The sequence below is a fragment of the Typha angustifolia genome, chromosome 8 (genome assembly GCF_048772165.1).
Source record: "Typha angustifolia cultivar Huaian chromosome 8, ASM4877216v1, whole genome shotgun sequence".
In the NCBI taxonomy this organism is placed as follows: Eukaryota; Viridiplantae; Streptophyta; class Magnoliopsida; order Poales; family Typhaceae; genus Typha; species Typha angustifolia.
In genome coordinates this window covers 14,587,522-14,699,510 of record NC_133246.1, presented here as the reverse complement: position 1 = coordinate 14,699,510, position 111,989 = coordinate 14,587,522, and the positions used below count along the sequence as shown (strand labels likewise).

At 37.2% G+C, this 111,989-nt stretch overlaps 19 protein-coding genes and 1 non-coding gene across 28 annotated transcripts in view; 8 read left to right on the top strand and 12 right to left on the bottom strand.

Moving 5' to 3' along the window:
* Positions 1-5,329, top strand: part of LOC140764282 (CBL-interacting protein kinase 24-like) — a 9,216-nt gene extending 3,887 nt beyond the window's left edge. For both annotated transcript variants that reach the window (XM_073102759.1, XM_073102757.1), the window contains exons 10-15: positions 134-256; positions 400-519; positions 1,368-1,484; positions 3,995-4,051; positions 4,147-4,221; positions 4,970-5,329. In XM_073102759.1, coding sequence (XP_072958860.1) covers positions 134-256; positions 400-519; positions 1,368-1,484; positions 3,995-4,051; positions 4,147-4,221; positions 4,970-5,065 — 588 coding nt within the window. In that variant the 3' untranslated portion in view covers positions 5,066-5,329. The remainder of the gene's footprint in view (positions 1-133; positions 257-399; positions 520-1,367; positions 1,485-3,994; positions 4,052-4,146; positions 4,222-4,969) is intronic.
* Positions 5,330-8,663: 3,334 nt separating this feature from the next.
* On the bottom strand, positions 8,664-11,812 carry LOC140764539 (EIN3-binding F-box protein 1-like). Its single transcript, XM_073103144.1, has 2 exons — positions 11,540-11,812; positions 8,664-11,301 (listed from the first exon to the last, which is right to left on the bottom strand). The coding sequence occupies exons 1-2, from the start codon at positions 11,562-11,564 to the stop codon at positions 9,380-9,382; spliced, it is 1,947 nt and encodes a 648-aa protein (XP_072959245.1). The 5' UTR covers positions 11,565-11,812; the 3' UTR covers positions 8,664-9,379.
* A 3,889-nt stretch (positions 11,813-15,701) lies between these two features.
* Positions 15,702-19,800, bottom strand: LOC140765996 (uncharacterized). Of its 3 annotated transcripts, none has more exons than XM_073105362.1 (5): positions 19,458-19,800; positions 18,648-18,901; positions 18,015-18,105; positions 16,071-16,137; positions 15,702-15,978 (listed from the first exon to the last, which is right to left on the bottom strand). In XM_073105362.1, exons 1-5 carry the CDS (start codon positions 19,511-19,513, stop codon positions 15,925-15,927), a joined length of 522 nt encoding a protein of 173 aa, XP_072961463.1. In that variant the 5' UTR covers positions 19,514-19,800; the 3' UTR covers positions 15,702-15,924. The 3 variants fall into 3 exon arrangements, with proteins under 3 accessions (XP_072961463.1, XP_072961465.1, XP_072961464.1); XM_073105364.1 differs by having other exon boundaries at positions 18,648-18,857; positions 19,458-19,798; XM_073105363.1 differs by having other exon boundaries at positions 18,648-18,906; positions 19,458-19,797.
* A 3,111-nt stretch (positions 19,801-22,911) lies between these two features.
* LOC140765568 (uncharacterized) lies at positions 22,912-23,639 on the bottom strand. The gene is made up of 2 exons (XM_073104715.1): positions 23,423-23,639; positions 22,912-23,339 (listed from the first exon to the last, which is right to left on the bottom strand). The coding sequence occupies exons 1-2, from the start codon at positions 23,604-23,606 to the stop codon at positions 23,098-23,100; spliced, it is 426 nt and encodes a 141-aa protein (XP_072960816.1). The 5' UTR covers positions 23,607-23,639; the 3' UTR covers positions 22,912-23,097.
* Positions 23,640-24,392: 753 nt separating this feature from the next.
* On the bottom strand, positions 24,393-27,783 carry LOC140765594 (phospholipase D alpha 1-like). 2 transcript variants are annotated; one of them, XM_073104755.1, is made up of 2 exons: positions 25,729-27,783; positions 24,393-24,927 (listed from the first exon to the last, which is right to left on the bottom strand). In XM_073104755.1, exons 1-2 carry the CDS (start codon positions 27,536-27,538, stop codon positions 24,479-24,481), a joined length of 2,259 nt encoding a protein of 752 aa, XP_072960856.1. In that variant the 5' UTR covers positions 27,539-27,783; the 3' UTR covers positions 24,393-24,478. The 2 variants fall into 2 exon arrangements, with proteins under 2 accessions (XP_072960856.1, XP_072960857.1); XM_073104756.1 differs by having other exon boundaries at positions 24,603-24,950.
* Positions 27,784-37,244: 9,461 nt separating this feature from the next.
* LOC140765621 (ethylene-responsive transcription factor WIN1-like) lies at positions 37,245-38,272 on the top strand. Its single transcript, XM_073104792.1, has 2 exons — positions 37,245-37,438; positions 37,546-38,272. The coding sequence occupies exons 1-2, from the start codon at positions 37,359-37,361 to the stop codon at positions 38,006-38,008; spliced, it is 543 nt and encodes a 180-aa protein (XP_072960893.1). The 5' UTR covers positions 37,245-37,358; the 3' UTR covers positions 38,009-38,272.
* Positions 38,273-46,075: 7,803 nt separating this feature from the next.
* LOC140766059 (SPX domain-containing protein 1) lies at positions 46,076-49,785 on the top strand. The gene is made up of 3 exons (XM_073105463.1): positions 46,076-46,500; positions 46,584-46,716; positions 49,090-49,785. The coding sequence occupies exons 1-3, from the start codon at positions 46,225-46,227 to the stop codon at positions 49,524-49,526; spliced, it is 846 nt and encodes a 281-aa protein (XP_072961564.1). The 5' UTR covers positions 46,076-46,224; the 3' UTR covers positions 49,527-49,785.
* A 4,715-nt stretch (positions 49,786-54,500) lies between these two features.
* On the top strand, positions 54,501-54,572 carry TRNAP-AGG (transfer RNA proline (anticodon AGG)). The gene has a single exon. It is a non-coding gene; the product is annotated as a tRNA-Pro (tRNA).
* A 1,442-nt stretch (positions 54,573-56,014) lies between these two features.
* On the top strand, positions 56,015-58,544 carry LOC140766173 (heme oxygenase 1, chloroplastic-like). Its single transcript, XM_073105633.1, has 4 exons — positions 56,015-56,615; positions 57,147-57,370; positions 57,991-58,098; positions 58,260-58,544. The coding sequence occupies exons 1-4, from the start codon at positions 56,201-56,203 to the stop codon at positions 58,350-58,352; spliced, it is 840 nt and encodes a 279-aa protein (XP_072961734.1). The 5' UTR covers positions 56,015-56,200; the 3' UTR covers positions 58,353-58,544.
* A 1,190-nt stretch (positions 58,545-59,734) lies between these two features.
* LOC140765160 (embryo-specific protein ATS3B-like) lies at positions 59,735-61,716 on the top strand. Its single transcript, XM_073104104.1, has 3 exons — positions 59,735-59,894; positions 59,973-60,089; positions 61,278-61,716. Exons 1-3 carry the CDS (start codon positions 59,766-59,768, stop codon positions 61,566-61,568), a joined length of 537 nt encoding a protein of 178 aa, XP_072960205.1. The 5' UTR covers positions 59,735-59,765; the 3' UTR covers positions 61,569-61,716.
* A 510-nt stretch (positions 61,717-62,226) lies between these two features.
* On the bottom strand, positions 62,227-67,799 carry LOC140765014 (beta-glucuronosyltransferase GlcAT14A-like). The gene is made up of 4 exons (XM_073103926.1): positions 66,971-67,799; positions 66,551-66,626; positions 66,326-66,441; positions 62,227-63,116 (listed from the first exon to the last, which is right to left on the bottom strand). The coding sequence occupies exons 1-4, from the start codon at positions 67,548-67,550 to the stop codon at positions 62,602-62,604; spliced, it is 1,287 nt and encodes a 428-aa protein (XP_072960027.1). The 5' UTR covers positions 67,551-67,799; the 3' UTR covers positions 62,227-62,601.
* Positions 67,800-68,703: 904 nt separating this feature from the next.
* LOC140765726 (EG45-like domain containing protein) lies at positions 68,704-69,800 on the bottom strand. Its single transcript, XM_073104946.1, has 3 exons — positions 69,569-69,800; positions 69,132-69,411; positions 68,704-69,036 (listed from the first exon to the last, which is right to left on the bottom strand). Exons 1-3 carry the CDS (start codon positions 69,678-69,680, stop codon positions 69,030-69,032), a joined length of 399 nt encoding a protein of 132 aa, XP_072961047.1. The 5' UTR covers positions 69,681-69,800; the 3' UTR covers positions 68,704-69,029.
* Positions 69,801-70,982: 1,182 nt separating this feature from the next.
* Positions 70,983-73,411, bottom strand: LOC140765697 (EG45-like domain containing protein). Its single transcript, XM_073104902.1, has 3 exons — positions 73,194-73,411; positions 72,273-72,552; positions 70,983-72,177 (listed from the first exon to the last, which is right to left on the bottom strand). The coding sequence occupies exons 1-3, from the start codon at positions 73,303-73,305 to the stop codon at positions 72,171-72,173; spliced, it is 399 nt and encodes a 132-aa protein (XP_072961003.1). The 5' UTR covers positions 73,306-73,411; the 3' UTR covers positions 70,983-72,170.
* Positions 73,412-76,310: 2,899 nt separating this feature from the next.
* LOC140765461 (adenine nucleotide transporter BT1, chloroplastic/mitochondrial-like) lies at positions 76,311-80,346 on the top strand. Its single transcript, XM_073104571.1, has 4 exons — positions 76,311-76,591; positions 76,971-77,590; positions 79,374-79,535; positions 79,633-80,346. Exons 2-4 carry the CDS (start codon positions 76,985-76,987, stop codon positions 80,101-80,103), a joined length of 1,239 nt encoding a protein of 412 aa, XP_072960672.1. The 5' UTR covers positions 76,311-76,591; positions 76,971-76,984; the 3' UTR covers positions 80,104-80,346.
* A 432-nt stretch (positions 80,347-80,778) lies between these two features.
* Positions 80,779-83,188, bottom strand: LOC140766140 (uncharacterized protein At2g34160-like). The gene is made up of 5 exons (XM_073105588.1): positions 82,966-83,188; positions 82,702-82,750; positions 81,437-81,499; positions 81,227-81,291; positions 80,779-81,132 (listed from the first exon to the last, which is right to left on the bottom strand). The coding sequence occupies exons 1-5, from the start codon at positions 83,080-83,082 to the stop codon at positions 81,037-81,039; spliced, it is 390 nt and encodes a 129-aa protein (XP_072961689.1). The 5' UTR covers positions 83,083-83,188; the 3' UTR covers positions 80,779-81,036.
* Positions 83,189-83,674: 486 nt separating this feature from the next.
* On the bottom strand, positions 83,675-87,190 carry LOC140764861 (F-box/kelch-repeat protein At1g55270-like). The gene is made up of 2 exons (XM_073103681.1): positions 86,668-87,190; positions 83,675-85,108 (listed from the first exon to the last, which is right to left on the bottom strand). Exons 1-2 carry the CDS (start codon positions 86,692-86,694, stop codon positions 83,855-83,857), a joined length of 1,281 nt encoding a protein of 426 aa, XP_072959782.1. The 5' UTR covers positions 86,695-87,190; the 3' UTR covers positions 83,675-83,854.
* Positions 87,191-89,935: 2,745 nt separating this feature from the next.
* LOC140765442 (uncharacterized) lies at positions 89,936-92,587 on the bottom strand. 3 transcript variants are annotated; one of them, XM_073104535.1, is made up of 6 exons: positions 92,458-92,587; positions 92,237-92,368; positions 91,738-92,070; positions 90,552-90,755; positions 90,400-90,465; positions 89,936-90,309 (listed from the first exon to the last, which is right to left on the bottom strand). In XM_073104535.1, exons 3-5 carry the CDS (start codon positions 92,013-92,015, stop codon positions 90,414-90,416), a joined length of 534 nt encoding a protein of 177 aa, XP_072960636.1. In that variant the 5' UTR covers positions 92,016-92,070; positions 92,237-92,368; positions 92,458-92,587; the 3' UTR covers positions 89,936-90,309; positions 90,400-90,413. The 3 variants fall into 3 exon arrangements, with proteins under 3 accessions (XP_072960636.1, XP_072960634.1, XP_072960635.1); XM_073104533.1 differs by having other exon boundaries at positions 90,400-90,451; XM_073104534.1 differs by lacking the exon at positions 92,237-92,368 and having other exon boundaries at positions 90,400-90,451; positions 92,458-92,572.
* Positions 92,588-98,451: 5,864 nt separating this feature from the next.
* LOC140765334 (glyoxylase I 4-like) lies at positions 98,452-99,938 on the top strand. The gene is made up of 3 exons (XM_073104368.1): positions 98,452-98,795; positions 98,909-99,014; positions 99,523-99,938. The coding sequence occupies exons 1-3, from the start codon at positions 98,635-98,637 to the stop codon at positions 99,727-99,729; spliced, it is 474 nt and encodes a 157-aa protein (XP_072960469.1). The 5' UTR covers positions 98,452-98,634; the 3' UTR covers positions 99,730-99,938.
* Positions 99,939-102,187: 2,249 nt separating this feature from the next.
* LOC140764707 (probable cellulose synthase A catalytic subunit 1 [UDP-forming]) lies at positions 102,188-108,535 on the bottom strand. 2 transcript variants are annotated; one of them, XM_073103418.1, is made up of 14 exons: positions 108,290-108,534; positions 106,957-107,152; positions 106,660-106,853; positions 106,335-106,419; positions 106,041-106,227; positions 105,510-105,776; positions 105,002-105,347; positions 104,780-104,917; positions 104,569-104,694; positions 104,232-104,444; positions 103,894-104,158; positions 103,622-103,818; positions 103,182-103,532; positions 102,188-102,988 (listed from the first exon to the last, which is right to left on the bottom strand). In XM_073103418.1, exons 1-14 carry the CDS (start codon positions 108,368-108,370, stop codon positions 102,401-102,403), a joined length of 3,234 nt encoding a protein of 1,077 aa, XP_072959519.1. In that variant the 5' UTR covers positions 108,371-108,534; the 3' UTR covers positions 102,188-102,400. The 2 variants fall into 2 exon arrangements, with proteins under 2 accessions (XP_072959519.1, XP_072959518.1); XM_073103417.1 differs by having other exon boundaries at positions 103,622-104,158; positions 108,290-108,535.
* Positions 108,536-110,158: 1,623 nt separating this feature from the next.
* On the bottom strand, positions 110,159-111,647 carry LOC140765320 (transcription factor HY5-like). 2 transcript variants are annotated; one of them, XM_073104346.1, is made up of 4 exons: positions 111,517-111,647; positions 111,047-111,218; positions 110,672-110,954; positions 110,159-110,590 (listed from the first exon to the last, which is right to left on the bottom strand). In XM_073104346.1, the coding sequence occupies exons 1-4, from the start codon at positions 111,596-111,598 to the stop codon at positions 110,519-110,521; spliced, it is 609 nt and encodes a 202-aa protein (XP_072960447.1). In that variant the 5' UTR covers positions 111,599-111,647; the 3' UTR covers positions 110,159-110,518. The 2 variants fall into 2 exon arrangements, with proteins under 2 accessions (XP_072960447.1, XP_072960448.1); XM_073104347.1 differs by having other exon boundaries at positions 110,798-110,954.
* Positions 111,648-111,989: the final 342 nt, after the last annotated feature.

Below are 111,989 nucleotides of genomic sequence, written 5' to 3'. Positions count from 1 at the left end.
AGTTAATTAATACAACTTCAACACTTGATTGGCAACAACCATTTTATGCCAGAAATATTAGATATATGCTATATATAAGATTGCTATTCTTTATTAACTTGACCCATCTTTTGCCTTTTATATCTAAATACAGCGTATTCAGATTGAAGAAATAAGAAAAGATGCATGGTTCAGAAGAAACTATGTAGCCGTTAGACATTGCGAAGATGAAGACGTTGATCTGGATGATATAAATGCTGTTTTTAATGACATTGAGGTCAGTAGATCTCCCCCCTCTCTCTCTCTCTGGGTTATAACATTTGATGATTTTCCTCATGTACTTGGCACATTCTTATCTCGTGGAGAGAATCTTCTTTCCTTACTGGTTAACTTGTATTATAACCCTTTTTCTTGTTTCAGGAGCAATATGTAACTGAACAAGTAGTCAATAATGATGGTGGCCCCCTCATGATGAATGCTTTTGAGATGATTACACTTTCTCAAGGATTAGACCTTTCAGCACTGTTCGATAGAAGACAGGTACTTTCGAAATTGTAACAAAAGAAACTATGTCGTATGCTTGCCAACATTACAGATTTTTATTTATGATAACGAATGACATTTCATGCTTTGTTGGCGGATAAATTCTCAGTTATCTGTTACATTAACTTTTATTTGATAAAGTCTGTAACCATTTTAACATGGTTTCTTGGGAATTTGAACATATTCATAGTACTATTCAAAGCTGAAGACCTGTTACCAATTTCCAATGCTTCTGTTTCAGCACCTCAGTGATTCTTTCACTAATTAATAATTATGAATGCAAATTGTAAATCTTTGTCTGTTAGGATCCCTATGTTATGTTCTTTTGGCAACTTTTACTTGAGAATGGTTGCCTTGGCAAATTTATCTTTAAGAGAGATATTACGCTAATTATCATTTTGTACATCGCCTACAATAAGTCGTGATGGTGGTGCAGACATGGCTAATTCAATTGCTTGTAATGTGAAAGAATTTTATTTGTTCCGCATATATTACATACTGGAGCGGTACACCAGATTTGGCCTAACTTTAAGAATTTATGATGTTTTGAGTCTTTTGACTATGAGGATGTCTTGCATGCTCTTTCTGGTCTTGGGTATCGTGAATCATGATTTAATTTCTTCCATGGACCTGACGTTGCATATATCATGCTATCAATGGTATTGTTACAGGAGATGAGAACCAAACTTTTGGTTTTGTGAGTTTTTTTTATCTTCCATCTCTTCATAGATCAGCTTGGAGCCCCTGGTTTACTCAATTCCTGCTTTTTTTCCCCTATTAATACTCTGGTTTTTATATTCTATGCTTGCAGTAATATGATATAACTCTAGGATTTCTTTCTATAGGACTTTGTGAGACGTCAGACTCGTTTTGTCTCACGGAAACCGGCAAAGACTGTCATAGCAACTATTGAAGCTGTTGCTGAGTCCATGGGTCTTAAGGTCCATTCACAAAACTACAAGGTAACTATGCAAATAAATTTTTTAGTTTGTAAAAAAAATTGCTGCTATCTTTTCTTTTTCTTTTTCATACACTGTATTGCTTCAGGATCGGTTATTCTTTTCCCCTTTCTAAGTGATTCAAGTGACATGAACATTGCACCTAAAACTGCGAAGTTGCAGATGTGTAACTCTGCAGTACCAATTCCATATTTGTAGCTCGGCCTGCTAATGCAGAACTGTAAGAGAAAGAGATTATATATCTCAACTAGGATTTTTTACATTTAACTAACATATAGTCAAAATGAAGGTATATAACTTCCTACTATTGTCAGTCTAGAAATTGTAGACACTGCTGTACAAACATTAGATGCTGACCAAACAAATTTGGTGGTGTATTTTATTAGTTTAATTACAATAACACCTCTTGAACTATAGGGTAATATTGCAATTACTCTTTAACATTTAAAATGCTACAATCAGACCGTCTAAACTAATCATGCATTATAATTTTGCCCTTCCGTCATATCAGCATCTCATTTTTCGACTGAAAATAATCACGTTTGGTTTCACATATAAAATTTATGACAAATATACCCTTAGAATATGAAATTACTTTAAATTAAGATAATACCCTTCTTCTATCTTTTTTTTTGTTCTTCATTCTTTCATTTTGTCTTCTTCCCCTCCACCCCAATTGAAACCTTTCATCTTTGGTCAACCCCAAACCAAACTCTTCATCATCATCAACTACAACCCTTCTTCCTCAACTCCAACCCAAATCTAAACTAAAAGCATTCTTCTTCCTCAACCCCAACCCTAACATAAATTCAACTTAAACCCAAACCCTTCTTTTTCATCAACCCTAACCCCAACATAAACCCAAACCATTGCCAAGCAACTCCGCCGCTGAGACGTACTACTGCACCACCATCACTGACACCATCATCGTGAAATCTAACGACGCCAAGAGATCCCCAACCGGCCCCAACTCTAGGCACTTGGTCTACTCCATCCCCGTCGTGAGTGACGAGCCGACGACCCCTTGCGACCTCCCAACTATGTAGAGGTCGTGAATGCACTCCATGCTCCGGATTGTCGCCACTGTCTCCCTGTTTTGCACTGCCTTCTTGGTATACATCACCGACTCATTGCCTATGTTGCGCACCCTGAACTCGTTAAGGTACTTGTCGTCAAGCAGTGGCTCGTGGGTACAATCAGTGACTATGGTGATGGCACGGGAGTCTTTGGCGGCAATGGCTACTGCAAAGGTGAGGGAATGGCAGTTGAGGTTGAGGAGGAAGAAGTGGATGACAGTGAGGGAGATACCTGGGTGCTTGAACATGCGCCGAGTGTAGGGGAGCACCTCGCGATCATCGGGTCCGCCGAATAAGAGGAGGGAGGTGTGGCGGGCCACCGTCGTGGCGCTAGATCCTAAGGCACTAAGGTCGACGAGGATGGTGACGGAGCAAGGGGCGGTTGCGAGGATGCGCTCGTTGAAGACGCGGATGGCGGGGTTGGTGGTCTCTATGCCACCGATGGTCTGGTGCTTGTGGAAGGGGAGGAGGATGAGGGTGGCATGCTCGTTGGCAACGATGACGCAGACATCCTCATGCATGTTGAGGTAGATATAGAAGGCGGTGAGGGTATGCATAGACACGCAGCCAGCATATTGCTCGACAAGGTAGAGGGCAGGGGCGGTGGTGGGTGGCCTTGATGGAGTTGTTGACGACGAGGATGTTAGAGGCGTGGCCGATGAACTCGATTCGGAGTGCGGTGGGGTTAAAGAGGTCGACGAGAAAGGATGAGGAAGGGGATGTTGCAGACAGGTCGAATTTATATTCTCTTTAATAATAACTAATAGAATGCAGAATAATGCCCACATAGATGGGGAGGAAAAAGTAATCTATTATTTCTCGTTAGTGTCGTTTACTCCGTTTACCCGTTGGCCTAGTTGTAATGTTTTAAACAATAGGGATTCATTTGATATTAGCTTATAGTTCAAGGGGTATTAATGTAATTAAACATATTTTATTTGTAAGCAGAAGACCTGTAGTTTGGGGTAGTCTTATTCAGAGTTCCTTTCGTGGTACCTATGAGCCAACTAAGTAACTAACATTATAATTCTTCGTAACTAATTTTCTTCACTGAAGATGTTAGGATATATCAAGCTAACGGAAGGTGTTTTTCTTTGAAGAAGAATTAATTCCATTAGTTGGACTCTTTTTAACCATCTGTCTTTTCCACAGACTTTTTGTTGAATCACAAAAGATTTTATATACGGATCCCTTCAAACTTCGGCAAATTTTGCCACCATCTTCCGATTGTAGCAGGAGCTCTTAATCACTTTTAAGCACTCCAGGAAACGAGTTATAGTAGTACTTAGTGCTAAATACAAGTTTCTCAAAAATCAATGCAGTATGCGGTGGCTTGAATGCCTGCGTACCTGCGGGTGGCTTTTACATCTTGTCCTTGTATGATATTTTTGCTATTCATAGTTGACCTTCTGTTTGTTATGTACCTTTCCTCTGCAGATGAGACTAGAAGGAGTGTCCTTAAATAAGATGGGCCAATTTGCTGTTGTCCTGGAGGTAGTTTGAATTCATTTATCTCCAAATTACTTGGTGTTGTGAAAAAGCTTCAATTTCTTGGAAGACTTTCCCTTTGCTCATAAAATTATTGCCAGGTTTTTGAAGTTGCCCCTTCTCTTTTCATGACCGATGTTCGGAAGGTTGCTGGTGACACATTAGAGTATCACAAGGTTACTTCCATATCTCTCTCTCTCTCTCTCTCTCTCTCTCTCTCTCTCTCTCTCTCTCTCTCACGCACACACACACACACACACGTGCGGGTGAACTTTGGTGGTATTTATATCATTTTTGCAACTGAAGTTCAAAGGACTCGTCAAGCTTGGGAAGTGCTCATTCTTTTAACATATGTTGTGCCCCCAAAAGGGAGGCTTCCTTAATATACTACCTAAATGGGAGTCTTTAAACTGGAATAGGCTGATATAATGTTATGCTATTGTTAGAGTAGGATTGATGGTTATTGAAATTCTACGTGGTTGGAACTCTGCCTCAAAACAATTCCATACTCGACCGAGTTGCTAGGGAATATATTTATCTAGAACAGACTTGCATATGTTATTTATCCATTTAGTAAAAGTCTATAGTGTTTTAATTAGAAGAAAAAAAGTCTATAGTGGAGTAGAGGTGGATTTTAGGAGTACCTATTGACGTAATGATGTGCTACGAGTAGAGTGGGACAAAATGGTGCATTGGGTTCTTACTTTCTTGTATTAGGTAATGATACCCAAGACGTGGGGGGTTCATGATGTATTTACATTGCTAATACCATCATTTAAATTAATCAATCCTAGGCAGGATATGCCCTATAACTTTCGCTCCTAACAGTGCATTTGAATTCCCAATCTGTGCATACTAACTTTCGCTACTGCACTTTCATGTGTAACATAATGTTTTCACTTCTGTAAATCTTTCTCAATGCAGTTTTATAAGAACTTATGCAGCAAGCTTGAGGATATCATCTGGAAACCTACAGAAGTTGCCGCTAGACCTACTTTGCTTAGAACAACTACTTGCTGATTGCAGCTTTACCAATCACACGGCAGATAAAAGAGCTTTTTGTCGCGCCCTGGAGTTTCTGGAATCAGCAGTAAAGTTTTGTGTGTCTTTTTTAGCATGCCTTTAATCATCCTCTTCAAATGGTTGTAACTTGTAACTAGCCTCTCCCAACTTCCTATGTAATTACAAGTCGTAGTGCATCCAATCTATTAGACAATCTTTAGCTACTATGACAATCTTTGTACTGGAAATTGATAATATAAATTTTTTTTTTTCCTTTTGCTACTTCATGATGCACAGTTACACATTCAAGCACAGAGTGAAAGAAATGAAAGACGAAAGTCGCGAAATATCTGTCACCACAAATCTGTTTGCAATTTTGCATCACCTTAGAACTTGTTAGTTTGATGGTTGAATGAACTCTCAAGGTTGGAAGAGCTTATGTTGACATGCACATCTCCAAGCTAGTAGGTAATAATAGTCCTCACCTTGGCCTCTGGAATATGTAGCTGTGGAAGTTGTAATCATGGTGTGTGGACTAGAATTTGGAACTACCAAAGTAGGCGAGCAGGGCCTGCAGCTCAAGCACTTGTTCACACACAAGGGTGGCCTGGATCCCAGTGCCACTGTGAAAATAAACCAAATACTTGACGGGAGAGACAAATTATAACATAATAGTTCTCAAGACTAAATAGAGAGGCAAAGATGGCTTGCCCGGTCTCATTGGTAAGAGTGTGAAGGAGATGAAGAGGAGAGCAGCTGCAGCGATCTTAAGACCAATTTGGTAGTCCGCGGAAGATGCCATCAACACTAAACAATCATATATTTTGGGGAGAGGAGAGAGTGGAGGTGGATCAAATTTGGTCCAGTAACAAGCAAACACCAAAGAAATTATAAGCGCATTATATCAATAAGAACGACAAGACATGGCCCTGACACTGCAGGGCCGATCGTTCCTCTTGCTTGCGCCGTTCATCCTCTCATTAAATGCACACGTTTACGTCGATCATCATGCATACGGAAATGGGATGGCCATGGATGACTATCAGAACGGATGTTGTTGTTGATCATCATTAAGATGATGATCACATAATATATAAAATGTAGTTGAAGCGATTCTGCGCGACCATGTCCTCGGGTACACACACTCCCATTCTTGCGACGTGAAGTGAAATAGATCTTCCACCTTAATGTGTTGGTTAATATCATGACAAATAGTCGTGAATTCTATTTACAACCGGGAGAATTAGTAATATATAAACTATCACTAAAATATAATTTAAAAGAAGAAAATAATGTAAAAGCCCGCAGATTACAATGAGTTTATCGATAGAACTAACACGAGTATAAATACAAAAACTACACGCCGAAAATGCCAAAAGTAAGATACATTAGTAGGAAAATGAATCTCTACACGTATTTACAACCGAAGTAAACGCGACAGGCCTGATGCCTCACCAAATGAAATCGACACAAAATGCTCCTAGCTTAATAATAGTCCATTCATCTGCTGAATCAATTATAGAATTAGTCTTAGCAAGTGAAAATGATCTTTAGTACAATAATATATAAAGAATCATATAACATGATAGTATGTATATAATTACACTTAATTTGATAAGTGTATGAATATAAAGACATGCATACAATAATATAAGCTAGTATAATTTGAGTCTTGTATAAATTATGTCTCACATTCTTTATATGTTCACACATCATAGTAGACTTGACTTACCGACCATCATTAAGTATCCATTCAAAATAAATGCCCAAAGAAGAAAAATAGATCATAGCAGTAGAATCACTTACGTTGATATGACTAAGTACCTCACTCATATGTGACATATTTATAATATGGTCGGTCCACTATATATCCTAAATAATAATAATAATAATAATAATAATAATAATAATAATAATATTATTATTATTATTATTATTTCTTATGAATATTTGCATTGTATTTTAGTAAATCTTGTACCCGCTATATCCACATGATTAATTTTGTTGCAGTTCTTCCTTGCCGGAAATTAATTTAATTATCTAACCTATTTATAATAAACGTGCTCATAGTTTATAAACACAAGAAGCTCAAAAGAAAAGGAAAAAGTTTGGAGGAATTGTGGCCGGTGTTGCTAACTGCCAAGTATAGTCCGGCTGCGCTGCGCCGCGCCCGTGAATTTGACTCGTGAAGGCTCGAAGGGTTAGCTGCCAAGTATAATCCTAACATTTATATATGAATTAGGTAGTAGTCTACATGCCCATAAATTCTCCCCACTGTCTGTTTCACAGAAAACAACACTACAGTTGGCATTCAATCTACGTGGATGTGCGTGCTTGTGTTGTCATATCACTGCGCTAACTCCGTAACTGCCACAAACAGTCGTTGTATCTGATTCCTCTCTCCTCACTTCTCACCTTCTTTCGCTGCTGCAGTGTGCTCACTGCTCTCCTTTCCCATTGCTTGTGTGTTGTATCATATGTACCCCTACAGTAAGTATAAGTGGAAGGGGTTGACCACAATAAACGGATCATAATGGATCACGGGCTTAATATTTTAGATTGATATGTAGCTGGTATCGGAATTGAATCCTATATCAAAAAAATAAAAAATCTTCGTTGGAGTAGTCGTGCAAAGTTTGGTTCAAATTAGCAAACGGAAACGTACGTTGGTTGGAATGGAAAGTTTCAGGTTATGATATGGAAACGTGAAACAACTGTAAACCATACCGAATCTTAATTCCCCTGCATCTGAAGTTATCCAAGTAGAAGTGAGAGAAAAAGAGAGAGAGAGAGAGAGAGATTAACAATATTATCTCACTACCGATCCATATCTTATCGTATCTAGCCCAAATTCGACAATTCACGAGGAAGCTTCTCTCCTTGTGAAAGAATTGATTGCTGAAGAAAAAAGAGAGGGGGGAAAAGAAGAGAAGGATATATTGTTCCAAGTAACGGGACATGTTTCCCCCACGTGTAACATACACTTGCTGGACAGCAAAACAGAGAGATATGTGGACGAGAATCCGATGACTCTTACATTGTGGGTGTCAATTTTCACATCGAAGCGTGGAGATCACAGATTGGTTGGTGTTCTCTCACCTGGGCAAGCATCAGATAATGGGTATGAAAGCATTTGCAAAGACGAGACCTTTTGGGTCACAGGATGATTAATGGCTATCATCATCACATTCACATAGAATGCAGTGCAAAGTAATATGGAATATATTTGGGAAAGAATAAGGCTTAAATACCATGTGGAAAGTTCGGCCAAATGTTTATCCTTATATATATAAAACTCAAAAGTTTCATAGGTGAGTCCTAAAAGTTTCACGGAAACTGCTTAATCTACTGAACATATTCACAAACCTACCTAGTGGGAATTGCTAAAGAGAGAATTTCTATCAAATAAAATACTCACAGGGGAAACTTTTTTTTTTTTTTTTTTTAATAATAAGAATATGAACAATGCACATAGACGCATGCAGCTATTTAGACAAGAGAGATGCACAGCATCATCTGCCAAACTCATACAGCAAAATAGTAGCAAGACCAAAGCATCCAATAAGAACCAGGCACACATCTCACAAGTTAAAAAAAAAAAGGCATTCAAAATTAGTTGTTACACACAAACACAAGATTATTTATTATGATAAAGTTGCTAGGATTACTACAGTCCTCAGCTATCAGCCTGTAAAAGAAGGGCTCAGCGAAAAAAAAAACAACCAAAGAAAGGTTGTCATGGCATGCTCTAGTATGCGCTGCCATTACTGAGGCCCCATGAATCCCCCAGGCGTCAAAACAGAACTGTGCAAAAGCAACCATTACAGCAACCATACTACACAAACCAACACAACTGACTCGAACGACACAACTTCCAGACAGGAAGAAACTACAAGACCTGACATTGATTCTAGACCTCGAACTTGAACCGGAAGGCAATTCCAGTAAACACCAATAACCAACACAGTGAAAGAAACAACTTAATGCAAAACAGCTAAGAACCAGGACCAGGTATAGTTGTAATCACAAGGACCAAGGCCAAGATGGAGGAAAGCTAGCGAAATTATCGCAGCCAAATACTCCGGAGCAGTCGCCCCCTTTAGAGGGGGAGATCTGCAAAAAAGGGGGGTAGGCCAGAGGTCCTCGGAAAACAACCAAGTCCCATGGTAAAACATGAAAAGCCCACTGCCTACGACAAGAGCTAAAAACTGACTGAGGTAGAGCTCAGCTAATACTACTGCTTGTTTCTTATTTGTATCTGAAGCTGGAGAGAGATGGCTGGCTATATGGCTGAAAACACTTCTCCAGCAGCTTCCTTCTCCTTCTGTGCATCTAGGAAAGAACATCGCACCACCAGAGCTTCTCCTCCAGCGAACCAATCCCGCAGGTACTGATCAGATTGCAAAATTGAAGATTCAGACCAATAAGAGACTGCCCTAGGTTGGCCAAGAATGGTAGACTCTTCTGAGTGACTTTGGAACAACCAGCCAGAGAGAGAACATGCAGGTTAAGCTGCCTTGCCGATGCCAGGACTGCGACGCCGTAATCACTAACCATGCACCTCGACAAATCTAGTTCATCAATCACAGAACAGTTCTCTGCGACAGCCAAAAGGCTCTTATCGGTCACCTTCTTACAGCCATCAAGATTGAGTACCTTGAGACTACTTCCATGTGCCTTGACCATGGTAGCAATAGAGGTATCCGTGAGATTCACACAATCACTAAGGTTGACCTTCACCAACCCTTGAGAACTCTCAATCAGGGGAAGGAGCCCTTGATCGGTCACACCAGTAAGACCGCTCAGATCAATATTCTCCAACTGTGGGCAAATCTTGGCAACCACAGCCAAGCTTGCACTAGTGAACCCTGGGCATTCGCGGATAGTCAAGGATCGAAGAGAGATACAGGAGGGTAGTGGTGCTGTCCAAGAACTGACGTCCTTGATCCCCATGCATTTCACCAGGGCTAGTGTCTTTAATTCCCGGTTGCAGTTAAGAAGACCACCAAGAACACCACCAAGAGTGATCCTATTGCACTCTTCAAGTTGCAGGTTTTCAAGCGCCTTTGCCGTTTCAACAAAAGCTTTAAGACCAACATCTGACAGACAGCAGCACCTGCGGAGGCACAGCTGCTTCAGACTTGGGCAGCACTTGGCAATGGATGCAAGGCCCAGATCTGTAACCCCACGGCAAGAGGTGATAGTTACGCACTTCACCTTTAGCAAACCAAGAGCATTCGCCATGACCCAAAAGCCCCTCTCGCCTATGTTCTGGAGGCCGGTAAGCACAAGGTCCGTGACAGCCTTCCCGTAGTAGCCGACGACGGCAAGAGATACATCAGTGATGTTCAAACCCTGAAGCTTAATCTTCGCCAGGGAGGCAGAAGCAGAAGAAACGATGCTCGAGACACCTTGGTCGCCAACAAGTGGGCAGTTCTTGATGGCGAGAGATTTTAGCTGCGGACAGCCGCGACCGATAGCCTGCAGGCCTTCGTTGCCTACACCTGAGCAAGACTCCAAAGTCAGAGACATCAAGTTAGGGCATTTCTGGGCGACGGCGGTCAAGCCCTTGTCGGAGATGAGAGGGCAACGGGCCAGATCGAGCTTTTCCAACATGGGGCATCCACTTGCAATCTCGGAGAGGCCCGCGTCGGTGATCAGCGGCACGTCCCACAAAGAGAGAAGGCGAAGGGAAGGGCAAGCGCGAGCAACGGCAGAGAGCCCGAGATCGGTGACGCCGCGAGTCGGATGGCTTCCCTGGATCAACAGCTTGCCGAGTCCACCACGGGCACCGGCGCCTATGGTTACAGCGGCAAGTCTAATATCCGTTGCTTCCTTGCTTTCCAAAGTCCTGGTGAGTTGTCCATCGCTCCCATCCTCTTTTACCTCTTCCTTGGTCACATCTCCATTAAGATCTGGCAGTTTCTTCTTCTTTGGGATCTCAGCAGCCGGGATGCCGCTCAGAATCGTGAGCCACCGCTTGGAGACAGAAGCGGCCGTGCTCCTCTCTTGACCTCCCGGCAGCCGGCGGAGGATCTCAAAGAGGCACTCATCAGGGAGAACGTCAATTGAGCAAGGCTTCGGCTCATCCTTGGCGCTTGCCATCTCTTCCAGATCGAGGAAGAAAGGTGCGGCGACGCGAGACCTCTTACGAGGCGGGCAGTAGGCATTGAGGTTAGAAGCCACCGATAAGAAGAGGCTCGGATCCGTGAGCTTCGAGAAGAAAAGTCCACCGGCGCGGACATCATCGTTGCCTGAAAGATTCCCAAAAGGTTTTAACGTCAATCTTCAGGGGGAAATGATCTTTGAAACTAATAAAATCAAAAGATTTAACTCATGAAAACCCCCAAAATAGAACCAATCGCAAAGAAAACTGAGACAAAGCAACACGATCACACACCAAAACGATATAACCGAGCCTAGATCTGGAGATAATTAAAGAGAGCAGATCTACAACAACAACAAAAAACGCATGCAAGTAAATCAAATCACCTCCGTAGTTGACGAGCGCCGGCATGGATGCAGGCAAAGAGATGACTCAACTCCAATCGCCGATGCCACCACCAACAAAGAGCACAAGAAGAGGCAGAGCGAAATCGGCACGAGATCTCTCAACAAAAGAGAAGCCGAATGCATTTACAAGTAGAAACCCCCTTCTTCCACCATTCCACAAACCCTAATCAGGGCAAAAAGAAAGCGAGAAAAATTAAGGAGAGAGAGAGGGGGGGGGAGACGGAGAAAAAAAGAAAACTAGTACGTGTGAATTGTGAGGCATGGACTCCTCTCCCTATCTTTATTTCAAGGAGGTGAGTGATGGATCGAGAACGGACGGTGGGATGGAAGCCCTGGTGGCGATACGCGGTGACGTGTGAGTCGGATAGCAGACCAACGCTTTGTACGTACAATTTTACAAAAGGCACCACGTAGACTAGTATAAACATCCAGATGCATTGCATCCGTTCCAAATGCGGCCCCCCACCAAGCCAAGACCTACTCCCTTTCCCTTAGCAGCAACGAATAATATATACTCTAATTATCGAAACCGCTGTCCTTTATCCATCAATCTAATCCCGGTTCGTCCCCCCTCTCTCCTCCTCCTCATAACCCGTCCTTGTCTTAGTTTCCTACTTTTATTTTATTTTTTCTTTTAATCTTATACATATAATTCTATGAACATTCATACATCCTTAACTTGAATATATATTTATATATAGCTTACTTCATAATAGTGTTGGATTATCTATTATAATATCCAACTTATGCTAGAAATTTGCACCAATAATCCAAGGAAACCTAGCGATGAAACGCGTACGACGAATTTTAATTTTTTAAAGAAAAAAATTAAAAAAAAAACCCACCTCGTGATTCCATTAGCGTGGATAGTTTCAGTTCTTTGAACTTGGGAAGGTGGGGATGGTTGACGAGCGTAGCTGTCAGGTCTTCGCTCGATAATAGAAACTCCGTAATGCGTCGGATTCCCAGCGAGTTAGCCATACTTATTAATCCTCTGTTTTATCTTACAAAGTCCTTTTGTTTTCCAAAAAAAAATGTATATTAACTTCATAACTAATATTATATATCTATTTTATATTTATTAAATATATTTTACTATCTATATTTATACTCAAAATTATTTTACTTGTAATTAAAATAGGACCTTTAAATTTTTCTGTTAAACTTAATTAAATAATACTAAAATGGTCAAAATACATCGTTGTGTTTAGATAATAGTACTAAATGAATAAAATAATCATTACGCTCAGTTAAGTTTAACAGAAAAATTAATTTTATACTTTTTAAAGTATAATGAGATAAATAATTTTAGACATAAGTAAACAGTGATAAAACATATTTAATATATAATTCTACTTGGACCACATAAATTATCATCGGTTTTTATATGTATCATCTAAACTAAGAAAAAAAAAACTATATCAACATCTAAACCATAAAATCTATGAGATCAAAGATGTAAATGATAAAAAAAATATATATTTAAAGAAATGGATGCAGAAAATGTTGGTATCTTAGATGTCTAAGTTAAATTATTCCTGTGATATTTAACCTAATCAACTTGAAGCGAGGAATGGTACTTTACTTTTCCAGTGGGATGATTAATGCAAGTTGTGCGTTAAATTAAGGGGAAAAAAGATTACTTAAGCGTCTATGATTTGGAAGGAAACAATTATATATATAGTGACATGCATGTATCTGGCCTCAAACTTTAGTAGTTTTGAATACAGTAATAGTGGGTCCAAAGTTGGGGACAGTCACAGCTATTGTTAGTCAGTTCATGCATCTATATAAAATTAAAAATAGAAAAGTTCATGCATCTAAATAGTTACCTAATGACACGTATCAACGTTCCTTGCCTTACAAGTGTGTAGAGAAGAATACCAACATTTTAGTCCTTGTGTAGCTCTGTAGATATATTATGGTTGCATCCATTGCACCATATAATTTCTATTCTCACTGACACCGACCCTTATAATTACATTTATATAGTAGAAGAATATCATGGTAATTAAGGGAGATATAAGATTATTGGAAGATTTTTATCAAAAAATACCTTATATTTTACTGTTGTTATTATTATTTGACTCAATATTTTTATATGTCTCACATATATTTCGATGTTAGTTTTCTTAAATTAACTACAAGTGTAAGTCAACGGGAGATGTATATTTGTTTGCAAGAAATAACATCAGATGAGATGCTGCTGGTGCGAATTATACTAAGAGGAAAATTTAGGGTGTTTTCTGATAAATTCTCCGACATTATTTTATACTTATTCCGATGTCTTTTCCCTCAAATCAACGGATTAGGGTTTGAAAAAAGCTGGCCAGGTGTGTATCTGGCTTTACAGCTGTAAACGTTATTTCTCGAAGTAAACAAAGTATTACTATTTTATTCATTTTTCGATAAAACCCCAAACCTTTTTATTTATTGTGTAAACGGTACCCCAAACGAATAGTAAAAGCAATATAGTACAAGTTTCATGATATATATATATATATTCATGCAAAAATATTATTGGCATTACTGAGAAGCAACAACAAGGAAACCTCGGTCAGTCTAGGTTACATTTTCCAAGGTCATTAATTATTATTATTACCTTCCAAGTTGGGAGTTGTTTAAGCTAAAAGAGCAGCCTATCTTTGACCTGACCAGGGCTTGTTAATTACTCAGTTTTTATTTTTATTTTTCATCAAGTAGTGGTTTAATAAGAATTTTATTATTTGGAGGCATAAAGAAGTGGTATAATCCAGGTTGGAATTTATAAGTTTCTATGCACTTGGATTAAAGAGTAGGAGGTACAGCCTAGCAGTGCACGCATCTAATTAAATAGAAGCTTATAGTGAGAAAGGTTAATTTCCATGGCAACTTGGAGGGGTTGAAGTGAGGAAGATCAGGGAGATGCAGTGCATGCATCCTAGACTTTGCTCTCTGGTCGTACATTTGATTCTTCTGGTTTGATATCAAGTGGCAGATTTTTGGTAGTAGATAGTGGATTAGAAATATATATGCGGAAGATTAAAACATGTGCAAACTGACATAAAGCCCATCTGGGGTGACAATTTCTTCTTGCAACTTGCATTTGCCAACCAGTTGCATGCACTTCACTGGGCGCATGATTCTTTAAAGCAACAGAGTGGTTGATGGTAGGAAACAACGGAATATTTATAATAATAAAAAGATTGGAAATCTTACGAAATCATACTCTATATTTTATCTATTTTATTTTATGATTCACATCTTATCTTTGGGTTTTTTTATAATTCGACTCCTACTTTTTCTTTATAATTCTTATTTAACACCATCCGTTAATTTAAACAGTACCGACAAAAGAATATTCTGTTATATTATAAATATCTAAATTACTCATGTTTTATTGAGAGGATGGGCAGAGACGAGAAAAAAATTATTATAAGGGTCTTTTAGTAATTTAGTTAAAATAACGTTAGGGTGTTAAACGAGAATTATAGATAAAAAGAAAGGGTTGAATTGTAAAATCATAAAAAACGGAGTGTAAATCATAAAATAGATAAAATATAGGGTGTGATTTATAAAATATTCTAAAAAAGAAAAGCTCATTAGTTTAGAAATTCTCTCAATATTTCTCCTTAAAATAATATCATAATAACTTATTTTTGTTTTATATTTTTACCCATGTGAAAAAAGGAAGTGGGAACGGTCTTAAAAGAGATTTGGTTTAGGTCAAGTCTAAATTGACGGATTAATAATAATTAAGATCCATCTGGGTGGGTCTACGTTGTTGTGACCTGTGAAAGCTTTATCTGGGTCTAAGTTCCTACCGGAGTTGCCTTGCAGTTTAAGGGGGCATGGGTTAGCGATTTGCAGTATTTATGGCGAATCTGGTTCATATTCTCTAGTTTGTGATGGTAGAGAAGACAAGGAGGACCGGCATAAAAATGATACATATATAAGATAACTTTGCCCATAAGCTTTGCATTAATATGGAAGCAGGTAGCAATTGGTTGAGAAAACTAGATAAACTGGACCAATAAATGACAAACTCAATGCTTAATATATGTTGCTCCGCTTCAAGTTCTTAAGGTGCACATTTTGAAAAAAAAGAGTATATGTTAATATATGTCCTCACATAGCTTGTAGCATCTTTGAGGCAATCAAGTTAAAAGAAGGCCATGAAGAGATGATTTACTTATATGAAAAAATAATAATACACTATATAATCATTGTAAGAATACAATACATACCACAACACTAGCTTTGAGAAGGATCCCCTCTGTAGTTCTAAGTCTAAGATACAAACAAATACCTATGTGATCCTAACAGGTGCCAATGAATTGGCTCAGCTAACTCATACAATTCCAGTGCCATCTTTGTTTCGGTAATCAATCATACATCCCCTCCAGGTCCCAGACATCCACAAGAAAATCCACCATTTCCTGCAACCAGAGAATCCAAGTTAAGCAGATGACATACTTGGAAAGTGGTAGTTTACTACTTTAGATGTACAAGCTATTGGATGAGGCCTTACAGATAGAGGAATGTGCTGCGGAAATGGCTTGTTTGTTCCCAGTAAACTCTCGTATGTTGCATTCCAACTGCAATTACATGTACTAGAAATAAGTAAAGGAGCGAATACAACAACTGACTGCATGATTAGACGAGCTTTTTTCCGATTTCAGAGAATAAAATGTACAAGACTGCTATCGTAAAAGTGATACTATGCAGACAAATTTACAACTGCAGACAGATCGGATGTGGATAAATGAAAGGATTCAGAATTCATAGAGCTGGGAATGGAATTCAAATCCCAGAAGTATATCAACAAAAGGTTGCACAAAGTTGCATACTTGCTAATTACCTTTGGAGATTCGTCAAACAAGAGAAGCAACAGAGGAATTATTCCTCTTCTGTCATTGATATTAAAACAGTGTAACAAAAAGGAAGAATGGATTTACTCTGCATTTGCATCTACAAAGCAATACCATTACTCTACCTGCTTGTAGAAAACTTTTTCTTCTGGCAAGGCAAGAAAATACTTGGCAAATTATGCTTAAAATTAACTGATGACCACATTAGTAGGCTATATACCGAGGCACCAGAGTGAGGAAGGCTTTAGTCTTTAACTTGCATTCTGCTTAACCATTCCATGACTTGAGTCCACAATCTTAAATCAGCTCTGACGTCCAAGATCCTTACACTCCAAAATCCTACACCCTAACCGTCAAGAACTAACTATTTTGAGGTAGCGCTTCCATAACTTGAGAAATTAAGGGCTCCAGTATTTATCTCAAAAGATGTAGATTCAATTCATCCTATGAGCAAAATGTTATTGTCTATCGATGGTTTACCGAAAGAAAGTATGCATCAAGGTTTACTTGTATCCCACAGGTTTATCATTCTCATGGGAACAAACTTGGCTTCTAATCGCCGCTTAAGAAACAGGGTTCAAAAACCTATTCTATGCAAACCCCCTTATGCTGGATAATTTATGTGCCTCTTTCTCATATTCATGCACTACTCTTTGTCGTAACTAAAAATGAGTAGTAGAAACTAGAAGTCAGTATATAAGTTATATATTTATACATGGGAACAGTCGGTAGGAATTCAAACTTCAAGAAAAAAAAATGTATATCATTCTTTAGCATAGGCAAACTCAATATGTATTTTCTTCAATACATCTCTCTCTAAGGTTATGCACGGAAACATTTTATGAGGCATTATTTGTTTTAGGAATAAGAGCAATTATAGAATATGCATTCTTATCTGTTATTCTCAAAATAAAGCATTTATTTTAAATATGATTATTCTTATGTTTACTTATATTCTAAAATAAGATTGTAATAATTACCTTTGATGTAATATAAAGTAAAAAAATATTTTTTATGAACTTATGATAAATATCTTTTTTTGATATAAAATAGTTTGGCGAGACAGATATCAAGAGCAAATAGGTAATTGAATTAGTGTGGTATAAAATATAATTGATAAATAATTTTTATATTTTAGAATAAGAGTATATAAATGTTAAGCTATGATTGTAGAATAAGGAATTGTATTACAAAATAAGTAAAAAATTATTCTTGAATTGAACGAGGGCTAAAGTTATACAATCCACTTCACTCTCATACTTTTCTTCTTTCTTCCCTTTATTACTATCGCCCTACCTTTGTAAATAAATAAGACTTTAAGTCCTAACAATTCCTCTGAATTGATAATGATTATATATTGTTTCAAGACAACTCCCTAAGGACTAAATAAGATTCAACAAAAGATAAGCATAAGTTAGGCCTCCCCAATCCCCAGCAGATCAAGCATAGTGTGATACGTTGGACATTTAATGCAATTCAAAACTTAAATCTGGAACATAATGAGAGACATTCTGATACCATTATTTGCCACAGGTAATGAAGTCCCAAATATTTCTTAGATAATCTACTTCTTACATGAGTAGAGAACATTTTATTCCACATACCTTAACTTTGGTTCTCGAATCTGTTGTGACCGCGAATTAGGCTGCCTATTTCCAATCCACTGCTGTCTACTCTGATTCCAGAGCAGAAGACCTAAGATTTGAAAGCACAATGGTCAAATGCATATAGTCAACATAGGAGTTCGAAATGATTTTAATGTAGTGGTTTATTCGCCATCTACATTCTGCATTCTAGTTTGACTGTGTATCCACCTATCCATAATGTACTTGGTGGTAAATAGATTAATCATGTACCCTTTATGCATACAAATTGCATCACTAGTTTGCTAACACTAAATGGGGATGCAAGGGTACTGCTTTTCCTAACACTATCATCAAGAGACACAAATATTGTTGATTTTTCTTTTCTTATTTGTGCAAAAACCTAATTGTTGAATAGTTTAGATTAGTCGATTTACAGAATTCACAATACTGAATCAGAAAAGCAGCATAAGCAGTCTTTTCTATCCTTCATTATTTTTATAGGTATTTCGTTAAATAAGCTAATGATCTTTAAGTAATACATAAGTCAAGTACAAGAAAGCGAAATGGCAGATAATACGGATGGCATTGTTACTAAACATATATATATGCATATACAATGCAACTAAGTAGGATGGTTTCAATTGCAATTACCATGATTCACAAATTCAGGATGATTACTGCTACTTCCTGCTCCTTGGTGATCAGCGGTTTGTGCTGATGTGCTGATTGAAGAGATGCTCCTTTGAGATTGAACTCCACTTTTTTCCATATCATACGTGCTTGTACTCCAAAAATCCTCAGACACCCCGGGCTTTTGCACTGTTCGACCTTGGATTTTTAGACCCTTTGAAGGCTCGTCCACTGCAATAATTGCGGTAGGCTTAGTATAGCATCCAAGACAACCTCTGTTCTGTTACAAACCAGATTGACCATGTAAACGATTACTATCAGAGAGATTCAGTGCATCTCAGTTTCAATAACAAGTAAAGCACGGTAAATACAAGTATACAGCAAAGTTATATTTTTTAAATACCGAAAAGCATTAATACATCACAGAAGTACCAGATACAAATCAAGTTTCTTTAGGGACTTAAAAAAGTCTATTTGACCTTCAAAGACAGTTCTCATTTTCGGACTGACATTATTATCTTATCCAAAACAGACAATTGAGCATAGCAAATTCAGATCCTCAATCATCAATTGTTAGGAGCAGGAGCAGAGTAGCAATACACACTCTCTCTCATCCACATCCCCCCCCCCCCCCCCCCCAAAAGTACTTTTTTTCATCGTGAGCATCTTTCGCAAATTGTACCAAACGAAACTAGCAACTAATTCCTCGTTTTATTTTCTTCAAGAAGTCCAATTATCCAACCATACTAGAATGTAACAGAAATTTACGAAAGGGGTGAGCAAATCAAAGAGCAAAAAGCCAAGGATCTGGACGGGAGCTAATAGACTTACCCCATGCAAGCGAGAAGCTGTCGGATCCAGGCAGAGAAAGATCCGCTAAAGAGCATATCTATACTTAGCCCCTCATCCACCGCCGCGGTCGTCTCAAAGTCTCAAAGACCTAAGGGTAGAAGAAGAAGAAGAAGAAGAAGAAGAAGAAAGAGAGGCGGCTCGAAACCTTGGCCTAGCTAAATTGCGATCTTTGTCCTACTGGTGAATGGATCGGCCATGAGAGAGTGGGTGGGAAACTCATCATCCATGATAGGGAGAGGGGAGAGGGGAGATGGGAGAGGGGAGAGAAGAGAGAGAGAGAGAGAAGAGAGAAGGGAAAGGAGAGAGAGAGAGAGAGAGAGAGAGACTGTAACTTAACCTTATCCCGAGGCGGAATAGCAAAGAGAGAGAGGGGGGGGGGGGGGGGGGAAAGAGTGGGGTTGGCATTGGTAATTGGGTGGCCCAATCAGAAGACGAAGCTATATTCTCGGGGGACCACAATTACAGTCACAGCCGCGGCTCGTAATTGGCTGGCTGGACGCCTCGTCTGGCAGGGCCAGAACTACTGCTTCCTCTGCCGCGCTACGCCTTCTGCCGTCGTACAGAGCGTCGCAGGACCAACCAGATATACCTTTTCTTCTTAAAATATCTATTTTTCAGGGCCAATAACTGTTTTAAATTTTTATTTGTATCATTTAATCTCTTTTAATATAATCTTTTCTATTTTACATCATATAAAAAAAAGTAATAATTTTTCTTTTATTATTTATTTTAACAGAATGAAAATAACTAAAATACTTCCCCTTTTAAAGTTTAGACTGTTAAATATTTATTAACAATTTTTATCTCATATAAAATAAGATACATTTTATTGTACTATTATATAAAATATTTTTTTTAAGATCTTAGTTGAGTTTTTAATTATGACTCGATAGATTTAACATTTTTCATACAGCGCAATAATTTTATTAATAATTATGATATTTTGAATAATGTTAATAGAATGTTTTCTTTACCTTCTTGTAAAAATAATGACGTCGCACCTATTAGACTGCAATGAAGTTAAGTAGCACAAATAAAAGTATGAAAACACTTTAAATTATGGTCTAAATTTATACAGGAATAGAGTATATTTTTTAAATCTAAAATTATATAATAAATAATAAGATATGTAAACCCCCCAAAAAAAATTAGAAAGTAGCAAAACCATATCTATATCCACTCTGTTTTTTTAGATCTATGAATATGAATAATGAACAGATGATGTTGCTCTAAGAAGCACATTGTTCCTAAGTTTGTAGCATAATTAATACGTTATATGAAAAATATATTTTAGATTCATATAATAATACAAAAATCAAGTCTTACTGTACTCCTTTTGATGCTCTTATTATATTCTAAATTATAAAAATAAATGGATTCGAACATAGATATGAATTTTGGATATTGAAATAATTAGAAAATTCTCTAACTCAAATATAGACTGGTGTAAATTTAAAAGACACCTAATTAGACGAAATATATAGGTATAAAATAGTACGCCAAATTCCTTCGTAAAGGAGATGGATAGAGACTCATAAAAGGAAGAGTGTTTTGAGAAGAAAGGTTGGTTCGGAATCCGTCGACGTCTTCCTTTCTTGTGAAAAAATAGTATGAAAGGCGTTGACGAACGAGATGGAATAAACTAGAAATTCTATTTGTAACGTCATCTTCCAGTAGCTTTTGAGTTTTGAGTGTTAATTCTTATGCGATCTTCATGACTTACGATGGCAACTTAATTTCTTAATTCACACCCCTTGTTTCTCTAAAATACCATCTACCAATCTGCCGGAAATACTTAGAATTAAACGTGAGCTCTCATACCATGATAGTAACCAGCTACATTTAATAGTTTTCTTTGAAAAATTATATTAAAAAAAGGACGCTATAGTTTATGTCTATGATTATTAATACCCTATTATAAGTATTCTATTGTATTGCTTGCAGAAAATTTAACCTAAATTTAACTCAACGTATTTTTAAGAAATACAATTATCTACTTTTTTTGTTCAGACAACTACTAGCTATCAATAATTTCAACCACAATTACTAATGGGATAAGTTTTACTCTGAGCCAGACGTGGCAAGTCGGTGAGGGATGCACATCAACTATATCCTTGAAGACGACCTTGTCGTTTTATCTTGGTAACAGGAAATGCAATATTTAATATATGGATAACCAGATAGAGAGGACTAATTCAAATTATAAATAGTGATAATATAATGCTTCGCAAATTGTTAACAAAAAGATACAGTGTGCTGAAACAAGCAAGCCCAACAACTTCTAACTATTAGATATGTCCATATATTTGGTCAATAAATGCATATAGGAATAAGGTGGGGGCCATCTATTAGTATAGTGTAAGCCACATGATAATGGAGTATATCAAAGAGCAAGTTGCAATATATGTATGGTATTATATGGTCTCCTCTGTCTGTCTCTCTGTCTGTCTCTCTCTGTCTCTCTCTCTCTCTCTCGAGTGGGAATCTCGTCATCTACGGCGGGTAGTTTTGATTGATAGGGAAGTAAAGAAAGAAGAAAATTTGACTCTTCTCGACTCCCTCCAGAATTTTCAGCAGTTGGTGAAATAGACTCAATTATTCAAGCTATGTATCCGGCCATTGCACATGCCCTTGCCTTTTTAGAGGAAAAGAACCTAAGCTATTGCTTGGCTATATGTATTCTAAGGACCTGGCGGTTGTCATCAATGCCTCCAATCAGGATAATGCTTCTATATTTATACATCTTAATCTCAATTCCAACAGATAAAAACCAAAATTTTAATGGAATCGTGTTCCAATGATTAAAGAGATGACTATTGTACGAATATATATTTTTAATTATTATAAAAGTAGTAACGCTGGTATCTTGGCTTTTGCCTTTTTGGGCCTTTGTAGACTTATTCTACAATAGCTGATGCTTCCCTCTCTTGGCGACTAGAGAAGGGAAGAGGCTCTTTCTTCTCTTAATGTGAGGTTGTTCTTCTTCCCTTCTCTTTTATCTCATTTTACTTTCCCCTTTGTTCTATCTTCAAAAAATTTTCTTCTTTTACTTTCATAATCATAGTTAGAGCCGTCGTTACTTCTTTTCTCTTCTCGCATCAGCCCTCTCTAGCTCTCTCCTCATCTTTGCAAAGTTTTGTATTACCGTCGTTGCGCCTTTTTAGTCGTCTTGTGCGTCTTGTGCTGCTATGACTTTTGCCCCAGATCTTAGGGCTATGCCAAAATTGCCTCGCTCTATCTCCTCTGTCTAATTTTTTGCACTCTTTGTTAGTAGTTTAATATTCTCTTTTTTTTTTTTATTCTCATATATTAGGTTTGTAACATGCTACAAGCATAATGAATTCAATCTACAACTTTCTTTTAAAAAAAAAATAAATAAATAAATAATCAAAAAACCATTTTGGATTACTTTTTCTGCAAAATGACCCAAAGGTAATTTAGATATAAGCCAATATTTGCTCACCATTATGGGCAAACATAACACATGCACTTAGATCTTATACACACGCCAATCAAAACAACTACCTTAGGATAAAGTGCTTACCCACATTTTTGTTATATCTACAATCTCAAATCTCAATGTTAGGGGGTGAGATTTGCAACTAAATCTAAAGATCGATCAATAGGAAGAAGCCACTCGCTGCAACCGATCTCGGAGAATTCCATTGTATAACGCCGCCCTATTCGCAGGCATTCTACTAATCCTTCCAATTTGCGTTTCTTCCACCTGACGATTACGAGAATAGTGGACTAATTTGACCTCGTTATCGGCCTTCTTATCCAACTCCAACTCCGCCACTTCGTCGGCGAAGTGGACTCTCTTCTTGCTCTTATTCCTCGCTCTCTCCCTTTTCCTCTTCTCTGCAAGTTAACAATATTTAGCCCGAGAAAGCAAACCATTTGCAAAGAAAAGGAGTCACGAATGAAATTAACGAATTGATTACCAGAGGAGATGCAGGGGCGTAAATTCCGCGACTGGGACGGGGGGTTTATCCCGTCGAGAGGGGTGAATAGGGAGTGGAATAAGAGGGGTTTATTCCGGCAGAGGGCGATAAGGACAACGGTGCCGGACACGGCCATGGCGGTGGCTGCTAAGGCTAAGCCGTGGGAGCCCATCACACAACACATCTGGGGGGTTGCTGCAGAGGAAAATTGGCTTCTATTTATTAACTCTAAGAAAGGGATGGTTATGAAAATATATATATATGTCGTCATTATTGAGTGTATGTAAAGGGGGGGGGGGGGGGATTGTTCCAGATTATTAAAATGGAGAAGTCCATTGATTGGGAGTATAACCGTCTGCTTAGAATAGGGTCCAATACCGGTCGAGTCGTTCTGCGTTCTGATTATATATAATCTCAACTATTTAATTTCAGAGTTATAGGATTGATTTAGGTACAATTTACTCTAAAACAAACTTGATAAGGATGAAGGGAATTAGAAAAGTAAAATTTATAATGTAGTCTAATGCGAGGGAAGTGGACCAAGCGGTTGTTCTTCATGTGCCAAGAATATTCTTGGAACCTGTAAGTATCATGTGATGTATAACACCATTTGTTAAGATACATGGTCGTGTAAAATATATAATATAATGCGAAGAGCCAACGAATGATTGGGATCTAACTCAAAAATCAAAATGTGTCTCCCCTCCGTCATCATACCTAATGCGACCCATTTTGCGTCACACTTTTGACCGTTCCTAGTGCATTGGTGGATGGTTGATAAGTTCCCCATATTATTTGGTGGGTGGATATTGGATAATGGATGATGTAGTGTCTATTTAAATTTTAAAAATCGAAACTGGCATGTCGTTTTTAGGACACTTGTTGCCCAGGGAGAAGGCTCAGGTGACATTTTCTTTCTTCGACGCTAAAAAGTACTCCGGTGATTAAATTGGGGGTCACATTAATATTGGTGAGCCGGACACGTGGTGGCATTTCCTCTTTATTCAAAAGTTAATATAGTGAACAACAATTATGAAAATAAATCAAAAGCTACTACTATGTGGTAAGAATAGGAGGATAGATATCAAATTTGGCACCAAGTACAGGAGCTCTGGTATCAGGGAAGAACTCCGTCCCTGGCAACTCCGTTACCACCCCTTCAGTAGTGATGGCAATCGGATAACGCAGTAGATGTCCAGGGAGGTCCCTATCCGTGACCGGCAGGCTGTCGCTGGAGTATAAGTCCCAGTGCTTATCCGCGATTTTGTTCACTTTATTCACGCATTCCAAGCTCTGTGGATGCTGGAAGGAGTGGTCGAGCATCCCTAGATGCTCGTACCACAGAGCCATCCGGAAGCCGTAGATCTCGCCTCTTGCTGCCTCTGTAGTAGTTGTTGATAGATGGCGAGGTTGGTACGCTCCCATGGCGATCTCTGAGTCCCTGCCTCCGTCCATTGACCGCTGGTTGATGTTGGCGGATCCCACGATGATGTACTCGTCGTCGACTGAAGCCATATAGCATGCAACTCTATGTATTTTAGAAAGCATTAATGAACACTAAAAGGCACTCTTTAGGACAATTTTATCCCTTATTTTAGAGATAAATAGAAAACTTTTGACGGTTAGATAGTTATTTGATATTTTTTAATAAAACACTGTCAGCATAACTATCATAATTTATAGTTTTAAATGATTCTAAATATTAGAAAGTATATGTAAAATCAAAATTATAAATGTATTTCTTTCATTATTTATCCATTCAAATCATATGACTTAATTACACTATTAAATTTTAAAATATAAGTATTTTAATTTTAAGACTAAATTACTCGTAAGGTAAGAAATTGAAGAATCTTAAGGATAAGTACATAATTTAAAAAAAAATAATATAAGCAATCTAGTCAATCAATTGTATTTCATATTCGATTATAACAACCAAATAGTTTGGTGGTCGATTTAATGGTTTCATCACCTAGTTTGATTTTTATAACTATATATATAGTGTTAGTGTCAATGTCAGGTAGTGAGAAATATCAGATAGTTTGATCACTTCAAAGTGTCACAAAAGATATATAAAAAAATAAATGAACAATAATTCAATAGTCTGAATGTAATTATTTCTAATTACAACAATATTCCTCAAAATATCATACTTGTCACCTTTTGAAAAAAGAAAAAAAAACTCATGATTTAAATCTAACCGGCTATGATTAAATTAAAAAAACCCTTTTATCCTAGTATTAATAATATTAATGTTAGCTGATGTTAATGGTATAAATAAATATCAATGGTGTCATTAATATTACCTATCATCATCTTGCTATGAACGTAGATCATGAACCTCCTGCTCTGCCGAGCCCTGCTATAATCAGTGTCGGCCTCCGGTTCCTCCTCCGGTTCATACTCTCCACTCCTCTTCACCTCCCTATTCCCCAAGCAAAAGAAGGTGAGGTATTCCCTGGCATCCGCTTCAATCCCCTTAGCTTGAAACGCTTCAGCAATATCCGTATACATCATCTCCATCGTCCTCCTCTGCCAATCCAGGATCGCCTTCACCTGTCTGCTCTCCGGCTCGCCCTCCGGCCACATCGGAATTACGACGTAAACCGCAAACCTCTCCCCAGCTTCAATCTTGCTCATCACCTTCAATGCAATCTCTTTAGGTATCAGCTGCAACGCTCCGATGTCTTCAGGCTTGATGCCATCCGCCTTCCACGCGAAGGAGCTACCGAGGAAGTACTGGTTCTCGATGTAGATGAAGTTTTTCGCCCTGCGAATGGCGTTGATGTAAGCGTCCTGGATGCTTCTGTCAATGGTGTTGTCCTTCCCGCTTACGAATCCAGCTCTGGTCGCGGTTTCTGGAGTGTCAGGGAAGCCGAAGGCGGCGCCGCCGTCTATGGATCGGAAGAGCTCGACGTTCCATCTCTCTTCGTCTTCCGGAAACATCACTGGAGAAGGCGGGATGATGGTGTCGGAGAGATCCCTGAGCTGTACCAGAAGATCTTTCTCCCCCTGCTTTCGCCATCGCTGCTCGAAGTTGTAGAGAACGTCCCAGGCAACAGGCCCTTCGAGTTTCGCATGGATGTCGTGCCACGGCTCCCTCGGGCCGCCTTTCTTGATCGAAGAATTTGCAAAATTAGGCTGGTGGAAATCGTCGTGATGAGCCGCGTCCAGAGTCCTGAACAGAGAGTGGAACTGGGTGTCGTACCGCCCGTCGCAGAGGTCGATGCCGCCGACGAAGCTCACGATCCTCCGCCGCCATTGATCGGAATTCTTCGCGGTAGGCATCTCGTGATCCACGACTACAATCTTTTGATGATGACTGATCAGGAATGAGACCTCTAGGTCTTGAACTAAGCTTGCTCCGCTGTCAGGATTGCGACGGCACAAGACGCAGTGCACGTCGCTGCTTTGGAAGTAATGTCTAGTTTCTTCGTCATGCGTCTGCATCTTGCCGTCGTCCTTAATAATCTCTATGGAACTCCTATCATCCCAGACCAGCATCAGCACTCTAACACCTTCACTGGCCTTCCTCTTGAGAAGCTCTCCAAGAGTAGCATCGCCTCCTGGCTTTTTCCTCTTAGAGTCCCTGATCAAGGTGATCTCAGTGTACACAGACCAACCAGTGATGTAAATCAAATGCCGAGCATTACTAATTGCGTCAAAGATTTCCTCCCAACATCTGTGAGGTTCATAATACCTCCCATTAGCGAGAGGAATTTGTGGTACGAAGTCGTCAGGGACATGCGCATCTTGGTATAGTGTAACTTTGCAATCCTGTCTCTGTGGGAAGAAGGTATAAGGAACACCAGGGTACTTTGCACTCCTTATACCCCTTCCCCAGTTACGCTCTCTTGATACATCAAAGTACTGAAGTTTAACATGGATCTTAGCCCCTCCATGAAGAGGATTCTTTTGCTCGTCGCATATTTCAAGCCATCGATCAACTTCGTCGCCGTCCAGAATATCTCGAACAGGCAGATAAGCTCTTCCGATGAGGGTTGCGCCGATCGGGTCATCGATCTTGACGGTGAAGATAACGTTGCAAGCCATGTGAGCACAGTAAATGTGAAAGGACTCATACCAACGAGGATTGACAGGTTCATTTGTTATCATTCTAGTTCGACCAACTCGCGTCTTCTCTAAGTCGATTGTCGCATAAAGTATGGTGAAACCTTTGCCGAGACCACTACTCTCCTCAATTCCTTCAACGAGCTACAGAGAAGGATTCAACGTGTAATATACTAGTGAATTGGAGGAGGATGAATGCGTGAATAGATGCATATATAGTGTTGAAGTTTTAATGGAACTACGGAGGTACAATCTATGAAGTTTCGTGCCCTGCCAAATTTGAAGTTAAACAAAACAAGAAGGCCATAACCGGAGTGATCAGAATATCGTTGCTGGTTATGACATTTCGGTTAGCAATTTAATTAAGAACTATAAGATTTGTATGTATTTAGCAATATGTTTAAAAATATTCTAAATATGTAACTATATCTATATATTTTATATGAGCATATTCATAAGTGCTGTGAATGTTGACAAAGAAAATCTAAACGAAAAATAAAAGAAAATTGAAGCAAAAAAATAGTTTTGTTGAAGGTGTTACTAAGGCATTGGTAGGATGTTTACACAAAATTTGGTATTCTTGAATACAAAGTCTTAGTTTAGTGAGTTCTACGTTTTTGAAATGGTGTTCAAACACTGGGCTTTGAACACACTTAAAAGATATTCGAATATCAGTACGGATTTTTTTTCTTCAAATCTACATAATTCGTTTGGATTGGTAATTGTTTACGTGATTTGAGATTTTATCACGTAAAAATCTCTGTGCTTGTTATTTTTTTTATGTTTATTTGATTAAAAACTTATGGTAGATTTATCTCCTAGAGCATTCAATCTTATTTATTTTTTCAAGAACTATTCAATATTCACATGCAAAATGCAAAGCAATCAACCATCACACTGGCATGGAAAAATTGGAGTAATTCTTTTGTCACGCGGAATAATTAAAACACTGAGGAGCAAGAAGAAAGCATCAATTCACATACTTTGCGAAAGATATTTGGAGCACTGCCACTGGCCCTGTATGGATTGGAGGTAGGGGTGAAAACGGATCGGATTTTATCCGATCCGACCCGCTAACCGACCCGAGTCGGATCGGATATGGGTCCAAATATTTTACCCGGTCCGGATTCGGATACGGATACGGATAGCAATTTATTAAAATATCCGAATCCGGATCCAGATACGGGTATATCATATATGTTCGGATACGGATTCGGATATCGGATATCCGAATACCCGTATCCTATATAATACTAACAAACATCCTACCCTTAAAAACTAACCCGACCCGTTAATATAAAACCCACATCCAACCCACTAACTTACCCTAACTCCTCAACAATCAACCCTCATCTCTTCACCACATCAGCCGCCGCACTCTCACCATCTCTTCACTACATCAACCCCCATCCCCATCTCTCCCTCACTCTCAACATCGACTCCCGCCGTCCCGCCGTTTCGCGGCCCCGTCTCGGTCTCTCTGACCGACAACAGCGGTGTCGTCGCCAAGTACCTTCGCCTCCAATCATCACCATCATCGCTGGGTACCTTCGCCTCCGATTATGTAAGTTTTCTTTGCCCTTTTAGTCTCTCAAGTGCATCGCATGTGACTCTCTCCCTCCTTCGACCCGTGAGTACCAAAATCATCCCTCTCTTCTACTCCCCCCGATACCTTCGTTCCCGAATTTAATGCTATTCTCTGTGTGCATAGCTCTCTAAATCTTTAGCCTGAATGTGTAGATTTGGAGCCCCTATACTCTTTAGTGTTCTCCGAATTTGAAGCTAAAGCTAACTCTAAATTTGGAGCCCTATAAATTTTTGACCTTATTTGTTTTGAGTTAGGATGTCTTCGGAACCAATTCAGAGACCTTTAACATGATTAAGAGATTCTTAATATAGTTCAGTAATTAAATATTTTTTAAATTTTAATTAAGTTTATTTTAAAATTTTAAAAATGAGATCAACTAATTAGATAGTTTTATTCTTTCGTAAGTTTTATAGTATCCTCTAAAGATATACAACATTTGTCTTGGACCATAGAAAGCTTAAATGTGAAGATTAAAATAATAAGAGTGTAAGAGAGTACTAAAATTGACTCAAATTGTCGTTATATATTTATATATATAAAAGATGGAATAAACACATGACTGAAATTGGTGGACGAATGGACTTTAGGGAAGTGCAGAGGGACAGCTAAAGACAGTAGAAAGTATTCGAGAGTCTGGATGTCAGCTTATTGGTGGCGTATTTGGATTGAGAGAAATACTGAACTTTTTGAGAAGCTATCTCCTGAACAACTTGTTGATCTATTCCAATTCAGTTGAAACTTTGACATCCAAATTGTTGAAATTGTTGAAATTGTTGAAACTTTCTGTATTTTTTAAAGATTCTAAAACTTTTAGCATTTTTAATTAGTAACGGCACATAAATGCTACATTGTCTGTTTTCTCTTCCATGTGGGGAGTGAGAAATTTAGATTTTTAAATACTTTGAAAGCATCGTTAATTTTTTATTTTAAATGAAAAATGTTAGGTATATTACATCCAAATGAGTGTTATATCCCAATTATGGGGTCCGCTACATCGATCCTTTCTCTTCATTCTGCTCTTATCTTGGGTACTCTCATTTTCTAATGGAATGATCAACATATCATTGTGTATTGTTAATATTGTCCAAGCCTTTGTTGTTCCTATCATTGTGTATAGTGAGCAAAAGTAGCCGAATAAATTATTACATTATGATTTTCTGCAATATTTGGAACATGTTTTGTGAAATTTATTTCTAAGATAATATAGTTCATAATTTTTTTAATGACATCTGTAATTTTTTAATGTAGTAGAGAAAATTGCAATGACATCTACAAGTGCGTCAGTTCAAGATGACACCAGTAATAGTGTTACTCAAGATGATAGAACAAAGGGAAAAAAATTGACATCAGATGTCTCGGATAACTTTGATAAAGCTGAAGTGATGGAAGTAATTAATGGGCAAACAGTGAGCAAGTGTAAAGCAGTATGCAAATTTTGTCATAAGCAATTTAATGGGGAAAGTTCTATAGGAACGACACACTTGAGGAACCATTACAAAAATAAGCATGGTAGAGAAAGAGGACAATTGTTACTTAATCTTGCAAGAGTCGGAGAAGATGGAATTTTAGAGTCATACGAATATGAAGTGGAAGTAAGTGCAAAAAAACTTCTAACAGCAATAGTTATGCATGAATACCCTTTCTCTATTGTAGAACATGAGTATTTTCTTGAATTTATAAAATCTCTACAACCTGCTTTTCCAACAAAGTCACGGATTACTATTAGAAAAGAGATCTTAGAGTTATATGTTGAGCAAAAAAGGAACGTATATGATATGTTTGGTTCGCTTTCATGTCGTATGAGTGCTACTATGGATCTCTGGACTTCTAGACAGAATAAGGGTTATTTGTGTGTTACAGTGCATTTCATTGATGATGATTGGAGAATTCAAAAAAGAATTGTAAATTTCATGCATTTAGAAGGGAGACATACATGATTAAATCTATGTCAAGCATTTCTAAAGAATATGATTGAATGGAATATTGATGGAAAGCTATTTTCCTTAACTCTGGATAATGATCGTGCTAATGATGTTTGTGTTAGAGATGTGGTTAGTCGGCTCAGTGATCAACAATCTCTTGTTTGTAGTGGCATATTTTTTCATGTCAGATGTGCCACGCATATTATCAATTTAGTTGTGCAAGATGGTTTGAAAAAAATAAAAGATGCAGTGGAAAATATTCGTCATATCATCTTAATTCTCAGAAATTCACCCTTGCAGTGGGAGGATTTTCAAAAGAGAGCAAAGGAATGTAATTTAGCTACAAATAAAGCTCTTTCTATTGATGTACCTACAAGATGGAATTCTACTTTTTTGATGCTTAGAGATGCTATATATTATATGAATGCATTCAAGAGGCTTCAGTATGCTGATCCAATTAAATTTGCTACATGTCCAACAAATGAGCAATGGGATAATGCTAGAATGTTATGCAAATGTTTGAAAACCTTCCATACAATAACTGAATTGCTTTTAGGAACTTCATATCCAACTGCTAACTTATTTTTCAAAGAATTTTGTGATATTCAATTGCAAATTAGAGAATGGTGCAGAAGTTTGGATGGATTCGTTCTTTCTATGGCAACATCAATGAAAGAGAAATTTGACAAATATTGGCAACAATGCAATCTTATATTAGCTATGGCTTCATTTCTAGATCCTCGATATAAAATGAGTATTATGGAATTTTACTTTCCTCAAATTTATTCTCTTGGTGGTGTTAAGGAACTTGAGGAAGTTCGTGAAATCATAAAGAAGTTGCATGATGAATATGCATCTAAATTTTCACGTCCTTTTGATCGTGATGTGAATGTAAGCACAAGTGAAGTTATCCAAAGTAGTGGAACTGTTTTTGATGAGTTTGACGAGGATAGATTTAGAAGATTTGAACAATTTTTAATTGAAAAATCTCAACATCAATCTCCTAAGACAGATTTGGATTTATATATTGAGGAGGGCTCACTTCTATGGCAGCGTAATAATACTAAATTTGATATACTATCTTGGTGGAAAACAGAAGGTGCAAAGTATCCAATATTATCACGAATTGCTCGTGATATGTTGGCAATTCCAGTTGCCACAGTTGCCTCTGAATCTGCATTTAGCACAGGTGGTCGAGTAGTAGATGCTTATCGCAGTAGGTTGGATCCTAAAGCCGTGGAAGCTCTAGTATGCACTCAGGATTGGATAAGATCTACAAGAAAAGGTACTGATTGTTTTATTTTCTTAATTTTTATAAATTAGTATTGAATACTAATTTCAATATATTTTTTTTCTTATTAGGAGAAGTAGCATCAATTGTTAAGGATGTTGAAGAATCTGAAGTATCCGGGCACGTTTCAGTTTCTGACATACAATCAATGGCATGTTCACTAGATTAAATGTAATGCAATCTTTTATGTTTAAATTAAATTTGAATTGCATATGAAATTGTATGAACAATTAATGGTATTACTTGATATGTTTCAATTCATAGATTTTTAGTTCAACAATTAAACTAATGTCATTCATTTAATTTTGCAGATCCTCTTTAAAGTGTATCACTACTCGGTTGGCTTGATTGAAGATTAGAAAAATGTGAAATGTCACAAAATTGTAGTGGAATTGGTGGTCACTTTGAAATATTGGCCTTTTTATTGTACTTGCATTATTTTTTAAGTTTTGGTGTAGTATGGTTATTATTACTATGTGAACAAGTTGGTCATCTTTTTGTTATCCTCTTTTTATTATATCTAAGCATATATGTCATAAAATATTGTGAAATTATAGTAGAATTGATGGTCTCATGTTCTAGTGAATTATAGTGTTATCATTTTTTTATAGTGAATTGTAGTCGAATTGATGGTCTCATGTTCTAGTGAATTGTAGTGTTATCATTTTTTTTATAGTGAATTATAGTAGAATTGGTGGTCTCATGTTCTAAGCATGAACAGAGTAATCTTATATTTTTGCACTAGATGTTAGTTTGTTATGTTTTTAGAATTGATGCTTTTATGTTGTAGTGAATTATAGTGTTATCATCTTTTTCTAATAAATTGTAGTGTTATATCTAAGCATGAACAGGGTAATCTTATATTTTTGCACTAGATGCTAATTTGTCATGTTTTTAAAATTTGTGGTCTTATGTTATAGTGAATTATAGTGTTATCATCTTTTGTAGTGAATTGTAGTGTTATCCCTCTTTTTATAGTGAATTATAGTGTTATCTTCTTTTGTAGTGAATTTTAGTGTTATCCCCTTTTTGTTATATCTAAGCATAAACATAGTGAGATTCATTTTGTATTCGTATCCAATTATAATTCAAATTTTTTTATCTAGTTTGTGTTCGTATTTGATTAAGATTCGATTCGTAGCCGATTAAGATTCGATTCGTATCCGATTAAGATTCGATTCGTATCCAATTCGTATTCGTATCCGTTTAATATCCGACCCATATCCGAAAAATATCCGTATCCGTTTAATATCCGATCCATATCCGAAAAATATCCGTATCCGTTTAATATCCGATCCATATCCGTATCCGTTTAATATCCGATCTATATCCGAAAAATATCCGTATCCGTTTAGTTAGGATATGGTTTTGCATTTTGCTATCCGTCCAATATCCGTATCCGGAGTAAAAATATGGATCCGGATGTGGTTTGAGCACTATCCGATCCGTATCCGAACCGTTTTCACCCTAATTGGAGAGCGATTCCGCCTCGAAAATGGTGGCATGAAGTGTTCCATGGAGCAGAATGCGTGCCATATTATATATCCTTCACCTCACCTCCTGTCAGATATCTCCATAGAAGATTATAAAAAGAGTAGATGAGAAGAGGATGAGTTTGATCAGGCCCTTGGGAGATGGATATAAAGTAACTAAGAGATGGTGGAGAGGAAAGTGGATGTCTGAGATATGAAGTTGACGACTTCGGTGGAAGGGAAAAAGGCAACGAGACATACACACATTAGTGGAGGATGGAATCCAATCCATTTATTGTTTAAAAGGGTTTACTTAGTTTACGAGCTCCTAACTAATTAACAACAAAAAAAAAAAACAATCTAAGTCGTTCGTTCGTTCGTTCCAAAATGTAAACCGTTGTATTTTGGGCATTTAGAGGTGCCTCCATATGGAATAGCTAAATATATAGTTGGGGCAATAAGATCGAGTCTCTTTCAGCATACAGTCATTTAGTGTTAGTCAATTGGGTCATCGAATACAATGTACCTCTCCAACATCACTAGCAATCTTGTAGAGATTCCCATTTGATTGGAAAAGAAATTTCCATATAGTAAACAAATAGTTGGAGATGGACCCAAAAAAAACTCCCACCCTTTGCTTATTATGCCTATGAGCAGTTGACATTCAAGAGTCTTGCCGTCGTGCACAGTGCATCACATTCCCAAAGGATTGGAGGAATTCATTTTGCCATCTGTACAAAAGCTTAAACCTCTTACTAGTTATTACTTATAAGGACTTAGGACGCCATCTGCATTAGTTGCCGGAAGTTACCCTATTTATGGTAAACTAATCATATGCTAAACAAAAGAGTTAGCAGGTTACTTCTTTCAGCAAAGTTGGTAGGTGCCTTCTTTTATAATTAAGAAGGTCATAGAAGTAACTCTAGCTATAAATAATTATTGTGGATAAGATTGTTCAATCATTTGGTGGTCTAGCTCCGTTTAGTGGTGCAATAGCTTATAAGAGTAGAGTAATATCTCAACGGTGTTTAATTCGAACTCGGTAAACTTTTTGTTTGATTCATATCTAGCATTTAGGCTCCAAATAATGAACCGTTAAAAGCAACCTAAAATTTAGGTATATAGTGCTTTAGTGAAAATTTTATTAAATATCGATCGTAGTGATTTTTAGATTCGTCCAAAAACTTATCTCTAATCCTCTATAAATTTATCTTTAATGGTATCTTCAAATTCGACCAGTATTTAGATAAATATAATAAAGATAGTAATGGGTTTAATCTGAATATAATCTAGGAGAGTAAAGTGGATATAAATAAAAATATAAGAAAATAAGTGTTTCAGCTTAACCAGGTAGGGGTAAATTTTAGTTCCTCTTTTTTTAATCTATGATCCAGTTGAGATCAGATAAATAAGTTGGATCTTACATTATTGTATCAACAGGCCATCAATTATATATGTCGTTAGTTTTTTATTTTTACTTTTATATCATCGACCATACTTAGAAAGATTTATCTTAAAGCAACATGAAATTAGAATAATACACAATATATCAAAGAAAAAAAAATTGAATGATATTAATGTCAACCTCTCAAAGATTTTGATGATTTTCTTTTAGATGTGTGTTAATTATCACTAATTTATATATGATGGCCATTTAATAATTAAAGCAAAACCCTCACAATAACAGGAGTAAAAGTTAAAACTAATATTCATATATTTTTCTTTAACTCAAACATAGGGTCATACACAGTTTAATAGTTACAAGACTGAAGCAACATAATCAAAATTTATAATTGATCATAGTAATTAATGAAAAACTTAGTGTGCATAAAATTATCTGAAAACAATATCTTATGTGCCTAAAATAGTTTTAAATGATCACCTATGATTAGATTGTTGGATTTTGGTACAATTAGGTCAAAACTTACTGTAACACATAGATAACTAGAAGAGTTTCCTCTTCTTTACTCAATTGCTTTAGATTAGATTAAGTATAATCTTCTTATTTAGATTAGTTTAGTATATAGTTATTACTTTAAATTAAAATAATTACGGACCCCATAAATTTTAATGATGATGGGTACACCCACCAAAATAAATCGAGGAATAATCCCACCCTCCACTCGTACCCTTTTCGCACTCGTAATTATAAAGAACTGAAACGAAAAATTAAAATTAAAATTAAAATTAAAAAAAAAATTAACGTGGAACGAGAGGTTAAAGAATGGCCACCTCGTCATGTTGGACTAGGCAACCACTTTCCTTAGATATGCATGCATCTATTCAAGCTCTCAGAATTACATCACAAAAGTAACGTAACAAGACCCATAATTTTCGATCCCTGAATTAGCTCCAAATCTAATTAACTTAGATATAAATATTAATATTCACTTTGATATAATAAACTGATCAGAGCTACGATGAATATACCATGGTTTTCTTTAGAGAAATTAGTAGATAATGGATATGTGGTAATAATATTTAGATCAGTATAAATAGAAGTCTTAGGTTATGCAATTCTTATATAGTATGAATTACTTTTAGTCTCTAGAGAAATAATCTTCACACTAATGTTATGTTTTCTTTAGTTATTTATTTTGTGTCATTTTGAGTGGGATGATTAAAGCATTATGCTCAATTTTTAGCTACGAACTACAGTGGTTGAGTGCAAAAGCTTATTTATTGCTTTGAAATAAAATTAATTTTAGCTACGTTTAATGTTAATTCACGAGAAATCTGAATCTAATTTATTATCCCATTAAATTTGAATTCTATTCATGTTCTGACATTATATAATAATAGTAGGACCGGATATGAATATAACAATTACATATCCATATAAAATAATTTAAGTTAAATATTTTTATATATCCGACCGCGCTTGATATGCATCTTAATCTTATCCTAAGAAGTAAGATATTTCCAATCAAAACATAGAAAGCATGATTAATAAATACATAACTATGATCCCTACTATCAGGAAGAAATGTATAGAGCAAATTTTGTGTTCTAAACCTGCGAACAAGAAAAGCTGGTAAATTAGAACATGAAGGAGAATAAAACAATTGAAAATTTGAAATAAAAGAAAAAAGAATATTGTCTTGTTCCTCCACTATATATAAACATCTTTAAACAGTAACTCATCTCTTGATGCACTTCTCTCTATGGATATCATCATCATCATCATCATCATCATCATCCACTCTTCAAATAAACTTTTCTCCTCAACTACTACTAAGAATCATTCCTAATTAAGATAATGTTTTGCTGTAGCTAAACTCTCAGATCTTACATTAATTTACCGTTTGATCTGCTTTCTTTTCTGAGCAAGATGGAGGACCACTGCACCTTAGAACAGGTATTAAGTATCTTCCCACTGTCGTAGGTGAGGGGGTTTATTACCACTGTACTATGGTGGTTATGCAAAAGGCTATTGTCTTCACCGACAGCACACGCTGCTCTTCCTTTTATTCCCCTTTATCCTCTCACTTAGTAGCTAGTAAGCAGTAGTAGCCTCAATCACATTTCATTCAAACCAAAGGACCATCCTCTTTCCTCTTGCCTAAGATCCATCTTAATCCTCCTCTGCAGCATGGTACAATCTAAGAAGTTTCGAGGTGTCAGACAACGCCACTGGGGCTCCTGGGTCTCCGAGATAAGACACCCTCTCCTGTAAGCCAGCCACTTGAACCTCATTGGCTCATTGTCATATATATATATTTATATAGCTATTGTATGTATCTCAAAATGTGGTTGTTATGAATTATGATCTTATGCAGGAAGAGGAGGGTGTGGCTTGGGACGTTCGAGACGGCGGAAGAAGCCGCACGAGCGTACGACGAGGCGGCGGTGCTGATGAACGGCCGGAATGCGAAGACCAACTTTCCCGTGCCTAAGAATTCAACCACCGGTCTGTCGGAGATCCTTAGCGCCAAACTGCGTAAATGTTGCAAGACGCCGTCGCCGTCGCTCACCTGCCTCAGGCTCGACGTCGAGAAGTCGCACATCGGAGTGTGGCAGAAGCGTGCCGGCACGCGTGCCGACTCTAACTGGGTCATGACCTTGGAACTCAGCAAAGAGGAGCTGCACACGCCAAACGAGGCGGCAATGGCACCATCGACGAGCGCCGCCACAGCCGCCGCCAGTGATGAGGAGGACGAGATTGCATTGCAGATGATTGAAGAGCTGCTTAATGACATGAACTCTCCAACCTCTCCTTCACTTGGAGTGCCGCAAGGTTAAAAGCCCCTACCAGATAATATTTGGTAGGTTGGTTGCTGTGAATTGTGATAGGGACTCGGAGCACTTGTAGATGATATCTCTTTAGGAACCTAAAAGAGGGATGGTCACCACAATGTCTACTAGTTCTAATTTCAATTAGGTATATTATGATAGGTCTCCCTCAAAAATCCTTGAGAGCTTCATCCAAATTATGTCGTCACTTGCGCCATTTAAGTGAAATAAACAACTTGTAATCGTATATATATATATATATATATATATATATATATTATCATGTGCTTTGCTTCTTACTCGACAACATGATGATATTCTAGTAACAACATTTAGCTTCATGGATTAAGACCTTTTTGTTTTACCATAGTTTCTCAGGTTTTTGTTATATGTCGACTACAAAACTAATCACGATCTTATTCTCCATTACCGCGCGCGGCTTTAATTACCTCATCACCCAACAAATTACTAGTGGTAAAACAGATAGAAGCTGACAAGAATGCTGTGTGGTCTGATGATTAGCATATGATGATAAAGGGTCATCAGTACCTGGAATGTTTGGATAGCTGGTACTATATAGCAGAGGTCCTTCTGACAAAGGTTGATCTATGCTTCCTTAAAGAGCTCCAGCTTCTCTCCAACAAAGGCAATGCCATTACTTCTCTGGGGTAAAATTCACAGAATTGGATCATGTCAGGCATAAGTAGAGACAACATCTTGTGCCTTTTATTCCATACTACAAGATTCCCAGACTAGCCAATGAATGTTTCAGCATTGTTCTCAGCTATTTCTAACAGATCCTTGCACAATGGTATCCGTAGAACGATGTGTTCAAGCAGTGCATATATTAAACATAAAACAGCAGCGAAAGGACTGGAATCTTGAGATCAACTAATAGGCCGTTAAATTTCTAGAGAAAATGCAATTGCTCGTTAAGTATCTCAATCATTATCCTGAAATTATGGGACTAGGAGAAAAGAGCCTAACTTGTAGTTTAGCTAATAACTCACTAGAAAAGAATCAGAGAAGTCCTGTCCACATTGACGTTGCATCGAAGAACAAGCTAATATGCTACGCTACACTAGGAAGCCGATAGCAAAAGAAAACAAGCTTCTCAAAACTAGTGACACCAAAATGAATCTAGCTACCAAGAAGAACAATTACTAATAACGATAATAATAATAATGTACAGAATCCAGCATATGATTTTTGGAGCTGTTCAACTGAATGCACGAGTGCGAGGTCCCACACTTTCTCTCGTTCCCAATTTCCCTGGAGTAGTTATGAGGTATGGGGATCGATGAAAACCAGCTACAAAGTCCTTTTGCAAGACTGTAAAGCCAGGGGGTTAATGCAAGTGGGGACTCCTCCTCTAGGCAGTTGGGTCACTAAGAAAGTGCAATCATGGTCAGAAATAAATAAGTAGTTGGGCTATGCTTCGAGGTGTTGAGGGTGAAAAGGATGATTATAGACATAGCATAATTATTAAGCTGACAGATGTTAAATGAGCATAAGAAAGCAAAAAAGATGCATATATGATCAGGACAATATAAAGGCAAAAATGACAACATCTATCTGGTCTCAGTGACTACTCACCATGAAGTTCTTGAGAGGGTAAAACTACTTTGCTGTTTGCTTCTGTCCATGCAAGAGAAAGATGCCTCAAATTTAGGCACTGCCCAAAGATTCACAGTGGATAATAGACATCAAAACTAGCTCTGCTGCATTTAGGACAGACTTCCATGTTGTGAAAATGTATGCATCAAAGTATCAAATATCTCCTGTGGGTTAATTGCAGTGGTCCATTTTTCTTTAAAATTGAGAATCTGTCTTAGTCAAATAAAACTGGTCATGTTACAATGCGATGCAAAATTTAAGTCACATAATGTTAATGGTATGTGACCTTTTTTTCACATCGCAAATGCTAGATCTACTTAGACGGCTTAAATGAGCTCACATGCATATGTCCAAGGAACAGTTGGAACTTATAAGATAATTCAAAGTGCAGGGTCACTGTGGGTAAAAGAAGTCATCAGCATATTAAGAACACCTGATATGATAAAAAAAAGTTGGAAATATATAAGATGGGAAGAGATGTATAGGTATATAACAAACGTTAGACACAGAGTTTCTTGAGATTAATAATACCATTTCAAAAGAAAAACAATTCCATGAGGAAGAATTTAATCATGAATTTAAAGTTTTCCATATTAATGTAATAGGGAAACGTCCAAGCATCACTTGTTAAATGTCATTCAGGACAGAAGGACAGACAACTCTTCTAATAAATGTACAAGTGTCACTTCAAGATGGCAATGCCTTAGAACAAAGGAAGGTAAAAGTACCAAAGATTGTAATAGCATCTGGTATTCCGTAACAAAGGAAGATTTCATTAAATTGCCAACTTGTAGCTAGTAATTTGCAGAATAAAACAGAAAGAAAATGATCCCCACCTCATACAGTGATACAGACAGTGAATAATTTATTAAGTTAAAAGTTCCAACTGCTCAAGCAACTTTCTTTTAGAAGCATAACTCTACCTTATTTATTACATTGCTTTTTTAATTTTCCACAATTGCTATTCCTTTTGTTTTATGCATCTGTGCATGATTGTGGAAAAGACTTAAGATTTTGAGATGGATATGCTAAATACAAACAGTATTACACGTTCACATGAAGTAACAATTCGGTTTAAAACCAATGAAAACTGAAGGGTTATATAAGAGGAAACTGAGTCATAAAAATGGAACAGAGAATTAAGTTTCAAATTCACAGAACTGAAGACATGATCCGAGGAAAAAAGAACTAGTTTGAGGATATCTTCATTTAAACGGTTTGATTATAAATTAATAAGTAGACGTGATTTTAAAAATTCTAGCAAGAACATACCTCTTAGGAATAAGGCAAACCAATTAAAAATGGAACAGAGCATTAAGTAGTTCAAAGTTTGACAAATTATGTCGACACTAGTTTGAAGACATGATCCGAGAGAAAAAAAAAATATATATAGTCTCCTCTTGGATGCAAAAAAAAGAAAAAAGAAAAATAGAAAGAGAGAGGATGTCTTCATGTCAACGAATCTAATTATAAAGTAAGTAGACATGATTTGAAAACTTCTACCAAGAACATAACTCCTAGGACAAGGCAAACCAATTAAAAGAAGAAGACGATCGAGAGACAACAATAACATTTATCGGATGCCAAATTGTAGATATTATATCATCCTTTGTCAATATCTATGATGGACATGTCGTCTCTACTCTAGCCTCATATATTTATACATGACTGACGCCACCCTTGCTTGTGTGTGGGCAGACAAACTCATTGTGGCAATTCTACAAACAGGTTGCGAACCTTAAGACCAAAACATCAACAACAAAGCTACTATTTTCAAGCTTATCCACCTAGTTTTTCATGGAGAAACTCAATTTACTCTCAGAAATAGACTGGCCCCCAATCTAACCCGAACAAAAAAGATAAATCCTATTCGGGCCTGAACCCGAATAGACTATTCTTGGCCTAGTAATTTATTCGGGCTTCAGCCCAAATGCCATTACCATCTCCTGTGGATTAAACAATACCTAAAATATAAAAAATAAAGAGCTAATGAAATGACGTATTGATAGCCCACTAATTAAAGTAAACTCTTAAATAGATTAGATTATTAGATGGATAAGATCCGATAAGCCTATCTTTCCACTATTTTAAATCCAACCCTCACTTTCAGTAATCACCTAGAGATCCTATCTATTCCTATTTAATGGAGAACAGCCACTTTCACATTAAAAATAATGGATTGATGGATATAAATCTTAATAGAATAATTTACAAATTACTCCTCTATAGTTATGTTTAAAATCAAATTAACCATGAGCATTCACTTATAACATTTTAACAACAGAAAAAGATTGAAAAAGAATTGAAAATATATTATCTTGGAAGACAAAAAATTTAATCATCTTAAAAACATAGATAGAAGATTCTTATTTAATTAAACAATTATATTATTAATACCTTAAGTGTATTGGATGAAAAAAAAATTAACAATTTTATATTAATCTAAACCAGAGGGGAGAAAATGATATAAATAAAAGTTCATAGACCAGTTTAATTTTAGCCATAATTACAGTTGATATAATTCGTAATTTATAATTCTTCAAACCCTTCTCCTCTCCCCCTTTCCAACACTGGCCTAGCTCTTAGATGCTTGAGGATCTCTAGGTAAAGTAGAGGTTTTTAAGCCCCACTCTCATAGCCCCAAATCTAGCTTAGAACTTATTTTAATGAGTATAAACGAAATCTTTGGATGAGATAGGAGATTTTTGGCTTTTGCTCTTGGATTTATTTATTTCGGTTTGATAGTAGTTTAGAGTGAAATGACTAAGTAGTAGGTTTAATGTCTGCTTTCCTTCTCCTTAGATCTGAAGTAATTAAATATATGAGAGGGGATACGCGGCTTTAGTTTCGATAGTCTTAAGTTCGCTAGGAGATATACGACTAAACGGGGGTCAAAGCCCACTGTTCTGAACGACTGGCAACTACTCCCGATAAGTAGAGAATATTCTTGGAATAAGAATAAGTTATGGAACCAAAGGTGGCATAAAGGATCGAGAAGTGGAATATCCCCCTGTCCACTATGTACCACTGATTATTTTTCTATGGGAATGAGTTGTTTTCGTATTAATTATAAAGCAAGAGGGGCACCAATTTGACCATTTTTCCATGGATAAGGCGTCGAATAGAGTCTCACTATTCCTGAGCTGAGCTTGAGCTCCATCTCTGCTGATGGAAGAAAGAGAAGCATTTCAGCTATGGCTTTTTCTTCCAACCCTTTAATTCATCTACGCCGGCTTGTTTTTCTTCCTTCTTCCTTCTTCCTTCTTTTTCATCTAATTTTGGGTGTTAAAATATTTCAGAGTGCTATCTTTCTAGGTAGGGTTCCTTGAACTCGTATGGATGTTTTTTATTTTATTTCTTAGTAATAAAGTAATATATATATATATATATATATAAAAAGAGGGAATTTTGAAATAAAAAATAATATTAACAAAGGGAATAAAATAGAAATATCAACATCTTTCCATGTAGCTCGGGAGGACTCCGTAGAAATATCTTGAAAACAGTAATTGGACTCCTGTTTGTTTTTTAAATATTTGCGGCGCACTGTAAGACTGTCGGCCGCGCTATATGGCGGGGCGCGGAGCCGGCTTCTAATTTAAGGAGGAGCTAATTAGTATATTAACATGTTCATCTATAGTATAACTTATGGCAGTTCTATCTTTTATGATCGAAAAGAAATATAATTTTCTACTGCAAAATTTAATAGATCAATATGTATCTTAATTTTTTTTTTTCTCTCTCTCTTTGGAAGGAGGTTTACACGTACTGTATTTAGATCTCATTTATTAAATTACATTTCTGATTTAAATTTCCTCGGATTCCGACGGTAAAAGTACTTACTTTTACTCTTAAATTCTTAAATACAATGATGATAATTCATCAAATTTGAAAAATAATATATATTCCCAATTAATGCCTTCCTCTATCTCACTACTGTTTCGTCCCTTTCTCGTCCATGCAGTAAGTAAGAAAGTAGGACAAGATTGTTGGAGAATATCCAACAAGATGCTCCTTAGATTCTCTTCGGCGCGGAGCACGTATCCCGTGGGCTCGGAGATCTTTCAGTGTTGGGCCCCATCTCCTTGTTAATTATTTCTAGATGTAACCGAAGCTACGAATAAGAGCTAGCCATTAAATATTTATTCGGATTTAAAGATAATTTTTTTTTTAAAAAATAAGTTTATAAGCTAAGGGTGACGACAACGATATCGATGGATGTTCTCCACTTCTCCGTGGAATAATTCCTCTCTCCGGAGTCCAGTCTCGAGTCGAGCCTTATCCGAGTAACTCTATTACTCGCTTCCTTGGAAGCTCTCTCAGGGCTCAGGCTGTTTGTCTTTTATCGTGTTTTCGCAAACAACCGCCTAGATTTTGATCTTATTACAGAACTCGTCTTCCTTTTGCTTCATGAATAGGGTAGAGACTGTGAGTGAGTGAGTTTGAAGAACAAGGTAATGCGTAAAATGAACAGGACAGAAGAAAGTTGTCTGTTACTACAAGGAAGAATAATTTTGTTGCTGAACGAAATTTAAAATAGAGTGCAAAGAACTTTTAATTTGTTGATCTCCATAACTGCATTATCTTTTCACAGGCCAAAGAAAAGAAATTAATATATTTCCATTAACAAAATATATATATATATATATATATATATATATATATATATATATATATATATAAATAAATAAGATATAGTTAAGAAGCACCCTCTCATTATAGTCATCCTAACTCTCTATTAGAGGGTTCTTCTCTTTTTCCCCCTCTTCTCTCGCTGTCGTTGGTTCTCTCTCTTAGTCATTTAAATTAGATGAAGAGGGAGATTTTTTCTTCTAGTAAGAGATTTTCCTTTTCTTTTATTCTCCTTCCTCCAATGAGTCTTTCTTCTTTCTCACTTTTTCTCTCTTTTTATTCTTCCACCTTTATTTATTATTTTCTTTTACCCTCTTATCTCTTTCTCACTATCCTTTTCTCCGCTCTTAGTGGTAGTCGTGACCTTTTACCATCCTTGCCGCTATTGTCGCCGATTTTGACGTGGTCATCTCCTCCCTCGTCCTCACTTTTCCTATCTTGTGCTATAGTTGTCAACGACTGTGGAGGTGTTGGGCTATAATAAGGGAGGAGTTTGAGTGTGTTTGTGTGTTGTGATGTAGGTTTGAATTTTATCATCATCTTTAAATTGAGCCAGTGTGCTAAATTCCTGGCTTGTGTTGTAATTTGCGTTCCCTCTTCTTATTGGTTCTTTGAAGGGAGACGGTTGTCTACCTGTTTGCCTGTTATGCATATATATTTTTTTTACTTTACTAGTGGGTCAATGTTTGCAAATGTGGGGAGCCTCTATTGGTACCCTTTGTTTATCCTACTATTAGGGTTCGCAGTCCTATGTTTATTTTACTATTTGATTATGATGGAGTCATAGGCTAACTTAAAAACTTTGAGCTTGTGAACCTATCTAAGTTGTGCTCTATTTTTCTATACTTTTCTAAGTGATACCTTGCTTTTCTAAGGTATTGTCTCTTATAGTTAAACATGAGATTTGTATCAAAGAGTTGTTGCTCTATTATCTCCCTAGTTTTCTTTATGAGGTTGCGATTATTGTATTAGTCTTAGATTTAATAAAATGATCTTCTCACATGTCTTTCCGAAAAAAAAAATCGAAAAAACTCAAAACTAAAAAATATTGATGCACCAAATGTGACAATGAATTTATGTTCTAAATAAAAATATTATAAAACTGCAATGAAGCAACATAAATGGGTAGAGATATAAAAAAAACATCATATTAAATTTTGGTACAAAACTCCCAAACTATATTTTAAAACTATAGAATAGAATATTATGAGTATCTTTTTCTCAATAATTTTGAAACATAGGGAGTTATTTGCAAAAAAAAAGAGAAAAACTATTTTCTTTAGTTGATTTTGTGATTCAAGATAGGCCACGGTGATATACGACCATTACATTGGTAGGAATTGGTGCGTTGGTGAAGCCACGGAAAAAAAAAGAAGAAGAAGAAGATAAAAACGATAACTAATTTATGTTCCAACTGTCGCAACGGAGTGCTTGAATGAATAGTCTAGATGTGTGGTTGACTGGTTGGAGAACTACATGGTGCAACCAATCAGGAATACGTTTCGTCCATCACAAGGTACACATCTCTCTCTCTCTCTCTCTCTCTCTCTATATATATATATATATATATATCTATATAATATTTATTAATTTCATTTGGCATTTCATTATTGGGAGAGTTGATTCATATCACCAATTGCGCAAATAGTTGAATTAGTATTATCTATAATCTAAATCGAGCCGAGCCGAGCCGAGCCGAACTAAAAAATGTCGACGGGTGAGGCCGGCTGTCAGAGTCGGCTTGAAAGGGATAGGGCCCCATGTTATCCCCCGCCCGAGGCCGAAGAAGCGAATAAAACCCCAGATATCCTTCGCACCTCCCTCGCATATTCGCCTTTCTCTATCCCGCATATTCCTCCGCCCCCTCTTCCTCTATTCGCACCATCGCCTCCTTATTCCCTCTATTTATCCCCCCTCCTCCCCCAAAACCACTTCTATTCTCGAATACCTTTCGATTCGATCCGAGAGAGAGAGAGATGAAGTTTGGGAAGAGTTTAAGCAACCAGATAGTGGAGACTCTGCCGGAATGGAGGGATAAGTTCCTCTCCTATAAAGACCTCAAGAAGCGCCTCAAGCTCATCGGTGGAGGAGGCGAGAAACCGCCGAAGCGGGCGAAGGTGGCGGCCGATGACGAATCCGCCGCCGGGATTTCGCGGGAAGAGGAGGATTTCGTCAGATTGCTCGAGGCCGAGCTCCATAAATTCAATACCTTCTTCGAAGAGAAGGAGGAGGAGTACATCATCCGCCAAAAGGTAAATTTTTTGCATTTCGGCCCTTGGAAGAAGGAATTATTGCAATCTTGAATGTGTGCTGAGGAATCTTGGTGATTTTGCAGGAACTGCGGGACCGAGTGGCAACAGCCGTGGCAAATGAGTCCAAGTACGAGTTGATGAAAGTGAGCAAAGAGATCGTCGACTTCCATGGGGAGATGGTCCTCCTAGAGAATTATAGCGCACTCAATTACACTGGTAAGTGGCGCTTTCTCATACAAGTTAATACGGAAAATGTTGCCCTGCAATTCAAAAGAATGTTGTTAGATTTTAATTTTTTTTTTCTGAAGTAAATTCCGTAGAATCTTCATTGCAAACTTGAGTTACAGTAGGAAACCAAAGGTGAATCAGTCGATTCATCACAAATTCTGTTTCAAATGAGTAGAGTGGCTAAGTTGTGAGCAACAAAGTTGTTTCGCCTGCTCATGAAGGAGACTGTGACACTGGCAAAGGGTTTATCCCGTACTGTCATGAACCAGAGATGTGATAATCCACATAATATTCGCAGAAAGACCAAATTTTATAATAACAGGACTTAGAATTAGAACTATTAAAATATAGCTAATTTAACACCCATTATCTGTTCATATATTACATTTTTACTCGTTTCGCTTAGGAATCCGTATCAAATTCGGATCATATATAGAAGTTTAAAGCATATTCTAAGTAGTAAGTACTCTTTAAATTTACTTTTAAGTTTTGAACTGCTTAAAATGTTACTTTATATTCGACTACTAATCGTGTCTCTGTCTTGTCAAACTAATACGACTTTCGGTTGACCTTTACTATAAAGCCGCCTTTTCTTTTACATTATTCAAACTAATAGTCTAGGATTCATCTTGTCTATATAGATAAAAGGAAAGAAGTGGAAAAAAAAACTTGTAAAGGAACGAAGGGCACTAATTTGGTAACGGAATATTATTGTGATCCACGTGGCATAAAACGATTAACATTTGCCTACGTAGTTGACAAAGCGGACTTTCATCTAAGTGTAGCGCACTTATCGTTGATATAAATATTACTTGTTTTACCTTTTTCTCTTAGATCATATTAAAGTATGTTGATGAACACTACTAGTTGTTGGATCACGTGCTGCTAAAGGGATACTGCTTTTATTACCCATTTAGTGGCTAGCGCTGGGATTTATTTGCCTACTAGATTTTCTTGCTAGATATCCTGATAAAGGGAGGATTTGAACTTGCAAGTTAATGAATAGAGTGCCATGTTCTTTGCTAGCGTTTAACTCAGTTTAGACAGGTTATGTTTTACTTTCAATCCTGCTGTCATACATACTTTCTTCAGTAACCATTGGAATGGAGAAAAATGATCAAAAAATATTATTAGGTGGATAAATTTGACTGTACTTCCTTGCAAACATACAGTTAACTGACAAGTTTTATAATTACTATTTGCAACAAAATCTTCAGTAAAATATTTCCTTTTGAGGTGACAGTATCTTGGAGTTAAAAAATTAGGATATGTTGAGCAAAAAGCACTATCGTTAGTCTACCTCATGTCCACAATTAATTTAAAATAAATAACAGTTTTTTTCTATAAAATTCCACTCAATACCTCTTCATCAGGGTACTCTTGATATTATAGAAGAATTGGCCTGCCAATAATATCTCTTACTGTGCAAGCATCTTGAGTTCACAATGAATATATTTGAGTTAATTTGATTGACCAAGTCAGCAGTAATATAGGTGGCCTTTTTCGGTTCTGATAGGAAGAAGTGTCTAGTTTCAGATCTGTGTTTAGGAGAGAGCAAGATGAACCTGGCTATACCTCATTTCTAGAAAGACTGTTTTCGAGACAAACTTTGAACATAGATTTACGATGGCAAGAGTTACCATCGCACTGAGTGACACCCTTTCTAATGAAAGGGACTGCAGGATGGCTTTTCCACTTTCTGGTTTATGTAAAAAGAGGCAGTTGATTGGTTGAGTGGTTGCATATCACTGTGTTTCTCCTACAAATGAAGGCATCAAATCGTATTTGGAAAAGGGAATCAGTTTAATAGCCACATCAAATGGATTGAATTATGTATCATCATGACACATCGTGTTTGTCGGAAGATTTGACAACATTATCCTAATATGGGCCAGTTAGTTCACTTCGATCCATGCATGGTGCTGAGCTACATCTGATAGATAATGTAGACTTATACCTAATTTGGACCGGATAATAGAGTCGTTTAGACTTATACCTAATATGGACCTGATAATAGAGTTGTTTAGACTTATACCTAATATGGACCTGATAATAGAGTTGTTCAGTATCTGATAGATGATGTAGACTTGTACACTAATATAGATGTGATAATAGAGTTGTTATTACTTGTTATATTTACTCATTAATTTGAATTTTTGTTTTTGCGTGTATACAATAGATAGGTACCTACTCTAGAATCCCACTTCGAGGTAGAACTTTTGAGATTGAAACCTGATAAGTTTGGGGATGAGTAGTGTTCAGTTCAGATTTGTCTTAGATTAGTATAGCCAATGCATTCAGGTTTGCTTGTGGATTAAGCTTGTTCCTGAGTACTGATGTTAATTCTAAAACATTGTGCAGGGCTGGTTAAGATACTAAAGAAGTATGACAAGAGAACAGGAGCCCTTATCCGGCTACCCTTCATCCAGAAGGTACTGCAGGAACCGTTCTTCACTACTGACCTTCTGTACAAGCTTGTGAAAGAGTGTGAGTTGATGCTGGATGACCTCTTCCCTACAAATGAACTATCCATATCAGGCGAGAATGGAGAAGTTGATGGAGAGCAGAAACCATCAAACCCTAATTCATCTATGGTTAGATGTCGGGTTCCAGAGCTAGAGGAGATAGAGTATATAGAGAGTTTGTACATGAGGAGCACAATAGCAGCACTTCGGGCTTTGAAAGAGATCAGGAGTGGGAGTTCCACTGTTAGTATGTTTTCACTTCCTCCATTACAGAGCAATGGAGTCGAGGAACGGTGGAATAATGTCCCTGTGTTAGAACAAGAAGCTAAATGACATTGGCAAATGATGAATCCTAACTCTATCCAGTCCTGGAATTTGGATGGAGAAAAAGATTAAGTTTCCCTTTTGTTTTTTTCTTTTCTTCTTTTCAAAGTGTAAACTTACACGGCGCTGTGTATTAGAATCAGATATCTCACAAATATGCAATGTCATATCTAAATATACGTGGCTTAATCAAAGTATTTTGTTGTATCTTTTAACTATTGTATATCCTCTTCCTCTTCCTGCTGATGGAGGTAGTGTTCTTTTGAAAACTGCATCCTAGTCTTCCTGCGGAACAAATTAAATTCCTTATAAGATTTGTTTATGATACTCTTAATGCAGATAGGTAGCTATTAGCTCAACTTTAATGCCATGCTGTGCATGAGAGATTTTTTTTTTATTTTGCTAAAGGTATCCAATAGATTTTGCACTTGTAGTTTTAAAGCTTGTTCAGGCTTTCAAACTCTGAACCAGAATGACTGAATGAGTGGCAAACAAGGAAAGGAGTCGACAGTTAACTGAGGAACTTGTAGATAAGGAGCAATTTTAGCAATGTAGAGGGCTGTAATTTAGTGCAATTTAACAAACCAATTGCGTAAAATACTGAGGATTAAATGCGAGAAGAAATTTATATACAGTTTGAGCAACTCGTGCAAGAAATCTTGACAGGGAGAAAACAACTCTTGAGATGGTTGAGTCGAGCTTGAGTTATGGAATTGATTCTACTTCGATTTTGCATGGGTAAGTAAGATTATAGATGATTAATCTGTCAATTAAATAGACAATTAATGTGCATGCCAACCTTTCAATATAATCCTCATCAGTCCATGTACATGCCAAGCACTAAGTGATCCAATGAGGCAGGAACTGTCAAACTAGATTATAATTATTGACCTTTATTTCCTTTTAAACTCTAAACACTTTTAATTTAATTACCACTATTTTCTAGATTTCAACACCACATAGTTTTTGAAATACCAAGTTCAACATCCACTGAATAGAAATAGAGACTAGCTACAGGCCAATCCTTCTAAGAAACGTGTCGCAAATGGATCAAGGCACAATCCACAACGAACCAAATCATAGTGGAATATTTTATTTTAACTTGTTTTACATATATATATATATATATTTAAAAAAAAAGTAGTGCTCATGAACGCTTAAATACATGACCTCTTGCTAAGAGTGGCATTTCCATTAAACGTGCTTAGAAAATAGGATGGTGCAAAGAAACAAACCTCTCACTGTCCATTGCTCTAAAAGTGCATCTCAAGGAACCTTCCTTCCTTTCTTACCTGCTACTATGGTCATTATCAGCATCTTTTTTTATATAAATATAGAGTGTTATTTGAGCAGCAGTTAGGTTTGAAAACATACTTCCCTACTATATATCAATAGTCGATAGACTTCTATCAAGACAGCATTTAATTAACTACAACTAAAACTTAATCAAGATGAGAAAATAGTTATTTTATCTTTGTAAATATCATTTTAAACCGAAGCAAAACTAGGTACTTCTACTTAGATATCACAGCACTATAGAAAGATACATATTCTAATATTTCTTATTTTATAGTTAAGATAAAAGGGTATCTTAGTTATTTTACTTCATGGCCCATTCAGAATATTCCTTAAATATTCTTTCAAAATTAATAAATAGTATTAAAAAAATCAATGATAATTATAATATTTTAAAAGTTTCTAATGGAAGGCAAAAAAAAAACTCATATAGAAAACTTAGATAGACTTGGTCATCTTCCAAATTAATCATATTATTCCTTCTTGCAGATTAGTACCTAGATTTCCATCACGTCTTTGGTGGCTGTTACATTCATAAGAGTTTGACTTTCTTCTCTCTGCACCATCTACCTTTTTGCCCTAAAATTTTGACTCTTTTATTTAAGGGCTACCGATGGTTCGCCGCCAAGCAACCGCCAAAAACATCTCTATAGTCTTAGTCGACCCCACGTGTACTCTGACTTTGGCCCGGCCAACCAATCACCTTTTATATTCCAACCTTTCATATGTCATCAAAATTGACAACTACTATTTAAATTTTTTTTTTATAAAAAACACCTTACATTTTATATTTATTATTATTCACACCCTACTTAATAGATATTTATCACTCTACATTTTATATATAATATCTCATTTAGTTTTCCATATATATTAGTTAATGTAACTGTAGATACAAATTAATCTTAATATCCTTGAATTTTTTTATTTTTTGAAAGTTATAGAATATTTTTTTATTTTGTTGGTTACTGTTAGGATAAAATTAACTCCGATATTCTTTGAAATGTGTGATAAATAAATTGATTGATAATAAAATCAGAAGGTAAGGTGTCTTTGATAAACTTAGAGAAAAAAATTAAATTGATTATGCTCTTTCAAATTGATAACTTCATAGTCTGAGTTGGTGATTAGACCCATGAATAAATCAATGTCGAAGTGGCATCCAAGTAGTCGTTTGCCATTTGTAAACGCATGCCTCGTAGCTTTACTTTATCTATCTGTCTCTCTCTCTCTCTCTCTCTCTCTCTAATAAAAGTTGACTTTAATAAAACAAAGATTTGGTGGTCTATATAACCTCATTGGATTGCTCTGGGCATACATTTCAAGACAGTGGTGACGGCAAACTCCCCCTGCTTGCTATGCCATGTCAGAGAGATTCCGGTCCCCCGAGCTCCGCGGCCCGCGCCCGGCGCCGCTCATGATCCACGACTACTCTCACAAGGCCCGCAAGCCGCCGACGAAGAAGCCGGTGATCATCTACATGGTCTCGCCGAAGGTGATCCACGTCGACCCGACCGAGTTCATGGGGCTCGTGCAGCGCCTCACCGGGCCCGACTCGTCCCCGCCCGCCGACCCCCACCCCCCGCCTCCCGCCCCGCCCTGCCGCCGCGAGAAAGAGAGCCACCAATTCCCTGTCCGGGTCAAGGCTCGGCCCCTGCACCGTTCTAGCTCGGAACCGTCGCCACAGTCGCCGATATTGTCGCCGACTTTGTTCCTGCATGATCTGAGCTCTCCTCCTTGTAGTAGTAGCAGTAGCATCGCTCTGAAAGAAGGCTCAGCGGCAGCTCCTCCGAGCTGGCTGCTTCATGGAGATTTTTTGAGTCAGGCTCATGCATGCCTTCCGTCTCCGAGCTACCTTGACTTGTTTAGCCAGCTCCCGGATCAACAGTCCTAGAGATTGGGTCTTGAATTGGGTTTGATTTCATTCCGGGCCGACCAGGCGTGGTATTCCAATCAACTGCCACCAATCCCGATGATAGGTGTAAATTTCTGGAGTTGTTTGATTGGTTTCCCACGCTTTGTCTTCAATCTGTATAGAACACCAGCATCATATTCTTTTCTTTTCTTTTTCCTTTATCTCTATCTCTTTTCTTCTGTGAGAAAAGATGAAGATGTAGTTTATTTAATTAATTGCATCGTTTGTGATATTGTTTTCTTGATAAGATTTTCCCCATCTTCTGAATCAATGTGCTGAGAAAGAAACTAGTTGAACTCTCAGAATTATAATGTTTTTTATTATTATTATTATGGAGTGTATGTAATACTAAATCATAGTTTGGAGAAAAAATATATACAAAACTTAGCCTAAATAGTTTTAGAGCAACTTGAAATATCGATAATATTAAAATCCATATGATATATAGGATATAGCTGTACCGTACTATACACAACCAAGAAATTTGGAGCATTGAACGAAGACTGAATAAGTTTCAATCTAATTCTCTTATTTTTCTGTCATCATAATTAGAGGAAAAAGAAAATTCCATTATTTTTTTTCTGAGGAAAGATCGAGAAGGACACTTATGTACGTAATTCTAATTAAGAACTTTTTGATAAAAAAAATAGAAAAGAAAAGAAAGAAGAAGAACCGTACCAATCTATCCTTGTCAGCTTGTACCTCTCTGTCTTTATGATTTCATCAACTTGGTAGATTTCCTCTATCCATAAAAAGACTAGTCGACAAAAGAGATTATTTCGTGAAATTTGCATCTAACACCTTATCTTTTCAACTTTTTTTAGTTTACATCGACTAGTCAACCAAGGAATAATTTTGTGAAATTTACATATAACACCTCATCTTTTCACCTTTTTGTACTTTACTTTCTGTATTTTTAATATTTATAAATCAAGTCTACGGTCCTTTTTTTTTTTAACACCAGAAAGGTATTATATTATTTTGTGTTTAATAAGTTAGGTTGGGTAAAATATTTTGGGTTGGATGACCTTAATTTGATCATCTTGGTAGTGTAGTTAACTTGAACTTAGAGTTTAATTAAGTTTAGTTAAAAGATGCAGTAACTGTTTATTTTTTTTACTAATATTTAGTGAAATAAATAGTTCAATTTGTAAATATTAAAAATACAGGGTGTAGAGTGTAGACCAATAATTGAGGTGTTAACTGCAAAATTTCCCACTTTTGACAGAAAACTTGTGGGCTAACTTTATGAGTCTATGGGCCTTATTTCCTACTATCTTTAGCCCATAATTGGGCCTATGTTTCAATCCATTAGCAATCCAACTATAAGCTATGAAAGCATGATATATATATTATGATGGAAGGAGTAGACATTATTATGAATAGCTTTCAATATTTAGTAAAACTCCATCTACATCCGTCAGTTGTATTATTCAAATAACTCCTCGATGCTTGTAACAATGACTTAGCTAGTCATTTAAGCCTATCAAAGTGTGATTAATTATAAGATAAACAATACCTTTCTTCTTGTGATTTAGCTTAATTTTTAATTTGTTCCTATCTACTTTCTATCATCCACTCCAAGTTGCAATTAACAAAAGTATGAAAGATCTAATCATCCAAGTTATGAATCCAGTCTGATTTGAAAAAGATACGAGTACTTTGGTCACATAGCATTCGTTTATTATGAACAATATCAATGCTAATGGTCATAATATAAATAATAATTAAATATTTTTATTTAGTGTTTTTAGAACTTTTATTCCAAATATGGGCATTTGGTCTAGTGGTATGATTCTCGCTTAGGGTGCGAGAGGTCCCGAGTTCAATTCTCGGAATGCCCCGTTTATGTTTTTTTTTAAATTAAATATCGACAGCTCATAATTTATAATCCTTTGCAGAAACTATCAAAGAAGGAGAGAATTTATTATATGGTCATTTTGATGAACTTGTATCTTGGATAGCTTCTTCACAATAAACAAATCTTATATAAAAACATTCCCCTTTTCCTTTTCGTGGAGAGTATTGATGAAGACTTTGCTATTTGTATAATTGAGGCCTAAATAATGTCATCTTGAGGGCAACACCTTCCACTTCCACTTGAATGGTACGCAAAGCTGAACTTATCTCATTTAAAAAGTATGAAGCCAAATCCCTCCCTGCTCTTTTGTCTCACTGAATGAGAGCCCAACTTGCTCTTCTCTGAGAGGTAATTTGTCTCTTTCAATCTTAAACAAAGTATGAGATACTCTTCTCTATTTTGCAATATTAATTTTGTTTTAAAAGACTATATGGCCTTAGAAATTTTCTTCTGTTTCTTGTCGAGTATTAAAGGGTAAGACGCTTTCTGGTGTAATTTTCTAAACCTTTTTATTTCTTTTTTTTCATATATATATATACATAGAGATTTACAAAAGCAAGTTGGCTCTATCTTATCATGGTCGGTCTATTTCTTTTTAAACTCCTATTTTTTTTCAATAATTAATAAAAAGCTATAGATACAGGAAGTTTATTATGAACTTTTGGTAAATAAATACTCCCAAAGAGAATTAACCCGGTCTAATGTAATAATCAGATCAAAATATTTTTTACTTTAATAATAAAAGTGATAGATATTAAGTCATATCAAGAAGTAAATTAAAATCAATTAAATTTTCATTTAATTTATTAAGGAGTAAATTTAATTAGAGATTAAAAAAAAGATATTTAATTATGAAACTTAACTAAGAGTCTATGACCAAGTTTATAAACCTTGAACACAAAGCAAACAAGAGCTAACCAAAGGCAATATAACATGAGATTAAATGAAATAACACGCTAAATTGTGAAGCCTATTGCATCTACTCCTATTGATTGTTTTGACTGTCAGTTGGCAGTCGCTGAGATGAATCCGAGCAGTAGATGATCCGTCCGTCTTGATGACTTCTTTGGGTTGTAGCTTCTCAATTCACGCCTTGCAACTTTGCAACCGATTCCTGAGATGAAACGTGCACGTTTCACAGTGCGTGGTTTCTGGTGCTAATCATTTTCCTCCGCAATAAAGAAGGCCAAAGAAAAAGAATAAAGTAAATCGAAAGATAATTGAATAATTCTTGATAGAAAGTGAGCCCAAATTTAACACCAGATTACTTTATGTTAATTTCATGGAAACGGAGGGAGTAAATGTCGAAATATGCGCCTTTTCCATCGCAATCCCTATCCACTTCTTCCACTACCTCGCTTATTTTTATCACTATTTGCTCTCCTTTCTTGATCTCGTCTACCTCCTCTCTCTGTCTCTCTCTCTCTCTCTCTCTCTCTCTCTCTCTCTCTCTCTCGGAAGCCCATTAAGACTCCATGGTCCATCCCTTTCACTCCACAAAGTCGGTTACTTCTTCTCCTCTCCTTCCTCCTCCCAAGAATTAAAAATTACCCAAGACCCAATCCGTCTACTTCACCTCCGCCTTTTCATAAGAAGCCCACGAACCAAGCCATGGCTTCCACCACACCCATCTCCCAGTTCTACTCCATCTCTCTCAGAATCCACCAAAGGCCCTCCCTTTTTGCTCCCAAGAACCCAAATTTCCAATCTTGGGGTGGACCAAAGTTTCCGGTTGGGCGGAAGTTCCCTCTGAGGACCACCAGATTAGTTGTCTCTGCTACGACGACGGAGATGCCGAAGAAGTACTCTAAGGGAGGAGAGAAGAATGGGTTCGTGGATGAGATGAGGGCGGTGGCCATGAAGCTTCACACGAAGGATCAATCCAAGGAGGGGGAGAAGGAGTCCGATGCCCCACCAATGGCGAAATGGGAGCCGTCGATTGAAGGATACCTTAGGTTTCTCGTCGATAGCAAGTTGGTCTTTGATACACTTGAGAGTATTGTCAAGAAGGCGGCCTATCCCTGGTGTAAGTTGTTTGCAAACCCTTCGAAATAGTAAAACTTGCACCTGTTTTTTTTATTCTATTTTTAATAGCAGGTGAATTGCTTTGGTTGCTTATGGTGTTAATCTTTCTTACTTGCTTCGTATTACATGACGTATTTGAAGTATTGAGATAGAGTAGCCACAGGTGCCATCCATTTAGTCCGGATGCAGACTAAGATTAGTTGAGTGGGTTCTTTATTTAGAATTGTTTCAGTGGTTTTGACGGGATGTTAAGACGATCCGTTTCTTTGAGGATGACTTTCAAGCAGTAAGGACTTAAAGTTATTGCTTTTGTTCGTCTACAACAACTTTATACAAGTTGATGCTATTAATATTTTCAACACGGAGATTGGTAGCTAGCATATGATGCAAACTAATACTAACTTTGATATTGACATATTCAATGCCATTCCCTGATACAATGAATAGATAATTGTGAGGAGCAACAGATGTTGTGGTTGTTGCATAGCATTTGAAGTCTCAAGTTAATCAGGAAAATATATCTCGGTTTCAGATGCAGAATTTAGGAACACGGGCTTGGAGAGGTCAGAGCAATTGGCTAAGGATTTAGAATGGTTCAAGCAACAAGGTCATGCCATTCCTGAACCATCCAACCCTGGGGTTTCCTATGCTTGTTATCTGGAAGAGTTGGCGAAGAATGATCCTCAAGCTTTCATATGCCACTTCTACAACACATATTTTGCGCACTCTGCTGGTGGTCGAATGATCGGTAAAAAGGTATTGTGTTCTGTGGCATTTTACAGCAGGATCCTCTTTTGTTGTATTCAACGATTTTTATAATCTTATATTTTTATTATACCTATAAATCAACCACCATTGTCAGTGTATGACTTTTACCCTTCAAGTAGGAAAAAAGAATACAGCATAAAAGGTTTTGGATAACTTAAGGTTGGTTGCATTAGTCTAAAGACCATTTCTTTGATCAATTGGTTTTGTTGAGGACTTGTACCGAGCCCCTCTTTTAACCTATATTCATCCTTGCCAGAATTTAGCAATAATATTTGAGGGTTAAATGGAATTGACATTTGGTTCAAAATAGGCTAAGTTCTTTTGGTTTTGCTCTATTGCTTGTCAGATTCCGTTAAGAACTTAAGAAAGTTTATATGTAAAGGATTAACACCAGTATTCTTTATCAGCTTAAGCTTTTAGAAAATTGATGACTTGAATTTTCATATTCCTTAATGATAGTTGTTCTCATTGTTGATCAAAAATGAAAAATAAGGAAAAGGTTTGATACTTAAAATTTAAGTTTATTAAACCAAAAACTATTGATTGTTATTTGCATTGCACCACTTCTATAATACGTCTGAACTAGTTTTGCCTCCATGCCCTTGTAGGTGGCTGAGAAGATATTGAACAAGAAGGAGCTGGAATTCTACAAGTGGGATGGTAATCTTTCGCAACTGCTGCAGAATGTCAGGGATAAGCTCAACCAAGTTGCTTCTGTATGATCTCCATCTCACTTTGTCTTCTCATCTCTCTCTCTCTCTTATCTTCTTTCAGCAGCACCCTGATAAGCTCTCTATATTTCTGAACTCCCCTAATAGATCTCATTTCCAATCCTATTTATTCATGAATTCTGAACTAGTTATCTTCTTGATTGCAGAGCTGGTCCAGGGAAGAGAAAGACCGCTGCTTGGAGGAGACAGAGAAATCATTCATATATTCAGGAAAAATCCTTCGCCTGATATTGTCTTGAAGATGGAACACTAACCCGTCAATTGTATCAACGTAAATATACTTTCAGCAATACGCTTGAATCGGAAGGCTTATCTAGTTTTATGCCCCTTCCATCAAATTTATTTGAAGATGTATAGCCTTGCTTCTTTGTTGGTCTTTTTGTACATATGTTTGCCTGAATAAATCTTCTGCCAAGATAATTGCAACTGCATATTGTACTAGACGGATAATTGCAACTGCATATTTTAATAAATATTATTAATTGCAACTTATATTTTATACGACGCACTAATCTAATTAATTAATTTACTTTTAACATATATTTCATTGACCTATTTTTTATCAACTCAAATAATATTTATAGCAATTTTATAAAAATAAAATATATTTTTATTATTTTTTAACTTTATATTATATTAAATATAATCATTTTCTACGTTCGTAAGTGTTAGAACCAGTGACATGGCATAAGTGAATATGCTGAAACCGATAAACTCTTACGAGAAGTGAGTATACTTCTATCACTGCACTGCACTGCACCGCACCGGTGGTCGTCATGCATTAACCTTAAGATTGCTCTGAATACATTTGACCTATTATCCAACGATCTATTGATAGATTATCCCTTGTTGTACTATGGTTGCGGTGGCTCTCTGCTGCTCCATTAATTTTTGTCGGTGAAGATGTACAACTATTTCTGTGCTTTGACCTAATTTTCACAGATTCTTTTTGACAGATTTACTAAAATCGCCTTACATTATCATTAACATCCTCTTGTATGGGTGTGTGAGTTTAAATGATTCTATATCATAATACGTCTACTTAAATTAATATGCTCCAACTACGTACGGTACACAATTGTGTCTGTGGAAGTATTTTAGAATTTTTATTTATTTTGAAATAATATGGTATTTTTAATTAAGAGTGTTTTTAAGGTATTAAAAGTAAATTATAGGATTCCAATGATAAATTTTTATATGATTGGGTGTAAATGATAATTAAGATTGCCATTTTAACTTTTTTTTCATTATCATCATAAGTAACCCTCCAATCAAATGAGCCGTCGTAAATTTCCCTAATCCCATGGGAAAGCGACTAGACTTTTATCGGATCCAAACCCAAAAGCCGAAGCCCTACTTCATTTTGACTAAAGTAGCCCTATCTCGAACTCTATTGATCCAAACGAATCATCCCTAAATTTTATATAGTTATTAATAATAAAAAAATTGATATAATTAGTATTTTATTTTTAGACACCGAGCTAGCATTGTATATTAAGTTTATGGTGGCCTATTTCGGAAAATAAAAAAAAATAAAATAAAATTCGGAAGAGGGCTAATTTGGTAAAAAGAAAGAACTCTCTCCCCATCTCTCCGTATAAAGAAGTCCTCTCTGGTTTAAACGCAGAAGAAGGAAAAAAGAGAAAGGTTTCATGGCAAAAGCTCTCTCTCTCCTCCTCCTACTCCTCTTCATCTCGGCCTCCTTCCAGGCCTCTTATTGCCTCGAATCCGTGAAGGGTCGACCCCAAGAGCTCCGATCCTTCAAGATCCAAGAGCACCAGGTTTATCCACCACGAGCTGATCACCTTTTTCCCATTTCTTAGCCCCTCTTTCTTGATCTAATCCTTGTTCACTACCAGGAGGCTGGAAGTGGAAGGGGATGCTCGTATACCGTAAAGATAAAGACGAGCTGCTCCTCTAAACGGATCACCAGAGATGCCATTAGCCTCGCTTTCGGTGACGCATATAGTAACGAGGTATTCTTCTTCTCTTTTTTTCGCCATAGATTTCCTTATCGTTCGTTCTCTTTTATCTTCTTTTTTTCTTCTTCTTCTATTTGGATAGATCAAGATCGAGAGAGAGAAAGAGAGGGAGGGATATTATTGGCATTAGAGAAGAAATTGACCTAACTGAATTAATTAATGAGACACATGCCTTTGAGCAGGTGGCAATTATCTAATGTTGCACAGAATTCTAGATGTTGGTCATTTTTTATGGGTCGTACGTCATTGGCTACTCGCAGTTTATATAAGCTAGACAAAGGATTACTCTTTTAGATATAGTGTTCCAATAAATAGTTATTTATATACCGACAACCAAACCAATCCTCCCAAGGAACGGGCTATAACGAGCACAAATTCAGATATAGTGTTCCGATAAAAAAATTCCATCATATATCAACCCTAATGTCGGGGAGAATCGAACATATCAGGTAAGAACCCAATTACTGAGTTACTGAATTACGGTGGGGGCTTTATGTCTAGAAGTGTGGAAATTATTGTAGCAAATCCAGTGATGTATTGTTTAGCTACTCAAGCCATAATCAAGATATAGGATATAGGATATATTTATCGAGTTCAGCTTTTTCCCACCTTTGTCAAGACAAGCCTCGTACCTATAACGGCTTGTTTGTTTATAGCTTAGGATTAGTCTAAAATTGGATTGAGAATTTTGGTAAGCTGTGGAAGAGAGTTTTGCTTGAAGTCAGAGCATTCCGAATGACAAATAGAAGTCACACTCCCTTTTTGGTTTGCATTATTACATAAGTAAAAGTATAACCTGCTCTGCTTTTACTTATCTAACCAAATGCATATATCTATGATGAGATTTATGTCTGAAGATTAGTTCAGCAGTAAAGAAATAGAAAAGTTGAAAGGAGTAATTTTTCACTTTATACCCAAAACGTAACAACTTAATTTCTCGGCCTGACTAAGGTTTCTGTACATGTATTAAACCCTGTTTCTACATGGCTTTAGCTCCTTTGCAATAATCTATCTTCAACTTTCCAACAAAAGTATATATACAATTTAAGAACATAAAATCTTCCACTATCCATCTATATATCATCCAAATGTCGTCCATCTATCTACCTCTTAGATAATCAGCTACCTTCTTTTCACCTTTCACTAGTTTCATGACAAAATTTTATCTATTATGTTGTTCAGGTATATGCTCCAAGGCTAGATGATCCATCCTCTGGTACATTTGAGAGCTGTTCCACTGATACATTCAAGATCCAAGGGCCCTGCGGCTATGGGATCTGCTACCTGTACCTGCGGAGGGATGGCAGGGATGGGTGGACGCCGGAATGGGTCCAGGTCTACGAGCCGCATGTTTCCCGGGCCCTCACCTTCTACTATGGCAGCCCTATTCCTAACGGAATTTGGTATGGCTTCAACAACTGCCCCAGGGTCTCTCAGAGCGCTACAACTGATGGTCTTGTTTCCAGTATCTGAGGCCCTTAGTGTATTTTTTATGTGCTTATCTATCCATGCTAGAACTTTTGAGATCAACCTACAGACTTTTCCTTGGCATTGATCTTATGTTAATGTTGGTTGTACTATGTATGGTATTATGCTCAATGAGATTACTTTTGCGGATGCAGTTCTCCCTTTTCTTTTGGTCTCTTATTAGATAATATGTTATTGTTAAAAACTTCCTGTAACTGGGTTGTCTGATACATTTGCTTTGATAGAGAGAATGAAGCGGGGTAAAAGGTATGCAACAGATAGAGTTTTACCTTGGTTTATATGGAACTTGAACAAGGAATATTACCTGAAAAAGATGAAAGAGTAAATGCAGCAAGTCTGGAAACTTAGCCTTCAGATTAAACTAGAAATGGCTTTTCGGAGAGAGTTGAATAATTTCACTAAGAATATGTTAATGTATCTCACTACCAACAGTATACTAAATCAGCAGCATTCTTCTTCCAGAGAGATTTAAGCTCACCACTTTCTCAAGAAAGATGCCACAAATTGACTTACCGATCAGGAACTTGCCTCAAATATCATTACCAGAGGAAAGCATAAAATATTATATGTCTCCAAACAGAGCAATCAATTATGCAATGCTGAAGAAGAATGAGGTTGCACACAACATTCTAGCCATAACAACTGTGAAAAAACTCGCTTGCTAATTCTCGCTTAAGTACAGCAGACATTAGACATTGGTACATTCAGGTTGTCATTTTGTTGTTGCTGAAGAAACATATTATCCATGACAACCAGGTGGGCAGAGAGGGCAAACTATGAAATCGCCTAATAAATGTATTTATTCTACAATGCACCTAACCTATTAGTTACATAAAATCTCATCCAGTGGTGGTGAAGGCTATGTAATACAGCCACTGTATCTATTCACTGAATCAATACGCCCGCCGCACTGAAGAGTTAGACCATTCTGCAAAACAGTGAGTCACTGAACAGCCTCTCAAAGCTTCAGAATTTTAAGTATAGCATCCTCATCTGTAGGTATAATTGATGTAGATACTCAGATGCAGTGTTTATCATCAAAACCATCCTCTGAAAGCAAACTTTTGACCAGTCTTTTAAGCCTCTCAGCACCTTCCCCCGGCCTCAGCTCAGACACATCTTTAACAGAGTAGTTTGGATTACTATTGTTCAATTTTAACAAGTCGTACCATCCACCAGGCACAAACCCATTGGCACTACGGCCCAAGATTTCCTTGTCAATTTTATCAAGCACTGGGTCATCCCTACCAAATTTCCTCGCAAAGGGTGCGTTGCTACTGATCATACTTGAGAAGTCATCGAGGGTAAGGAAGTGGGGATGCTGCTTTGGTGGGTTGTCCCAAGATATGAAATGTAGATCATGGTTGACAGTGGTGTTGCGAAACTCTGGTGCATTGCAGATGACTGTGTGAAAGTACCCCTCAGGGGATGAGAGGAAGTTCGCATAATACATTAGGACAGTCCTGGGAAGGTTGTCCCAACCCCATAAACAGAATTCCATGAACTGATGAGAGAGCATCATCCAAGCAGAGCCTGCAAAATTAGCAGAAATGAAACATCATATTACCTAATGCAGTATTAATTTGGTACAAAAACTTACACAACAGCACGAGTAATTAAATAAACACAAGCATATATTTTCTCAACAAGAGTAAGAATTATCAACACCTGGCAATAGATCTCATGAAATAAGCCATCACATGTTACTGAACACTCCAATGAGATAACAAAGCCATCTATCCTTCTCACTTCTCATAAGTTCAATATAAACAAACTATGCGAGAAACTAATAACTTGTGATGAACATTCTTTCGGCACCATTAACATCCACATTTAAAAGCTACATGCTATTACTGCTGACAGAGAAAGTAAATGACTGGCTAAAAAAAGAAAAGCTAATCTTGAAAGCTATTGGTGGGATCACTTTAAGGTTATCTGGGTGCAATTTGGAAAGTGCAAGCTATCGCATGAACAACTGGATGACACAAGCACCAATTAAGGCACCAAAATGAGGAGATTTCTTGAGTTTGCCAATTATGAAGATTACGAGTGGTCTTGTACTGCGAGAATTTCCCCTATATAATCTCTTGGTCTGTTGTAGGCAAATTTGAATTCCAATGTTAATACTCAGGACATTCCAGTCAATTTCTACTTCCTCCCTGAAGGGTTGGGTGGTGTCAAGCCCTATCGAAGTAGTTCCAGTTCATCTCATCTCCTATTCACTTATTATCTTCCCTTCCACTTCTCTCTTCTACTTTTCTTTTTCCTCATTGTTTCTGCAAGATCGGATAAATCCAGATCCTGCCAGATGTTTCACAGCCTTGCTGCCTCTTTCCTACTCTTTTGTTGGCTAAACAGTAATTCAGCAGACTTAACCAATCAGATCAAGTCAGCCTTAGACGCACAACTGAAACTTTCCCTGACCATTTGATATAGGTCAATGATTATGGTCTCGTCTTGCCACAACCATAGCACACATGACTCTACAGATAGGGAGAATTGCAGCTGTCTTTTGGGAAGATAGATACCATATATCACAAGTCCTTGTTACTATCTAGTATCATTTTTACTAATTATCTGGATTCTTTACAGTACAATACTACCTTCTGGGTGGAATTACCACACCATGGACATTCTTCCAAGCAAGAACTATTATAGTAGGAAATCAGCAGGAGGATTATTACACATTTCTTCATCATTTACCTAAATGATCTATTCCACTTTGTTGTTCAGCTTCAGTGAAAAAGATTATACAACTCTTCAACGTCATATACAATTGTCAAACAGCCATTAAACCTTTACATATGAAGCCATTTCCAACCTGTGTTTTGTAACAGAGTTCAAGTAGCTTTGGAGATAAAACATGAAAGTTGGCACATATATCTTAAAGCAGAGAAGGCATGGCCAGGAATGTCATTGAAAAGGGGACAAAATATAGGTGGACCATGTAAGAAGACTACATGGAGATTTCCTCATTTGGTGATAATCATACCAGAGTAGAGATGGCAACGTTGAGAATCTAGTGAAAGTTTAAAATGTGAATTGCATACGTACGAGATACTAGGATGGAATAAGGATAAACGATTTAGGACAACCTACTTTAGTAATATGTTCATCTACATTCTGTAACATCTATTATTGTATGACTCAATTTGTGTATTAAAGATGAAGTGTCTTTTATTTTTTAAAACAGTCACTTGCACTTATTTGGTAGCATATTACCCATCATGAATCTGGACTAATCTTAATAGATCTGACAAGTGGGCATGCAGATGATAATAGGATGCTTGTACATCCTTATGACGGTGCCACTTAATTGCTTGACTGCTTGATATTTCTACATCTATATGGACCACATTGCTGAAAATTAGAAAAAATCACCCTCAACCAGATTTACCGGTTAATACTCATTTTGGAAAGCTACAATATATTGGGAACCAAAAAATTATCTTATCATAGTTCAAGAGACCTAGACTAAGACTAAGAAATAGAGTCAACTAATCTAGTTCAAAACTTAACCTCAAACCAAATAAGACCTAAATATTTAGTCTGTAGAGCATATAACTTTTGAAGCATATTTCATTCTTTTCTCCAGAGAGAGGTCAAGAGATCTCATCAGATGAAAACAAAACTAAACTTCTCAATAATTTGTACAGAAAAATTAGACACCCATATATGCATACACATGATACGTCCATAGAATCATGACATTGATATGGAAGCAAATAACACATGCTTTTCATACTTCCTTTTAAATTCCAATCATCAGATGGCTTTTCTTGTATTTCATGATTGTCATGTGACACTAGATAAACAAAATTTGTGTTGGTTCATTTCCACTAACATTGAATTTTTCAAGATTAACACCATCTATTAACTTCCTCTACATATAAATAATGTCTTTATCTCCTAGGCAGGCCTAGGAGATGCAAAAGAAAGAAATGACTTATGTGTACCTGCGGAAGAAGGCTCTTATCACCTTAGATGATTAAGGGAAGCTTTACTTCTGCTACTTGTGTTTTTTGGGGTATATGATATATTTTGCCTAGATAATGTGTATACTTTCTTTTGGATTTGGTATATTGTGGGCGGATGGTATACTTGTATTTTGGGAGATTAGGGAGATGATACTTGTATCTGGTATAATATAGCAGGTGTTTGGTGAGATAATACTTTGCCTCACATTTTGTATATGATAGCTTTTGATTTTGTTGTAGGGTGGTACACATGTATAGTTGTTGTGTTTTTACCCTACTGGTAGACACAATAGGGATTACAGTTTCAAAATGAAACAGAGTCAAGTTTTGGCCTCTTTTAAGAAAAACCCATCAGGCCACAAAACAGCATATGGAAAATTATGTATGTCACAATCCACATACATATAACAATAAATTTTTGAAATCTAGAAGAGCCAAAATTTTGATGTATTAATAAGAAAGCAAATACAGAAATGATCCTCCAAGATTAAAATATTTAAGGCCTACTTAAGTCTGAAATACACGTCTTTGCAGTTGGTTCGGCAAGGATGTGATTTCCTTTTATTCATTCCTTTAGCATTAAATATGTATAACAACAGAATCAAGTAGTTAACAAAGCTCCTGATATGTTGCACCAAGAGGTCATTGTGAAAGATAAATGTCTTTCAGTTAACTAGAAAGATATAGCATAAACATTAGATCATTATGGGAAGGCTTATCATACTTTTGCAACGTACGACATAACTTGGAAAAGGAAAAACTCACCGGTAAAGAGCTTAAATGCAGTAGGCACACTCCTCTTCTCAGTGACCCAGAAAACATCAGACTTCTGCAAGCTATAAAGACCAGGATCTATGATCACAGGCTTTGCCCTCTGATATCTACACAAAAGTTAGACCATTATTTTGAGGAATGTGCCAACAAGTTACTCCAATAATATAACAGGAGAACAAAGATTCTCAAAAGACCAACAAGAGATGATTCACGTACTCTTTCCATCCAATGTCACTTGTATGTTCAAGAAAATTCAGTTGTCTCGGCAAACTTGAGAGCACATACAGCAGATCTGGCAAGAAATTGAGGCAAAACATTAAATCTTCATTGAATCGAAGATACCATTAGATTTACATCACATGTTCCTTAAAAGGGACCATTTATTAAGTACCCATTTGAGAGTAGATACTGAGATACATATATTAAAAGGAAACAAGTGGGATGGTAAAGAATAGAAGCCAAACAGGAATAGCCAAACAGATATGGAAGAACAAACCCGTTTTAGGAAAGGACTCCGTGTGACATCAAATGTAGAATTATTAAGATACCTCCCCCAGATAAAACCCCTAGAAAGTACCGAACAAATTCTAGTAAACTAAAGTTGCCAAATTTAGTCGAAATCTCGTAGATCTTTACCATCCTGAGTGACGAGGGGGTAATCGGAGGCGCTAAGATTGATGAACCAGTCCCAATCCCCACCCTCCTTAAGCAAGATCGCGGCCGCGTGGAGCGTATTGGCCACCATCGTCGGACCCCTATAGGTCACCAGATTCGCCCGCGACACCACCCTCACGTTCCCAAACCGCCGGTAGACCGGATCGCCCCTCACAGCCGCCGCGAGCTCGAGCCGCTCAGTCGCCGGAGCTTCCAGATCAAGGTGCACCACGTACCGATTTGCGGGGTGGTAAAGAGCCCGTAGCGTCCGCCTCAGGCTTCCGCCATCGCCGGCGGAGCCGGAGATGAGGTAGGCGAGGCGGGGGACGGCGGACGAGGAGGAGGACGACGGCGGAGTGGGGCGGAGCTTGGGCTCCACGAATAGGGGGTCTTCGGCGCTAGAGCCGGCGAAGTAGGGGATGGGGGAGAAGGAGAGGAGATAGGAGGAGAAGAAGAGAGAGGCCGACACGAGGAGGGAGGAGAGGAGGACGGAGGCGAGTAAGGGGACCACCCACTTCCGAGGCGGCGGCGGCGGTGGAGGTAATGGCGGCTTCGTCTCCATGGGAGATCACGGCGACGGTGACGGGGATCGCCGACGTCTAGGGATCTAAGTCCACTTGGCTCGAACTCGCAATTCTCCATGCGGCTTTCCCTTTTGTCCTCCAAGAGAGAGGTGTGAGCAGGGTAACGGTGATCGTTGCGTAAGAATCACGGACGGTGAGCGGATCCAATTACACCACAAAGTTTACACAAACGTCCCTAACAAATTATTATTTTGCAGGATTAAAAAAAGTACCACAGGAGTTTGGAAGTTTCCTCTCGATTATACTTTCAAATTTGGACCAAATCAACTTTTACTCTCCTGGACTTCATGTTATATTACTATGCCAATTAAACTTTTGACTCTATTGCACCAGTTCAATTTTAAATTTTATTATCAATTTAAATAAAATTATATAAGCCACTACAGACTTTACCTCCGACTGCATATTTATTTAATCGACATAGTTAGTTAAAATATATTTTTTGTTTAAAATATAAGAGAGTAAAAATTATTTATCTTAATTATTTAATTAGGAAATTGTGAAAACTCTCATACAGCAGCATCAAGTGAAAAAAATCACAGGAAAGAACAAAAGATAAATAGTGCCATAAGATACCTACTAATAAATAATTTGATTTGAATTGTGAGTAGGGAATAAAACAGATGCTGTCTATCAATAAATAAACTTCTAATTGTAATAGAGTATATGAGAATGTCGTCTATCAACGTGTTTGGCGATATTAGTAACGCGTTATAGGACGATTAATAAATACTTAGTACTAATATATTAGAATTGTCACCCTGTATACTTTCATGGATGCATGATCCGTTCCATGTCATGGAATTTGGTCAAGCAAATGGAATGCCTGACTACTACAATATACCAGCATAATAGGCAGCAGACAACTTCTATAACCATGGAAGAGAGAATAATTATTTGGGGGGGGTTAAATTCTCAGTTATGTTGGTTTGATGCACATATGGCCCAGTATTTAATGCCATCGAATGGGGAGGTTGGAATAAAGTAAGAGTTAGGATAGCCATTGCAATCACGGGAGAGGTGGGGGGGGGGGGGGGGGGGGGGGGGGGGGTATCAATCCTAACAACCATTCAATAATGCTATTCTTTTCGTCTTTCTCATATATATATATATATAATTTTTACTATTGGGCCTCTTTCTCCTATCAGTGATGAAAATTCATGACCCACCAATTAAACTATAAATTATCATTGAAAAGAGCCAAACAAAATCCCTCTCAATAAAAAAACCAAGTGCCTCAATATACTCCATTTGTTAGCATATACGATCTGTAGTATTCGAACAAAGTCGGGCCACTTGGATCAGTTAGAACAACATCAGAAGGCTAACACTGGCCCATTAGCCCTCTTTGTTAGATATGTACGAGTCTCAAATAAGACTACAAATTCCATTTTAATCAGGTATATAAAGCTGAAAGCTCTCTTAGTGCACATCCATTGCCAGATGATTTAGTTTCTTCAAATCCTGCAAGAATTATTAAGATACGTCAACACATTAGAAAGACAAGGATAACATAAACAAACAGCAAAACTTGGGAAGTATTAGCTGCATGGACATACTCTGTATATTCCACATTAATCTTTATGTCAGCAGACAGAGAGATAGCTGCGAATGCTCGAGTAGATAAGAGGAAATTAGCAGGGCATGGATCAGCAGAGCACTTATCCACCACTTGCACTACAATGCTTGCTTCCTTGCATGGCCTATTGCTTCCACTTAGACACCTCACCATGTATCTCCTTCCACACGCAGCTCCATTATCCCAAAGCCCATCAGAGACTGCCGCAAACATGTTGTTTGGAGGAAACTGGTCTTGGCTATACCCATTGCACTTAGTAGCTAAGTTATAATTATAAGAAATGAGACGGTGTTAGATGACTAACTAATCCAAAAACCTTAAGCCGTTAAAAAAATATTAAAAAAGAAAGCAAAGTTTTTGAGGAGTATACATATCGATATCAACCTTAGATAAATATATAAACAAAGAAACACTCACGAGTATAAGGTGGACCATAGGAGGTTGCAGTCGCGACGGAGCCAGAGACTTGGATCATTTCATCGAACAGTTGCAAGCTTAACACTGCAGCCATGATAGCCAAAACCTTCATGGTTATAGAACTAGGAAGGTGATTCCTATACTTTGATTAACAAGCTAAGCTGGTTTGAAAGCGTTATGGATACTCTTGTGCTAATATATAGATTTAGAGACGCTGTGCCCCTTCTGATGCAGGGAGGGGACGTCTCAAGTCTGAACAGAGGGTGGTTTGGTGGCTAATATCCATTATCCAGTAAAAATAAATTGTAGTCGGTTTTAACATTCCTTTATTTGTGCGGTTGAAAATTGGGGTTTGACATGGTCAAGTTGACAAGTTTGTTTTGTTTTAAGTTTTTATATCAGAAATATAGTTGATCGTAATCTTTGTGCTATTATTCATTCAATATTTTAATATGTTTTTTTTTCCCTTTTTCTATTTAATAGTTCTAGAAAGATTCTCGAGCCATTATACTTTGAAGATTTTTAATATTTAGTTGTCCATTTCATGCAACAAACGATAAGGGAAGGCAGGCACAGGTCATCATGTGGCACAAGATAAAGCTACTTTTGATTGATTCCTTCCATTTGATTATGAACAGACGTTGCACAATCTCTCGTGATGCACATGTGCAGATGCCATATTATCAAGTAAGAAGACATGAACATAAGAATCGACGAGTATAATTGTAAACACCACCGGCATGAAGTAACATGTGTAACATATATAAACATGCTAACACAAATACACAGTCTTCATGCATATCAATTATCATGCCGAGTCAATATATATAGCTATATATGCTAAGTCTACTATATCATACGTATAATAATTTAGCATATATGCTAATAAACCAACAAGAGAAAATGATACACTTACTTGCTTAAAGTTGCTATTTTTCCTAGTGATGAGGCACTGCTCTAAACCTGATTTACTCTAGGCCCTTTGTTCATTTTAAGTGTAATTTTTTTTATTTTAAAATAACAGCTGAACATTATAATAACTTATTTTAAAATATAAATATTACTCATCAAAATTATATTTTATAATACACACTCAACCTAATTAATAATGTATTCTTAAAATCTATCCCGTTAATTTACTTATATCAAATCAAAGCGATATTTTATAACAAAGTAAACGAGGCTTGTGTTGATCCGAGGATGATCTGCGGTAAAATGATGCATTTTACTACTAAACTCTTGTAATAATACAACTAAAAATGACTCAATCGAAATAAAATGGGCTAGAAAGACGCCATACCCAAATGCACGGGCTAGGGCTTGGGCTTGGGCTCAGCCTCGGGGCAGGTCAACCCAACCAAGGCTCAGAAGTCGACCCACATGCCAAGAGAGAATGAGAGGCGATTCACCCCCTTCCTCCCATCCGTGCGCACCCACAACATAGGAAGGGTTGGAGGAGGGGAGATGCCAGCAACCCGTCATCGCCGGACGACCAAATCAGGCGACACGGTTTGGCTCATTTGAGCTTCATTGGTAGACGAGAATGGGGCCAAAGTCGAAGCCCAACGCTCCAGCAATCCGTCTCGAGCACGCATACCAGCCAATTTACTTACATAACCCATCGGAGATGAACAACTGAAAATGCACACATACATCATTTAAAGGGAGAGGAAGGAAGGGGCTCACAGGGGACTCGATAGTAGGGGCGCGACTCTGAGGTCTGACTGGTGATAATGTCACCAGCCGGGGGAAGGGGAGCTTGGGGAAGATGAGGGAGGAGGCGTGCAACGCTCGGCCTGAAGCCAGTGTACGCTGCATGCCTGATCACCATTACTGGCATGTAACAGACGAGCTATGCGGAGAGGGAGGAGGAGAGGAGTAGCAACCGGCTTTTTTGTTGTTGTTATTGAGAGTGATGAATCAACATTGAAATCTTTTATCGAAAAATTTGTTGTTCTCTACTTTGATGATATTCTGATTTATAGTCACAACGAGACTGAGCATAAAGAACACCTGAGGGAGGTTTACTTGCTCTACGATAGAGCCAGTTATTTTTTCATCTCAAGAAGTGTCACTTTGCTACAACAAATTCAGCGTACTCTTGGGCTTCATTGTTAGAGCAGAAGGTATACATCATTACATGCTGATGAGAGTAAAGCGAAAGCAATACTAGAGTAGCCGACCCATACAAATGTAAGTCAATTTCATAGCTTCCATGGTTGGCGGATGTTCCATCAATGTTTTAGTATTCAAAATTTCAGCGCTATCATTGCTCCAACCATGGAGTGCATGAAGAAACGAAAGTTCCAATGAAACGAACAACAGGAGGTTTTCACGATGATAAAGGAGAAACTATCCACTGCTTTAGTGCTAGCTTTACCAAGTTTTGAGAAATTATTTGCACATAGTAGGATGTTTCAAATGAGAAGTGAAGTGCGGCAAAAGTGGACGACTATGAATTAATTGAAATTCTACGCAATCATTTGTGCTTCAAAGCCTAGGAGTATTGTGTTAATTTGAGACAATTACAAATTCCATTTTGATCAGATATATAAAGCTGAAAGCTCTCTCAGTGTACCCATTGCCAGATGATTTAGTTTCTTCAAATCCTGCAAGAGTTATTAAGATACGTCAACACATTAGAAAGACAAGGATAACATAAACAAACAGCAAAACTTGGGAAGCATTAGCTGCATGAACATACTCTGTATATTCCACATTAATCTTTATGTCAGCAGACAGAGAGATAGCTGTGAATGCTCGAGTAGATAAGAGGAAATTAGCAGGGCATGGATCAGCAGAGCACTTATCCACCACTTGCACTACAATGCTTGCTTGCTTGCATGGCCTATTGCTTCCACTTAGACACCTCACCATGTATCTCCTTCCACACGCAGCTCCATTATCCCAAAGCCCATCAGAGACTGCCGCAAACATGTTGTTGGGAGGAAACTGGTCTTGGCTATACCCATTGCACTTAGTAGCTAAGTTATAATTAAAAGATATGAGATGGTGTTAGATAACTAATCAATCCAAAAAGCCTAAGCTGTTATATTATTGACAATGAATAGATATCATCTCTTAACACATTCTCTCACGCGCAACCTCTCTCTCTCTCTCTCTCTATATGTATACAGGAGGTGAATAGATGATTAAATTACTCCTAAAAAGTTTACTAATGAACTCAAAGAAATAGTGTTTTTTTAGCATGTATACATCTCAAAATTTTCATATATATATATGTTTCAAAATTAATATATAGTTTTTGCACAGATGCCCTTTAATTACTTTTCAACAATTATAATTTAAAAAAGGTCATAAATAATAATACAAAATAGATACAAAGAAGAATATTTTTATCTTTTCATCATTGAATGGATCAAATTTTGGTTGTTGATTAGTTTTGAGGGGCACCCATAGAAACAATTATCTTTTTTTTAAGGAGCATCCATAGAAAAGCTAAATTTTTTGAGGAGTAATAAATATATAATCAAATAAAGGATTTTGCAAGGATACACATGCCCCCCACCCCACCAAAAAAAATCCAATTTATATAAGTAACCTTGGGATCGAAATCTAGAAATCTATCTACTATATATATATATATATATATATATATACTCACGAGTATAAGGTGGACCATAGGAGGTTGCACTCGCGACGGAGCCAGAGACTTGGATCATTTCATCAAACAACTGCAAGCTTAACACGGCAGCCACGATCGCCAAAACCTTCATGGTTATAGATCTCGGAAGGTGAATCCTATACTAATTAAGCTGGTTTAAAAGCGTTATGAGTACTCTTGTGCTAATTTATAGATATGGAAACGCCATATAAGATTGATTGCCTTTCTTGTTTTATAAGTTGAGTAAGCTCATCAAGAGTTATAGTGCGATAGATATATATGTGTAACGTAGTACGTTCATTGGATAAATGCTTATCTTGGTGGTATATCCAAGTGGTTTGCGTGCAAGGCAACGTGCTATTCGTGCTCGTATCGAGTTTATTACTTCGACTTCTAGTAATGGCGATCGAGGCGGCTTCTATTTTGAATACTAACTAATAATTTTAGAATGCGTCGGCTTGTATCCTTCCAACTTTACGCAGTGCTCATGACGTTGCAATAACCAGTTCCTTGCTTATCCTAAGGATACCTTTTAAAGTGTGTGATGCTACCAATCCATTAACAAGTGTATGCTAATCTAACAGTCTAATTAATTACTTGGTCCATTAGTTTAGCATGTCCCAGAAAGAAAGCTTTTTTTTTGTGGTTACTTTTGCTTGTATATCTTTAACAAATTCCTTATTTAAGTGTATATCCCTCTAAAATTGATAAAAATATATGTCTTTTTGTATAAATATTCTCCTAATTACTTTTCAATAAAAATAAGACTAACAATAATTTAGTAAAAAATAGAAAAAAAAAGAAAACTAATATAATGATGCTTTTGTCGTTTTAAAAAATTTAATGGTGAATTAACTCTAAGAGGTATCAATGCAAATATAAGGGTTTTGAAGACAGTTTTTATGTAAAAATTAATTAATTTTTACATGTAAAAATAATATGTTACCAAGGCTGTACATACCAGTATCAACATACAAGAGTTAACATATAAATACATTTTTGAACTTTATACATGTGACCCCGCCACTAATTACAGGAATTTACATCACAATTTAAAAAATTAATTAGCAAACATTTATACCATGTCTTGGAAAATTACGAAACTACTTAATTGATTTAGTGACATTGTGATTACATTTTTCATATCTGAATTTTCTTTAAATTTGAATTCTATCTAAGGTGAAACTGTGATCAAATCTAAAATTAAAACGATAACTTGTTTCAAAAGTCTTATAGTTTGATACTTATTTTGTTTTAGTTACTCTAAAATTATTTATTTTATTTTCTATAAATGAGGTATGACTGCTTGTCTCTCTATCACTTGTACGACATTGGCCGTAAGGTCAACCCTCTTATATGCCGGTGACCATCCAGGTGAGAACTCCACCACCATCATCGGCTCTTCACTTATCCGCCCGGTTGGCACCATCAGAAGGTAAGATGTAGAACTGTATTAAGAGCTTCATGACTAACTCAAAGATCCGTGGGGTACCACTTTATCTACATCTATGGAATAGAGACAAGATATATAGCTCATTTTATTTGGTCCCATCCTTCGATATTCCCTCTTATCCCAAGGTCATGTGACTGTGGTCACAGCTCACAATGTTCACAGTCTACTTATTCTCCTCAATCATATTAGAATATTAGATAGCAAATCCAGGATATATATATATATATAAGAACTTATGGATATGAACAAGCTCCTTAGCACACCCTTGTGGTGGCATACATTTGCCTATCTTTTCATTTATATGCTGCTCAGAGTGTGAATTTTTGATTATTTTTAGTCCAACAAATCTATTTATCGCATGTCTAATTCATCTTGAACATATCATACAAGACGATCAATTCTAAAACCGTCGATTGAGATAGCGATTTATAATTAAAAGTTGCTGAACTAAAAAATAATTAATATAAAAGTTATTTTTTCAGCAACTTATAGTTAAACATTATTATATTTAAAAATATATTAGATGTATAAAAAAAATAATTCGGAGGGCTAGTTTAGTCAAAAACTCGTAAAATATAATTATGCCACTTGAAAGAAGAGGCCACCGAGAGAGGAGTTGTGATTTGTGAGCCACATATATGCTTCGTTATCTAACGACAAGTTTCTTCTACAATCTTCCTTTCAATTTTAGTTTTTCTTTTTTAGGATTTTTCTTTTATTTGGTTGTTAACGATTCTCAGAAGGGAGGGAGGCTTGGACAAGAAATCCATGGGCAGCTTAACAGTGACTGTGCTTCAAACAGTGGACATCCACCCGTGGATAAAGAGTTTACTTCTCTTTGTCTTTTTGTTAATCTCTGTTTAAGATGGTTATAAGATGTGGATGCTTCATGAATAGATAGCAATAATTTAACTACTATTTGGTATGGGTTATATTTGATTGATTTCGTCCATAGATTATTCATTTAGTTTTTCTTTTCCTACTTTTACTTTGTACTTCATAATTGTAGTCATGATATATCATCAAAATTTCACATTTCTTGTGTAGTCACCATTTAGGCGGCTTTGTCAAGAGAGCTTCCTTTGTGATTGGGTTTTCCTATATATATTTTTTCCTCTTTTTTTCCTCTTTCAATGTGGACATGAAATCTAAATTGGCATTAGGCTATATATATATATATATTGTTATTTTCTCCTTAGTTTTCTGTAAGGTCAAAATTACTATACTGTTTCAAGATTTATAATAGTAGTGATAAAGCGACTGGACTGGTTGCCATTTAGATAGAGTATGTTCTCTGGACTTGATTTTTTTTTTAATAATTGTGACCGGTTCAACCCCTCTGTCTCTTCATCTATGTATCAATTTTGTACAATCTAATTAGACTTAATAGATTTGCATCCCTAATGACTTTTCAATACAAGAAAAAGAAGAAAAAGTTGGGGTGGGTTTCAATGCGGGATTTAATTTGATATTAAGGTCTAAAATCGGATGCATTTTAAAACGTTTTATGGTCCAGATTCTGAAACAAATTAGATAGAATCATATACCTAAGACTCCAGCTCTCTTTCCTTCATCCTACGCCAAACCAAATCCTTAGTTAAGGGGCCAGGAAGAACGAAGCAGTAAACACGAACCAAATTGGGGGTTATTATGGTAATTTGCAGAGTAGTAATTCCCCTTCCCTGAAATCCGAATACTACAAGGTTTCCTTTTCTCAAAGAAATAAATCTTTTTGAGGAGCCAGAGCTCCCCCGAAGAAGGGGAAAAGAGTTCCGCCGCCTCCTCTTCGGTTCTCTGTCTCTGTTTCTGTTTCTTTCCTCCGAAGGATAAGTAAAGAGAGAAAGGAGAGAGAGAACAGAGAGCTAGAAAGGGGGGGGATAGAGTGAGAGAGGAGAGAGGAAGGGTTTTGTTCGATTGTTGTTTGGTTCCGCCGGAATAGTTTCAGGTGATTATTTGCAACCCATGTTTGTCTTTGTTTATCTCAATGCCCACTTATTAGAATCTCCTTCTTTGTCCTATGACGCTTAAAAAATCTAGTCTTTCTACTGTTTATTGTTTGTTCATGAGAGTTATTAATCTGCTGTCTATCTTGTAGAAGGACGTTTTGTTCTTCTGTTTCCTGCGGTTTTTTCTTTATTTTGTGTTTGTAATGATTTCTTCAATAGTGAACCGTCTTATTAACTATGTTTTCTTTAATATCCGCATCTCAAAAACATTTTTTTTTTCGATCTGATTTCTTCGATTTCTCGTATATTGGTAAAAGTAGCAAATTTATTATGTTCTTTTTTTGAATGGATCTTTTTCTTTCTTCCTTCGGGAAACAGGTAAGCCTGAATCGATGACGAAGAAGAGTTTGCAAGCTAATCAGACGAAAAGAGACTGGTACTTGCCCATCCCCGAACCAGGCTTTTCATGGAACTTCCAGGATGGCAAAAGCGCTACTTGGAACCTTGAAGACGTGTTATGTCCTCCAAATGGGTTGTTTGCAAGCGTTGGGCAGATGGGAGTTGGCATTGGTGTGTCGCCAACCACTCCTAACCCTCGTGACAATGGCATCAAGATACCGTGCACCGATCTCTATCTCAAGTATGTGTCTCCAGAGATTGGTTACCGTGTTGTTGGAAATGCAAGTGAATCTGCTGTAGTTGGATCTGGCACATTTGAGGAATCTACACTCAGGACAGAAAGAAGGGGTGGATTGAAACTAAAGATTAGGATTAGGAATCCCCATCTTAGGAGGTTAGCTAGTGGTGCAATTGCAGGGGCAGTCTCGAGGACTGCTGTTGCTCCATTGGAGACCATTAGAACACATCTGATGGTAGGTAGCAATGGGGACTCAACTACAGAAGTATTCCAATCTATTATGAAGACTGAGGGATGGAAGGGATTGTTCCGTGGTAATTTTGTTAATGTTGTTCGAGTAGCACCAAGCAAGGCTATTGAGGTAAGTTATCATTTGGTATATGATTTGTGTTTAAATGTGAATCCTTGAATATTAGATACTTTTTTGATTGTTTGATCTATTGTGCTCTATCTCAAACAATTGTGCTCTACCTTTCTCATGCTTTATCAACTCTTGCAAGAGGAGTAGAAGGCCACATATTTCAGTAAAATTGGGATAAAATGTTACTTCTTAATTGTTTATCAGAAGTTTTGAACGACGTCTAAATAAATGAACTGAGTCACTAATAAAGCTAGATAATGTAGATCTACCTTATAATGGTTTCCCACAAACACGTGATGCTCTAAACTTGGGTGAAATTTTATGTCAAATTTTGGTCAAGTTTGTTTATACACGCATTGTATGCTTGTGGTGAATATGTTTTGAGCCTGAGAAAAAAATGCCTGCAAATTCAAATTGGTTATTATTTCAAACACTTGAAGAAGTATCTTGCAGAATAGTGAGAAATGTTATCTGCTGCTTAGTGTAAGGGAATCTGGAAGATTGAGACCTGCTCTTTTTGTCATAATAGCTTAGATATTCTTTGTAGCTTCTCTTTGGATACTGACAGCAACTTTGCATTATATCTCAATTGCAATATGTAATTGTACTTTTTAGTAGTTTGTACGCATGTTGTGTGGGAGAACTGCCAGAAATTGGAATGTGAGGTTTGCGTGTAATGGGAACATGGTTTTTGCGTGCTATAACATTTGTACTTGTGCTTTCTTCCAAGTGACATTTGGATCTTTGTCTGCTTGTAGATAATCCCTTAACTCGTACTGGTTTAACCTACAAGTGTCATGAGCCAAAAAGAGGTAGAGTGTATTGATATTATATGGATGGAAAAGATTGCTTGAACATAAATACTTGAGAAATGAAAAAGGAGTCTTATGAGCCAAAAAGAGGTAGAGTGTATTGATATTATATGATGAAAAAGATTGCTTGAACATAAATACTTGAGAAATGAAAAGGGAGTCTTTGTGGTGTAAAAGGGTCTTTACGTGAAAGGTAAGGTGGGAGGATTGTCTTAGACAACAAGAAAGAAGGGGAGGAATGCGGAAAAGAGAGGGAGTTTACATGGGGGCCAGACCTGAGAAATGATGATGTGGAAGTTTTTCTGGCCATCAATAATAGATAGTAGTTATTGGCGCTTAAAGAATAATATTTGTAATACAATGTGGTTGGCAACCGTAGAGTATATTTGATAGCTTCTTAAGAGGTTATATATATATATATATATATATATATATATATTATAATATATATTTTTTTTAAAATTTATTTATTTATTTTATTTATTTTTTGCGCTTAGCTTTGGTGATTTTTATCTGCTATTCCTTAGTGAATCTATCATCTTTTCTAAAAATGGAGTTTTGACCTTATAGATGTTCTAATTTGCTAGGATTGTGAATTATATTGTCAGATACTGTCCCCTTAATTAGATTATCTGAAGCTGAACTAGTTAGAAATAGTTATGGATGTTTTTTTTTCACTTATTGCCTTAGAATTGTTCTAGTTTCAACATACTGAATGCTTATTATTTCTCATGTTCTGCTTCATAAGCCTAATGGGTATATTATGTCACATCTAATGAGTTGTGTTCTCTCAATTGATTATAGTTAGACCACACTGGAATTAGGTCTGCTTATTTTTCTTTTTCTGGTTTACTGGTAACATGAAGGATCTTTGATATGACAAGTTCATTAAAAGAATGGATAACACAACTTTGATGATAAACGGAAGTTTACTTGTTATCCTAAAATGATAAATTTCTTGTTCTTTGTAGTTATTTGCTTATGATACAGCTAAAAAGGTTTTGACCCCCAAGACTGGGGAACCTTCTAAGATTCCCATCCCTTCTTCACTAATTGCTGGAGCATTTGCTGGAGTCAGTTCAACCATGTGTACATATCCTCTAGAATTGATCAAGACACGACTAACCATACAGGTCAGTAATTCCTCCGTGACGGAAAAATTAGGGGAGTACAAACAGATGATGTGTTCATAAGTGGTCTTACTCTTAACCTTTTTCTTCCCCCCGACAGAGAGATGTCTATGATAATTTCTTGCATGCTTTCATAAAAATTGTGCGGGAGGAAGGCCCAGCGGAGCTGTACAGAGGTTTGACGCCTAGTCTGATAGGTGTTGTACCTTATGCGGCAACAAACTACTTTGCTTATGAGACCCTGAGGAAACTTTACAGGAAGACATTCAAAAAGGAGGAAATAAGTAATATTGCAACTCTTCTGATAGGCTCAGCTGCTGGTGCTATCTCAAGCAGTGCTACCTTTCCTCTCGAGGTGGCACGCAAACACATGCAAGTAGGAGCTGTGGGTGGCAGGCAGGTTTACAAGAATATGCTTCATGCTCTATTGAGCATTCTTGAGAAGGAAGGGATTGGTGGTCTTTATAAAGGACTGGGACCAAGCTGTATGAAGTTGGTTCCTGCTGCAGGGATCTCATTCATGTGCTATGAGGCTTGTAAGAAGATATTGATTGACAAAGAGGACGAGTAGATTCAAGACTAATGCTCAACACGGAAGATGATGACCAAGATTCAGAGATTGAAAATTTGCACTGAAATCTTGGTTTGGCAATTTTTTTCTTTCACTTGATTTTTTGGGTATCTCGTAGACCTCAAAGTCGTCACATACATTTGGCAGCCGATTTTTCTTCCTTTTTTTTTTTAACCTTCCGATCTTATTGTTGGACACCCTTTAAAGGGAATTAGTTTTGGCAGTAAAAATTAGAGTTATCCATGCAGTTATTGTTATTTGTTTATTTCTTTCTGCCTTTATGAGATGAGGAGAGACCTTAAGCTGGTTCTTTGTTTGCGTCAGGTTGGTACCTCAGTTACGATACATTCTTTTCCTTAAGTTTGGTATTACGTTGGAAAAGTAATTAATTCGTCGGGATAAGTTGGATTAAATAGAGAATCAATTCATCCCATGGACATGAATGTCTTCAAAAGTGTTATAAAGGAGGGATAACGTAGGATAAGCCTCCTAAATTCTTACCAGTCGTTTGGTCTTTGGTCATATTTGCCACGAGAAAGGTTTCATATATTGCATAACAAATAAGATTATTATTGCAAGAAGACGCAAAATTGGATGCCACCGCGCTTATGCCCTTGCTGCTAACAGCTGAACTTGGGTGAAACTGTAACAACCAAGCATAATATCCCAGCAATATAGAACAGGAGATGCAGTTTCATAATTTCTTGGAGGCTCCCAAATTGGGAAAACAAGTTTTAAAATTTCAATATGCCAGCATCACTTCCATTAGGGGGAAAAGGACATCAAGCATCTGAAGAGGCAACAACCAATCTAACCTATATCAAACACATACACTAACTAATGCTCTTACTAACTATCAAATGTGCATCTGATATGCAGTCAAACAACGCTGACATTCCAAATAAACGAGAAAAAAGAAAACAAGCTTCATCTTTAGCTCTGCTCCTCACTATCAGCAGCTTCCCTTTCTTCTGCGGCAGCAGCCATTAATTCATCGAAGTTCTCCGTCTTTCCGAGCAATATCTCAATCTAGTAAAGTCACAGTCATACATAACTAACAGTAAATTTTCCAGAAAAGAGAACAAAAGGAAACCCTTTGTTGCTGTATGCAATCAGATCTAACCTTTGCTTTCTGAATGGGTCGTCCCCTTGATTCGTCTTTCATATCAACAGTAGAAGTCATGATCTCTGTAAGTAATTTTTCAACATGTTAGAAGTCGAGTCCTGGCCTTGACCTAAAAAAAGTAATTGCATATTTTTCTCATAAAAAGTAATAGTTCAGAGATATCCAAAGTTTAGCATGCATAAGTGACATGAGAGGTAAGAATCTCACTTTTCTCGATGGCAAGGCCATTATTTTTCAGAATTTCCGCAATGGTCACAACAGTAGCAATAGCTGAAATGTTAAACACAAGAGATTAATGTTCTTGAAATATCATATATCACAAGGCATTAGCAGAAGAACAAAAAACCATTTCATCAATTGTCACGCAATTTCTTCAGCTGGCAAGAGACAAAAACACCACTTCAGACTTGCACATTACCATCAAGATGAAAATATTGCAACGGCAATCATCTATATAACACAGTAATACTACATAAATTTAATCCTTTTAACTCCACAGAATGCCAGATCTGAAGCATAGAATAGCAGAAAGCAATGCAACCAAAATTGGAGTCAGGGTTTGACAAACTGAGGTGTGCTAACCAACTTAAGTGGCAGTTAATCCTCTGCACAAATGATAGTGGACTAGAAAGAGCACAAAACTTGCAACACCTATGATTGTTAACCAAATGGAAGAGTGAAAGCCCACAGCAGTGCTCATAGGAAAGGTATAATAATATGATTCCAACAACTTTCTATCAACATCATCGGACAAATACATCAAAATTTTACTATTTCTTAAGATCAAAACTTGCACAACTGGTCACAAGAAAATATAAACATCACTTAGATATAGTCAAGGAATTACAAATTAATTATGGGCAGAAAAGGTATAAGCAGATTAACAGCACAATCAGCACCAAAGCTGAACGCTTGGAGACTGGAGTAACATGCATCTTCTGAATCATGGAAGTGTGATTATGTAGTGTAACTTGCATAAGAAGCAGGAGGCAGTGAACCATGCAAAACCAAATTAACAAGATCGAGAAATAACTTGGCATACTCTTTGCAATCATGTATTGCGTCTTAACATATGATAGTGACATCACAAATATCTGGCCTTTACATGTGCTTGACCTTCGTGAGCAACATGAAAAGCATAATATTCTCCCACTGGCAAAATTTCTCAATAACAACGTTTCCAATGAGGATGAGTGGATGACAGATAAAATTGACAGAGGATTGTTCTACCCTTGTTAAATAGATTATTTTTTTACTGGTACAATAGTCACTTGAAGGGCAAGAGCAAGATGTTAGATTTCTATCTTGATTCCCATGTATCGACCCCTAAACATAGAGATTCTTAATAATCTAATACAATCTGACAGATGAAGTAAAAGAGGTAAAAAATGGAGGACCTCAATATGCTAAGGACAATCATATTCAGACTATACAAAGATGACAAAATGTAGCAGGGAATAAAGAAATAATACCCATTCCAAGAGCTGAAAGCTCAACTTCATTATGTTGCTGCATGTACCTCTGCGCTCAAAATTAAAAGGCATCATTATTACCACTCCAGCTGAAAGAAAACTTCCAGATATACTTGACAAAGAGAATAAGAAATCTTCTACGAACATGTATTCCCCATCTTGAAGTATTTAAAATAATAAAAGATTGAAACTTTCACCAGAAAGACACGAAATATCAAACCAAAGAACCAAATAAGAAGAAAATATATATACGCCATTTGTTACCTTCGCGAGGTTGACGTAGAAGAAAAGCGGCTTCTTGGTGTTGGAGACCTGGATCCGATTCTTCTTGTGCGGCTCGGAGATGTGGATGTTGTTCACTGCCTCGGTGATCTCCTCCATGGCTGAATCGCCGCAAGAAACCAAGACCAAAAGCAAACTCCAACCCTAACCCTAGGCACGAAGATTAGATAGACAGCGCGGAACAGTCCTCAAGAATAACACGAAATCGGTTATATCTCTTCGTTTATATATCATCTCAGTTCGGTTCTTGTCGAACCGAGCCAGAATTGGGTTCGATTCGATAGGTGTGACTTGAGCTTACACATTAAACAACTATACGTTATAGAGAGAAATTTGCAAATAGCACCCTTTATTTTATTGATTTTGTAATTTGAACATGGCCCACAGCCATTTGTGGCCTGCAGTTTTTTTTATAATATCCAAAAAAATGATTCTTAACTATTTAATCAGGAGACTTTAATCGTATATATATGTGAATCATTTTTTTTTTTAAATTTACCTTTGGCATATCCTAAAATTATTTCAAGGTAATATAATGCCTTGCAATCATCACATTTATTATTTCCAACTGTAGATGACAACATAGATATGATTCATATTCACATCCATATCCACATCTCAGCTAAAAATTGGATTACAGAGCACCAATGATTGTAAATCAGTAAGGTTTCTAAGAATTGCTAGGACCCACTTCACTGTAAGTATAAATATTTGAAATTGAAAAGGCACCTACTGTTACAATACAAAAGACTTTATGCATCAAATAAGTATGTCTTCCTGCCACATAACAAGGTAACAATTCAGGTGCAAAATGGAATGACAAGACGATGCTAGTTCATGCCTGACGTATCTTTATACAATGCCCTGTGTTCTAAGCCTGAAGAATTTGACAGTGGACTATGTGACTTTTGAGACGATTGCGACCTGCAATGTTCGACCAGAGATTCGTGACGAATGTTTTAAGCTGCCCTTTCCCAGAAATGGTCTCCCAACACTGACTGCTGCTTCCTCCAGAATCTTTCCCTGCGACGTCGACAAGGGAAATACTCATGTTGTTCCTGACAATGCCCAGCTTCCCATTAAGAGGGATGAGAGCGGCTGCCTCTAGAGCTCGAGAGCTCCCCAGGTGCTGCTTGCTATCAATAAATTTGCTCCATGAATCAGTGGCTTCATCATAGATTCTCAGCTTGCAACCATCTTTGCAATCCACAGCATAAAGTTGGCCCTTGAAGCAAAGGCTCGGATGCCTCCATCCGGAAACCATGCTGTCAAAAACTGGAAACCAACTGTCAGTTTCCGGAAAATAGACCTCACTGAGGACCTGCCCCTGTGATCCAAGCCCTTTCAGGTACCATTTTCCTTCATACACCACCCCAATGAAAGGAACCATTGCAGTGCTCATATCTGATATGAAGGACCATCTGTTCTTGGCTGGATCATAGAGCTCTACTGATCTTAGAGAACGATGGCCGCCTTCACTCTCCCCTCCGGCTACATACAAACAATTGTTTATCACACAAGAACCAAAGAAATGCCTCCGCCTGAACATGTCAGGAGCGCGATGCCATTTGTTAGTTCTTGCGCTGTAAAAGATGACCCGTCTCATGGAACCCTTGTGTGGATCCTTGCCTCCAAATAAGTATAGATGGCAGCCACTGAGGACAGCACAACCAAAACCAAGAGCTTCAGAGTACTCTCCTGGAACAGGTGGAAGAGGATGCCAGATTTGGTTCAGTGGATCGAAAGCATCCCATGAGATTCGACCGTCCCTGTCTCTTTTAATGACATATATCCATTCCTCAGTAATTCCAAGGCTTTTCCGTAGGTTGTAGAAGTAATTTCCAGCCAACAGGCGGTGCCACCTCTTGCAGACTAGCCTTAGCTTCCTGTGCTCAGCTCGTGGTACTCTAATCAGGCAGGCAATGGCGAGGTCATCAGGAAGACCAGGAAGCAATGGAGACTGCCGGTGGTTCCGATCACCCCGTGCTGCTTTGGGTTGTGCTGGATGGATAGATGCTCTTATGTTTGATTGAATGCAGTGTTTTGCTCCAGGGACATACTTCTTAGCCCCAGCAACAGTCTTCAGGCCTGCATCAACTCTACAGAGGCATGCTGAGCTATCAACCTGCACAGTTCATTTGTGGGAAGATCAAGAAAACAAATTGTAAAAACCATTCGGGAAGTCAAAACTAGAGCATATACATATATTTATAAAGCTGCAAGATCCATGCTAAATCCATAGCAAATGTTCCTATCCCCAATGGCTGGGAGGGCTATGAACAAGAAAACAATTAATTCGAAGAAAAGCATTTCCTTTCTTTGATTTAGTTCAGAACAAAGGGCATAGTAATGCATGTCAATTAAAAAGGGCATAGTAATGCAGTTGTATGAATCAATTAAAAGAGCACAGTAATACGTGTCAATTAATAAGCTAGAGATAACTGCATCACTATTAATTGACAAAAGGAATATTAGAACAGTTTAAGAGAAATACAAAAGATTAGGATTTTAGTTAGCAGGCAACATATTACTTCACAATTGAGATGACAATAAATCAATAATTCATTCCCGTGTATAAAGCAGCAAGAATCACTGTTATACTTTATAACTATATGCTTTGAAAGAATTTTCCAAGTACCTAGGATCAGGTAAAACAGACATGGCAGAAATTTCTCATGGAAAATAATCAACATTAATAAAAACTGATAATTTCCAAACTTCTTTTCCGGCTCTCCTTTGGCTAGGATTGAAATTACTGATTTAAGTGAAGAGCAATAGCAAAACTGTCGCTCTCCACTTAATTTTCCTATAATAAAGCTTAGAAGACTATAAGCCAGTATGATCGATTCATTTCTGCTGTTAACTTACCTCAGTTCATAGTATTTATTTTCCGCCTTTACAATGATTTTTGAGAACATTAATCTCGTTATAGTCATAAAACCACATACTTAATTTCTTCATCAGTAACTCAAATAGCTGAAATTCACAAGCTACTTATTCCATGAACATTTAAGTCAACGATGGCTCAGTTTGCGTTAGAGAATATAGCAAAAGCTAAAATGTAATGATACTATATTCACAAAACTAAATGATTAAGAAAAGGAAAAAATAAAGTAAACAAGTAATTAGAAAAAAAAAGTATTTAAAAAAAAAACTTAAGGCTCATAAGTCATATCATTGTCCTAACTCCTGATCTCCAGAGTGTCATGGTAAAATGGTGAATCTGAATGCCACATCTTCCTTCATCTTAATTTTTCTCCCTCTCTTCATAGATCATAAGACTTTTGCCAACTTCAACACAATCTTTACAAGTTTGTGAATCCAACAGCTAAAAGGCTATGCATAACTTAATTGAACAGTACACAAGACAAAGATTTAGTGGCTTCCACTTTCTGACCATGGATAGCATAGCATTCTACATATTAAAGTTGTTCCTTCCCAATAACTAAAAGTCACAAAATTTACTTGTCCAATGAAATCGTATCCACAATCTGATGCAACAGTATTGTGCAATTAACGCCAAAATGCAACTATATTCCTAACACGACAAAGAAGAGATCAGGAGGAGCACATGCGTAGATTTCAGAAAGGATTAAAAGAGTACATAAGACACTCTTACCGTCAAACAAAACAAAAACTTAACTTCTACTATGACTGCAGAGGATCCAAAAATAGGACTCTTACCAAAGGAGGCTGATTCCTTCTCTCCATCTCGATTCACCAAGAGATTCCCTTCAACCCATCTCCTCAAACATCTGAACTACTCCTCATAACACCCACTTAATCCAACTACGCCAAGCATCAAATCAAAACACAAAACATGAAACCACTATACTTCCCACCTCAGCAAGAACTAACAGCCAAAGCTTAAGCTTTAAATCAAAGGACTAAACTTTACCCCTTCCCATGGCTAGTGCAAAGGAAGGATTATAAATTTACAATCCCTGGACCTCAAACCTCAGATCCCAAAACCAAACCACTCACCCAACTTCCACCTCTGAAACCAAAAACCCATCTCCAAAACCGTCGTAGGAAATCAAAATCCAAACCGTAGACGAGATAAAGGAGAAGGGAAGGTGGAATTGGAGGCGGAGGGGGCATAGCCGCATAGGATACCAAGAGAGGTGAAATGCTACCGCCTCTCTAGTATCGCATTAAAGTCTTGCTTCCGCTGTGGGGGCCCACGATGGCCATGATGGTCTTACTTGGGCCGAGTCTTCTCCTCCTCCTCCTTGCCGAGTAAAGCTTTCTCACCTTTAATTCACACCAACGATGAGACCCAGACCTTCCTAAGCCGGAACCGACCAATCAGATAGCTTAATCTCCACCGGCCCCAGAGTAAGATTTCCCAAATCTAAATACTATTAGTTTAGGAAACTTCCGCAGGGCACCCTATGATTGAGCGAATTTGCGATTTAGACCCTGCAGTTCGGGCAACTTTTAATTTCAGTAAAATAAACAATATATATCCTACTAACTCATTTTTGGAACCAATTTTAGTGGAATTCAAATTGAATTCATTTAGGAATAAATTATGCTGTTTAGAAGATAGTAGAATTAAAATTTCATCTAGATCCATTAAAATTGGTTAAAATTTCATCATCTAAACTAGAATTTTAATCCAAGGTTCCAAATAGAGTATAAGTTTTCCAACTAGCTATCTCTTATCATGCTTCTAAGTTAGTTTAATCATACAATAAATTGAAGTAATAGAATTAATTTTCTTTAGAGTCATACCTAATGTATTGACTCTTCATTTCCATCTTCCCTCTCCTAACTTTTTTGACACGCTAAGTGGAGGGATGCGGATTCACTTCTCTCTCTCTTCGCCTTTGTTTTGAAGTTATTTTACTTACTGTTTTCTAAGCACCGTTGTGACCTCTCCCTCCCCTATGACCTTGAGTTTGATGCGTATTTTTTTCCTCCATAGTGTTTTTCTAATGTAGCAAAATGTGAGCCTTACGTCAAAAGAGTCGTCATTCTATGCCCTATTCTCTATATATATTAGCAATGTCTCCATTGATTTAGATTAATAAAACTATTTACCTAGTAACCTTTCCTCAACAACAACAACAACAAAAAAAAAAAGTCAAAGTAACGGAATAAATTTTTTTTTTCCCTATGGCATTCATAAACAGCGTTAATATTAATCTAATCTCGGAGTTGTTGATAGGTCAAGCATCAGAGTTGTTCAAGCCTTGACGTATTCTAAAATGGTGGTACCCGTCTTGTTTACGGATTATAGTGGATATATTCTTCCTGTAGGGAGTGATAAGCAGGGTGCAAATTGCAAAATCCTCTTAAATCTGAACTAGATACTGGAGTATCGGGCCCACCTTAGTTAGTCCAAACACTTCGGGTAGAGATAGAAAACCTAAACCACTAGTGGAGGTTGACATAGGTGGATTGAATACCTATGCGGTCGTCGTATAGTGAGAATGGAGAATAAAAATGGGATAACAGGTGGAAGGGAAGAATAGAAAGAGCAGGAGCACAGCAGTCTGTTAGTGGAGAACATGTCACAAAGAAGTGATAGGAGAATCTTTTGTTTCTTGCTTTGAATCATTCAGCAGCACCATTCCAAGTCTTCTCAGGAAGTCTCTCCACAGATCTATTTATCTAAGGTTTAATATGGGCTGTCATCAGAGTCAAGTGGGCATTAATAGGTAGTAGTGAGTCAGGTTTAAAACATTTTAGCAACAGAGCCAAGTGGGAACAGTCAGATAATTCATGCATTTTTGTATCTTGGATTTCATAGGACACTATTGACTCTCAAAACAAAGTGGGCCACTTATCCAAACATAGCTAAAAAGATATCAGTGGCAAAGCTGACAAGCAATGGCTTGGGATCAAAAGCAAACCTACAAGTTGCTGACAATCAGAATACTGAAAGAGGAGAGATCCATTATTCAACTTTGGGCAGTATGGTCCCAAAAGAAAAGACTGTGAATCCAGTTCAAATCTGTATATATTTAGCGGCAACTATTGCTTTTGAAAACGAAAATTCGAAAAAATAAAGGCATAAAAGAACAGTAGAAAAGATAAAAAGGTATTAGATACCAATTTGGCTCATCAAAAACTTTCAACAAGGACACTGAATGATTGGCTAGTCAACCTTCTAGATTATTTTGACAATTCTTCTATGGCATATACATCTGATATCTTAATCCCAAATTTTCAAACCATCATAAAGAAGATGTATCCTGCAATCACACAGTTAAGCTAAGAACTATTTAATCAGCAATCACTTGATTTCTCAAGAGATAGCCGTGAATCTAACGTTGGAAAGAATGAGATGTAGAAGAAACAACAAACAAACTTGACAGATGTAGATGGTCAACTACACGACTCTTTGTGAAAACATATGCTGCAAAAATTTAACTACCAACATTTATTTCCCATTCAACAGAGTTGCCACTACTGCACCATAGCCCTCGTTTCATTAAAACTTAAAACAGAATTAATCTCAAAAGAGATTAATCTACAAGCCTGTTAGATCCCAATTGCAGCATAGAAATTCCAACAACCAAACCGACTACCAACAAGTATCAGGAATCCTACTCACATCTAAACAACAACCAGTTATAGCACCATCAAAAATAGCAACACTGGAACAACTACAAAGAACATCCACAAACAACTACAAACATAGATTCCACACTAAGTGATACAACACCGGAATAAAAAAGATAACCACCACATAGAAAGAAAATACTGCACTACAGAATTAAACTTTGGAATAGGTTACATTCAAAGATCTGGATACCGTGATGATAAATGCATCGAGTAGGTAACTTTATAGCTTTCCCTGCATCAAGTTTGATATTCACCTCCATAAAAGAGTTATTTCACTCTCTAACACAGACATGAAACATCAATGATTTGTCATAATTTTCTGTACACTGCATTTATTATGTTCTTTGGAAGAAGAAATAATTTAAAATTTAGTACGTTTACCAAATAATCTTGTCTCAGTATAATTTATGTCAAAGTTTCAAATTATCCGTACAAAAATTGGTTCCTTGGAGTAGTAAGAAGAAAAAAAGAAAATTGTTGAAGTATACTTACAATACAAAGTAATCAGAGTGAGATATCAATGTTAGCCTGTTACTTACAATACAAAGTAATGTCAAATCTTTTAGTTCCTTCAAATACTATACAAGGGCTAGTCTCTTATTCTCGAAGGAGAAGGAGAATCTTATAGATCTTTTTTCTTCAGCTTTGCTGCCCCAGACTCGATCATAACAAAGCACAAAATATTTGATAATTGGCTTGTCCAATCAGTAAGTATGGTGATATAACAATGGAAGTCATCAATAACGTAAACTGCAAGTGCAAAAAGTGATCCACACAGTGATAAAATTGTTGCTGGCATAAAAATTTCTTCAAAAATATGCAAAAGGTGCATCTTCTTACCAACAGAGGAATACTCAAGAAGCTCCAGATAGGCCACAATGCATACAAGAACCTGCAAGAGAATCACTTCAACAAACTAATTGATTCTTACATAGTATTTGTTCTCATTGTGAGAATGGAGGAGGAAAAAGGAATTGAGTAAACCTACTTACAGAAAAAATGAAAGAAATCCAAGGAGGAGAACAGATGGTGATATCTTCCAAAAGACTTCTGATTTTTCTTGAATCATAGACGATTGTCTCATAGGTATCTCATACTTCTCACTAAATTTCTGTGTATCATGTGAGAAAAGTGTAGAATAAAGGATGAGGCCTAAATCCAAAAGGAGACCAACTAGTCCAAGGTACAATGCTGCCCTGCAAATAACATGAAAGACCCACATCAATATGAATATATTTCTGATCAAGCAGGCATTGCATGACCATATCTAGAAAGAAGCAACATGACGAAAAGGAAGAGATGAATTGACGCCAACTTTTAGGTTCAGTTAAAACAATTACAAAAGTGGCACATGCCTCCATTGTAATTTAAGGGTTGCAGTCATAGAACTAAAAGAAAGCCAATAATCACATGATTAATTTTCTCATTTCTTGAACTAAGATCTCAACATTTTTGTCAAGATATAATATATCATCAATGAAACAATAACAATCTCCATTCACCGGATCTTGAAGTCTTCTCTAAGTGGTTGGCATTTTGTAATCAGTTGATATAAAATTACAAATGTTGAGGTAATAGCGTTTTGCAAGAACTGTTTGCAAAATCAAAGTTTACCCCATTCTTCTTAGAGTTCCTTTCAAATATCATCTAACTACCTGAAGTCTCAATTAGTATTTCTCTTCTTTCACACTTCACAATTTCAGTTACATTGTTCTTATCAAGAGATGTGTCCTCCCGGAATTTTCTTAAATCAAAATGGCCGAGTAAAGTTCCTTCCCAACAGTCCTCTACGAAAGGGTCACACACTTGTTGGATTATTAATTATTTGAATTGGAAAAGGAAGTGACAATACTCTTTTCAACCTTCAATTATCAAAATGCACAATTGTTTTCTCTTCTTAACGAAGATTAAAGATTTTCAATTCAACTAGAAGGAAGATAAACTAAATTGGAATGGCAATCCCAATTCCCAAGTGTTAAGACAAAATCAGCTGATTGTATAATAGTGACTTGCCAACCAAAACAAAGCTCAAGGGTCTTTATGCTTCTCTCAGCCACCACAGGCTCATAGCAGATTAGCAGGGGAGGAACAGTCATACCCTCTTTGTTTAAAAGATAAGAAAGTTTGTGTCTCTTCTTTAAACATATCTACGAAACAAAGGTGAAGAGATGAATGTACCTATTAATTCTTTTGTCCCACAGCAAGATAGATATCAAATTCTTCCGACAATCACCGAAGTAGATGATGAGAGCAGCAAAACCGAGCCATAGCAGGTTCTCGACGGCTTCTCTCCATGTACGAGCTCGGTGGATAGTTAACATTGACAACGAAGGGCGCGTAGGCTTCGAAGTAACATCATCTTCCATGTCTTCTCCACTCGAAGCATATCCCTGGCCATATCTTTGCCTCACATATCCATTAATACCTCCAAATCCAATTGGTGTACCACCCGACATACTCGACTTTGCTTCAATTCCAAATAAGAATAACCCAATGCTAGATTCTTTTCCCCTGAAACAAGGATGAGATAGAATCTATGTCAAGTCTACCAGAAACAAACATATTAGATGCAACACCATCTGCATCCAAAAAGTCGACGGCTTTCCTCTCAAAAACTGCACTTGGGGAAATATAGCATAAATTATAGCATATCGAATTCAAAGTTTCGGAAACAGACCCAAATCGAAATAGGATAGAAACAACACGATTCGCATCCGAAGTCGACTCGTTTCCTCAAAAAACAAGAAACACACATCGAAATTGACAAAAACAACGCGATTCAATTCCAAAGCCCGTGCCTTTCCGCAACCTACAGAAGCAATAAAATCACGCGGCCTTTCCTTGATGTTTAAAAGAGAGTATACACAATAGGAATAGATTCGAGGGGCCCATCATTACCTCGTGGGAGACGAACCAAACCGAAAAAAGAAAAACAGTTCGATGCCCGCCTGTTACGAGAAAAAAAGAATATATTACAAGTAGCACGAAAAGCACGAAGAACCCTCATCCTCTTTTGTCTTTATCCCCCTCTTTTCGTATTTAAGGACAGTAATTAAAAAGACATATATACGTTCCCTTGCCGGAAGGAAACTCCCAATAAGGCAATGTTCGAGTTCTGCTAATATTTAATTATACGTCTCATTATTACTAATTCGAGCATTACAACTTTGTTTTAGATTTGTGTCCATGGCCCAACTTACTTGGGGAGTTCTAGGCCCAAGTCGGACGAGAAGAAGCGATAGGAAACTTGGGTCTTAAGAGATTTCCAATGGCTAAGTGGGCTGGATCAAAAGCCCACTATATTAGGTAGACTTTGGACTCAGCTCGCCAGCCTTTTCGGACTGAAATATGCTTTTAATTAATGCTTAGAAGAGAATAAATATATAGCCGTCGTGATTCACGAATTGAGAGCTGTCAGTACAATCCCTTAATTAAAGTCCAAACTTCCGGTCGACATCGATCCGACACTTGGACACGATCCCAGTGTGGCAGGAACAAGTAGAAAATCCCACGTCACCTCTTCTGGTCAATAAAAATCACAATTAATTAAATTAGTTAATCGATTATACAAGAAAAACTTCTGATTTGTCCGGAGAAGCAATAATTGAAGACCCACCCCCGTCCTGATTCCTCCTCATCTTCCATAGCATGCATCCAAACAAGTCAAGTCAAATAATAGTCTTCAAGATACAAACTTACATCATCGATCAACCACTCTTTGTGAGACATATGATGCATCAATGGTTGCATACCTATTGACACATTTTAGTAGTTGGGGAAGATAAGCTATACTCATGGTGGGGTAGGGAATATACCTTCTTGATATCATAAACGCTGTATAATTATCTACTGGGATGCTGACGTGGAAATAGTGGATGCCTTAACTTGTGGTCTAAAATAAGAGGACTTATATATCAACACGTGATTCCCATTTGAGTAATATATATATATATATATATATATATATATATATATATATATATATATAAGCATATGAGAGGATGAATGGGCTAAGGTGGCCATCGCTTTGGAAGAGATAATTGCGATGATAAATATCACATGGATGATAAGGTCATGAAAGCTAGAGTTTTGTCCGAGGACTGTACGAATGTAATTCTGCTTACCAGAAAAACGTATGGATGATAAGGTCATGAAAGCAAGAGTTTTGTCTGCTCACAATGAAAAAAGTACTCAAATAAGTGAGTTTCTAAATTTTTTTTTTGTTGTACAGGAGTGTTAAAAATTGATTTTCAGTCAATTTCAGTATGTATTAGTATTTCTTTGTCAGTACGTTTGAACGAGTCCTAGGAGCGTTCGAACACGGATTCCAGATAGAAATTGGGTGATGCAGGCATTCGAACGCAAATATCAACCCGAGAGCAATTTTGATACAGGCGTTTGAATGACCTAGCCGCGTTCGAACGCAAATCTCAACCCGAGAGCAATTTTGATGCAGGCGTTTGAACGACCCAGCTGAGTTTGAATGCAAGTCTTAACCCAAAGCAACTGTGATGCAGGCGTTTGAACGGCCCAACCGCATTCAAACGCGAGTCTTAACCCGAGAGCAACTATGATGTAGGCGTTCGAGCGAGACCCTTCTGCGTTTAAACGCCCCTTTAAGTTCTGTTGTATTGTTATTGGCGCGTTAGAATGCGCCCCAAGGGAGTTCGAACGCGACGTAGAAAAATCTCAAATCTGAACTTGCCTATAAATACTAAAGTATGTTTTTAGGGCTTAGTAGTTGGAAGAACATTTATGATGGTGAGCCACCGTTGTATTGAGAGTAATTAGAGTTGCTAAACTCTTTGCAAGTGAGGGATTGATAAAGTAAAGAAGATTGCTCCGCCCGTGAATGTAGGCACATCACCGCACCACGTAAATATTGTCTCCCTCTCTCTATTGTCTCTATTACTTTTATTCTAGAGATTATTTGCATTAAAGTGTTTAATCTGTGATTAGAACTTGTTTATTGTTATTCTATCACCGTTAACACCTCATTGGAGATTTTCACAAAACTTGAATTGTTTTTCCATCACTATTCATTTTTGTCATATTTGGGAGTGAAGGTTTGTTTCCGCTTCCTTCACCTATTTGGGTATTTGCACAACAAGAAGTAGGTAAATATTCTAATTCACCTGATGGTGTAAAAATTAGGGAATTTATTTAATATAAATTACTTTCTTAATAAGCGATCTGAATTGCTTGTCAATTTATTCTAATCTATTGAAATTCTTATTATTTAGAATTACTATTTCAGAAAGCGATCCAATTTCACTGTGCTCATGTGGATTAGAAGTGATATAATCATGCTAATAAATTTGTAAGTTACTACTTAATTGGGTAACAACAACATCTGATGTGCCGATCTATATGGGTGAAAAACTCATGAAAGGTATAGTTCATCTCCTAGTCGTTGCAGTATTGTTTTCGTACAGGCAACTATCACATTTAAAGACCCACCTGTTCACCTTTATAATAAGCCACAATATAATATATCTAAGCTAGTCTCTGTATTCATATCATGGAGAATTTCCAAATTTTTACGCCCAGTATTTTAATGATTTTGTAGTCGATATTTTGTCTCTGGAGCTAATTGGTATAATGTTATCTTTTGACTATCTTTTCTACTGTAATGCCCTCAGGAAAGTAGTTCTTAAAAGAAATTGGATTTAGGTACATACTATTTTGTCAGATTACAAATAATAACTAAAATAAAATTTAAAGATTCTCTAATATAAAATGTTTCCTCCTAACAGTAGTAGATCTTTATTAACAATCATCTTCTTATGCATCACACTTTTAAACCTAGTATCACCGTTTCAATTCCTATCACATAGAATATTATATATATATACATTAGTAATATTCACAAAGACACTATAAATAATCTTTATATAACAATACTTGTAAAACATTTCACGTCAAATGTCAATTTATCAACAATAATTAAGAGGATCTATTACGAGGGGGTTAGTTTGGATATTTCCCTTAATCACGCAAATAGTTTGACTAAGAGTAGCTGAGGTCCACATGGATGGTTCATTGTATAAGGCTTCTCACTAAAAAAAGATAAACAATGTAACATTAATGCATAGAATCTTTCAAAGAAATTTTCACTCATAAATCCTGAAACGAGCAAGAGAGCCATCCAGCTCCCATGATCGATCATTGTACTTATAATTCACATCTTACTTTATGCAAATTAGACCACAGTTTCCAAAAGAATATATAGAAAAAATATATATAGCCATGTGAATCACATTTTTTTTAGTCTAAATATTCTAATTACAAGCTGCTATAACTGGTAACATTAAGTAGTGGGGCATTAATTAATACGTTTGTTGGGGGTTAGGATGTCAATGTCCTCGTGTTTGTGAGCTTCTTGGGTGCATTATTCTATTTCCTTTTCATGTGAGGCTTCCATGAAAGTATGAAACCGATCGATCGCTATATAAAAGGCTATATCATATATATAGATAATAGATGTATGCATAATGGGGGCTTCGTGATAAGTGCGTGGTAGAAACGACGATTGTGATAAGAGCACGTGATAAGAGCACCGACTAAACCCCAATTTATCATCGTTTTTCCCAGCACTGCTCAATGGTGGGATAAGAATTAATGCCAACTCTTAGTTTCACTTTCACTTTCACTTTCACTTTCACCTTCAAGGTGAGTTAAGAGACCAAATTTGTTAAGCTTTCTATAGATCTAATTAGTTCCATTTCCAGCAACAATTTGTAGCAGTTCCGTAACGAAAGAGAATATTGTAATTAAGCTAATTAATGCTCCATAGTGTGATCCCAGCGTGTATTACCAGCTCACCTAATTAAGACCGGTCTCTTGATAAGAGCACGTGATAAGAACAAACGACAAAGCCTATTTATCAAAGTTTCTTTTTCTAAGCACTGCTCAAAGGTGAGATAAGGAAGATGAGGTGCCATAGAAAAAGGCTGGAATAACTACAAATATTATGTCATGAATGTCATTCTCACTCTACAAGGTTGTCTATGTGACGAAAGATATATTGCACCCTCTGTGATTATATTAACTTATTAATTAGTTTAATATGTTAAGCTATAAAAGAATGATATATTTTTATATTTTATATTCTAATGATACAAAATAAATTTCAAGAGATCATCATCCTATCTTAATCGATGTGCTTTCTCAATCAAACTAGTAATAGCGAGTTAGGGTAACAAGGCATATCTCATTACTGCATGCTTAATGACCTTTTCATCACGTCTTTGCACGGCATGGTTACCAAGTCTTTGTATCATTTTTGTACTCAATGGTACTAAGTCTTTTTATTTCACTATTAACAAATTGGATGGCCTACCTGTAAACATTAAATAATTGGGTTTTCCATTAACATATATTATGCCACCTAACATGCATGCACGGTCATCAAGACAAAGTCGGACACAGCTACAATCATATCACTCGCAGTTGTGGGATTAAATATATTTATATACATATAAAGAGATTATAAATGCTCGAATTTGATCCTTGATATTAATTTAATTTGGGTGGTTGTCCAACTTTGTATAGTCTACAGTAGCAATTGGGTCCATCTGATAGGTTATGGTTAAGTAGATCTAAGATGATAGATCTGCAATCATACTGGGTGATACTTATCAAATTTTTTCTGGACCTGTAGCTAGATAGACAGTTGACGTGAGTTCAATCCCCTCTCAATCTCCCTCATCTTAATCGTTCATCAATTTCCTCGCTACTACTACACTGACGTGGCAACTATTACTGCAGGTCGAAAATAGTTGGTGGTTGTTGCCCGTCCTCCCGACTTAGGATAAGACTTTCAAATACTCTCGATTACGATGGTTTCTAGAAAGGTTTTCAAAGGCGTGCATCGACTATCTTTTACTTGATGGGGGTGGGGGGGATGAACGAAGATTATTATTATCCCTGGCAATGGCAGTCGATAACTTCGTGGATCGGAGTTTGAATTGTAAGGGTGTGAAGAATAATTATTTGTACAATTTAGAGATAGCGTGAATCATGTAATTTTTTCGAGAATAATATACGCCTGTTAGTACTAGTCGATCGTCTAAACTTCCTACTACAAAATATAAATAAAAATAAAGGACAAGGGTAAGTAATGGTACTAACCACTAAGTAGCAGCAGAGCAGAGGGAGAGAGAGAGAGAGAGAGAGCAATAATAGAGATGCAATTATTGTAGCATGTGAAATGGGAAAGCCATGAACTGGAGAATGACCAGGTCCAAAATATACCAAAATGTAGTTCCTTTCATAGCAATCGCATGCAGCAAGCTACCACTACTACTACTACTACTACTACTACTATGCCATTCAATTAATGGCGTTTGTTGGAGCAATTCCAGCTTACTGGCTAACTTAATCAATTGATCCTTATCTTCTTATTCATCTACTCCTCGATCAATTCGTTCACTTATCTCTCTCCAAAATGAACCTATCACCCAATCAATCAATCAATCAATCTACTTCCTCGGTCTATCTCCATACCTACTCCCATATATTGCCTGGTAACTTATGTTCAGAAACCTCCAAAGAGGTTAGCGGGTTCAAGGTTTGAAAACGACCTCCTTTGAAATCGTTGACAAAGTTGAAGACCGTATATATATACATTTTCCCTAGATCTACAGAGTACAGATTTATATATTTTCAGAATATATATAATATAGATATAAATCGAAGAGGCACATGCATGGTGGAGCTAAGTGGATTGAATATGGGTGGGTTTAATATGGAAGTCCATCACTTTGGCCAGGTAAGCGCCAACTCCGAGTCCCTCGTTGACACAACGTGTATCCACGTCACGTGACCCTCTCTACTTCCACGGTTCTACCCACCCAGGCCTCCTCTATAAATGCCCAGCACCCTCTCCATCTCCAAACCACTCCATCTTCCAACTCTTCTCTAGCTAGCTAGCTGCGAAGCCATTGCTTCCTCCTCTCCTCTACCATCTACTCATTTGTTTTATCTCGTGGGTCTGAAGAAATAAGCCTCCATTTGTTAGATTTTGCTACTAGAAAAGAGATAGTGTGTCTGTGTGTGTATATATAGGATAAGATGATTTTGGAGAGCAAGAAGAATGGAGCGTTGCCTCTCGTTTCTTTGAACCACATATCGAGGCTGTGCAGATCTCTAGAAAAGTCTCTTAATTTCTACCAGAATGTACTCGGTTTCTATCAAATTAAGAGGCCACAATCATTCAACTTCAATGGTGCATGGTAAGCTAGCTAACCAGCTACGAAAGAGTTGATCATTCTTTTGTGCTTAATTATTCTCTCTTCATAATTCTTTGGTCTTATTCTTCTTCTTCTTTCTCATTTAATGAATGAAGGTTGTTCAATTATGGCATTGGCATTCATTTATTGCAAGCTGAAGATCCTGACAGCATGCCCAAGATAACAGAGATCAATCCCAAGGATAACCATATATCTTTTCAGGTAAATATGTATATATATATATATATATATGCCATTAATTTGGAGATCTAGCTCTCCTCTCTAGGTTTTATATGCTCCAATATAGGTTTTTTTTGTTAAAAAAAAAAGCCAAAGAAACTTCATGACATCTGTTGTATTATGCACATTAAATTCCAATTTTTGTCCTGCTCTATATACGATATAAGCACTTTAATTTGAGATGTAGATCTCCATTTTTCTAGCCTGATGTTTGACTTTAATTATATATAAATATATACTTTGAACTTATATATGCACGTCGTTCTAGTAGAGATCGATTAACATGACTTTATTCGTAATCCACGAGATAGGCGTAAAACATGCTCCTGCACACTTCCCACTACTCATTTAAAAATTAAGCCTACTCTAATAAAAACAAGATAAGAGTAGGATTCGTACATTTTTACTAGTTACTCCAGTTTGATAAATATCTACTGAACTTCATGCACACATAGTTAAAGATTGCATTCTTATATATTTATATATCCAGTGTGACAGTGTGATATCCGTGGAGAAGAAACTGAAGGAGATGAGCGTACCCTATGTCCATAGGCGAGTCGAGGAGGAGGGAATTTTCGTTGATCAGCTGTTTATCCATGACCCCGATGGCTTCATGATCGAGATATGCAACTGCGAGAATATTCCGGTGATCCCTCTCGAGCCGATTAGGGTTTGCAAGAGGGTAACCCTCATATGAGGGGAGATGATATTTATATATAAGTCAAATAGATGAATTATTTATGCATGAGATGATTAATTAGTGCTATTGAGGGTGTGAAAAACGTTATAAAAGTTGGGTCTCTGCATGTTGTTATTAAAAAATTTATGTTCATGTTCTGGAGTAGTGTATGTAGTGATGTACTATTGCTTTGATTCGAAGAGTAAATTTATGTTCGTTTAGTACTACTGTCTTCTTCTTTCTTTCATTTCTTTCCACTTTCCACGTTCCACTGAATGAATGATAAGTGAGATAGAATAAGCGATGATGTCCTTTGGGAGCAAGTACTAAGTAGTTTCGTGCAACTGGGGCTGCAGAGTATCCGCTGCCCTCCAATTTTAGCTGCAGTGTCGCATTCAACGGTCACTTGCAAATTGCAACACTCCATAGAAGAATGGAAGAATGAATGGAAGAATGAATGGTGAATGGTGATTCTGAGGAACAAAACTTGTTCAATTTAGCTTCATCTAACCAACCTTATCCGACCCGTAACTGGGCTAACCATATTGCACCATTGAAAATAATAATAATAAACTATACAATTCGCTCATTACTCTATTATGAACATGGCGACCTATATATCCTTGGGAGAGGTAAAATTCTAATGTTTCAGACTGTTTCGAGGGGTAGATGCACTCTATTACTGAGTAAAACGTCTATATATATATATTCTTTTATAGAAGCCCCTAGTTAAATCGCTACCTTAAATTCAAACAGATTTTACAAGCTTGATACGTAGATGAACAGAGATCTTAGCATCTTATTTTTATAATACAGAAAAAATATATAGCAGCTTTGGCAAGGCAATAAATGTTAGCCTATAACTTGGAATCACGCCATTGTTGAACTTCTTCAACGGTCCTCTTTGCCGACACACTGTTCCACATGTCTATCACGGAGAACGGTGTTCTCCGTATTGTCTATACAATCGCATCAATTTTCATGGACCATTTGCTTTTTTTATCGTATAATAAGTTCAGCATGTGCTATGAGTTCAACTTTCAACTCCAAGTAATATTATAGAAAAATTATTAGGTGATTTGACTCAATAGTTTAATTCAATTAATGGTTCAATAGTGTGAATAGTTTGAAGGAGCAATTCAGCAGCCCAACGGCTTAGAGCAGATTTCGACGATGTTTAGTTCGAAGCAATTATTTGACGACACGTATGACTTAAAGCCTAAACTAGACAACTCATTATATTGGCTAAAAGTTTAATAAAATTAAATATTTTTATATCTAAAAATAATTGATTCTTTGTTCGATCTATATCTTACTTTTTGAGTTCACGAATGATAAAAAATTGAGTCCGGCATAGGCCTATAACTAGTGGATAACTTATGCCAATGCCGAGTCCAACTCCCGGAAGGACCTCTGCAATTACATTTCACCTTCTTAGGCTTGGATAACTTTAAACAACTCCTTCACAAGCCAAAATTTCATCTACTGGCAACTCCTGGAGCATGCCAAAATTTTATTTGCATGCTTTGTATCCACATTCTGTAAAAAGATGTCCACGGAAACTTGCTGACGACCAGTCCGCATTTATGACGAGCCCTGATAAATGCATCGTCAGGTTGGCCAGTGAATTCCAGGTTAGCAGATGGCCCCGCCGAACAAGAACATAAAATTATAACCCAATATATACAAAGCCACATAAAACAAAAAACTTGTTGCCTATGCATATAAGAAGCTAATTAATGTCTTTTAATCAGAGTAAGTCTGTTCGTTAGCCCAGTACAGCACCTCCCGAGTCTTTCAACTCGGTACTATACTCGCAGCTATGCATTCAAGTATGCCTGCGGTGAGCAGGAGCACCTGAGGTGTCAACACTCAGAATACATAGGAGCTCACGGGGGATAGATTTGGGATCACCCTCAAGATGAGACTATTCATTGGAGATCCAACTGGAGTGCAAGGTAAATGATACATGGAGGGTCTCAGAAATGAGTTCTAATGGTGTAGAAGAGATGCTCGATAGTCTAATCCACACGTTAGGTAAAAAAATAACGTATACTATGGAGAACGGCATTGGTGGGAGCTTTTCCCCCACAAGACTTTCCACAAGAAGATTTTAGCCCTAGGATTGATTTTAACTTTCCACAGAATTTCCAAGCTTGGTCTACTACGGACTGGACTTTGGATCTGAGATATCGATAAATAGCTTTGGCACTAGCCTGACTATTAAGTTCAGGGCACCGAGCACATCTATCCTCCAACGCCCCAGTATGAGTTCTCAATATCAGGTTACGAAAATGGGGCCCAAAAGCCTCCCTAATTAATTGGGAGTTCCACTCACCATCCTCAAGTAAGTCAGACACACAGAATCCCTTGTGTGCTGAGGTTCAATCGTATTCAGATAGTTTTTTTTTTCTTTCTAACAAGAATTTCTGAGATTGACAAGGAAATATACGAACAATACAACAAACCAATGGTCTTATCCACAAAACAAATAATTATGAGTTCTTTTAATAGATAGGGGAATAACACAGTGTTTGAATTAAAGGAAAGTAAATATAAATAACTAAAACATTTTTGCTGTCTTACTCTGTTGAACAAGATCGTTTGTACCTGGTCCCAATTTGAGTCCTCTGGTAATTACAAGAGGGCATGGAGAGACAAATTTTCCTCTTAAAGATGACTGAGAAGATCAACAATTCACACCACATTGTCCCATTGCCACAGCCTTTTGGGTTGAAGAGGTGAAAGGGTCAATACGCACCCAAAGCAATGAGAAGATGGACGCCAGGAGGATGGACCAAACAATAACAATTGTCGGAGTTCGGTTCTGCCTGCCCAAGAGACCTTTGAGAAAAGGGTAGAGATGAACAATGACCCATATGGCAAAGAATAGCTTCCCAAAGAGAGGACCCCACGATTGGTAGCCACTGTTGATGGCGTATGACACGCCTGCAACTATACCGACCAGGTTCACAATTAACAGAGTAGTTGGTGCAATGAGGAGACTTGTCCACTTGAAGACATATAATTCAGCAAATTCTCCATCTTCATCAGATGCTTTTGACGTGACAGTGAAGTTGGTATCTATTCCTGCTAGCACCTTTAACAACCCTTGAAACACAGCAAAGAGATGTGCCGATGTGCCACCAATCACCCAAAACTGCTCGTTCCTCCACCAGTCCTCAATTCCTACACCACTCCATCTGAGCTCCAAAATTCCAGTGGCAAAGATTGAGATGAAGAGCAGAATGAACCACATTCCTGCATAATTGCTTATCTGCGTAATTGGAATAGGATTAGAAACTAAGCGAATCACTTACATAAATATCAAAAAAATCCAGAGAAGTATATTACTTACAAGCATTAACAAGGTGACCTTGGAAGAAAACTTAATGCTAATAAATACTAGACATGTGAAAAAAAAAGTATGACAGCGCTAAAGGATGCTAGTATCTGGAAATAGTACTAACCTCTGGAATAATGAATTTTCCTGTGAGAAGGCAGATAGCTGGCAATACACAATAGGCAATCAACGGGATAGAAGTAATTGGATAAACTATAGTATTGATGTATGCAAGCCTCTCCAGAAGTTTCAACCTCCCACTGTAGCCATACCAAATAGGACAATGTCTACTAAGCAAAATTTCAACTGATCCCAAGGCCCATCGCAACACTTGGTTAAGACGATCAGAAAGATTGATTGGGGCAGAACCCTTGAATGCAGGGCGAGGAGGCATGCAGTAAATTGATATCCACCCCCGTGCATGCATTTTAAAACCAGTAAGGATATCCTCAGTAACGGAACCATAAATCCAGCCAATCTGGAAACAGGCAGAAAATCTAAATCATCAATTCAGTCAGAGAATCTAACAAGGGAATAAAATATTGGTTGCACGCTTTTCTAACTGACCTCCTTTCCCCATTCGGTCTTGTCCTCATACCCGCAGCTAATAACGTGGATGGCTTCCTTCAGTAAAGAAGCTGGATTTGTTGATGGTGGTATTCCTCCTTGCTCCATGAAGGTAGATGCAATAAAGATTGGAGACTGACCAAAGCGCTTCTCCAAACTCTTTTGAGACATAAGCAAAGACCTCTCATCATCGTAACCTGCAGACAATTGCATAGTCAGATGTTTAATTCCCTGAAGAACAATTAAAGCAGAGTACAAGAATAAAAGCCAACCTTCAATTCCTTCGTCCATATCTTCCATATTAAAGATCGGAATGGTGGATTCAGTTCTCTTAACAGCTCGCTTTCTGTCAATATAACTCTTGTTTCCACCCCTTCCCTTCTTTCTTGAACCACAACAGCTCTTGAAAATAATGTTCGGTTCCAAATCAGCCTCGGTCAATAAAGGATCATAACCATATAATGCTTGCCGGTTAAAGCAGCATCCTGTTCCCACATAAACAGGACCCTGAATTCCATCTAGACCTTTCAAGTTAATCTGCAAGGCATCAACCATTAGAATAATATAATGAGAATGATTATAAAGTATGTACAAATTATCAAATTCGTACATCAAAGAAGACGATGTTGCGATTGGCATATCGATCGTGCAGATCAATGCCATCAAATCGTTGAGGAAACTGAACATAACATGTCTTCTTTCCAAGTGCTGGATCCATCATGAAACACATTGCTTCCTTAAGAGCTTTGCTATTATTGAAATAATGATCACAATCCACATTTAGAAGGTAGGCACCATTTGTCAGGACAGCAGATACCCTAATCTGACCAACATAAGAGAAAATTATACAATTATAAATTTAAAATTTCAAAGCCAGTTAACTATTAATATATTGATGCTGGATACGATGAGTAGTCTACAAGAAAATGATAGCAAAAGATACAAACCAGAGCATTCATTGCACCGGCTTTTTTGTGATGTTGAAAGCCTGGTCTCTTCTCACGAGAAACATAAACAAGTCGAGGTAGCTCATTACCATCTGTATCAAGTCCACCACTGTGCCCTAAGAACACCTGAATTTCATGCAACGAAATATTAAGAAGTATAAAACAAATAAGATAAATGTGGCAGTACAGTGTCATGGAAAATTGTTGGCACCTGGATCATGCCAGGGTGATCCCTTGGGTTATTTCCAGGCCAAGGAGTACCATCCTGCATGGTCCAACCTTCCTCTGGAGTTTTCTGTGCCTTGGCGACAAGAGCATTAATTCTTACTTTGAATTCTTCATACTCCCTCTGAAATCAAACATCTTAAAACTCAATACAGTTTGTCCTTACAAAGTTATACAAATACCAGTCTAACTAATTATTTCCAGTTACCTTCATTGCTCGGCGTTCTTTCACAAATGAAGGTTGAATTTTGTCCTTCAAGTAATCTATCTTTTGAGCAAAATAAAATTCTGGAGCTCTCGGTTCGATATTGTGTTTCTTGCAGAAAGGAACCCATTTCCTAGCAAACTCTGAGGTTTCTGATAGGGCTTCAAAAGTCAACATCGCTGATCCATCATCAGAAACATAACATGAAACCTTGTCGACCGGGTAGTCCACAGCAAGAATAGATAAGACTGTGTTGGCCGTTACAAGAGGAGGTTCTTTGAGTGGATCCACTGTACTGACAAAAATATCAATTGGAGCTAATTGTGATGGCTCTCCATCCCTGTCAAATCTGTCATGGGCATTGAACATGTCATGACAATAATGACATTAGTTCTTTTAATTTTCTTTTTAGAAGGCATGTCATGACAATATAAGCACCAAGAATCTAGGTCGTTAAAAAGCAGCACACTAGGATGGAGAAGAGGACATGAAAGCAAGAATTGAAACAAACCTCAATGATAGCCTGTCAAGGAATGTTTCACGGTTGATGGGATACCATTTTGGAAACTGATCCAAAAGCCAAGACAATGCAAACCAAATCTCACATATTACAGATGTCAACCACAATCCATAAGCATCATGCACTGGATGAGTTACACGATACTGGAAGAAGAAACACAAGATGATAAGCCGTAGTATGATAACCACTCGGTAAAGGTTAAGTTGGTTAGAGGGAATAGGAACAATGCGGCTTAGAGGTTGACGAGAATCATCAGCCCTGCAAAAAGAGATGATAGTATTAGCTGCAAAGTGCACTATTTCTTTGCAACAAGCATATGCTCTGAGCACCTGCTTATGCAGACAGTTGTGCTGACAGGAAAAGAAAGAAAGAGAAATAACCATCTAGCAAATACTGACTTCCAAGAACACTTATGCTTTGTTTAGATTGCATCTAAAACTATTCTATGGTAAGGACTCATGAAAATAAGAACTGGAACAGAACCACTATGAAGAGCTAGGAAAAAGATATGGTCTTTCATACATTTGCAGATCTTCACCATTTGAGCCTGTTCCTTCCATATCTCCTTTCCCATCCGGGTACTTATTGGTCATTTGTGTCGTACTTTTCTCCTGTTTGAGCTTCCAACCTTCAACTCTTTCCTTCCAATCAACACTGTTAAGCCCATAAGAGTTCAGATCCCTCGAAGGGTCTACAATTCTCACAGGAACTGCAATTATGTCATCAGAGAAATTAACAGATATATTTGAGAAGCAAATAATTTTGTGCCAGAATGCATAAAGAAAACTTTGCCAGGAAAGACTAATAGAAATGCACCTGGCATGTTAGGATCCACATGGCCTGATGAGGGACTTCGAATAGAGTGGCGATCTGGTGTAGCATCAGGTAATTCCCCAGAAATCTGAAATTTTGAATTTATGTGTAAAAGAATAATCTATTCTATGAAACAAAACTGCATCTATATATGTACAGAAATCAACTATATTACTGCATAAGAGAGGATTGTCATCATGAGGGGCAGGAGGGGAAGGGAGGAGTGCGAAAGGATGCAAAACCTCAAGAACTAAAGGCTCATGATGAGAAGGATCCAATGAAGGTGTGCCAACATAACTCTGAAATAATCAAGTTTCTCAATTTATACCTGCTGTCCACTGGTCAGACGGGGAATACGGTGATGCGCCTCATGTCTAGAAGATGAAGATAATTCAACATCTTCATCCTGCCCGTGCAGCTGCCATTGTTGCACACTCTTTCCACTTGCTTGGTTATAGTTGAACTCATCATCCAGATCATCCACATCATCCTCCTCATCATCTCCCTCAACTCGAGGACTACCTGTTTATCATTGTTCAGAATTAGAAAGTATGAACAATGTTGAATCTTGTTCTTAAAAAAAATCCAGATTAAGAAGGTAAAAAATTGAGAAATTGTTGCTGACCTTTGTGTCTCTTGTACCTAGTCTTGCATTGAGGGCAGCATTGATTCCCATCCTTCCTCTCATACTCATAACAAGGCCGGCAAACTGGGAAAGCACACTCATTGCAAGCAACAAAAATGTCACCTGTAGCTGAAAGTCCAACAGTATCACCACATATCTGACATACTTGGTCCTTCAGGTTCTTCTGTGGCTTGATCTGCATTATCAGACGCAAAGCAATGAGTGAATCAAGTGAAAAAGAACTCTGTAGAATCAAAAATCCACAGAGAATGCAAGTAAAACATAATGGGACTTAAGAAATATGCAAAAGATTAGCTAACTGAATGCAAGTCAAAGAAGACCAGAGAGCTGGTCAAAGGAAAAGAAGTAAATGTGTGAATATGTAGGTAAGAACTTGATAGAATATGTTCTAAGAGAGTCAGAAAAGAGGCAATCAGACAGCTTACTGCAGCAGCTTCATTACTCGTAGAATATCAAATAAGATGAGGAACAGAATATAACAATGCTCATAAACATCTCGGCAAACTGAAGTTTGCAAGTTTGAAAGACATGATTTCAGAATGAATCACATGAATCCAACAGATCTGGGCAACAATGGTCTATATTTCAATTTTGCCAAAGAGCCCAGTATATGAGGTACAACAATTATACAAACAACATAAGAGATCAGCAGAATGATCATATATATGTATATAATACTCAGTGTGGGAAGTAGATCTTTATAACAGAACGAGAAAGTGTGCTTCAAATCCGCAAACACAGATAATTGATCAAATGCCCTAACATAAGAATGGATAATTAGATTGGATCTGTCAACTTCTCAAAAGTAATCAGAAAATTGGTCAAATGACTCCGAATCTGTCTTGAATAATCTTAGAAGGAGGACACTACCAACTCTGTGAGGAAATCAATGCAATTGCAATTACTTTTTGAATGCTACATTGACAGATCACAACTACACGAACCCTTGGACAAAATTAAAACATAAATTCGAGCATTCTAAGCCGCAGATTCATCACTTCTAACCCAATTACAGCTCCAAATATAACATTAAAGAAACCTAACTTTCTAATCGATCTCTAGCAAAAAGAGCAGATTTTTCCAGATCTAATCGAAATAGACTGCAATCCACCTCTTCTCACGAATCGCAACCAATACAACATAACACAAACAAAAGGAATTTTACTTCAAGAAAAAACCCGATTCCAAGTCAAATACCAAAAGTATCAAGTCCACCGACAGATCCACCCACCAGAACAAGCGACATAAACGTATGAATATCAACAAGATGAAATTTTGGCAAGAATCCAACAAGCTAAAGACTAACACTCACCCCTTGTTCTCCTTCGTGGCGAATCATCACGAACTCGTTCCTGTTGTGGGAACCGGCGACCATTCCCGCATTGGTAGCCATTCCTCCCTTAAACAACTCCACTTTCTCCCTCTCTCTCTTCAGGAGATCGAGAGAGAGAGAGGATAGAAGATATCAATTCAGCTCAGTCGAGATCGGAGACTAGAGCTTTGATGGCATACCCTCTCGCTCTCTATATATCTCATCGGTCTTAAGACTCTTTTAGTCTTTCTACTCCGTTCTTAGAACTCGATTAAATTTATTATTACCAACTAATTAATTATATTCTATGACCGGAAATGCCAGTAGCTACACTTTTCCCTTTTCTCCACAGACGCCATCCGATGGACACTTCATGGAATTATATCCGTCTGATTGGAGCGCATACTTCCTGACTTCACCTACCGTTGCGGCTGGGCGGTTGCTGTCACAAATCGACCACTGGGAATCACCGGTAATTGGTGGCGTGGGCAACGATAGGCGTTTCCAAGTAGTTGATTTAGAAAGGACCCCGCTGTTGGTGCAATTTACTAAATTACCCTAATACAGTGTCAACGCGCTAAACTATGGTCACCCTAGTAGTCGTGGTAAATAAGTATAAAATGCCATTTTAAAGATAAATACTTAGTAGTGAAGGCCTAAGTGTGTATCTAATTTTTGAGACTCTTAAGAGTGATAAAAAGATAGATCATGTCTCCCATTTAAAAAGCATCCCGTCCAAATCTCACCCAGCCACTTGTTGTCTTCATCAATATAAAAAGTTTTAAGGGAAGCTTGAGGAATTGGGATTTGGGCATTTCGGTAATTCGAGTTAGCAAGCTTGTTGATTTTGGTAAAGGGCATCGGAGAAATTAGTTTTAGATCAGCGGCCGGGACTTTTGATAATTTGGTGCGTTGTCAATTAGCCGTTGAGATTCTGCTATCGAGACCGTCGGTGTGTCTGCGAGAGAGATTATTTATAAAGCGATGGGTTGTTAGTCTGGTCCTTTTTCCAACTTCACGTCGAATAGGAAACCGGAGAGCATAATTAATGACAGACAAATATATAAACTACCACCTCGTAGTTTAGATTTATTATCATTTACACCTTGCACCGCCGTTTAATAAGTACTACAAGCACAAAGGCAGGATATAAACTAGAATAAACGTATATTACCGAGTGTTATTTATATTTTAAAAAAATTGAACGTTTTTAAAGGACCCAATAGTTGCAGTCCAATGGGCCTCTCTGTTGGCCCTGCAACAGCATTACAACCCAATTACACAGTGGCATTTAACTGGTTTGAGATTTGAGAGTGTGTTGAATAATACCGTTGACGTGTGGGATTTATTTACTGCATGGCAATAGTATAACAAGAAAAGAATGTAACACTCCACTAGATCGGTCGTATTCGTGGTAAAATGCCATGTCTATAGATTGAGCTACATTGAATTTGTCTTTCTCCACAGAAACACCGAACTCATGAGATCTAATATGATTCATGTGATGGATAGATATTTCTTTTTCTTTGCTATAATGCCAAGCTCGAAACAACCAAATATAGGACCACCTAGGCATTTCGTCTGCCCATATCGCCAAACCACTGCAAATCAAAATATGATGAATTATGAAGTACTTGCTCTTATAGACTTACATCGACCTACCAAATTAATCACAAGAGATTTATCATGTTACTGTCACTGCTTACTCTTTATGATCTTTTTATAATGCTGTCAGAGTATAATATAAAGACGGTAGATATTTAAAGAGAAATATTAATTAAGCCATATAGATAGTTATAACTTTACCATGTTGAAGAAGAATCCTAATGAATACATCTAAGGATAAAAAACGACAGCTTTACTGTGCTGTAGTAATAACCTTATTTTTGGTTGTATATCATCTATTAATGAAGTTATTCATTCACAACCTTTTCTTTACCATGTCGACCAATATGGACGGACATAAGATTCGACAATCCATTTCAAGGATGATACAGGAGGTGATAAGGCGACGTTTTTCCTAATACTCATAAGAAGAATAATTCAAGCCTACAGTATACGCAGAAAACGTAGATAAGATTTGACAAAAATAATTTCAAGCTATAAAAAGGAAAACACAATGCCACTCTGGCCAAGAGAGGAAATATAGATCTGCTTTTTAGCTTTGGACAGTACTTGTTAATCCATGCATATCCCAGGTCTTGATGAATTCTGTAGCATTCTCTCTTATTATCCTACTGCCCCTTCTCCACTGGCACTGCTACTTGTTCCTCTCCTGCTTACAGTAGTATTCTTCAGTATCTGCAAGATAACACACCATAAGCTTTTAATCGATCTAATTGGTATTGGGTGTTGGTGATATTAATTGATGCAACTCAATACCTTTAATAAATATGTTGCATTTAATTTATGTCTGTTGCTATCATGCATGCATTGCATTGCATCAAAGATATAATAGCAAACAACGAGGGGAATAAAGTATATGGCGAGCTTAATTAGAGTTACTACTTGTCTAAGCATCTGGTTCTCATTCTGCAACGCGGAGAGCTTCTCCTCCAGCTCCGAGTTGTTCCTCTCCAAATCCTTGGCTCTTGCCTCCAAATCAGTCAGATAAGCCTTCTTCCTCTCCCTTGCTTGCTGGGCCGACACTCTATTCCTCAACAACCTTATGGATTCATATAACAGTAATCCCCTCATAACATTAGGTTTGATGATTCCCAAAACCTTATGGAAATAAATTTCGTTTGCAATTCCAACCTTTTGAGTCGCTTGTTCTCTTTGTCCGCTGGGTTCCTTGCCCTCCTCCTCTGCCCAGTCTGGGCTTGGTCCGGTCCGGCTCCCGAACCGACCTCCCGCCCGGAAGATGACGGTCCGGCCAACTCGAGCCGGAATTCCGGTACCCTCCTTATATCGTCGTCACTCTCCATTCCTGAACCAATAAAAACCATGAAAGAAAGAAACGCTAATCCTCACTAGGGTAAAAAAAGAGAAGAAAAGATAGGAAACCTAATGAGCTACGGACTATAGAAAGAGATGAGAAAAACCCTAAGAAAAAAAAAAAGAAGGGAAAACAAAAGGAGAGGGAGAGTCCAAGCGGAAAGATCTCATCTTTCCGAGATCGGAACCCACGTAACGAATCGTAGAGATCAAAAGAAGAAAAATAGCATTAGAATTAATTAATCCGCGTAACTTGTACGAGAAGAAGAGATCTTTTGAATCGTGATCACCTTCTTTGACTTCCGTTTGAGGAGCCGAGCTCGACGATCTCTCGCTGCTGGAAGGAAGCGAGCTCGTTGCTTGTTCTTGCATTCTTCCCTGACCAAAGTTTAGAGGGACGAATCGAAGAAATTGGAGACTTTTTTTAATAGAATTGTTTCTAATATACCGAGTGGGGTTTGTACTCGGGGTTTAGAATCGCTATTCTGGCCGTCCGATTGGGAAAGATCGGACGGTCGTAAACCGCACGACGTGGACCAAGGAGGAGACACAAATAGTGGACGGAATCCAAAGGCGAAGGCGTGGGAGACGTGGAGAGTTATAAACCGTAGGATTAGCAGTTGATCAACGACTCTCTGTTTTGGCGTTCATGGTTGGGAAGGTATCTCGTACCTTCCCCATATGGATGTCGACGTAGGTGAGCTTTTACAAGTAGAACCAGGTAGTTTAAGTTATTTGCGGAATGACTCTTGATCAGAGTTCC

Excerpts from the sequence above, each read along its gene's own strand:
- LOC140764539 (XM_073103144.1), bottom strand. The coding sequence starts at position 11,564 with ATGCCGGCGCTCGTCAACTACGGAG. Across the intron at positions 11,302-11,539 it reads GGCGCTCGTCAACTACGGAG|GCAACGATGATGTCCGCGCC; the intron begins GTGATTTGATTT and ends GGAATCTTTCAG.
- LOC140765996 (XM_073105362.1), bottom strand. The coding sequence starts at position 19,513 with ATGCTCTTTAGCGGATCTTTCTCTGCCTGGATCCGACAGCTTCTCGCT. Across the intron at positions 18,902-19,457 it reads CAGCTTCTCGCTTGCATGGG|AGGTTGTCTTGGATGCTATA; the intron begins GTAAGTCTATTA and ends GTAACAGAACAG. Across the intron at positions 15,979-16,070 it reads CGCAGCACATTCCTCTATCT|GAAATGGTGGATTTTCTTGT; the intron begins GTAAGGCCTCAT and ends CTCTGGTTGCAG.
- LOC140765568 (XM_073104715.1), bottom strand. The coding sequence starts at position 23,606 with ATGTGTTGTGTGATGGGCTCCCACGGCTTAGCCTTAGCAGCCACCGCC. Across the intron at positions 23,340-23,422 it reads ACGCCCCTGCATCTCCTCTG|AGAAGAGGAAAAGGGAGAGA; the intron begins GTAATCAATTCG and ends GTTAACTTGCAG.
- LOC140765594 (XM_073104755.1), bottom strand. The coding sequence starts at position 27,538 with ATGATAACAAATGAACCTGTCAATCCTCGTTGGTATGAGTCCTTTCAC. Across the intron at positions 24,928-25,728 it reads TCATAGCAAGATGATGATAG|TCGACGACGAGTACATCATC; the intron begins GTAATATTAATG and ends ATATGGCTTCAG.
- LOC140765621 (XM_073104792.1), top strand. The coding sequence starts at position 37,359 with ATGGTACAATCTAAGAAGTTTCGAGGTGTCAGACAACGCCACTGGGGC. Across the intron at positions 37,439-37,545 it reads GAGATAAGACACCCTCTCCT|GAAGAGGAGGGTGTGGCTTG; the intron begins GTAAGCCAGCCA and ends GATCTTATGCAG.
- LOC140766059 (XM_073105463.1), top strand. The coding sequence starts at position 46,225 with ATGAAGTTTGGGAAGAGTTTAAGCAACCAGATAGTGGAGACTCTGCCG. Across the intron at positions 46,501-46,583 it reads AGTACATCATCCGCCAAAAG|GAACTGCGGGACCGAGTGGC; the intron begins GTAAATTTTTTG and ends GTGATTTTGCAG. Across the intron at positions 46,717-49,089 it reads TAGCGCACTCAATTACACTG|GGCTGGTTAAGATACTAAAG; the intron begins GTAAGTGGCGCT and ends AACATTGTGCAG.
- LOC140766173 (XM_073105633.1), top strand. The coding sequence starts at position 56,201 with ATGGCTTCCACCACACCCATCTCCCAGTTCTACTCCATCTCTCTCAGA. Across the intron at positions 56,616-57,146 it reads GAAGGCGGCCTATCCCTGGT|ATGCAGAATTTAGGAACACG; the intron begins GTAAGTTGTTTG and ends TCTCGGTTTCAG. Across the intron at positions 57,371-57,990 it reads GTCGAATGATCGGTAAAAAG|GTGGCTGAGAAGATATTGAA; the intron begins GTATTGTGTTCT and ends ATGCCCTTGTAG.
- LOC140765160 (XM_073104104.1), top strand. The coding sequence starts at position 59,766 with ATGGCAAAAGCTCTCTCTCTCCTCCTCCTACTCCTCTTCATCTCGGCC. Across the intron at positions 59,895-59,972 it reads TCAAGATCCAAGAGCACCAG|GAGGCTGGAAGTGGAAGGGG; the intron begins GTTTATCCACCA and ends GTTCACTACCAG. Across the intron at positions 60,090-61,277 it reads GTGACGCATATAGTAACGAG|GTATATGCTCCAAGGCTAGA; the intron begins GTATTCTTCTTC and ends TATGTTGTTCAG.
- LOC140765014 (XM_073103926.1), bottom strand. The coding sequence starts at position 67,550 with ATGGAGACGAAGCCGCCATTACCTCCACCGCCGCCGCCGCCTCGGAAG. Across the intron at positions 66,627-66,970 it reads CCCCCTCGTCACTCAGGATG|ATCTGCTGTATGTGCTCTCA; the intron begins GTAAAGATCTAC and ends ATTTCTTGCCAG. Across the intron at positions 66,442-66,550 it reads AGTGACATTGGATGGAAAGA|ATATCAGAGGGCAAAGCCTG; the intron begins GTACGTGAATCA and ends ACTTTTGTGTAG.
- LOC140765726 (XM_073104946.1), bottom strand. The coding sequence starts at position 69,680 with ATGAAGGTTTTGGCTATCATGGCTGCAGTGTTAAGCTTGCAACTGTTC. Across the intron at positions 69,412-69,568 it reads CTATGGTCCACCTTATACTC|CTACTAAGTGCAATGGGTAT; the intron begins GTGAGTGTTTCT and ends ATTATAACTTAG.
- LOC140765697 (XM_073104902.1), bottom strand. The coding sequence starts at position 73,305 with ATGAAGGTTTTGGCGATCGTGGCTGCCGTGTTAAGCTTGCAGTTGTTT. Across the intron at positions 72,553-73,193 it reads CTATGGTCCACCTTATACTC|CTACTAAGTGCAATGGGTAT; the intron begins GTGAGTATATAT and ends ATTATAACTTAG.
- LOC140765461 (XM_073104571.1), top strand. The coding sequence starts at position 76,985 with ATGACGAAGAAGAGTTTGCAAGCTAATCAGACGAAAAGAGACTGGTAC. Across the intron at positions 77,591-79,373 it reads CACCAAGCAAGGCTATTGAG|TTATTTGCTTATGATACAGC; the intron begins GTAAGTTATCAT and ends TGTTCTTTGTAG. Across the intron at positions 79,536-79,632 it reads AGACACGACTAACCATACAG|AGAGATGTCTATGATAATTT; the intron begins GTCAGTAATTCC and ends TCCCCCCGACAG.
- LOC140766140 (XM_073105588.1), bottom strand. The coding sequence starts at position 83,082 with ATGGAGGAGATCACCGAGGCAGTGAACAACATCCACATCTCCGAGCCG. Across the intron at positions 82,751-82,965 it reads TCTACGTCAACCTCGCGAAG|AGGTACATGCAGCAACATAA; the intron begins GTAACAAATGGC and ends TTTTGAGCGCAG. Across the intron at positions 81,292-81,436 it reads TGGCCTTGCCATCGAGAAAA|AGATCATGACTTCTACTGTT; the intron begins GTGAGATTCTTA and ends AATTACTTACAG.
- LOC140764861 (XM_073103681.1), bottom strand. The coding sequence starts at position 86,694 with ATGGAGAGAAGGAATCAGCCTCCTTTG. Across the intron at positions 85,109-86,667 it reads GAAGGAATCAGCCTCCTTTG|GTTGATAGCTCAGCATGCCT; the intron begins GTAAGAGTCCTA and ends TGAACTGTGCAG.
- LOC140765442 (XM_073104533.1), bottom strand. The coding sequence starts at position 92,015 with ATGTCGGGTGGTACACCAATTGGATTTGGAGGTATTAATGGATATGTG. Across the intron at positions 90,452-90,551 it reads GGATTTCTTTCATTTTTTCT|GTTCTTGTATGCATTGTGGC; the intron begins GTAAGTAGGTTT and ends ATTCTCTTGCAG. Across the intron at positions 90,310-90,399 it reads TCTTGAGTATTCCTCTGTTG|TTTACGTTATTGATGACTTC; the intron begins GTAAGAAGATGC and ends TTGCACTTGCAG.
- LOC140765334 (XM_073104368.1), top strand. The coding sequence starts at position 98,635 with ATGATTTTGGAGAGCAAGAAGAATGGAGCGTTGCCTCTCGTTTCTTTG. Across the intron at positions 98,796-98,908 it reads TTCAACTTCAATGGTGCATG|GTTGTTCAATTATGGCATTG; the intron begins GTAAGCTAGCTA and ends TAATGAATGAAG. Across the intron at positions 99,015-99,522 it reads ATAACCATATATCTTTTCAG|TGTGACAGTGTGATATCCGT; the intron begins GTAAATATGTAT and ends TTATATATCCAG.
- LOC140764707 (XM_073103417.1), bottom strand. The coding sequence starts at position 108,370 with ATGGCTACCAATGCGGGAATGGTCGCCGGTTCCCACAACAGGAACGAG. Across the intron at positions 105,777-106,040 it reads AATGGTGAAGATCTGCAAAT|GGCTGATGATTCTCGTCAAC; the intron begins GTATGAAAGACC and ends CTCTTTTTGCAG. Across the intron at positions 103,533-103,621 it reads AGACCGAATGGGGAAAGGAG|ATTGGCTGGATTTATGGTTC; the intron begins GTCAGTTAGAAA and ends GCCTGTTTCCAG.
- LOC140765320 (XM_073104346.1), bottom strand. The coding sequence starts at position 111,598 with ATGCAAGAACAAGCAACGAGCTCGCTTCCTTCCAGCAGCGAGAGATCG. Across the intron at positions 111,219-111,516 it reads TCAAACGGAAGTCAAAGAAG|GAATGGAGAGTGACGACGAT; the intron begins GTGATCACGATT and ends TTATTGGTTCAG. Across the intron at positions 110,591-110,671 it reads ATGCAACATATTTATTAAAG|ATACTGAAGAATACTACTGT; the intron begins GTATTGAGTTGC and ends GTTATCTTGCAG.